Here is a 121,896-nt window from a genome sequence, read left to right on the forward strand (position 1 = left end):
GCTCCTGTCAAAGGTCTGATTTGTATTCTTTGCGTCTCTCCGGCCTCGCAGCGACACAAACAAAAGTCCCCCGGTTGAATATGCACTGAGCCCACTGGCTTAGCAATCAAAGCCCCCTCTCTGCCCCGCTGCCAGCGGCGCCACCTGCTCTGGAGGCAGCGGGCGGGAGAGTCGAGGATCGGGTGGCGGAGTGGCGCGGTCAAATCGAGCCCGTTGAACAAGAAAGCCATTTTCAGGTCACGCTTGTGGCTTTGCTGCTGTGAATGCGCAGTTTGTTGTTGGGAGCCAAGAGAGGGCCATCGCCCTGTCGCTCCCTTGCGGACGGCCCATTTGGATTCAGCGGGACCCCTTGCGAGTCTGCGGCCTTGAGCTGGAAAGGAAGTGCGATGCAACCCGCTGTTTCCCGCTTGGTCTCATCTGGTCTCAAATCGAGAGCAGGGGCTCGCATTAGGCAATATCGAACATTGCTGTTGTCACTCGCTGTCGCTAAGCAGGTCATTTTGTTCTCCAACGATGGCTCCTCGATTTCCCCCAAAAAAAAAAAAAACAACCTTTCTTGTTAGTGCTAAAAGGGTTAGCAGAAGGAAAGTCAATGCAAACATTCCAAAACAATGCCGATGGCCTCGTGACTTCTTTCTCGTACGGACAGCAAAGAGCTAAAAAGCTGCAGTGAGCGGCGTGTCACTTCAGAAGCAACCGGCAACCGCTTGTTCGGTTGCCTCTTACCTGAAACGCTATTGCATGCCCATCGTGCGCTTACATACAAGTGAAAGAATTGTTTGTATGTCAGTGATGTGATGTTGTTGTTTAACACAGTAGTGCTGTAGTAAATAAATGTCCACTTTGTTGGGCAAATGTTTGAGTTGTATTTTGTCGCAAGGCAAAAGACAAAATGGCCTCACATCACGGGTAGTGCAGAAACTTCCCATAGAAACAGTGTGCCTCCTCTCCAAAGTCAGCAAGAAAAATGGGCAGCAGTCGCAAGGAGCAGGTTTGAGCCGTCAACTCGAATACGTTGGAATTCCGCATTCTTCCCGAGGTTCCCCTCGTCCCTCAAATCCCTCCACAGTTGCTGGAAAGCTTCCTTCACCGCTGTGCTGCATGGACGCAAAACTTTTGTGAAAGGCAAAATGCTCTCGGCATTTTTAAAGCCAAAACGCGTTGAATACAAACAGCAAGACGGGAAAATAGCCGCTTGAAGTCAGACGGAGAATTCCTGTACATTTTGCTGTTTCAAGCTGCTTTCACCTTGTGACTGTCAGCAGCGTCCTGAATGAATTATGAAGTTGTCTAGTCGTGATGAAGCCCTTAGAAATATGCTCTGAAGAGAAAGTCGTTTGTTGCTGTAAGAGACACGAACAATTCTGTTTGAGGTCGTTGTTGGGCAATAAGATGAACGAGCTCGCTGGCTCGACGTTGCGTCGTGCGATATCGGAAGCGCAAGTGGAAATGATACAATATGTTCACACATCGCTGTCCAAAGGAAGCCAGCGACAAAGAACAGAACCAAATGTGTTATGAATTTCATTGGAAATATTGCTCTTGGCCTGCATGTTTTTTGTTTGTTTGTACAAATAACAGGAGCGCAAAGCGGCACGACGCACATATAACTCATCACGGTATCATCACGGTTTGTTGGAGGGATGATGATAGGTAAAGGCGGATGATCTTCCACTTTACGTTCCGATGCAAAATAAAGATTCAGATGTATAAAGCCTAAATTCATAGATTTGGATTGGATTGGCGATTGTGTAGCATTTGCAAGTCTCCTGCAGACTGTACTGAATGTTTGTTTGATGTTTTTTAACCAATAAGAATGGCATGTCTGCCGCAGATCGCAGACTTCGGCGTCTAAAAGGTAGAACAGCCAGGACATTATAGGTGACATTATTATTACGTTCGCATGAGCATCGGTTGTAACTTTAGGCCTACTTACTGTTCAGAGTCGCGTACAGTGCTTTGGCAACCTTGGCATCACATAAAAAACAATCAGAAAGAAAATCTAGCAACAATTGGAGTGCAAATGGAAAGTCATCATCCCAAATTCAAAGCCTCAGGTTAGCGTTTCAAATCCTAAATGAAAACAATCTTTCTATAATACTCTGTGTCAGTGATTATCTCCTTCTTTCCCCCTGAAGGTGTAATAATGATGATGATAATAATGTTCAACCAAACAATATCTACATGCTTTGTCTGTGATTACAAACCTTTGGCCATTTGAGTGGCATGTCAGTCTCCGATGTCCGGACTAAGAGGCCAATGCAATGCAATGCAACGAATACATTTCCACACTGGAGAGAAATTGTACCCCGAGAAGGTGGAGCTCGTTCCTCAGAAATGCAGAAGTCAGCCTTCGACACAATAAGAAAAGACACAAAGTGCTGTTCAAAGGGCCTTCCATCGCGCGGGAAGGGCAGCACGGATGAACGCTTTCATTTGGACATGGTGCTGATAGTGCCCGAGTGGCACCGACGCCTTTTCCCATTCGAGTGACACGTCCGTCATGTCGGTGCCTAAAAGTCAGACTACAGAGCTGGCCGTCGTTAGAATAAGATGGAGCAATTATTCCCACAAATGAGTTGACGCGGCTTCAATTTTGGAAGCCTGCGTTCCTCAATTGTGAAGACAAGAATTCATTTTTCTTTCACACAACTTTGTTTGTAACGGCCTTTTTACTGATGAATCTTATGCTGTATGATGTGGATGTGAAATATCTTCAACCTTTCCAAGCAAAAAGCCTGCGCTGTGCCACTTGCCCCTCGTGTTCAAGGTGCCGCTATCGTGAGTTCTTCCTGTCCAGTGCACAAGGAAGAGATTTCAATAATGGACCACCAGCGGCCCACCACTTCAGAGCGGGAACAACAAAGAGGCTTCCCTTACGGGCACCTTCGGCACAATGGATCCTCAGCAAACACTTGAGCAAATTGCACAGCTGCTGCCTTCCTTCAGAAGATGAAGGGAGCGGAGACTCGGACGGCCTTGGCCACCCAAAGCAAAGGGATCATTGTCGCCCTTTCCGGGGACCTTCTCTGCCGTAACATCCGCTGAAGGCAACGTGCATTGACAAATGGATATTTCACAAGGAGTTGGGACAGATTTTTCTCTCTCATCAAATTCTTGCAAGATAATGAAGAGAGAGAAGGCTAATGCCTTAGAAATACACGATTTGACTTCACATGAACTATCGGCATTTTGAATGATTCAAGCTTCTGCTCTTGCCCAAAAAGATGCCCCCCGAAAAGTCCAGCAACGATGCAATACTGTGCAAGGAAATGATGCTCCGAATTGCTAGATCTCGATTTGGTCCCGTAGCCAACTCATGTGCCATCCTTTCCATAGTTCTGTTTGTACAGAATGTGTGTGTGTGTGTGTGTGTCCATGCGAGTGCACGCTAATGGTCGCAAATTGTCAGCGCTAAATTGCGTCTTCACTCTTACAGATGTCGCGTGCTGCTGTCAAAGAAATGGAAAGTGACACATTTCAAAGTGTTTTTTTGCACATTTACACAAGCAGAAAAGATGCCGTGATTTCGCCAAGGGGCCCCCCACCCCCTTGCCACGATAGCCGCAATCGTGCTGGTCTATACAAAGCGCAAAATGAACTGTGTGGCAATTTTTCATACAGAACTCCAAATAATCGGCGAAAATAGCTGCTGTCCGACCGGAGCTCGTAGACGGCTTCGAAGCAGGCGACCGCTTGAGTCAAGCAGCGACAATGCGAAACCGCACGTACTGTGCGTTGTAATCCAGACACGCTGTCGGGCGAGCGCTCGTTCCGTCGGTCGACCGACAGGGATTCGAAAAGGTTGTCGCGTTCATCAGCGCCGCGCCGTGCCGTGCCGTTCAGGCTTGGACGTTGTCTCTTCTAAATGCTTGATCGCACACAAGTATGATTGTGATAGACTTGTTTTTCATTTATCCTGATAGGTAGGTTGAAAGGTGACAGAGGCAACTGACTGGACTTGAATCTATCATCTCACTCGAGGGGAATGTTCTCATTGTCGATTAGCTCGGCGTGTGTCCATACGTTCACGCTTGAGCAGAAGAGGTCCCGAGCCCGTCATCAATCAGACTGACTATCGTGGAAGCGGCATTTCGTGTGCCTTTGCTGCGGTTCTCCGGCCGTTCTCGCAGGGGCACCCTAACGCGGGAAAAAGCGACACTTCCGAGGGCCGAAGGCTGGCGGGCCCTCGGAAATAGCGCGTGTCTGTGATTTTCGCGTTTTCAGGTCAGCACTCCGCCCATCATCACGATGATGTCATTGTATGGATTGGCGGGGCGTATGTTGGGAGGTTAGGTTTCAATGTGTGGAGACAGAGCAAGCGGCAGGAAGATAGGCTGGAGACTGCGTGCTTTGACCAAGATTAGACAGACAGACAGACAGACGGCTAGACAGATCGGTAAACGGAAGCGGCCATCATCATACAATATGCAGCGTGTTGGTTTGACGCATTCGCATTCGCATTGACGGTCCGTCAGTGGGTTGAGCCGTGCACGAGCTCTCTTGTAGGAGAGAAGGCTTGCGCAGTACAGTTAAACTGCAGCTGCTGAATTCTTTGCCGTGTGCTTTACAGAGGAAGTAGAAGAGGAGCAAAAGATTTGGCCTCCTCCTCCTCCTCCTCCTCCTCCTTTATATCTCTCACCTGCCCGTGCAATTGGATTTCGTGCCCGTGCGTGTGCCCGGTTAGCGGTTTGTCTCAAGCAAGCCACTCACGTTTCTCCTCCACTTTCTCTCTTTCCTGCTCCGCTTGACTCGCTTCTGCATTCTAACGGGACGATAACGCAGCCTCGTGTGACCTAAGACGACAGCGCTGCCGGGTACGCTGAGTATCGATGCGTGTGATTCCGATGTGGCCGTTGCCGTTCGCGTTCCGAGAGGAAGGCCAAAAGAGGCGGCAGGCACGGGGACGGAGCTGTGCGCTTCGGTGTTGACCTTGATCAATTGCACCGCCATACCTCATTCATTCGTCGTCACGACTCCCCGACCGTCTGTAAACCAACATATATTTTTATCGAGCCATACTTGCGTTCCATTTTCTCCATTACATTTAGTGAAGTAACCGATTGGATACATAGTACTTGTCAAAGTAGCCTTAATGCAATATACGTTTTACTCTTACTTGAGTATTGTTACTCCTTTCATTCCGTCATATTGAGCGACATTCCGCTTGCGACTCTTATTTGACTTGGTTTTGTCAGAGAGACTTCTGTCTCACCAATCCAGCGTAACCACTTGCAACGTTTGACTCTCTTTCCCCAAGTCATTGGAGGCAGGCAGTCACATGACCAGGCGCAAAGTCCAAAGTTTTCAAAGTGGCGAATTGCCGCGACGGCAACGTCGACGTGCGACTCGCGGTTAAAAGAAGCGCAACGCTCCTGAGCTCGCATTCCGTCGCCGTTCACTTTACAGACTAGGGAAAAGACTTTTTCGAGGACGTCTTTGCCCGATGACCCTGCCGTGCCATTTTCTCCTGCGGAAACAAAGAAGGTTCATTTCTTGTGGCTTGTTTTGTAAATGAATGACATTTATATTGTTTGAATTCAAGTGATATGGTTGGGCGATATCTAAATCGCTACACTGTACTTGTATTGACTTAGACCGCATCCACGCACACAAAACTATCAATCCCCTCCATCCTTCTCCACTCGGCCACTTGTCCAGCGATCCCGCAATCTCGACCCACCCTTCCCTAGCGTCAAGCCGAGCGCCCACATACAGTGAGCGTAACCCCGCCCGATCACAGGCCACTAATCCAATCGTCCGTGAAATCCGTTCCTACAGCCTAACCCGACAACAAACTTGTTCAGCCACGAATTGATCCAGCCAGCCGCCGAGCCTACGTATCCGTCCGTCTCCCATAAGTACATCTCGCCCACCCGTCCGTCCTTCCATCTCGTCCGTCCTCATAAGCGCTACACCTGGCCCTTTGTCCACTGATTGCTGTAGCCGTTGCCCTATGCCGCTCCCTCCGCGCCTGCGCCGTGTTCAGCCGGGAGAGGGGATCTGGCGTAATAACGTGACGACGGGAAGGGGTTAGGAAGCGTGAAACAAGGGAGAACGGGGCTCGGGGTCTACATATAAAGGGTGAGGTTTGTTTGAGGGGTGTCTGGAGGATGGGTGGGGGCGGGGGAGGGGCAGGTGCATCACTAATGGCTTTTTAAAAAGGTTGCAGCATGTCGCTCCCTCTTCATAATGGGGCCCAGGCTGTGCTGGAAATGCAATTTCCGGGAAAGATAATGCGTGTGTGTGTCGGGGGGCGGCGGTGGCGATGGTGCTCGCTACCCTGGGCGTATATTCAAGTGCAAGAAAGAAAGAAGACAGAGATGAGGCACACGTGAATGGGAGGAAAGAGTAGAATGCATCGATGGGGGTGGGGAGGGCAGGTGGCGGGATGCTACCGAGATTTCTTTCTGGACGCCTGAAGCGAGCAAAGAGAGGTGGAGTGGATGCAAAACATACGCTGGAGGAGAGGGAGGGTTATGGGTGATCAATAGTTAACGTGTATCAAAACTGACCCTTCGGCTTACTTTGCAGTCGGTTCAAGACAAACATCCCAATTAACCCCCACCCGCCACTGACAGAAGCCTCAACTTTGCCCGTGTTCGAGGGAGCATTTAAGCGCTGCGCATTATGTTCTTGTCGACACAGCGCACTTCGCTCTATGCTGCAGTAACGCTTCCGATTTATTTCACACCCTCTGCGCTGAACACAAAATCCATAACTCACGCTTATGTGTCATTTCTTCGTAGTTCTGCCTGGACAATGCTACATTCATATTGAGCTGGAATCTGTGTGCGTGTACGTGTGTTTGTGCATTCGATGAAACAAGAGCAAGGCTGTGTTTATTTTCATGTTAGTGGAAAGACAGGACAACGTCATCACCTCCCTGCCTTCTACGTCTCTGTCTGTCCCATCATGACTCATCCGGCATGTCTCTCCTCTCCTCTCCTCTCCGCCACTTAAGCACAACGATGACATGTGCTACTTCCTCAATGGAACGCCTCGGCCGACTGCTCCTCGCCTCCAAACTGTCAAGGGGAAACCGATGGGCCAAGCCAACGGCGCCTGCTTTGAAAACACAGGCCCTGCATCGCTCAGAAAGAACATTTAAGATTCCGCAACCGACATATTTGCTGCACTCCCGGTCTAATTCCAAATGAGTGCCTGCATGCCATCCGTTCCGACGATTTACATCTACGTTCAAGTGCACCGTATGCGATATCGCCGCGAACATTTTAGGCCAAAACAAGTCCGTTCCGAAACGTAAGCGACATGAGACATCAGCCTGAGCTCGCCATATACAAGTTAAGGCTCTCCAAATCACAGGCTGCAAAGCCAGTTATCATCGGCATTACGCCGCTCTACTGGACTCCAGTCGTGGCGTACTCTTAGCTGTGAGATTGTTTGGCTTACGGATGATCGTCAGCGATTGGCGCATTTAGACAATGTTAGTCTTGTCATGGCAACATAGAGCCAAGTTGCCTGCTTACGCAGCAGTCACATTGTCACTTTTATCTACTTATGACCTTTGATCAGCTTTGAACAATTTCTCGCGGCTCACTCGCACCATTTCCATTGTGGGGGGGTTAAAAACCGCGAGGACCAACTGTCGCTATTTTCTATTCGCAGCAGCAATCGTCTTCACTGTTTGCCCTGTGGTTTGTTGGGCAGACGCCAGTATTGTACGGAGTTCCGAGGCCCTCTTCTGTCATTTCTTTCAGCGGCAGACACATCCCTCCATCCCTCCCTCCATCCATCCAATTTCTGAGCCGCTTCTCCTCACTAGGGTCAGCTATCATCGGGCAGAAGGCGGGGTACGCCCTTTCTTCATCCCGGTTTCATCTTGAAAACAGTCACATTTCAATGCCTTGTATGTGATTTGGAAATTGAAATATTTGAAATGTCTAGAAACAATGCTTACGATGAGGCAAGGGCCGCAGTATGCAGCGAGTGTACCTAACGAAGGGCTTCATTTCCATCGCCATGGCAACTGCAGATGGGCATCAGAGCGGTGGGCCGACGAGGGCGCTTGTGTTAGCACTAGCGTCAGGGCTAACCTCAGAGTTGTGTGCAGTGTAAATCGTCTCAAAATATCCATCCATCCCGCTTGTTCTCATCGGGGTCACTGGTAACAGGAGCCTATGCCAGCTGACTTTGGGTGAGGGGGAGGGTACACACCGGAGTCAGTCACATGGCACTTATTGACAACCGTTCACAATCGCATTCACGCATATTAGACTATCAACTCAATGCAACGTCATTTATAGAGCACTCCAAAACAACACAGACTTCGATGAGCCCAATGCGTACCAAGTCCTGGGTGGTGTCCTCCAGTGCATCAATACTGAAGTTAGAAAATCGATTTTCCAAAACTTGACAGTAACTTGCCTCATATGTTCATAGACAAGAAGCCATCTGCAAATTGCGCCGGAACTGAAGCGCCATCATTTCCATCGATCACATTCACCTGGAAACCCAAGTCGAGAATGTCGCTTGAAAACCAAATCTTCGCAAAGGCCTGGAATTGGAATGCAGCAAAGACCTTCCTACAATTAGCATTCCTTACAAAGTAACAGAGGCTGTTGTACTGCCCACACTAATGAGGCAAAAATAAACAAAACGCTGCAGGTGGCCTATTACCAAGGAAACGGCATTATCCTTTGAATCCCTCCGGATGGGATGCTTGGTGCTCTTCTAAAATGTTCAGCAAATGAATGTGCATATCGGCAAAGTGGAGAGAATTGAACTTGCTGCAATTGCACGTCTTGTAAGCCTCTCGCTCTCATTTCATTTCAAGCATATTGCTCAAATCAGAGACAAAAGCGCTTTTGCTGTGGATTCTTGAGTATGCACACTCAAGGATATATAGACAGAGAAGTCATTGTTTGTAACAGCTGTCATTCAGAAAATGGGCCTTTTCGAGCACAGGTGCATATACGCCCGACACGTGCAAAAATATTTCCTTCGGGAAATATCTTCATGCAAGAAACGCTCACTCGTGGCAAGGTTACTCCTTCAAGCAGCAATATGCATGACGTACAGCGTCATCTTATGGAGGCAACCTGCAAGTGCATGCCTTTGCGAGGAACAGGACTGTACGTAGTACAAGTTGTTGACATACAGTGGAGCGGTGTTTCATTGATGAGCTTATTCTAATGTGAAAAGTGGTCAGGGAGTGAAGAAAGGGCTCCAAGCAGGTTGGAACGGGTGGAGGAAGGTGTCGGGTGTGTCGTGTGACACAAGGGTCTCTGCTAGGATGAAGGGCAAAGTTCATAAAACAGCGGTGAGGCCGGCCATGATGGACAGTGGCACTGAAGAGACGACAGGAAGCAGAGCTGCAGGTGGCGGAAATGAAGATGTCCAGCTTCGCTCTGGGAGTGACCGGGCTGCATCAAATGAGAAATGAGCTCATCGGAGGGGACGGACGGCCGAGGTTCCATGTTTTGGAGACCAAGTTAGAGAGAGCAGACTCGGATGGTTCGGGCACGTCCAGAGGACAAATAGTGAGTATATTGGATGGATGGATGTCGTGAGGGAAGACGTGAGGGCACTTGGTGTTGGAGAGGAGGATGCAGGAGGACGCGCTGACAAGCCCAAAGGAAAAGAGGGTTAGGGTTACATGTTTTCTGTCAAAGAGCATCTAATGTTATATTAAATACATATATAAAATGGATGTTTACAGGGTTGAAAAAAAGTGAAAGCAACAAAGTATAATTATAAATCATACGTATCATAAAATTCTCGTCAACACTCATCCAAATCTTTGTCATAAGACAGTCATCACTAAGGCTTGTTGTCATGGAGATGGCGTAGTGTTTTTCATTTTCAGGTGATGGTCGAAATGAGTGCTTCCTATTTTGAGCCAAGGCACCCAATTTACATTTAAAAAAAAAAAAAAAAAAAAAAGGTCACAGCACACCACCTAGCAGAAATGTCACAAAACGCATGAAGACTGAAATGATGACAACACGTGGACACACGGGAGCATTGGAAACTTCTGCCTGTCACTATAGAGTGCTGGCACAGGTAGACAACGAAGATTGCGATGTTCAGACAACTGAAGTGAAATTGGATCATTTCCTGCGGCACCCCGGAAGATCTCACGGCAAACGCGGGTGTGTGACATTCAGTAATTCAGACCCACACATTTTTCATGGTACTCGTTATAATCCCTCAAGGAAAATGTTACCTGCATTCTGTCTGTTCAAATCCGGCCCCGCCCGTGTGGACTTTGCATGTTGCCCCCGTGCCTGCGTGGCTTTTCTCCGGGCGCTCCGCTTTCCTCCCACATCCCAAAAAGAAAAACATGATGGAAGACTCTAAATTGCCCGTAGGTGTGAATGGCTGCTTTGTTTAGATGTGCCCTGCAAGTGGCTGGCATCCAGTTCAGGGTGTACCCCGGCTCTCTCCCGAAGATCGCGGGGAAAGGGGCTCGCTCCTGCACGCCTGCGACCCGCGTGAGGATAAGTGGTACGGAAAATGGATGTGGATGGATGGATATATATATAAACAAAATGTGTGTGTGTGTGTGTGTGTGTGTAGCGGACACGCTCCCCGCTTACTGAGGTGACACAGCGACTCCCCACGGTGTGATAAACTGCATCCTTCGAAGCCCCCCCCCCGCAAGGAGACTTCGAGCGGACCCTAAATTAATTCGCAGGTTGGTTTACAGTCATCCAAGAGTCCTTTTTTTGGGTTTAACTCACAACAGCCCAAAAGGGACCGATCGACGATGGGATGCAAATCCAGCAACAAACTATTTGCTTAATAGCCAAACCAGCCGGCGAGGCGCCACCCACTGGCGTCGGAGAGTACTGCAACCCGTGAACTCTCACTTGATGTTCAAGCAAGGATAAATGTCTGTTTGAATATTTCATGAACTCTGCAGAAATATTCCAAATGTATGCCTTGATGTCTGTGTCAGTGTGGCAACTTTATAAGAGCAATTGTGAGCTTTTGAGAATTGACTCCAAGCAGCATGAAATGTGAGTCGAACCATAAGCAGTTGATTTGCCAAAACGAAAGTATAAACAATCAGTCCGATAGGCTTGACCTCTGAGTAAAGAGGTTACCAAGTTGAGGTGATTTTATGTTAATATATGATTTGATCCAGATTCAAGCTTGTCCGTGCCTCTTCGACACACCCCTGGGGTACTTAACCCCGAGTCTCGTGTTTTTGCTCTCGTCTGGCCACGGGCTGGCTTCGGCCAACGCTCCCCTTTCTCCGTTCGGGCACACGGCTCAGTAACGGCGAACAGACTCGGCTCCCCGGCCTCCTCGTTGGCCACCGCTAGGCGATCAGAGCGGCTGCTACTAAGTTTAGCAGGCACGCTTCCAGCCAAGCGTGAGCGCTCTGAAATTGCCAGCGAACCACAAAAAAAAAGCCAGGAAGAGAGACGCTCATACTCTCCCGACGAGGCGTGACGATCAACAATTTGTCCTCTCCCGCCTCTTTTCTTTTGTTTCATTTTTGTGCATCTTTTTCTTCTGAGCCGCGCCCAGAGAGAGACCACCGCCCACCAGCTTGAACCTACGCTCGTGAGTAGACACGGCAAGCTTTTGCCAGACTTACAATATTAGTGCCTCATAATTCTGGGGAGATTACTAGCTTCAGACAAAATCCCAACTTTGTCCTCTCTCTCTCTCTCGTCCAGAATGGAGGCGTTAAAAGCTTGCGTTTTCCACTTTAGTCCAACACACGATGTCCTATTTCCCTTTTTGTACGCCTATTTTACTTCTTTTTTATCATTATTAGTGTTATTTTCCTGTTAGACCCCTTTAGTGTGTTTCCCTCTAGATACCTTGTAGATGTCATTCAATATTCCATACAATTCCACTCTTGGTTGTATTTTGTGTGTTCTGAGTTGAAGTCAGCCTCTGTCATCTAGAACTCAACATTTCATAATGTGTAGCAACCTTCAGATTACGAGACTGATGAAAAGTTTCTCGTCAATTTCCCTACATTTTATACATATAAAAAGTGGCATGGTGTCCCTTTACTAGATAAAATAGTTTGATTTTAACGATTCAACTTCAAATTACGCTAAACCGGAAGTAACGCAGGCATCGCTTCCGACTTATTCTTTTCTCCTAAAGGAATTACGTTTTTCTTCAACCAATAGACGCTACATACACACGCACACACACACACACACACTTGTATATATATATATTTTTTTTTTTCTTAAGAAAATATCTACTTGTGAAAACTGTCAAATCCAAGTTTTCCCACACATGCAATATGCAAACAGTTTGAAAGACCTTGAGCAAAACCTCTGCCTTTAGCTACACATACCAAACAGCTCATGGAGTTTTTTCTTATTGCAATACCCATTGATTGTTTTCATCCCACAATTCTTACAAAACAGACAGTTTGCTTGAAGCAAGCAAATGTGTTGCAGATCCGAGGGAGACTGGTTCTTTTTATTGACTCGTCAGTCAACTGCAGTGTGTTTGTTCTTCACTGAAACAGATATTACTTTACGGGAAAGTAAACTGCCCTGCCGATGGTTGAACCCGGGTAAAATATGTTGTATTCTGATCAGCTGTTACTATGATTTGTTCTCGCAGGCTTTTCTTTGCGTGTTGACACATTTAGAAAGCCACTCTGAGACAGTGAACATTGACACACGATGCACAAATATGAATCGTGCACTGAAAATATGAAGACACGTTACACTCAAAATAAACACGTGTCATATGTGCTGTTGTTTACCATTCAGTTATACAGCACTTGAAAGGCATTTCTGTTTTATGGCGACAATGATGTGGGGATGTCATGCAGCAAATTCGTCCCTGTGAATGATGTGCGCGTGTGCACTGCATGTCTGAGCCTCCACAATTTCACAGAGTGACTTTTTATGGATTTATTGTTGTTTTTTTTAGAGATCATTGGAGATCTAATTATTGTATTGTCCTATTTCTCCAGCCCGTGTATCCATTAGGTAGTTAGACTCGCTCATGATCTCATCCGTATTAAGCCAATAAATACAAGATTTTCCCCGGGAAAGACAGTGAACGACATTGCCTAAAAACATGACTCAATTAAGAAAAAAAGAGTACAATATTTATAATACAGTTTTCATTGTAAAAGTGAATGAAAGTCGTCGACAATATAAACTCCACGAGTACACTTGATGCGTTCATGTGTATATTCTCCAGCGGAGGGAAACATTACACACCCAAATGATCATGAAAAAGTTGATATAGTAGTGGTGCCTACGGACTGTGAAAGTATTTGGAGAGAAAGAAGCAAGGGGAAGGTGCAATGAAAATGCGGAAGCCAGGCAGCGTACGATTCCAAGTCAGCAAAACCCTCGGCTACATGTCCCACGTGTGTCCGAGAATAAATCCATTCCAAACGAATTCATTAATCGTCTATACAATTGTGGCAGACGACAGTCAGTAAGTAGCCTTCAAAAAGATGCATGAAAAAGGAAAGTGACATCAATGTACCGTAGGATAATGCAAAAGCCCCGAAAAGTAACAGTTTACAATTTGACCTCAGCTCCGTCAGATATCATCCAAAGGTAATAAACCGGTTGTTTTATTATAGCCTCAAAATACTTCCTGAATGTTTGAAGAATTGAGTTAAACATTGTGATGCTTCAAGAGTTTACAAAGACATGTTTTGATTGAAACATCTGCCAAACCCAAAAAGGGCGCTTCGTTTGATAGAAGGTAATAATCTAATCTACGAGTCATGCGCTGACAATGATATTGCAATTTGCTATTTTACCTCAGCTATCAGACTCAAGGCACGTGGAGTTATTTGTCATCTCTTGCACTGACAAAGGGAAATGATCCCAAGACCAGACGATATTGATGGAGATTGGGTAACAAATTATTCCAACTGAATCCAAGTATTCTTTGGATGGCTTCTTAACTTTTTAATGTGAGAGACCCTACACAGGAGGAGGAAAACAGAAATCACGATACGGTCTCTATTTTCACGAGCGGTGCAAATTTTGTGGCCCAGCGCATCCCGGTGCATCTAGAAGAGGCAGCCGACTTCACACTCTGCCATCGAATTCCCCAAGTGCGCTGCGCTGGCACTTGGACAGGGTCTGAGCAGGCGTGAGTTGAGATCAACTTTGTGCCAGCACATTGTCACTCTGCCGGGCAGATCTCTAAGAACAGAACGCCCAGCTTGGCGCGAACCGGCCTGTCAAGTTGGGGAAACGCGCAGCGAGCCTTGCGCTCGAATGAAAATCAGGATACGATGGCAGATGCTGGCCCTCTGTGTTTTTACTGCTCTTACAGTGTGTGGTGTACTGGAGATGACTTACAGAGTACACTACACACCCAATGAGATCTCCACATTCTCCTCTACCAAACACAATGTCTATCATCGTACCGAAAGTCACCTGTCAGAGGATGTGCAAATGCCACAGGGCATCAAGACTGCTGGAAAACACAAAGAAGAAGAAGAAGAAGAAGAAGAAGAGGCTAAGTTAGTTGTTAGCTTGTCTGGTAACAATGTTGCAGTTTGAAACGCGTGTCATTTTCATTTTGGTGAATGACACATAACAAACACTCAACAAAACCAGCCGCTTCTCTTTTTGTGTCCGGCAACAGTAAGAGCTTCTGTTTCATGCCACAATCCGCACAAATATAGAGCAGGTTTAACAGTTGCAATTGTCAGCCCTGAAAAATAACTCCTAAACACCCCCCGCTCCATAGAATAAGGGCGCAGGATCACCTTTCAGAGACATTTGAAAATGGGATCTTTGTGGACTTGGATCACAGAGGAAGCGAAATTTGTCGGTAAGCTCCAAATCACATGTAGTAGTTTCACGTGAACTACTAATAGGCTCAGAAATGAATGCTCAAGCTAGGTCAGCAGTGTCCCGCACTAATATACACGGAAAAGATGTCAAGATGAACAAAGCTCCTTGCCTATTTGGGCATTTTGCTCCTGATTGGGATGTTTTGGGATTCTATTTGTTTGATTTCTTTGGGTGTCTGTTGTGCATTTTTGGTGTTGCACCTGTAAGTACTTTGCATCAGTTTGCGGCGAGACAGAAACGAGGCCTATTGTTTCCTTTTGAAATCCTCTTTAGTTTTTTATCTACTGCGTCTGCTGAGGGACCACAAATGGATCCTTTGATCTGAGTAAACCTCAAGCGGTGCTGACTCCGACTACGGAATGTCCGTGTATCACGCATGGCTTTGAGGCGCTGCACGCATGAAAGTAGTGAGATAGAACATGGGAGTGAAAGGATAAAGCGAGGGAATGCAGAGGAGAAAAAAAATCACATCTGTGTTCGCTCACTTACTTTTGCAAAAACGATTTTTTTTCCCCTTTTGTTTAGGGGTGAAGCAGCAGCACGCATTTCCTTCAGCGTGGTTTCTTTGGTCCAATGGAGCAACTTCATGATGGCAGACCAAATCAATCCAACTTGGATTTCCAACGTGCACTTCTTTTTTCATCCAGTGAACGCCCGCTATATCACGGTTCATAGTTTGCGCCTCTGCTATATTGCAGATTTGGAATGTGTTTTTACTCAAGAGACAGGTCCATATTGAGAGTCGCACGCCTGCCAAACGCGTTGTGCTGCGAGATGCCGGGCAGCACCGAGGTCTGCTGGAGACGATGCAAGAAGAACAGGCCGAGGTGCTCCAGTCGTAGCCGTTCCCACACAGCGGAGAGACTAAACGCATCTGAGGATTGTCTTATGCTGTTTGTACGTGTTGCTTCACCGCGTGTGTTTGAAGGTTTCGAAGTGACATCGATGCTAAGTTCCGCTAGCCCGCTTTTGGCATTTCGCATTCTACGCTAGGAAAAAGATAACGGACCTTTGGAGATGAAAGAGCAGTTTATGTGGACACTTTGGTGTTGAAATATCAAATCTTTTTATTTCTCTTGTTTTACGTTTTAGTTTTACAGTAAACTCAGCTGAGAGTGACAAATAAACACTTTGAAGCAAGAACTCTTATTGGAGAACTATGAGAGCGAGACTGAGAACAGGCGCTAAAGTGTTTTTTATTAGCTCGAAGTATTTGTCAATAAATTGACACGTGTTCGAATCATTTGGAAGAAGTAAAGGTGGGTGGGTCCGGAACGTATCCTCGCGATAAACGGGGGTTCACTGTAATACACACATTTTTGTAGAGTGGGAAGGGAGGAAACAGGGACATTCTTTGTGGTCACAGTCTGGTGTGTCTTACCGAACAAAGCACAGCAGTTAAAACGAGTTAGCTTCACATGGTTTTATATCAAAAAGTAGAAAGATGACTGAAAAAGAAAAGTGAATGTTCTGGCCCTTCGCTGAGGTTCCAGCAAAGACAATATAGTCTTTGAAAAAGTCTTGCCTATCGGTTCCCTGGGAGTTGGAGGGTTTGTGGGCGGGGGCCACAGGAAGCGTGTTTGTGTGTGTGTCTGTGTGTTTGTACTTTACAATTGTGCATCAGCAGTCTAGACCTGCGTGGAATAGGAGCGGCAAAGTGTTGCGTGCCGCCCGGTCGGATGTGCGGCACAACGAGGAGAGTGCTGTTCGGCCCGGTCTAGACTTCGCTGGAAATGGAGCGAGACGGTGTGAGGACATCGGGTTTGGCGGGGAACCGATAGGGCTGATGGTCATGTGATCTCGGTGAACGGAGATCCCCGCGGAGTCTTCTGCAGGGGAAAGAGAGGAGTGAGAAAGAGGAGAGGATGGGGGGAGGCGGAAGAGAGAGGAAAGCGAAGAGAAGGCTAATCAAGAGCGATGCACAGGGATGTAGGGGTGAGAGAGGATGTCTTTGTGGCTTGTGCTACTTTACATGTACAAAAGAGAAATATGAGAACAAAGGAAGATGAGAGCTGAAAAGACTTCACGTTGGTTAGAATGCTTGAGCGTAGGTGTTGTAGAGTGGGGGTGACGAGCAAAGTGCTGGATGCTGAGGAGAGTGAGGGACCAAGGGAGCGGATTGAGAGGAGAGAGGCGAGGTGGGAGACAGAGGAAAACAGCCAATCAGGTGAAGTTTGCAACAGGTGACAGACCACAAAGGACGCAAGGCACTTTCCAAGCGCGGTGATAGCCACTGACGTCACTGGGAAGTAGTTCTGAAGGCTATTTTGACAGCAGTTTACAGACGGATTGAAAAGTAACTCCCGATTGTAAAATTCATTCATATGTCGTCATATTTTCTGCGTATGTTCCATGACTAAAGGAGCGAGTCTATTCTACCAAACCAAAGACTTTGGAAGAACTTGAAGGGCGAATGCGAGACGTTATGGCTTCCAATCCTGAACCTTGTGGAAAGCCTTTAGAGAAGCGTTCAAGCTATTAGAGGTGTAAAAGGTGGACTGATGTCATAGTCCAATGTTCACTTCAGATCATATGTGAGTCAAGGCAGAGAAGGCAATACTATTGTTTGGGAACAGACGGGCTCTATGTGCGTACTTGTATTTATGACGGCACTCAACTTCTGTGAGCTTAAGGCTGAGTGTTGTCATGTTGAATGCTTTGATCGGGTGGCAAAAATTCAGTATTCAAAACCAAGCACCGTCAACCTCTTCCTTGACATAGTGGCCTTTTAATATGTTAATATTTCTATTTTATTTGCTGTACAAATTCTGCTTAGCAACAAGTGGCCACAGAAACGCTTATGGTATCAATACAAAGAAATAGGTGAGTAAATGGGATTTTGGTCTTCTTTTACGAGGGCACACACACATTCTATCATTCATTCCTTCATCTTCCGTATGGCTTGTCCTCACTAGGGTGTGCTGGAGCCAATCCCGGCGAACGCTCGGCGAGAGGAGGATTTGAACTGTGAGGCAGACGTGCTAACCAGTCGCACGCCGTGCCGCCGCATTCTATTAGTAGTGGAATAGGTTTTACTGTGTGCCATCATAAAGTGGGACCACAAAAACCTTTAGCCAAATCAAATTCAATAACGTGACTATTTATTTGAATGGATACCATATACAATATACACACACAGTATATGTGCGGACGGCTGACTGGCGACCAGTCCAGAGTGTATCCTATTTGTCGTCCGAAACCAGCTGGGACAGGCGACCTTAATGAGGAACAGTGGTGGGGAAAAAAAAAAGGCGATGGATGGATTTCCAAACTGTTGTAGTGTCTGTCAAATGGTGTGAGATTTTTTCCACAGTGTGCAAAACTGCCCGAAAATTCCTGCAGAAGATACTATAGTATACTATAGCTATATGTAAATATAGCCAAAGTACGTGATGCCCCATCCATAACGTTCACGGCATTGTGATTTGCAAAGCAATGCTGAATTAACTGCTGACTCACAACAGAGACTTGAGCGACTTTTGTGCATGTATACATGTGTAGCACGCCAGATAGAATGAGAGGAAATAGTCCTTCCCAAAGAAACACACCGGAATTTGTTCCCTTCTCTTGTTGAAATGTAACCACAGCACATTTCATGCCATGAGAACAAATCCCAGCTCTTCTCTTCCTAGCTGACTGAACAACGTGCATGTGCACAGATTTAAAGGATTCACCTGCTGAGGTTTTGCTAGGGGCGCAGTTGGGACTTGATGCATGCATGCATGTCTGTTTGGTTGTTTGGGGGAAAAGGAGGACAGTGGATTTAGGTAAAAGACAAGGAGTGTTTCTCACAGATGGTCTTGGGTGTGTATAAACATGCTCCGACCCTTACCTGAGGGCCACTGAACTTTTCCAGTGGGCTCTCGACGCAGGGCAGCGTCACCATGGGCATACCCGGCGTTGACTGAGGGCGTTGGGGTCGTTGCGCAGAAGGGCTGGGCTGTGTCTGCTGGAAGCTGTTAATCACACAAGTCACCTGGAGGAAGAGTTAGAGAGATGCTTGAAAAAAGGAGAAACGTCAATTGACTGGCAGAGACGTATCCTTCCTCCATGCACGCTCAGACTGCACTGCCCTTTGATGGCTTTTTAGTCACTGTCCATTCAGCCCATTGGTCCTAGTGCACAAGCGTACAAGTTGCAAAGGATTTAATTTAGAGAGCTGGCTGTGCTTTGGACACACGGGACTTTATTTTCGTAGACAGCGCATCTGTGGCGAGGCGCAAATGCCGGCAGATTTGGATGTTCGAGGTCGTGTCCTCGGATATGTGGCTGGCGCTGGCGGAGCAAGACATTTGATGGCAGAATATCAGTCTAAACCTTCGCCTGGCCAGACCACAATCTGACTGCCGGCGCAGGCTAGCGATCTTGGTGAATTTGATCAGGGCACAGGCAGACATATTTAAGTCACCGGCGGCGGTGCAGCCGATTCTGATTGAATAAATGTACCCCCTTACATTGTGTGTTGCCGCAGCGGCCAAGAGCGGCGACGATGCTCCGCCCGCCCGTGCACGGATCGCTGCGATTACGCATCGTCCTCTTCAGCGCAGAGACATCGGCGTGGAGACTGTCATCTCGACACATTTAAAGTGCCGAATGAAGTCGGCTGTCAACACGCCCAGTGGCGCAGCGCGCCCACTCTCGGATCCACTGGGCTGCGTACATTCTACAGAATTACGCAGCCCTACGCGCCGAAGTTTTGCTGTTCACAAAGTCACTTTGAGCTACCTCGCTCCCTTTCTTGTCTTGTTAAAGTTGAAACAAATTCATAGGTCATGATTCCTCTGCCTGGGACCAGAACTCTCGTGGTGATTTCTGGGAATGCCTTCAGAGCTATTTTGGTAACAATCTGAAGTTTTACACCCTTTCGAATCTCCTCCAGAACAACAGAGAAGACATACTGGAAGGACTCTACAAGTGTGGAATTGAAGAGAAAAATGAAAACCCATATGTCCCCAAAATATCGTACTTCAGTTTTCTCTTCTTACTAGAAACACAGCGATAGCTCCCCCGGTGAAGAATCCCGCCAGGATGTCGGCCCAGTGGTTGCGATATTCGGCCACCCTGACAACGCCTACGATCATTGCCAGACACAGCAAGGTGAAGCTGACGGTGGGCTTGGTCAGACGTGTACCTTTGGTCTTGAACACCAGCGTCACATACATCTGAAAAAAGGCGTGCGAGAAGGCACACACACAGTAGAGAACAACAAAGCCAGGAAGACCCGTGTGCAGTAAGCAGCCAATGACTTTTCAGCAAGGATACCAGCGGTTCCCCCTCACGGCGAAATGTGAGCCGAGATGTATGACTGAGTTAAACCTTACTGAAAGGGTCAATTGGAAAACGTAATCTCGAATCAAGGAGGCGAGATCGATAGCACGATGGGTTTTTACAGCGCTTTACGGAAGCGCCACCTTTCGCATGCATCAACCTACCGCTGTGTACGCTGCAGAGTAGACACCGAGCGCTGCGTCCTTGGATGGGAAGGATTTACGTGCGGACATGACAATGAGAGGGTGGCCGGTGCAGGCCCGGCGCTCTGTAATGTACTGCGTGCTGGATTGGCAGCCCAGGGCCGTGTAGTTTGGTCGGCATGCTGAGAGGAAGTGAGGAGTCTGGTTTCCTGTCACCACCTGCCCGGCGTTGGCGAAGATGCTTGTAGTAAATAGACCAAAGGCATAGACACCTGGATTCGGACAAATAGGGCTAGTGAGGACAAATATCATATTACGCTTTATTTACACTGCGGATCTTAATGCCTTTTTTTGGTGTGTGTTTTTGTTTCTTTAAATGAAGTGCTTTAAACTGATTATTTTGACTGTAGTTACACTTATTAAAAAACGGAAACAAGGGACACATGCACGCAATCAAATTACCGGTAAACAAATAACGGAAGTGACATCAGACAGCAACAGAAGTAAACAAACATACTGTATGACATTTCATTCCAATAAGTTTGGACTGACTGCTCCCCTCATAGTTCCAAAAGACAGACAAGCTCAGCATGACTCCAGTCGCCGACTGCCGACTGCCGACTGCCGTCATTTTCCCTTTTTAATGGTTTGTGCACCTCCGAGATTTGGATCTAGTTTCGATTTACGGCGGATATGTCTTTTTAAACCTTTGAACCTTTGAATGATCGGTTCCAGTCCCAGAACAAAGTTAGGATTTCCATGTTTTTATCAGTGTGTAGCTGAAAATAAATACAGTTCATAAAATGAGGTTCCACTGTGTATCCAATCCATCTGCGAACACTTGCAGTCATATTCTTATCAGATTTTTTACGAGAACATTTGTGGGATAGATTTAGCACCAGACAAAAAACAAAAAACACGGCCATCACTTTATTTTGGATGCATACGTTTTGAAATGTTCATGCGGACTTACAAGTATGCCTGTGACAACAGTGGCCTCCTATTATGAATTGAATCATTTTCCCACTTTATAACGTTCCTCTCAGAAACAGCGGAACAAAAATAAAATCCTAATAATCAAACAAACTCTTAGATAAAACAGCCGATAAGTCTCGGCTCTCAAAATAGCATCGACGCATTATTAGCAGCTTAGGTGTGAAATTGTAACCGAAGTTTTCGCCTCCGATGATTCAGATATAATGCAGTTTATTCTTTCAACGGCTTCTCCGTGTTCAGTCCACCTGGCTGGCCAAACTTTCAAATATCCCCAGCCGTCGTCTTTCATGTCATTCAGGTGTTTCTCCGCTGGTCGTGCAAATTATTGATGAAAGATTCATAAGTGTGAAGGCAGTGGAATACAAAACAGCGTTGACCTAAGAAGCGGATGATGCGTCTCAGTAGGGGGTTGAAGTAGCAGCAGTCTGCAGTGACGATGGTCTTCTCCTGGGTTCCCTCTGCCTTGGTGAAGACTGCACATAATTCTCCAGCAAGAATCTGGAGACACGTGCACCCAAAATATCTTTGGAGAAAAACTCGTGAATGAAAACAACATGACAACATATCGCAAAATGAGCTTCAAAATGCTCAGAAAATGTGAACATTATAGAAACAACTAGCCCAAAAATTCCCATCCAACAAATTTGCATTAAACTGCATTCAATTGCCCAGATGCGCTTGACCAATACACAGTCATAAACATGATGGATTATGCAATGACATTTGCACTGAACGCATTCATTCATCGAGTGGCGTCAACTAACATGAATGAAGCATGCTAAGCCTGTGATTCAAAAAAGTGGCCAGTGAGGATGACATCCAATCGGTTTCATGTCTGTAATTCCAGACATGCTTTGGTCCCACTTCAGGGTTATTGTTTTAGTCAACCTTTTTAGCAGTTGCTAAAGAGAGGACTTCATTCACTAGCAGTCTGCCATTTGGATGGTACACTGGCCTTCGAATAGGAGAGTACTTTCTCAGGCACTGCCAAGGCAACCCTGGATTGCCTGATTTACTGATGTGTATCTAAGAGTGTACCGAATAAACGCAATCCAGAAGGATTTGCCTTTGAAAAAAAGGACTTGAGTGAGTCATAGAACTCTCGCACTGCTTAACGGTGAATGGAGCTGCAGACCTCCATCAAACTGTAAGCAATTGTGCTCTGACAATAGCGGTGAAATATAAAACCATCGAGTATGACAATAATTGACTCAGTACTGCTATAGAGTACCTGGCTCGCTTATTCAGTAGCTTATTAATATCATGGTCATGAGTTCAAGCCCCACGTTGGGCAAAGAAACTTTACTAGATTCATTGTTCCTGTGACAATAAAACGCTGTGTGTGTGTTTGAACCTGTCCTGCTCGGCTGTTTCGTCATACAGACTGGACTGTCTGTATACCTGCTTATGGCACAACAGTTTTCTCTGCAAGTGGAATTGTATGCACTGCCATCCATCCATTTTCTACCACTTATCCGAGGTCAAGGTCGCGGGGGGCAGTAGCTTTAGCAGGGACGCCCAGACTTCCCTCTCCCCAGCCACTTCATCCAGCTCTTCCGGGGGGATCCCGAGGCGTTCCCAAGCCAGCCGAGAGACATTCCACGTCCCTAGGCCCAGCTTCTGTAGCCGGGGTCGGATCGCCTTCGGCCACCGCCCAGCTCACACTGCACCCGACTATTTGCATATCTGTTGTTGACCAATACTGCCCACTCATGCTAGAGTAGCATCTGCACCACTTGCACACTGATTGAGGAGTATCTGCAACATTTGCACAATCGACATTGGCCCAGATTATTATTCCTTGAAGTCTCGGCGCCATTCGCACAATGGTCATTGCACCGGACTATTGCTATATTAGTCATTCAAACATCTTTCGCATCTTTTTGTACAATTGTCCCGAAAAAACTAAATCATTGAAATTGTACCGGCATTAACAGATTACTAGCAACCTTTTATTGCTTAGCGACTGTTTTTCTCAATGTCTTTCTGTCTCCAAAGTGTTTTCTCTGTCAATTGACCGTCTGTTGTCGTACTCGAGCGGCTCCAACTACCGGAGACAAATTCCTTGTGTGTTTTTTGGACATAGTTGGCAAAATAAAGATGATTCGACAGAAAGGACTGCGCCATTCGCAATTTGGGATGGATGTGATTTATGGCGAAGGAAAAGATGAATTTCATGTATGCTCACCCTCCATAGTTTCATATAAAACAGTCGCAATATTTTATTTTTTGTCATCTGCTAACAAATTAACCAACAAAAAAACAAATGATTGCCTTCACATTGGTGCTTCCAGGGAAAATGATTCTGAAAACTCTGAACTATCATCCCCTGCTTCACATGGACGCGCTGCTTGTTGCTGGAAACATTGGTGATTTGTGAATGTCAAATACTGTATCTTCAATTGTACGCTTCCCATATTCAATACAATGACACTCATCCCCAAGTTTGAAACAAAGAGCGAAACATGAGTGTCTCGTAGCAGAGACAGCAAATGAGAGACTTGGGATGAAAATGTTTCAGGCATTTCCAAGCAGGTCCATCCAGGTTCAATTCGGTAAAAACCTGCAGAGGCCTTGCCATTGCATGCCGAGCTTGTTTTCTTTCTGCCATGAGTGAAACGCAACCCTTGAGGGTGATCCCTGGCAACGTTCTAAACAATATTACAAGCAGAAAATTCAAGCCCAAGGGGGGGCCGTAACCAGTCGAATTAAGTCCGCGCTATTAGGGGCACCGTCACACGACACGTTGAAGGGGTAATTTAAAGAGAGCAGCGTGTCCACTGGGGCAGTTGGTCCATGAAACGCTGTGCACACCAGAATATGTATGGTAATTAAGGGACTGCGCTGTCATTTTTGGACACATTGCCTCAGGCATAGCTACAAAGTACCAGATAGGAAGCATGTTGTCGTACTAATGCCGCTCTCGTGCCTTTTAGGCCACTGTCTTTACCCGTGTTGGATGCTTAACATGCATTCATCGGTCTATTTTCTGAAATATCTGGAAACGAGCGGCAGCTACACCAGGCTGAGACGAGAAGTCTGTCTTGCAACATGCAAAATGCTGTGTGAATTCCCGGTTCGAGGAAAACCCAAGAAACAAAACGTGGGAGAAAGGAAAGCATCGTGGGACAAAGTGTGCGAAGACACCACCCGTGGGATTCAGTTTGATCGGTTGTGCGCCACCTGCTAATGCTAATAGGCTAACATGTGCAATGGTTCTAATTTCAAGGGTTTATTGCATATTACCCGAACTAATAATCTGGCAATTAGCTTAGCACACGAATGCTAATATGTGCTATGCTATCATATCAATGATAAGTACCGTGTTGTTTGTAGATGTGGTGACCTGAAGCCATCCTAGCAGCTGATTCATTTAAAAAATATCTAATGAATTCAATAAGTGAATTATTGCTCCCTTAATGCTTACAACAATTAACATATGAATTGCAGGCGGTGCACTTGACTGTTCTGCGATTGGCTGGCAACCGCTTCAGGGTGTACCCTGAAATGGTCGCCAGCCAATCGCAGGGCACATATAACCAAACAACCATTCACACTCACATTCACACCTACGGGCAATTTAGAGTCTTCAGTTACCCGACCGTGCATGTTCTTGGGATGCGGGAGGAAAGCGGAGCGCCCGGAGAAAAGCCACGCAGGCACGGGGACAACAGGCAAACTCCACACAGGCGGGGCCGGGGATTGAACCCCGGTCCTCGGAACTGTGAGGCGGATGTGCTAACCAGTCGGACAAAGCTAAACATATAACACACAAATATGAAATAGAAAATAAGCGTTCATATGAAAAGTGTGTGAAAACATGAAGTGCCAAATGAGTGCAGTGCCATTGTAATTGTCCTCCTCAAGCAAGTTAGTGAGGGATTATGCAATCTGAGCTGCTGCACTTTGCGTCTCGCCCGCCCATCATTTTGAACAGTAAATACGCAAATTTAGCCAAATTGGACTGTGAAATCATGGACATTCAATTCAAAAAGAAAATCAATACAAATCACAGCTCAGAGAACATAAAGTGAAAAGAATGTTACCTTATTATTATGATTATGATTATGATTATTTGATGTATTTATGTTTACTCTTCTTCTGCCTCCCCTCACTGCACGCTGGTTTCACAATCACTGATTGACATGTCGCTATGGCAGAATATACAGTATGTATGTATGTATGTATGTATACTAGCTAGTCAGCGTTCCACCAGCTCGAAGTGCTCAAGCACTGTCCTCTTTTTATCCACATTCTGCAATTGGTTTTTCACTCCATTTATCAACCACTGGAATAGAACATTGTTTTACTTCTAAGACCTGACTGGATCTCAAGTTGTCGAAGACCCATCTCAAGACCCGTTCTGCTCCTCTTCGGCTAGGTTAGTTATGGTTATGGGTTGGAGAGCGATGAGCCTAGCGTGAGGGAAGGAAAAACTTGATATGTTGCCCAGGTGGACCATGTTCTTGAAGTTACGCGACCATCCTCACATTTCAAACTAAGGTACTCCATGTACCTTTCTGGGACATACTGATTTTGTATCTTGTCCTGTGTACACATGATTCATAAAACAATACTCATTATCAATCTATTTTGCAGCCACACAGTAAAATTGTATAACCATGCACCGTAGTGCTTCTTCATAGTGTAAAAGAAGTGCAATGATGGATTTCATTTGTAACAGACTGACCCCATCACAAAGAGTTAGTGCAGCGATTGAACTTGCTGCTGTAGAACACGAAGAACTCTCTGACAGCTCATGTGAGGAAACACGAGCAGTGTCGGTGGAAGGGATGTGCAATGACCTCGATGGAGAGGGAAGGAAAGCACCAAGCGCTGGACTCTTCATTGGGGTTTATCAATGAGTCAACTCCTCTTTTCAGATGCGAATATGGGTGCTGCTGTTTGGTTTATTTATCTGTACGCTGTTATTAGTCTTCATGGTAGATTTAACATTATTGTATGCAAAATAGCTGCACAAGGATCTGTCCGTTTTCTCGACTGGCTGTCCTCGTTAAGATGATCGGTAAACTGGAGCCGACCCCAGCTGCCTGTGGGCAAGAAGGCGGGTTTCACCTTGCTTGGTCACCAGCCGACCATATAGACAAGGATTTACACTCACAGACACACCTATGAGCAATTTAGAGTCCTTAATGAACCTAAGAAGCATGACTACGGTTCATTTGAGGTGGTGTGTCACTGTTGAAAACAGATAAATATCTCGATGAGCCAAAATGTTCTCCAATTCAACCACAACAAAACTGAGATAATTGTTTTTGGCAATAAAGAAAATAGAATTGGTCTTAGTAAATACCTGGAGTAACTCTCTTTCAAAACCAAAGACCAAGTCCGAAACCTTGTTGTTCTGATAGATTCTGAGCTGACTTTCAACAGTCATATCAAAACAATTTCTAAAACTGCCTTCTACCATCTGAAGAACATATGCAGAGTGAAGGCTTGCATGTGTCAAGCAGACCAGGAGAAGCTCATCCATGCTTTTATCTCAAGGAGACCCCTGACCGGACTCCCCAAAAAGAGCATTAAAGAGCTGCAGCTCATTCAGAACGCTGCGGCTCGGGTTCTGACCAGAACAAAGAGGTCAGAGCATGTTACTCCAATTCTAAAGTCTTTACACTGGCTCCCAGTCATCTTTAGAATATTTTCAAAGGTCTGATATTGGTCTATAAATCACAAAATGGTTTAGGTCCTGAATACATGAAATAAATGCTCATGGGATATAAACCCAGTCGGGCTCTGAGATCGACAGACTCGGGTCAAATAGTGGAGCGCGACATGTCCAAAGCAGCATGTGGCCATTATGCTGCACACAAATGGAAGAAGTTGCCAACACAAGTGAGGTCAGCCCCAGGTCAGTGCATGTTTTGAAGTCCAGGTTCAAAACTCTTCTTTCTTCTCATGCTTTTTAGAGCATTTCCATTTCTGGCACTGTATGCTGTTTTAATTGTTTTTTTTCCTTTGTTTTGAAATGCTTTTAATCATGTAAAGCAAAAGCACATTGAGTTGCCTTGTGTATGAAATGTGCTATATCAATACATTTGCTTTGCAGGGTTTTGGTGAGTCTGCCTCCCTTCTTTAATGACATGGCCGCCCATTCCCATCGTGGACGCATTGCACGCTCGCACACCCCTGCTTCTCCAGGTTGAGGGGGAGGGTATCACCTCCATGAAGTTCACCAATCTGCTCACTATATGTATCGTGCAGCACAAAGCGGAACTCATTTTCAACATTAGTGATGAATACTCACAATCGAAACAAACCTTTCCCTGTCCAGCACTTGGCAATGACTTTGACAGCCTCACTGTTTCTCAAATCCCTTTTCTTCACTCTCATATTTTATGAAGAGATGCACACCCATTTGCTGGTATTGCTTTTCTCACACACTCATAAATAAGTAAAACTCTTACCGTGAGGGTGGGTAAGGTTGAGACAAGCGAGTAGATGAGGACAGGGGGGATCTTGCTGGTGTTGTCTGGTCCAGGGTAAGGCTTGGAGAAGGTTTTGTCATAGCAGAAGAACCCTTGGATGTGCACGGGGAAGGTGTCTGTGTACTCGAAGTAGTAAGCCAGGAGAACTGTCCCAGCCATGATCACCAGCTGGAAATAGAACATTATCACTCCGTTAGGAAACGAGAAGACAAGAGGAGAGCGGGAGGAGGCAGAGGCGGACGAGGGGGAGGAGAGGAGAGGAAGTCCTAGCTCCCTTTTGCAATGAGGAGATGCAAATAGCAGAGACAAAGTGAGATGTTGAGTGATTAGGGGCTGAAAAGAAAAAGAGTGAGAGAGCGTACACATAAAAAGATAAGGACTTGGTGGTGGAAGTGTTTCCTCTCTTCAGGGGAGAAAATAAAGCCAAAGAGAGTTCCTCAGCAAGGAATTGAAGAGTGAGAGAACAAATACGAACAATGACGGGCATTTTCCAGCTACGACGGTGGAGTGTGTGTCGTCGTGTACTACATGGACTGTGAAATGTTTTCAAATAACAATTGGAGTAATATGCTCTGACCTCTTTGTTCTGGTCATCTTCAGAAGAAGTCGTCAAATGTGCCAATATGTCCTTGCCATCATGACTTGAGCCTTCTTTTGGCATAAATGATGGCAAAATAAGGTCGTTTTGCTTGTGTAGGGCAGTGACGGGTGCCCCGACGACTGGCCACCCGGTGGGGCCGTGTCCCGTCCGCCGAGCTGCTCTCGGTGGACCCCTGGGCCTGATCCCGCCCCTCAATTGATTGGGCGGGGTCCTCGGCCGCCGCGGAATGACAGGACGCTTCTGTCAGTCTTTGTGCATGTAAAACGGTATCAATTCACTTGCATGTGTCCGCAGGCACACGCCCCTTACTGCAACAAATAACTCATGAATATGCAAATCGTGTGTGTATCCCCTCACTTATACTCTCGTCCTGTAGACTTTTATAATGCACATAATGAATGCCACCGCACTGACTGTTGTTCAGTCGGGTTCACGACCCTTGTCCTGCATGCTTCTTCTCCTGTCCTTGTCCTGTTCTATCCTGTCCTTGTCCTGTTCTCTCTTGTCCTGTCCTTCCCTCACAGGGTGGAGCACGACAGCTCATATTTCATGTTTCATTGGTTACTTCTCTCATCCTGTTTACAATGAGTGTTTTGTCTTTTGTCTTTGTTTCTCTCTTCCTTCTCGAAACTTTGTTCTGTTCGACTGATCAAGTCTGATTCTCAATAAACCTCAATTATAATACCACAGCGGAAGCTTCAAAACAACACTGTGACACAATAAAACTGTTCCGGCATGAAAGGGATAGAGATTTTCCATTCTGCTTGACCTCACAGCCGAACAGGACAAAAAGAAAAGAGGACCGTACCCCTGTGACGATACAGTGTTTGACATTTGCCTTCATCCACCCGCCTCTCCAGAGGAAGCCATCGAGCTTTACATGTTACATGTACGTGCTTACATACGAGCGCAGGTTTCATGATCACAACCTGCTCTACAGGATCAAATGATAGGATCGTGCAACCCTCCAAAAATGGTTGATCTTATGGACCACGACTTATTAAAACAGTAAATAAGTGTGGATTTGCTCCAAATGGACATCTCCACGTTGTGCCTCGTATAGCTTCTTTCTATTGCAGAAAAGAATGATTGTTTCTTGCACTTCTTCCGCAGCACCTAAGCTAAGAAAATCTTCGCCTTATATGCTATGGCCCACATTCACAGTCCAAACAATCATAGCTGGCCGAACGGGGAAGAGGAAAAGGCGTATGTGAACAACAGTCACTTACTCTAATGCTATGTCCAATGCATGACATTGCGTCTCGCGGCGTCCCTCGGTATCTCCTCCACATCCGGCGTCAAAAAGTGAAACAAGCCAAAAGTCCCAACGCTGCCTCTCCTTTCCACCACCTGTTTTTTTTTGGACTGACTTGCACTCTGCCGGTTAGGTTTCCCTTTTATTTGATCATTTGATCACGAATGTTCTTACGCGTAAGTCAGTTGGCACTTCTGGACAATGTCGATAGGGAGAATATGGAGTTTCAAATGGAGATTCGAAACAGGAAATTGCTTGTTGCGAGGCAGGTGTTTGCATTTTAAAGCACCAATATGCTTGCTTCTGTTTTTATCCGCTATGTTAATTGGATGCCCCAAAATGGAATGCGATGAAAATTGTCCAAAGTGTGGAGGAAGACTGTTACTGTTACCGCTGCTGTTGATTTGTGTTCCTCAGTCGTCCAGAGACAGTTTTGATCTGGGACCTTGTGCTGTTTTCTGGTGAGCCGGCGTATTTGCACGCGTCACTCTGACACAAAACCGAAAAAGCACCAGAACGTGGCCAGCAGCCACTCATCATGCTCCCGCTTGTATACTCCAAAACCACTGCTTTTGCTTTTTGTCTCTTCCTTCCTACGATATTTGAAAACCGCAGTTATGTCACGGCACATCTTCCGAAGGGAAGATTCCTATCAGAGAGATGTAGGCTACGCCGCGTGAACGACACGCGCTAATTGGAGCTTCTCGGCGGGACCTGGCCAAGCTCATTGGCCTGCACTGAGGGCGCATCGGTGATGTATGAAAGGCTCCCTGCTGACACACATTGGACGGACTGGGGAAATAGCATCACAAGACATGTCTAGGTTTATAGGTTTATAGCTTTAGGCAGGTTTACATCCATCTTCGTGTCAAATCCCCTAATGCTAACGATAAGATATCGCTGTGTGTTCTAAGCCCAGAGCCGGGGAACGTGCTCTGAGTCACAAGTCGACCAATGCTGCTTTCGTTCATCGCGATCATTTAGCAGAGCCTCTCCCGGCTATCGTCGGGCGGGACGCCGGCCAATCGCAGGGCACGTACAAACAAACGACCATTTGCGGGCGATTTTAGAGTCTTCCATCAACCTAGCACGCAGGTTTTTGGGATGCGGGAGGAAAGCGGAGCGCCCGGAGAAAAGCCACGCGGGCACGGGGAGAGCACGCAAACTCCACGCGGGGATTGAACCCGAGTGCTCAGAACTGTGAGGCAGACGCTCTAACCAGTTGCCCACCGTTCCATATACATTTTAATGTCATCATTTTTTAATGTTCCTATATTTAAATGAAGTGTTAATGTTCAAGCTGTGCATTATGGTACAGGTCAATACAATAATAGTAATAATATCCCTTTACGGGGTAAAAGCCTGTGCCGTGTTTTTGGATGAACACGTGGGCCTGCTATGCTACGGCGCAGTATTTTAATGTGAGTGGTGATTGATGTGTTACTTGGCGACTTGCGTTAGGTGTTAGTGAGTGTAAAAGGTGTGAGAAGCACGGTTCTTGTGTGCCAGCGGCGTGCAAAAGAATCACTGCTTCGGTGCCTTTTGTTCTTCCATTACTTAAGCGCAGCGTTAGTCTTCCAACTGCATGTTACGGTGACTTACAATAATATTCTAGATACCTTTTAGGAATGCAACGTTTGTCTCGTTTTCGTACGAACATTTAGGCTCGCTATACTATGTTCTAATGCGGTCACGATGGTGGCAGTTGGAGAGCGAAATGTCTTTGAGGTGGCACCTCAACATTTGCAACGGCCTTGCCCTGCGTTCGACTAGCGACCAGTCCGGGGCGTACTCCGCCTCTCAAAGTCCCAAAGTCAGCTTGAGCTCGTGGGACGGAGAATTGTTTTGACAAGGCTACTTGGATTAAAAACACACTTTCCAAAAGATATTGACTGCACCAACAAATGATGTGAATGTAAGGGCTGTACAATCCCAAAATGCTTTTCAAACATCATCAATGAGGCACCAGATGTTACTCTCTCCGACCTCGACAGACGACTCGTGGATCGACAAAAGACACGATAAAAGAATCGCATATGCTGTCGCGTGAGTGTGCAGGCAGCAATTGAATTACCCTTTCCAAACGCCACAGGTCATCGTCATCATATTTGCAGGCTTCAAATGTGGCGCTGTGTCATCTCCTCATCTGCGTCCATCGTAAATAAACCTTCTATTCTCTCCTCATTGGTGCCAGACTGCTTTATTAACACGCGGCATCCGTGTAGAAATAAAGATCATGCGTTTGTTTTCATGTGAGAAGCCGCTCACATGATCGGATTGTTCTCCCGAGCGCTCACCGTGCGTGTCTGATTGGGTTGCCCGGTTGGCGAGATAGGGTGACTTCCTTTGTCAGCTGTGCAACTAACTCTAAAACACACCGGCCCGCCTGCGCAGATCAAAGAAGCGTGGCAACGACAGCTCGTGTGTCCTCTGTGTCTTGTTCATGTCATTGGTGTGGCCATATGAACATAATATGTAGTCAAAAGGAAAAGATAAGCGATCAAACATCAACAACATTTCTAAGCGTTCAAAGCCATCAGAACTTTCACTTCGGACCCAAATGAGACCAAAGTTGTATAATGGCACAGTTCTGCAATCAATCAAATTGCCAGGAGGATGAGAATGTTTTTTTCTGAATTTTCTTTATCAAAACAAACATAACACATAGCAATTACAGATCCCCATATCCCATTTGGAACATTCCAATAGCGACTAATTCTATTCTTGGTTATATATTTACAAATGGATGACTTTGCTGTGGTTTGGTTTGAGTTTGTGCCGTGCAGCAGCAGTGCCATCTAGTGGTGGAATTGCAATCACGCCTGTTGCATTGCTTTCCCAACCATCCATCCAAATGGAGCCATTTGGATGGATGGTTGGTTGCCATCGTCGGGCAGGAGGCGGGGCACACCCCGAACCGGTTGCCAGCCAATCGCAGGCCACGTACACACAAGCAGCCATCCGCACTCACATTCACACCTACGGGCAATTTAGAGTCCCCAATGAATGTGGGAGGAAAGCGGAGTGCCCGGAGAAAAGCCGCGCGGGCACGGGGAGAACATGCAAACTCCACACAGGCGGGGCCCGGGATCGAACCCCGGTCCTCAGAACTGTGAGGCGGACGCTCTAACCGGTCGGTCACCGTGCCGCCAGACTATTTTCAATCTTATGAAAATGAATGAACCAAATCAATGGGTTTGAACATACTTGGGATTTTTCAAAGACATAATCCTCAATGTGAATAAATATAAACGTATAAACGTATGTGTCAATCCCTGAAGTGCCGCCTGATAAAAAAAAAATAATATATATATATATATATATATATGTATGTGTGTGTTTGTGTGCTGTGATCCATTGTCTGCACGGAAAAACCGTTTGAGAAAGGAGACGCTCGTGTTTTGACTAGCAAACGAAACGTTCTGCCTCCTGCTGTATGGAATAATCGGCCCTCCTCTATTCCTGAGGCTGAGCAAAGTTACGAAGAAAAGTTTGGAAAATAACCTTCTAATATCGCCACAGTTCAGTTGCATGTGATTGATATCGCATAGTTCAACTGAGTGAAACCAAAGAAACTTTGCTGTTTCTTGTTGATTCATCTTAATAAACGATCCATTCATCCAATTTCTATGCCGTTGACCCCGTTCAGGGTCACCGGGAGCTTGAAGGGCATATATAGACTCTCGCACCGAAGTCAGGCGAATGTCCAACTGCACCGTCGGTGAACTCAATATCAAGTGAACACATGACCAAATTCTCCTGCCTGTGAAAGGAAATTCCACATTCTCGATCTACGCTCGATCGTTTGACGATTTTTGTGCAAGCCGAAGCCGGACAGTGACGGGGCCCCGTTGCCGAAGTCTTAACTCATGATGTATGATCCGGAAAATCTGTGCGCTGTCTACACACGTCTGAGCTGTATTTACAAGCGGAATGTGTATGTAATGGTATCCATTGATTCCCAACAGTCTCTGCCTACATGTGTTGCCGTGTCAAACTAAAACTGCCCAGGCGCGTGCGCGTGCGTGCGTGTCCATTCCACAAGGTTCTCAACCCAAACTGTAGCACACCCTCTTATTACCAAGGAAGCCCTTGAGATACACTTTGACAACGCATCTTTAGTAGCGAAGCAGTAGGCAAGGTAGTATTAACGCTAATCAAAGCAAGAAAACGGGAAAGACTTTGTTGTCAGAATGTTACGAGAGTGGCACTTGGCGAGGTGAAGCCAAACATTTCTCAACTCAAAAGTCTCATTCGTATGCAGTAAATATTGAGGTGGGGCTTTTTTATGTGTGTGTGTGTGTGTGAAATACACAAATGTGTTCGTTTTGGTTTGTGAACAATTGATTGATGGTTCATTTTGTGCACTAATAAAATATACACAGCACCTGTGTCGAATTAGTTCAGTTCGTCTACCAAGGTTGAGAACCGCTGATGTGCCTCGGCGGCAGCCTCCGGTGTGCCGGGCCGGGGTGGGAGAGTCCTCCTCGCATCACACAGGAGAGGGTCAAATCCAACCGGCAGAAGAATAGGGACCAGCGGTCGACCGCTTGTACATCGGGTTCTTGTGGTCCGTCTGCAAAGGAAAAAAGGTTCTCCGGTGCCCTCGAGCCAATGGCCCAATCTTCCGGGCCGTCTTCACCGCCAGCGGCACTCGTTTTGCAGTGTCGTAATTCCCCTCTGCGCTTCTGGTGGGTTCGCCCTCTGAACAAGAGTGCGACGTCGAGTGTTTCTATCACTGCAATGTGATAGTGCTGGATCGAGATGGATGAAGTCGGGTAGTTCCCCGCTGAAGGCCCGGCCGCCGTTCTACCGCGCATTTCTCAAGGAGTCCTACGGTTAGAGAGAGTTACAGGGCTTACGCTAAAAGCTCCTCTGGTCTGGATAAATACAGAATCAGAGGCTCTTCACAATCGAATGTTTGTGTCTTCAGGATATTGTACCTCGTCATGAAACCGCACAAGAGGATTTGAAATAGAAATACCGTCGAAAGGGAAGCTGCAACTGTCCTGTAGTAGGTAGGGACCGTTCACTTTGTTGATCGAAATACTTCAAACTGTCTTTTCAGACGACTTCCGGTTCTGTCCGAAAGGGGCGGCTTCAATGCAACTATACTATGTTCTTCTTTTATTATCAATGTGTTTTTATAGAGAGAATTTTGTATTTCTTTTTGTTGGGTTTGCAAGAAGATTTGGGTTGAAAATTCCCAGAAAGACATTTTTCAAGCCATTCATCTTGGTCTTCTTCACTTATTAATATGCAACATGTATGTCAAAAAGCGTTGCTCCGATCGGATCACTCATCTCAAGGTGAATATGGAAAAGAGCTGCGCTCCGATCGGCCGGGCCAAGTACCGATGCCGACCTTTCCATGTGGGAGCTCTCGCTATCGTCACGAAGTAGAATTCGCCAAGCGTCGGATTTTGTACGACTTACGTTAGAGTGGTTGAATGGGACGCTCTCTCAAAACATCCTCCTTGCACCCACGTGACGCATCCCCTCCTCTGTGGGCTCTAAAAGTCTTTGTCTGACTTTGAAAACCTTTTCCCTAGAAATCCCTGTTAAATTAATTCATCTGAATATAATATTACTTCGATTAGCGCCGCTGTGCATTGTTCCCGAGCCACACAAATCTCCCATGTGGCCGCACATCAGCAGAAAGCGGAAGAGGGGCAAGGGGGGGAAAGACGGCTGAGCGGGTCGCGCGGATGGGAAAGGTTGTGACTTGGGATGACGGCACAGCGAATGACAAAGAAGCCAGATAGGAGATGAGTGGAGCTGATGGGTTTCCATGGCAACTGCTGATGAGCTATGGGGCCAAAGAAAACTGCGGGTCATTTTGTGTCGGTTTGCCTCCGCGTCGCTGTCGTCCGTCTGCCTCCCGAACAACACACACGAGCGCCCGCTCCTACTTTCTCAGCGATTTATTGCATTTTGGTTTTGTTTTGGGCTTCCTGCGACATGCGCACGCGTTGGATTATAAAGTTTGCATAGTATGGTCAAAGGTGTCTAAAAGCATAACTACTCCAAACAGCATCATTATGTTCAATATAATCATAATATTATCATTGATGCTAATTTGCATTTTCTAAATTCAAAGTAACTGGTGATTAAATTCTGATTTGTTGGTCTAATGTCAACTAGACACAAGCATATGCAAATTCAGATATTGCTTAAGAATATAACTTGAACTTAAACTTTCCATAGCATAAATCAAGCCAAATTGTCTTCAATTCACTTTCTGTCTACCCAATGAAAATGAGTCACTTCTCAAATGGAGTTCTTAACAAATATACTCAAAGAGCCACGGTGATTTTAGCTGTACCTTCTCTTTTTGTTTTATTTGAACTGTATGTCTGTATTATTTGTGATACGGACCTGAACTAAAGATGTCATTCCTTCAAAAAGTATTTTGCATTCAAACTATTCTGACAAATACAATCTATTAAAAAAAAAAAATCCCTTCAATGTACCTGTAAATAAATGTAGCGCATTACCACCCACCTCTGATCATCACTATCCATCTCGGTAATGACGGATAGAAATCGTCTTTAATACACGCACACGCACACGCACACGCAAAGGAAGTGACTCAGACTGCGGACTGAGAGATTATACGAGTGGGGGGCACACGGCGGAGCGGTCTAATAGAGAGCGTTCCGAGTGTATTATAGCCAAGGGGGAGGGTGTCCTGTGCTCACACGGGCGCAGTAGGTCAGTAGTGCGATTGTATCGCAGCGGTAAAGGCCGGTTTCAATGCAAGCGCCGCAAACTGACGGATGGAACCCTACAAGTCCCCAGAAGCGAGCGCATAGTCATCATTTATGACACAATCAAGTGCTCGAGTGTCGGCCCCTTTCTAGGCCCGTGTTGGGATAGTCATGTTTGCATACATCCTGGGGTTCTAAGCAGGCACTTTAACCACAGTATGATAGTAGCGGGGCACGGGGGGGGGGATTCATTTGAGGTTGTTGCCCTATAATAAATTTTTTTTTTTTTTAAATAGCAAGTGTATTTATCACACTTGGCCAGTAAAATGAATGCTTGTTTAGATTTTTTTTTCTTTGTGTGTGTGACAAACAACCTTATTCTGAAGATGAGAAAACAAGGGACAACATTGTCACATCCAACAGTGTGTCATCTCCATATGGCCATCACGATTAGTCATAAGGCAAACTTGCTGAAAAAAAGCTTTGACATTTTGGGAGGGTGTGAATAACATTGTTGTTATTGGATGGAATAGCTTTCAAAATGCATAGTGTTCTTGTTGTAACATCGATTCAAAATGTACAGTTGCAATTCAAATGTATGTCCTTAGCTGCCTTGAGCTTGGATCTGCCGATTTAAAAACCTTTTCCGTGGGTTCGCCTGAAAAACGATCTCTCAGGGACAGTTGGCCAGCAGCATTCGCTTCTGATGAATGGAAAAGACTTGAATGCGTGGTGTAGTTGCCAACGCGGTGGCGGTGAGGTGTCTACGCAGCACGTACACACTGTCATCAGGGTAACAAAGGACAAAGCCGCCATTGGCCCAGCGGTATTTGCTCACTCGCGTGACACAGGCCCTTCGCTTTTTTCAGTAGGACAAGAAATAGAGTGTGAAAAGTGTCTCGTAAATCATTCATGCTCCTTGGGATAGTTTGACAGAACCACGTCACAGATGTTTTGAAAACATCCTGGAAGTTTTTTAAATTGTACTGAAAAAGAACAACAACAAGTCCTCCGCTCTGTGTTCTGCGGAGAACGTCTAATACTTTGTTTGCCCCATGGGGTAACTTGAAGGACAGATATTGGTGTTTTGATATGAAAGTAAACGTGGGAAACTCAAGAAGTTGGTCAATTATTCGCTTAGTACTCGGTGCCCATTATGCACTGGTCCATTAGTGTACGTCCAAACGCAGAAAGATTTGTCTAAGACTACGGCACTCTAAAGCACAGTAAAATCCTTTTTGTCTTGCACCGCAATGTCACAAGTACCTCCATGAATCATGCAGTTCACCGATATGCTGAAAAACACTCAACGTGCCACGGAACAACTGTACAACCACTTCCGAACACCTCGGCCGGCGGAATGTGAGGCACACAAGTGGGATTGGCGGAAAGCAATGTTCGCTGAGCTGTCCCAAAATCCGCAGTACATCTTGAAATATTTATGGAACACTGAGATCGGGTTAGGGTTACAAGCAATTCTAGTCATTGCATGGGTGACAGACAGCCAAGCCCCGAGAAAATAACCCAGAAATCCAAAGTGACACTGGCAATTTCAGGCTTTAGTTGCTTACCTCTACAAACAGGAAACAGGGCACAATGGAGCCGCTGCTCTTCACACCCGGCTTCTCCTCGAGCGCCATGTTTGTCTCAGCTCTCGACCTCCGAGTCTGGAAGTGAAGAGCGTTAGGTTAGTCCGGCAGCTAAACTGGGAGTGTAAGATTAAATGCAGGACTGATCATCTTGAGACCATGCTTGATTTGATTTAGCATTCTGCGTATCCCAACTACGCTTCAAAGGTTACGTGCACAGCTATATTCCGGATGGCGCTTCTGCCACTGCGAATCATTTTTGCATAACTGTCTGATGATAGCCCCACGAGTCCACGTCATGCCAATTTGGACTTTACAGGATGGATTCTAAAACCTGTTCAGTTCCACGATGTGTAGCTAAACAGCCCATGTCACGTCTTACGACGCTGTCTTTTCGGTGCATATATCCATTAGCCGTTCAACATGTGAAAGCACACACGGTCCCTATTCTGAGACTCACTCAATCACAGGTGTCAAATTGGAAGCCCGGGGACCAGATCAGACCAGCCTGCCGCAGCCTTTTCTGTGGCCCGCAAAAACAAATGATGGGCATCAACTTCCATGATTCTTGCTCACATCTGTACCCAAATGTGACATTTTCGTCCATTCATCCATTTTCCGTACCGCTTATCCTTATGGTCACGAGGGTCGGGGGCGTTCCGGAGCGCGACATATCCCGACCGTATGTCAGTCCAGCTATGACAGATGTTTTGCTTTGCCCTGAATTATTCCAAAGATCGACAGAGAGACGGTGGCAGTGTTTGATTTCATGTTTGTGTTCACTTACAAGCCATGTTCCCTACGTTGAATGTTTTTGAGAAGGGGACGACTTCATGAGACGGTCTGACCAATGCCAATGTCAACTACTTGGCCCACTTGCACTTGCTATTCATTCATTCATTCATCTTCCGTTCCGCTTCTCCTCTCGCGGGTCGCGGGCGTGCTGGAGCCTATGCCAGCTACCTTCGGGGGAGAGGCGGGGCGCACCCTGAACTGGTCGCCAACCAATCGCAGAGCGCATACAAACAAACCACCAACACTTACGGGTCTTCAAATGACCTAACATACATGTTTTGGGGATGTGGGAGGAAACCGGAGGACCCGGATTTGAACCCGGGTCCTCAGAACTGTGAGGCACATATGCTAACCAGTCGACCCAATTTTTGAGATGTAAATAACAATTGCAAGAATTTTTGGAGTTCCCAAAGCCCTTTTTACGGTAACTTAAACAATAGTTGAACAAGATATTATGCTTGACTTGTGAGTTCAAAGCTAGTTATCCTTCTTTTTATTTGTGTACAGTATATGTCATAATATGATGAGGGAATGAAACAGTCATAATGGCCGTCTGAAGGAAACCGTAACTACAATGTACCCTACGACAAAAATGAGTACGACAGCCGTGCACTAAATGGTCAAAACAAGTGCTCACTGCCATTACTTTGTTTCATGATATCACTTGACAAAAGATGGATCATGACAATTAAGCTGTATTACACTGATCAAGTCTGACTGAAGATAAATGGAAAAGGTTTTCCCTGGAGGTGGGGCTGGATGACTAGCACCCGGTGACAGGGCCTGCACCCATGGGGCCCAGCTGGGCACGGCCTAAAAGTGCAATACGGGTTCCCCTTCTCATGGCAGGGGCCAAGGGGGTCGGGTGTAAAATGAGCTGGGCATCGGCCGAAGGTGGGGACCTTGGTGGTCCGATCCCCGTCATCTTTCTGGCACTGGCGTGCTAAGTTGAGAAGTTCCGACTAGATCTAGTCGGGCTCGCCTCCACACACAGCTTGGGCTCCGGTACCAGTCCTCCCGAGAGGGGTTGGACTCTTTTCCGCTCCGGAGTTGTCCCCAGCGAGAGGCGCTGAGCAGGTGTGGGCATACTTATTGCGGTGGCCCGTACGTTGGCCTTCACCCCGGTGGACGAGACGGTAGCCTCCCTCCGCCTTCAGGTAGCGGGACGGGTTTGAGGCGATGCGCCAAACAGCAGCTCAGAGTACCCACCCTTGGAGGGGGTGCTGGAGGCTGCCCCCACCCGGGGACTCCCTCGTCCAGCTGGAGGACTTCACTGCTCACGTGGGCAATGATAATGAGACCTGGAAGGGCGTTGATAAGAGAGTCCATTGCAACATGCCGCCAATTCTTTGAAGGAAGTATGAAGCAGAGGTGAGTGGCAATGCGCACAACTTTCTTTTTTTCGAATCCTATCCTTTCATCAGTGGAAAGAAAAGGCCGGATGAATAAAGCATGACGCCGAGCTTTTAGCAGACCTCAGAACAATGCTGTGTGTGTGCGCAAACCAAGCCTGCTTTGACAGAGATCCTTTGGAATCAGTGTGTATGTGCATATGTGAATGCGTATCAATGTAAGAAACTCAAAATATCGGAAACAGAAAAACAAATCCGAAAAGGAGGAATCACTTCCATCTACTCCTCTTACTTCCATCCCAATGACAACTTAGTATAGAGCGAGAGAGAGAGAGACAAGAGGATGGGACAGGGCTTTTTTTTTTTTGTGATGGGGAATAAAATGTTTCCTCCTCCTCTTGCTTTGGAAGGCAACACACAGAACATCTCTCTTGCAACGCGGGCCTCACGGATGAGTTGGATGAGTGGGAGAAGCTTTGATCGATCCAAAAGTCGTACTGAGTAGTGGGACACCGAGCCAGGGAGAATCTCATTGGAATAATAACCGGTGCCCCGGTGGACTTGTGGGCTGGCCTACGCATCATTTGAAAGAATGTTCTTCCGAACCATTCTCAGCCCGCAGCTTTCCAGATGCTTAGATCTTTTCCAAAACGAATATGCTCCATAAGCGTTAGTTTTCACAAACGTAACGCTGCCGTCCTCGATACTCTTGTTGTGTTGTGGTCGTCATTAAGGACATGAATGTGTCTTTAATTTTAGGTTTTGATGACTATTTATTTTGAAGATCAAGAATTTATTTGGGATTCCACACTGTCAAACTCAAATTTACGTGGACAAAACTGTTGCTACGCTTCCATTAAACAAAGAATAATAGACTAATAACAGTCACTGAAATAACTCGAAAATGACGAGACTGGCCGGCACGGTGGGCACATCTGCCTCACAGTTCTGGGGACCGGGGTTCCAATCCGGGTACTCCGCTTTCCTCCCACATCTCAAAAACGTGCACGCTAGGTCAGTTGAAAACTCTAAATTGCCCGTAGGTGTGAATGTGAGTGCGAATGGTCGTTTTGTTTCTACGTGCCCTGCGATTGGCTGGCGACCGGTTCGGGGCGTATGTACCCCGCCTCCCGCCCGAAGAGAGCTGGCATCGGCTCCGCGTGAGGAGAAGCGGCTCAGAAAATGGAAGGATGGATGGCGAGACTGGAAAACGGCAAAATGCATCCTGACAAAGTCATGGGAGGATATCCTTTGGACAGGCGCGCCAAGAAACAGAAAGCCGTACCCTCGAGCTCCACTTGATTTGAAATTTGCAGCCAAGTCAAATGCACGAGACACACATTTCGCTATTTGCTCACAACGACATGATGTCATGTTATGCTTGGAGGAAATGAAAGTATAAAGACGCAAAAGACACGATGGTTGTTACTTTGTTGTCTGAGCATATGAGCAAAGCTATTTAATAAAGTGACAAAATCTATTGATGTTTTCTTGATAGCCCTACTTTAAGCGGCTAACGTTTTGTTATGCGTCTCATGCATATTGCTCACTTTAAATGGGAGAAAACCCCGACAATTCATTTGCAGACCGAGAAGAGAAACGAGGTATGAATCTCAGGTCGGTCAGTGTCTTCTGGCTCCCAATTGGATTCTGATACTGGTGACTCACACATGGAAGCATAAGAAACTTGCTAGACCAGGTAGCATATGTGGTGTAGCGTGCTAGCATACATCTGGCCGCATAAGTGCGATTTGATTCGGTGACAGTTGACAGTTGGGCGAGGCACGGTTTCAACGCATTCAGCGGAGACGAGGGCGTGATTTGGGGATTTTTTGGGGGGAATCATTCCGATTTGACAGGGTTGTTCACAGCACTCTTCGTTCCACACATCTTTGAGGATGAGCATTGTATTATCGATCTAACTGAAAGAACGATAACATCCCTCCATCTATTTTCTGTACCGCTGGTCCTCATTAGCGGCACGGGTGAGCTGGAGCCCGTCCCATCGGGCGAGGCACAGATCGAGAGTCTGTACGAGTCTCAAATGCAAATGGAGCCCGAGGCCACAATGAGCGTATGTAAACGTCTGACCCCAACTGTGCCCTGAGCCGCACACAGACATGAGCCACCAAAATATGCTTGCCACCGAACCACCACGTCATCGATTGCCGACGTGCTTTTTGGTCAGCTTCCCTTTTCTTCCTTTTTTTGCCTCTGTTGACAACTCCTATTGGCGGATATACTGAATATGCACAGCGATGTCATCCGTGTCAGCAGCCACTTGCCGCAGACATACTGAGGATTTACAAATGCATTCAACCTTGGTTTCTTTGTTTAACTGTGCAATATACAAACAGCGACACCCGGGAAGATTTGAAATTGGGCCCATTTTGGAATCTTGACTAGAGTTTAGTGCAGTTGTGAACCAGTGATTGTAGTTATTCAACACAGTGGGCGTTTTGCAGACCGAATACAATTTGATATTCATTTGAAAGGTTATCATCAGATCATGTTATGCCTTGCTACTATCTATCTGTCCAAGTTCCACTCTTTTCAAGAGCGCAGATTCCAAGAAAATCCTAATCTGATTTTCTGCATATCGATGGGAGAAAAGGCCACCTCTTTCAACTAACCTCTGAACAGAAACAAAGTTGCTCAATAAGAAAGAGTTCACAAGCTCAACTCAAATTGTGTTCTGAACTGAGCAGAGCAAGCCACAGAGGGAACAGTGGATTGAAGCAGAGGGCACGACATTAGTGTCCCGTGCTGCGCCAAGGACTCCGGTCAAAGCACAGCAATGAGGGCAGCCATATGCCCTCTCTTCTGGCTCTGCGGTCCATCACCGTGCCCCGGGACACTTGCAGCACGTACGCAAGTCATTTGAGCAAATACTGCCCTGACGCGTGAGTAGATTCGCCACAACAGTGCAGCTCTTGCTCCCTTTTTTTCGGTATTAAAACCTCGCCATAGAGTTGACATCTCATTTTAAGCGACAGTAACACGAGAGAAGGTGCAGTGATGCAGCATTCAAATGCCAACTGTCAGTCAGTCGTTCTTCTGTTTCAGTGCACTGACCACAACCTCAATATTCAAGAGAGCGGCGAGGAGCATGTTGCAGAATGTCACATGCTGAATGAAGCACAACGATCATTCTCCATTTTGTCAGAAAAATGTTCATCGAACAATTGTTTTTTATTGTGGCTCTGCTTTGTTTGGCGTGGGACTGGATCGCATAGTGTTTCTAATGGTTGAGTTCGCTTATAGGTCAGATGATACAAGATGCAGCTCTCCTGCTGGATCTCACACTCATACTATCGTTGTCCTCCACACATGTATGTGCACACATGCACACGACAAGCATATGCAGTAGGCCTAAAGTGAGCAAGCAAATCCTCTATACTACTCAAACAAAAGTCTACTACCTTCATAGGGTTAACACTGTGCTGTACAATTGGGCATTGCCAAAATGCACTCCTCCCGTCACATCATGCACACCCACAGGCGCACTCCAAAATCATTGGAACAAACAAGTTACTCACTTGAAGTGTTATATGAGTGCATGTCAAATAGTGGCCTCCATTGCACATGCAGATTCTGCCCCAGAGGCACAATGGCTGGTTAAGATCTGCCTCTCCAGAAAGAGGGAATCCTGCAATCCATCCAAGCATTCATCCCCTTTCCTCCCTCTCTCCCTACTGACCTGAGGTACCTCGTCGCCGTGGCGCCGGATTCCTATGCGGTGACCATGTCTGATCAGACGACGCTGATGTTTACGCGCTGTGACAAATCTATGTCCTCTGCTTCTTGCCCTCTCCTCGTCCACGGATTCCTCAGACGGCCAGATGAAGGTTCGCAGCAGCCTCCGAAACCTCGCGCGTTTACGTTCACACACGCACAGTCCGCACGCTTGCCATCCTTTTCGTGAGCTCGTCCCGAACGCCAATGACGACGAATGACTTCAGTGGCTGAAATAACCTCCTGTGCAATGTGGGCGCAATGGTCTGCTGCAGCTGCAGAGCACACAGAGACGGAGAGAGAGCTTAAGCATGTCTGCCAAGGAGTACGATGTCGACGCATGTGTGTGAAACGGTGAGAGAGAGAGGGAGAGCGAGGGAGGGAATGCATTATATGTGTCAGCTCATTTGTATTCGGAGCTTGTGTTCCCTCTCCCCTCCCCTTGTCTTCCACTGTCCATCTCTCCTCCCTTTGCCTTTTCTGCCCTTCTCCCGGCGCTCTTACTTTCTTCCCCCTGCCTCTCGGTGAATGTCGTGAGACGCGAAGAGGACATGAACCTGCCCCAAACATTAGTGCAAAAGTAGGAGGGAGACTGCAGACTAGGGAGGAGGTGGGGAGCCTAAAAAAGAGGCTGTTTGGTTTTTGGTTTGTTGTTGTTGTTGTTTTTTTGTAAGGCTGCACTACTGCTTGCCTCTAGCTGAGCTCAGGCTGGATGTGGGTTAATGATACGGGGGTATTGATCATGGCACATGCAACATCTCTTGTCACAACGGGTAAGAAAGAATGATACATGATGTTGTCTTTTTTGGGGCGGTGCTCGCCTGAAAGTTTCCGATTTGGGGCAAATCGGAAGCAGATGGAATCATCTTCATCAAGAAGACGCTGCAAAGTGAATCGAGAGTATTTGTTCCAAGATGAAGATCATTGCTGAACTTGATTTTTGCACGTTTGCCTATTTATTCCGATTTCTTTTTTCATTCAAATTAGGCAGACTTGTTAAGAGCACTCTTCTCTGTGGTCTTTCAAGTTTTCAAGACATTTTTGTTTCCACTTTACAGTTTACAGTACAGCACTTTCAAATAGTACATCACCCATCCCATATACTGTATACACACCAAACCCCAAAAATGCCAGTGAGTGAGAGCGCAGACCTCCGCCAAGGCCAACGGATCCCAAACATATTTGTCAAACCTCCATCGATATCATTTCGATATACCGCTTATCCTCACGAAGGGTAGCGGAGGTGCTGGAGCCTATCTCAGCTCACTTCGGGTGGGAGCCGGATGGGTCACGAGCGAATCGCAAGCCACATCTCGACAAACTCCCACTCGCATCGCATTGATCAACCTAACAACCACAATCATGTGCGACCGATCAACATGTTTTTTTAAAGTGCACATGGGAAGACCAGAGCCCGGATTCGAATCCCAAAACTCAAAACAGTGAAGCCGATGTGCTAACCAGTCGCCCACCGTGCCGCCTTGGTTGAACCTGTTTGATGATATCAAAATCAAAAGTTTCCACTCCAGTCCTGTAGGTACAGCATGACTCCGCCGGCTGGATCTGGTGGATCGCTCCGCTCAACGCAAGTGGAAAATAACAAATTGTAAAATAAAATAAAAAAAGAGTTGTATTTGGATCCTCATCAAAGATTTTGGGCTTCTTGTGCCACACCTCTGAGTTTCTCCGAAACCGGTCTTCTAGTTGATGTGTAAACCAAACCAACCAAGAGGGATCGGCAAGTTAATATTCAAAATTGTACTATATGTTACTAGTTACTGTCATTTGAAAAGTGACTACTGTTGTATATTACAGAATTGTGCCTGAATTATAATGTGTTAACACTGTTTTTCACCAAAACAATTGCCTTGATTCTAAATACTGTGCATTTGAAAATGTTACTCAATTCAATTATAGTTAAATAACAATACCACCGGAGTCTAACTTGAAGAAAACGGTCACAATACCAAAACAACAGAATACATATCATAACAATCTAATAAGCCTACTTTCTGTTGAACTGGTATGCCTTTTCATAAAAATCTAACAATTGGTTTTTATATTCCAAAGTTAGATCAAAAGTTGTTTTTCTCAGCAAAGAGGAACAATATGTGCTGTCAAAGTAAGTATTGCGCCGCAATGCTCCATTAGGTATTAATATGACCACATTTGGATCATTCCTTCCTTTCATTGCTATGTTACAGGAAAAGGTGGTGAGAATATCCGCGCCATTATTTCCGACATTGACAGCTTAACCCATACCGACAGATGCGGTATGACAATGCCATGAAATACACAAACAACCAGCTGGGTGATTCATCGGTCCAAAGCAATGCGTTCCCAAAACTTGACTTTATCCTCTCTCATCTTGAACTTATGCATTAGCAGTAACATCAAATGTTCATCTTGATTATTCTGGTTCAGTCACCTACACAGTTAGGTATTTCACTTGGAAACTTCCATCCATCCATCCATCCATCCATCCATTTTCTGTCGCGCTTCTCCTCACGAGGGTCGCGGGCATGCCGGAGCCTATCCCAACTATCATCGGGCAGGAGGCGGGGTACGCCCCGAACCGGTTGCCAGCCAATGGCAGGGCACATTCGCTGCAGTACAGGTGAATCCCTGCTCAGTGCCGCCCCAGAGTGGACTAAATGAATCAGGAGGTTCACTTCCGAGTCCGCCTGCTCTCCTCGATGTCGGTCGCTCCTGCCTTACGATCATTAATATTGAATTACCTCAGAGACAGTAATAGCCACTAGCCGGCCGACATTATATTTGATGAAATACTGCACAGTGCATTAAGAAACAGCACCAAACACCGATGCTATCAAGAAGGGACATTTCTAATCCAATAAACATCACGTGAACCAAAAAGTTTGCTTTTATGAGTTAAGCGAGTAGGTCACTGATGGTGCAGCGGTACTGACTTCGGTGCAGGCAGCGTGGGTTCGGTTGTGACTCAGTGATGGTGCGAATGGTCGTCTGTCTCTCTATGCACCTTGCCACTGGCGACCAGTCGAGGGTGTAGTCCGCCAATCGCCGGAAATCCGTTTGGAATGGCTCCAGCTCCCCGTGACCCATAACAGGATAAGCGATTGTTTTGGCAAATCTTTTTCTGACAGAATAAGTACGGAAGCAATCTTGTCTTTGGGGGTATTTTATTTTTAAGGAAAAAAGAAGTCTTTGCAAAGAGAGGAAAAGGTACAAGTCTGGCGACTTGTCGCCCCTTACTGAAGCCCAGACCAAAAAAAAAACCTTCGTTATGTCGAAGTGAGAGAGACAGAGAACGAAAACAAAACAATTATCTTCATCCAGCTGCACTCAACTTATCTTTATCGAAAAACAGCTAGTAGACACGACATAGCTGGAAACAACTAGTCCGCACAAAAAGGCCGGAAAAGAGCTAGTAGTCGCAGCATAGCTAGGAACAATTAATACGCACAACATGGCTGGAAAAGAGCTAGTTGTCACAATGTAACAATAAAGCATGGGAAGGTTGTATAAAACTAATAGAAGTCATATTTGGTATATATAAAACAACTCAGCCATAGAGAAAATGGATGAATGGATAGTTAGGCAAGTGTATATACAGTACATGAACGATTGGATTCATTGTGTGGAATAGAACAACGTCTGAATTCCAGCCATCCATCCATTTTCCCAGCCGCTTCTCCTCACTCGGGAGCCTAGTTCTGGCAGCGTGCAAGTCCTCAAGGGCGGGTAGGGGGGTACCGACAATCCTTTCAGCAGTTTGGATTGTCCGTTGCAGTCGCACTTTGTCCTTTTTTTTGTTTCTGTAGCACCTTTCCTGTTCAACTATTTACTCTCACGTTCACACTGTCACCGAGTGGGAAGCGAACCCCCGATGCTCGCAACGGTCACGCAAATGTAGCGCTACACCGTCTGTGATGGCCCAACCGTAACAGATGATAACAACACGGTGTAGTCACGGACAGGTGTTTACACAAGCACAATAAACTACTCCTCACTTTGACGCATATGTTGCATATGCTTGTGACTTATTTATTACAACGGACAAAGGAATCAAGTCACAACTCTACAGGGACATTTCCTTTAGAGTTGATTGATTTTTGCCCGTTGCGGTCAAATGACTGCGTCACCAGGTTCCACTTCCCTTCCTCCACCGCTGAGCGGGTAATGCTAATATGCGTCTCTCTGGAGCCGTCACGAAGGTCGATGAGATATGACCGCAGCGTCGTGGAAATGAAAAATGTGCCCGTTCTGGGGCTGTTGTAGTTTACAGCATCTAGGATGGCTGTCCCGTGGGTCTCCTCTCCTTCGAGCCATTTACTCTGCTGCGTTTCACAGTCCATCCCCCCTCGGAATCCGAACGTCATTCCTATAGGCTAGCGGTAGATGAGATGTGAAAGCCATCGACGGAAATATCGAAGGATGGCAATATGAATTACGTTGACTGGGTTTTTATTACAGAAGTACAAACAAACAAATCAATCAACTGGACCAAAATGCGCTCATCCGTGCATACCCATGAATCCCGTATCAGTCACTAAAGTGTAATGCACGCACAAAGAACAAACTCGATACAGATGGATGCATCCTTTACGGTTGCCGCATACTGCCGCTGAACTTGTCTCATTTCAATTATTCACATCATCGATTTTGTGTCAGTCGTGCGAGACAACCGTTTGAATACCAAATTTACACTCGGACCTTTACCGTTTGAAGCAATTGTATGGTGATTTAATGACGGGAACAGGCGCTCAACAAAACAGCTACGTTCCAAACGACACAACATCATTCTTTGAACTTATAGAACTCTGCAGTCATAGCAACATTTCATGCACGACCAATCCCAAGAGGCCGCAATTTGCAATTCGAAGCCCATTACACAGACACACACATAAACACCAAAGGGCCTGCACGAACACGACCTCCAGTCCAGTGTCGGTTATCCCGAGGGTTCCAGCTGTGGTGTGTAACGCCAATTCATTATTCAGCCCCACAACAAAGAAACACATTCCTGCACTATCCTTTGTCTGTTTCTCAAAATACCAGCCCATTTAACCTTGAGACCATTCGAAATCTTGTACTGTTTATAGATTGGTTTTCATTATGTATTTGATTTCTATGTACCCATAACAAGGAGGTTGTTTTCCTATGTGTGTTAGTTAGCAGTCAACTACTTTGTGTCCTTTGGACATAGTGGTGCTAAACACTAGTAGAGGAAAACAGCTTCCACCTATTTTGTTCATTCCAAATGCATTGAATTTGATTCGCTGGAGTTCATGACCAGCAGCACCTTGAATCATTCACAGCATGTTGCTTAAGGACACATTCCAAAATGCATCAATCTTCACCACACAATTCAGGCATGTAGTGGGAGTCATGGGAGTAAGAGTTTGGTGGCGATTCCAATTAATATTGGAAGAGGTCAGTACCCGACAGAGCAGTTCTACTTTGGAACTAGATTATATCCAAATCGGACCGAAACAATTTGTCATTGTAGAAATATTGACAATATGGCTTTTTGAGGATTCAACTGATTGGATAGCTCGATAGATGCATAGCCAGTCTTCTTTTACGACACTCCCACGACTCACGTCTTCTGCACAATATTTATCTGTGCGTGCAGTAAGAAAGTGTTCCCTTGACAGATGTGGGCAAGGTACTCTAAGTACCAAAATGGGAAAGAGGGGGGCGATAGCAGGTGTTCCTCTCTTTTACCGTGATTGGAAAATAAATTCCATCTCATGTGAATTCTTTTAGTGAGCCGCAGTTTGCTGATATCACCTCGCCGTTTACACGGGATCCAGTGAAGTTGCTCCTCGCTCGTGTTGGCCTGCAATAAAGCTTTCGGGCAGAGGGAAATGATGCATGTTATTGTGAACACACCAGATGGGGTCCTGAAGCAGAGAACATGGGTGCAGAGCAGCAATCTCTTCATAATGAGATGGTAATAGATTCCAGTTTCTATGAAGGTCTGGGATTGTGACAGGGAGGCTCATTTCGATGGATGATAGTGACAGGTAACGAACCTGCATGCCAAAAAGAATTAGACAGGAGCAAGCCCTGTCTATTCTGGGATGTACTATAAGAAAAGCCTTTCCCAAGTGTAAGTTCACATCACCTGTTTTTGGGGGAAATAGCCTTGTGTATTGTCACCAGCTGAGCTGGGTGGCGGCAACAATAAAGGCACGAGGCACCGATTTGCTGCTCTAATGGCTTTATTAGCTCCTCTGCACATTCAACGTCGACGGGTCCTCGGCTAATCGACTTGACGCAAATATTTATGAAAAAAAGCATCAGTGTCTTGCTCAAGGACACCACAGCCGTGAGTCCGGGGGACGTTGGCGGATGGGCCACTCGGGCTCTTGAACCTAGGTCCCCCACGGTGTCAGGCGATGATCTTAACCATTGGGCCACTTACTATCAGGTACTAGCTTTTGGGCAAGAAGTAGTACTGAAATAGGAAACTGGTGAGAATGGCAGTCCCTCAGGGGTCCATCCTGGGACCCCTTTTGTTCATTCTTGGCCAGTTTATATGCAGTAATAACATGCAATACCACAACTCTGCAGCTGACACATATTTTCATCTTGCTGACAGCAGGGGAAAATGGGCCTTAGCATTCTCTCCGTCACTGCCTCCAATCGATTACTGTGTGAATGCAAAACAAATTCCTCCGACTAAATTTCGACGTGGCTGAAACCCCCAAAACCAAGAGAAAGTGTCAACAGTCACCTTGAGTCTCTTACTTGAAAAGCTAGAAATCAGGTTAGAAATCTAAGGGTAACAATGGACTCAGACAAACCTTTACAGACACATTGCCCCAATAACATCAGCCTTTTACCATCTCAAAAAACATTGCTACAATCAAAGGTTTACTGTCTAAACCAAATTCAGAGAGACTTATCGATGTCTCTCTAGCAGGTTAGACTACTATAACGGCCTTCGACCATATCACTCCTACGCTAAGGTCTCTGCACTGGGTTTCTGTCGCTCAGAGAATAGACTTTCAAACAGCACTTCTTGTGTATACTGTAAGTCTCTCCATGGTCTATCACCGAAGTTCATCTCTGACTTTTTGGCCCTGGACCCTGATAACCTTAGGGATAGGTCTCCTGCTGATGCCCAGAATTAGAAGAAAACACAGTAAAGGTGTATTTCAGCTGCATGCAGCTAAACTCGGATCTTCCGGATAACATGAGAAAGGCCTCGTTTCTGACAAGTCCATGCTGAAAAGGGTTCTGTTCAGGTGTGCATATAAGGACTGAGTGTTCCATCTGCACTCATCTTTTATTTTTTTTGTTATTGATTATTATTCAGCGGCTCGGTGGCCGACCGGTTAGAGCGCCTGCCTCACAGTTCTGAGGACCGGTGTTCAATCCCCGGCCCCGCCTGTGTGGAGTTTGCATGTTCTCCCCGTGCCTGCGTGGGTTTTCTCCAGGCGCTCCGCTTTCCTCCCACATCCCAAAAACATGTGTGGTAGGTTGATTGAAGACTCTAAATGACCCGTGAGTGCGCATGGTTGTTTTGTTTGTATGTGCCCTGCGATTGGCTGTGTATGAATTGTGCTATACAAATAAATCCGCCCTGCCTTGCCTTGCCTTGCCTTGGCAGGCAGCGGGGGTTCAGTTCCAACTCAGGGGCATTGTGAATGTTAGTGTGAAAAGTTGTCTGTTTCTATATACTCTCTGTGATTGGCTGGCAACCAGTCCAGGGTATTGTCTAGCTTTCACACAAATCAGCTGGGATAGGTCCCCACGACCCTGAAGATAACTGGCCCCCTAACCCCTGATCTGTGAACCAGTACCAGGCCGCAGAGGAAAACGGACCAATTCATATAATTTCTGTTATATTGGGATTTGTTTTATTTTGAAAATTGACGGGATCTTCTCCGCCGCAAGACTGCACAGAGCGCTTCCATTTCCGGTCCCAGCCGGCTCGAACGCTTCTGTTTCCGGTCCGAGCGGGCTGGCTAACGGCGGCAGAGCTCCAAGAATGAAATCGTTTCATAAACTAATTCAATTCCTTACGTTTACTGAAAAGATTGGTTCCTTTGGACCAAACGTTCGCAAAGGAAACAACACTATATCAGGAGTGCTACTTAAAATACAGCTTTATCACAACAGCTAACGGGCACCAAGTCCGCTCTGGTACAGTCGTAGGTTTCTGCTCGACACGGGCAGAACTACTTTTACGGCGTTAAAGGTCTACTCTCCCTGAGGAGCTACGGAACTGCGGTCTGCTCCAGCTGCCACGAATGGCGAAGGAAGAAGCAGAAGCGGGGCAAGCGCGGTGGTATCCGAGCAAGTTTTTAAGCCGGTTGTGTTCATTTATTTATATATACGCTCCACAACCGGTCCGTGAGAAAAATGCCTACTCTAAACCGGTCTGCGGTGCAAAAAAGGTTGGGGAACACTACTGAAGAGGATAAGCAGTATAGAAATAATGGCTGGATGATTTGGACCCTCTCGTGTAGCTAAATAAGACAACCAAAACAGCTCTCAGTATGATGCGATGGGAACGACAACTACAATGACAAGCCGACATTACATTTTGGATGCAACAGCTGGTATATGAAGAGATCAATACCACCACTAAACGAAATGTAAGTTCCTGTATTGGTATCTGTTTCTGTGTAGTTTCATGTCATTATAGGAGTTTACTTCAGGTCGATTGTGGCCTCTTCTTTAGCAGACCGGTCTGAGTTGCACTAATTGACCTTCCTGCCATGTTATGTTCTCCTTTGAGTTTTGAAGCTTTCTAGAATGAGAAGCACACTCAAATGTGCAGCGCGCTGAGGCTGTAACAATGATCCAAGAATTGAGATTGGTGCCCTTGGCTGCAGAAATGGATTGTAATACACCCACATGCTGATGCGGGACGCCTCAGAGGTTGGGCCGGATGGTCAAGACAGGAACGTAGGGGAAACAGGGATTGACATTGAATCTCATCAAATGCATGTGTACTTTCCAATCCACAAATGAATTCGGAGTCATTCAGCAGAAAAGCCCCTTGGCAATCATTGTTAGAATCCTCACCGATCCTAAATGTGTTGGTAAAGCCGTGGTTGGTAAATGCACGGAATGTTTTTATTTCTGATTTACTACCCTCTGCATCATGTATCAGGCTACAGAGTACAGACCCATAACTCATTCATAAGGTGACCGTTTATGAGAGGGAGTCGATGGGAGGCTCGTAAATCCGCATTTATGGATGCGTTCGAATGTTAAACGTGCAATCAGGGCCCGCTCTAATCAAGCTGCAGTGCACTGGACTGTGGCCATATACTGTAAGTGCGGGGGTGTTACTGATGTAAATTGTTCAATTAGTCAACGTTAAAGGCGATCATAATGCGAATGCGATACATTTGTGATGTGAGAAAATGACACGACTAAATTAACGAAGCACATCAGGGACGACACAAAGTGCTTTGCGGTTTGGAAATAGTCCCAAGAAATAGTCTCGTCTTCATTGTCCAAAATTACGTATTGTTTTTAGCAGCCGGAAATCATCGGATTTTCATTGTTTCCCACGAGCTTTTTGGCAACTGATTCAAATATTTGCTGTTCTTTTGTAGGAATGAATTCATTTTGAAATCCCAGTCTTCATGAGACACGCAATGATTATACTTAGTTTTGGATTCAGAATCTGTCAATTCTAATCACATGCGAGACAGATTAGGAAATATCACTTGTGTCATCAGGAGTGAAGGGATTCACTTGGCTGACTTTCATGCAGTTTGAGTGTGAAGGGTCGTCTGTCTCAATGTGCCCCATGATTGACTGGCGACTTGGGCTGCTAATCATTGATTGATCTGTCAATCCTTTTTATTTTGGGGGAAAACATAATATTTCTATCCCATTCTTCAAAAGCAGGTGATTATTTCAAATGGACAGCGCAGGAAATGCACACACATCAATCGATGCTGATTCCGATCCCGGTTTGGTTCGTAACATGTCAGAAAATGAGCAAACGTGTTGATCATTTGTTTGCTCAGTAAAAGCAGATATTTGCAAATGTCGGATTTTGATGGAACACAAAGGAAATCGGCCTGCTTTCAGGGAGGGCGACACAAAATCTGGGAAGATTGTTGAGAGGCTGAAATTCTGAGGATCCTGACAATTTGAATTCAAACAATATCTTTGATCAATTCATCCATGACTGAAATAGTTGTGGATTATTTTTGCTCATCGATGAGTTATCGATTAATTGTTGCACCTCTACTGGGTTCAGTGCGCCTCTCATCCACGGGCATCGAGAGACGCCAACTCCCCTGTGAAACCTTAACCCGAAATGGACCAATTAGTGGTGAAAACTTATTTGTGTATTCATAAATAACAAATCATAGTCCCACAGGAGAAGAACATTTGATGTCTTGTAGTTGCTACATCGTTCTGAATGATCCAGAGTGCATCGCACCATGTACACTGAAGGATACTTCAAAGTATTTGAGCAAAAGTGCGTTCGACGATACATATTGTATGCGCAACTTCATGTTGCCCAGATCTGTTCCTTGAGGAGAGAATTAAGAGGAGATGGAAAGAATTAAAGACCGTTAGCGAGTCGTCACTTCCATCTCGTGAACAAGTGTTTGACAGAGCCGCTGTGACAAACGAGGCGAGGAATCGCATAGCGGCCATCTGCAGCAGCTTCGTGTGCGGAAGATTTGATGCTGATTTGACTCAATGATGAAGCTACACTGACATCAGGCTACATTCTGGCCTTGCCACGCACACACACACACACACACACACACACACAATCTGTGTCGCAGGATGACAACTACACTGCAATAGATCAGGCTGACATTTAGAAGAGGCCTAAAACGAAAAGGAAATACAGTAGTAGTATCAGTGTAAATGTGACGTGTCGTCAATATGTCCTGTATTGTGTAGAGGCAGCTATACAAAAGTGTTCTGAGGTCACTCACAGGAAGACCGACCACGGCCACCACTCCCACCCACGGCCACACCTAATTACAAGCCCAATTCCAATGAAGTTGGAAGGACGTTGTGTTAAACATCAATAAAAACACAATACGACGATTGGCAAATCATGTTCGACCTATATTTCATTGAACACACCACAAAGACAAGATAGTTCATGTTCAAACTGATCAACGTCATTGTTTTTAGCAAATAATCCTTCATTTCGAATTTGATGGCTGCAACCTTTTCTGCCTAACTTTTTCAAATGAAAGTCAATTTTTTTTTTTTTTTTTTTTTTTTTAGGAGAAAGACCAGAGGCCGGTTTTAAATTGCATTCTCAGGACATTGTGGGACATTCTCAAGACAATTCAAAATGCTATTCAACAAAAATGGAATGTAATGCATTTATCTGTTCATGCCAATATACCCTATTGATAAATGTATTTTACACCCAGCATCTTGTCCTCTGTAACTATTCTTTTGGGATTCCACAAATGTTTTGACATGTTTTAACACTGAACAGTTAGCAACTCACAAAAGGGTTAAAACATTCTGCATTTTCTTCATGTCTGATTGCTTGTATACAAAGAGTCTCTGGAGCGCCAGTGTCAAATGAAACAACCTGCTAAATCTTTTGCTAGCTGTCTCGTTCCAAAACTGTCTCTGAGCGAACTGGGTTTTTTTCTTGCCCAATTGTGACATTATTGGTGTTTGGTGATGTGTGCGCCACATGCGGAGAGCTGCTCCACTCATTTTCCCAAATGTAATTGGGTAGCGTGCCACATCCGTGGGTAAATGCGGCATATAAGCAATGCTTTGAAAGTTCTTCAGGCTGCGGGCTGCCGCTTCTGCCCGTGCAAAAATAGACGCTCGACTCGTCACAGCCCTCGAGCGCTACCTGTCCCCTTAACGGTCTGAGTGCAACGGAATTAAAAAGAGGCCGTACTGTCTTTCTTTTGTATTTTGACTAAGCCGAGTGAGATGTTTTCAAACGGTTCCTTCGTTTGGATTCGCTGATTGGTAGCATCAGACACCATGTGCAGTCATCACGATCACGTGGGCTAAGAAAAGTCCTCGGAAGAAACTCCTACTTTGTGGAGATTTGCTCTGTCCTGGGCTCCATTGAGATCTTGAGACTGAGGACTTGTTTGTTTCTCTGCTGTGTGTCCTGAAGCTCCTCTTTTCAACGTGTCATAGAGAACCAGTTTCTCCCAGGGACCTCTTAGCCTAATTCGACGTGACTTCATCTGAAACAATCGCTCGAAGCTCATAAAGCTTTGTGACATTGAGATGATTACCTAATTGACAAGCTGTCATTGACAACATGTCACAGAGATGTTCGTGAGAAATGATGATGATTTTATTGTGGGCCATTAGTAGAGTAGTGGTTGGCACAGTAGACTTGAATGCGAGTTGGTAGAAATACAGCTGAGCTATTTGATGACGTCACTTGTGTGCGTTTCCTCCTTAGTGTGCTTTCCCTCACCTGCGTCTCATTATCCCCGATTACCTCCTTTTACTTTTATGAGCCAAAACATTTGAGTATTCTTTGTTCACGCCACTGAGTCAAAGTAGACCCTGTCGGATCCACCTGGTTTTTGCCTGCGTAGGCTACTGACCCGATCCTGTGATTCTGGGAACTGTCTTTTGCCCGGAGTCTTGCATTTGGGTCCTATCTCCAGTATTCTGCTTCGACTGCATCGTTATTGAATGAAAACATGCATTTCACTGTACTTGGTCCTTTAAAATGACGTGTCGGGGATTTCGTTTGGCAATGACAACAGCCCGCTTTGCTACACTGTTCTCCGATATGCAAATCTTTTGAACTGAGGTTTAATGTTCTGTTCAGATGAGGAATTTCTGCTCCGAGGAAGTCAATCTAATTGAAATCGATTCCTTCATCCGTATCGTATATCCTTGAAATCCTTTTCATTCCCACATTGTAATGCAGTGCTCTTTTTGACATCGTCGTCTCTGAGTCACATGTCGATGATTGTCATCGTGGGATGAAGGATGTGCATGTGTGGCACTGCAATAGCAGTGCCAACCAAACATCAAGCACCACCATCTCTCATCTCATTCAGCTCCAGGCGACGTACAGCACGTCATGATCGTATTCACGCTGAGCTAGTATGTGACTATGCGGGTGTGTGTGCGTTTGTGTATGTGTGGCTGCCTTGAGAAGATAGCAGTTCCCTCACGGGTTGTCAGTGACCTTCTTAATAAGTGCCATCCATCCATCCATCCATCCATCCATCCATTCATTTTCTGAGCCGCCGGAGCCTATCCCAGCTATCATCGGGCAGGAGGCGGGGTTCGCCCTGAACCGGTTGCCAGCCAATCGCAGGGCACATGCAAACAAACGGACAAACAACCATTCACGCTCACATTCACACCTACGGGCAATTTAGAGTTGTCAATCAACCTAGCATGCATGCTTTTGGGAGTGCCCGATGAAAAGCCACGCAGGCACGGGAAGAACGTGCAAACGCCACACAGGCGATCGAACCCCGGTCCTCAGAACTGTGAGGCAGTCATCCGCCGTGCCGCCTCTTAAGAAGTGTATTCATGAGATTCAAACAGGAAAGAATCCCACTGGTGCTTCTTCATCACTAGCACTTCTGCTGTCATCCTTCATGTGCATTTGGTGGCAATTCATGCTATTCTATCTCATAAGGAAACGCGAAAGCGGGCTTTTTAAAGGAAGAAAAACAGATTAGTGAGGTGGATTCTGAGAATTATGATGAAGGCATTCAGGAAGTTCAGCTGCGCTCACAACTGAGCTGCTTTGTGAATAACTGGCACATGAATTACAATAAATATTGCCCGTGGTGACAATGTCACAATCAACATACACGACATTGGAAGCTGCAAAAAGTGTTGGGGGAACATACTGTATCGATCTAAAGTGGTGAAAAACACTGTCAGATGACCTCAAATGTTAGAATGTGACTTTTAATATTGCCTGGATAGTTCAAGTCACGATGATGACAGTTGGAATCCGGAACTGTGTTCTGGAAGCGCTATTAATAGCAATAATAGTTTTTTGCATTGTAATTAAATAAGCGCAAGTCGCCTTCACTTCACTTCGCCTCAATGGATGTTTTTCTCTATCCGAAAAACATCTGCTGCTGTGGAAACAGGTGCAGCTGAAGTGGGCTGACATTTGATTGCCTGCACGGCGTGACGACGGTTCGGGGTGCGGGCGAGACACGTGAGGAACGCGTGCGCCGTGTTTCTATCTGCAGCTTCACACCAGAAGCCCACCCTCTCTCACTTTCGCACAGACGCTCGATGGGCTTTTGGCAACTGCTTCAGTCCCTCACCTGTTCAATATGTACACGTATGGAAAGCGGAATCTTTTTGACTCCTCCCCTGTTGCAGCAAAAAAACTTGCATTCCAAATCAGTGGACAACTTTGACGGTTGCCATTTTGTTGAAATGATATTTTTCACTGATGGGGTAGTGGTACACTCGCCTGACTTTGGTGCAGGCAGCGTGGGTTCAGTTCCCGCTCAGTGACGGTGTGAATGTGAGTGCGAATGGTCGTCCGTGTCTATAAGTGCCCTGCGACTGACTGGCGACCAGTTCAGGGTGTAGTCCGCCTTTCGCCCGAAGTCGGCTGGGATAGGCTCCAGCGTCCCGCGACCCTAACCGGGATAAGCGGTGTTGAAAATGGATGGATGGACGTTTTAAAATGGAATAGTGATTGTGCCGTCTGTGCGCTTCATTGCTGTGAGCAGAAATTAGAACAAAAAAGGACATAAGAGAAAATATTGGAGATTTGTACATATATGGGAATACATATAACAAATACCACTATTAACCAATGCAAAATAAAGTACAATTATTTTGAAGAAACTTGTCAGACCACTCGATAATAAGACATTTTCCATTAGCTTGCACCCTGTCCTCACACTCTGCAGAACACCGCTTCTCCTCATTAGGGTCTTCGGGGGAGAACTGAACTGCTCGCAGGCCACATGGAAACAAACAACCATTCGCAGTCACGTTCACGCCGTCGATGAGCGGGAACCGAACCCACGCCGCCTGCACCCGAGTCGGGCGAGTGTACCGCCACACCATCAGTGACCATTCCATGGAGGCAAAAGAATAATCACTTCCTCAAATTCAAATAACAAAACTTAGCATATTTTTTACCGTGCTGAAAATGTGTTGTTTTTTTTCTAGTCACGACCAACAAGCGTCTTAGACGGCGCATCCTGGCAAAGCAAGCGCAAATCACAAGATGTGATGAACACCAACAATATTACACCAAACAGCATCGCTTTGCAAACACCTTGCTGTGCCTTCGTAACCTTCATCATGTTGTTGAAGTAGTAGCCGTCATAGCGGTAGTCGTTTGATTATATCGTGTTTTACTGACACAATCAAATATTAACAAACAAAAACTCCATATTTCCTAAAGGTTTTAAGGGAAGGGCGTTATTAGGATAGGTAATCTACATGCTGAAATTAGAACAACCTGAACAAGACCAGCTGGCACGGTGGACGACTGGTTAGCACCAGAACTGCCTCACAGTTCTGAGGACCGGGTTCAAATCCGGCCCCGCCTGCGTGGAGTTTGCATGTGCTCCCCGTGCCTGCGTGGCTTTTCTCCGGGTACTCGGGTTTCCTCCCGCATCCCAAAAAGAAAAACATGCCTAGTAGGTTGACGGAAGACTCGAAATTGCCCGTAAGTGTGAATGTGAATGTGAGTGCGAATGGTCGTTTGTTTGTTTCTATGTGCCCTGCGACTGGCTGGCGACCAGTTCAGTTCTCGCCCGAAGATAGTCGGGATAGGTTCCGGCGCAGCCGTGATCCTAGCTAGGATAAGCGGTACAGGGAATGGATGGAGGAATGGATAAATAAATCTACAAAGTTTGTGGGTGTCTCAAGAGCATCAATGTCAAAAATGGCTTCCTTTTAAAAACTCTTTGACAGTCGACTTCAGTGTGCCTTCACCGATGTCAAATTTCACCTCCTGTCAAAATATGTGAAGCGTACAACCATTTTCAGAAGTCACTTCAATAGAGTGGACTCACTTGATCTGTGCCGCCTGAAGTGAACGTGCCAAGACAAGGTCAATATTCTGCTCTGTGGGAGCTTTGGAGGGGGTACTTGGACCCTGCTTGACTTCTCGATGTAAAACCAGCAATGATGAAAGTCCAAACGGCAGTGACCGCAGCATGTTTACAGCTCAGATGATCAGTGCAGATACAGTGTCAGCATGCAAACTACGCGCTGTGTCGTGGAACTATTTCCATCGGCATCTCTGCACTCTGCCAACTATAGCTCTCCGCTTGAATCCGTCGGTTTGTGTCCCCCGGCCCCCTCGCTTCACTTGCCATCGACCGCATGCAAGTGGTGTGGAAAGCGGGTGTTCCCGGAGTAAGACTAAACGGTGGGGGTAACCTACCACCATGACTAGAGCAGTTGAGAGAAAGATTCATCCAGAAAGTGTGATCTTAGATCAATCTTTTTTTAATCAACTTTTCCATTGAGCAGCCACTTGCAATTTGAATACTGAGAGGTAAGTAATTATGGCTTATTATTAAAGCACGGGGGTCCCGTGCTACCCTCGATCTCGTCCAATCTCGGAAGCTAAGCAGGGGGGGGGGGGGGGGTCCTGGTCAGTACTGGGATGGGAGACCACCTAGGAATGCCAGGTGCCGGGGTTGGCAGTAAACCCATCACCTGCTCCTGTAAAAAAAAAAAAAAAAAAAAAAAAAACTACAGGTTACACTGTTATCATGGCACTGAGAGCCCTAATAATAATCAATACAAATTCAAACATGTAGCTTGAAATGGTTTGTAAGAATGTGAAGTAATTTGTAGTGTGTGTAACATATTGAAGTAAAGGTATAAAAGTACTTGCAATTACCTGTTGTTTTTTTTTATATATGGGAACAACATAAAGTGAACACTAAAGGTTTTCATTTGACTGCTTGTTGGAGATGCTGTTTGCAGTTCATCTCAAAACTAACTTGTGACAGAATTCAATCAGATCGCTGTGTGGCACGCCTCAGCAGATTCCACGGATGTGTTTGTGGATATGTGCATAACTTTATGACCGTTGAAGTCATTTGATGACAATAACAAGTTTTCAAAATGGGTAAATAAGCAAGATTTGTAGTTTGCGTTTCACATATACAGTCGATCTCCGTTTTGTTTTGTCTTGCTTAGTTACGATACTTTCCAAACCTACCGCAATAAGTACAAATCTGCAAACCATATGATTTTTTTTTTTTAATAGCGTAACTCCTCCAACAGTACACATATCATAAGATATTGTTTTTGAATGGAATCTTAGATACGCGTCAAATCGGCCTCATGCCAGAGAGTCCCAACTCCGTGGTGCAATTCAATTGGTCTATTCGTGTCATTCGAGAGCGGCTCAATATGTAAAGCCATTTCTTTTCTTAACTGCCGCTATATAAATAAAAGGTCACTTCATTCAGACATGCCCGCCCGTACACTATAATAACCCGCCTGTATACTGTAATAAGCCGTCAAAAACGGATTGCTTTCAAATCCACTGTGCAGCAGGGATGCTAAAGATGAACCGTGACATAACGAGGGATCACTTCACTTGCAAACTCCACACAGGCGAGGCCACATTTGAACCCGGGGCCACAGAAGTGCGAGACAGATGTGCTAGCCAGTCGTCCACCGTGTCGCCAAGCAAATTCTACAGTTGCTAGAATTTGTTGCTAACTTGATCAATTGTTGTTTTGTTTTTTTGTACTTGGTATTTAAAGCTTCTAGACAACAACAATATTAGCTCTAATGCAATCGACGTCTAGCCCCAGTCTGTGGCATCGTAAATAGGCCTGCTTCTATTATTTCTTGGCTGCTAATAATTTACCATAACTAAGTCCTTCCCTGATGAATGGAATTTAAATCAAGGTGACAGAATGGACTCAACAGCTAAGAAGCAGCTTAACTTCAACTGGGGCGGTCTCACTTATAAATTCTCCCTCCGCGTGGCACTCGACTACTTAGGAATATCATTAACGAATTGGCTCGGGGCTCCGAAACCCAGGAAAGAATCAATTCCAAAACATTCAAAGTTAGCCTGACATTTTATTCTGAAATGATGAGCTGGTGTAAAAGGATCTAGAAGGATCGTTCGCATCCATGCTAATATTCCCGACTGCTTAAACCAAAATCATGACCGTTTAAGGATGACTTAGGATGGATAAGTCATCTGCTCCTTGATTTACCCGAAACAGTGATCAACAACGTCGTGACAGTGGCATTTTGAAGACGTTTGATCGCTTTCCAGGAGTCTCTTTCATGTAGCACGGTGTATATTGTAACTGCTTCCAAGAACCTTCAAGTGCCCTTTGATGGTTGACCTTCATGGGGCGCTTTGCTCACTATGTCCTCCAGAGCTTAAGTCGCTGGCAGAATGCCCGCACATCTAGATTCGACGGAGAACGCCCACATTCCAGGGTTGCTCCACTCAGAGTGCTCGGCTGGCACGAGGGTGCATAAATGACATACTTAAGTGCACATATATTATATTTTTAAAGTGCAGTGACATTACAAGCACAAACTACTAACTCGTGTTAGCTGTCGTTAGTTAGGACTGCCGAATCATCACCGGGGCAAATTCCGCTCTTCCCCCCACTGTGAAGGGAATGAGAACATTGCTAACATGAGGACCACAGTGGGCATTGGCGCTATTCGTTGTTGCTCGAATGGTTGGGAAAGTCACGAAATACAGAGAGAGTTTCTCTAAATTGGCAACACTGCAAATAAGTCGTTTCTCTTGTTTGCTTGCACTGCTGACACACGTGCAAGCAAACGGAAAATCTCCTCAAAATATGTACTATCGAAGGGGCGTCAACGATGAACTGTGCTATAGCGGGGAAACACTGCAATGTCTCTTTGTCTTTTATGCACACTTTTAATGAATAAAACTGTATAATGATAAGTAATGTGTCCTTGGTTTCAGTGAACATGGCGCAACGGCTGTTGCAAGAAAGTGAGAAGGATGGCCGCTCGGGTAAGACACTGTCTACGGCGTCTATCTAACAGGAAACCTACATTCTACTTTTTTTGTTTTCTTATTTAAAAAGTCTTCTTGTTAAACCACGCACACAATAATTCTCTGCAAAACATCCCAACTGAAATCACATGTTAACGGAATAACATGCACAGCAGCATGTCACTTGTTGCAAAGCATAAAAATTCGACATGTTCACAGTAAGTCAAGCTGTTTTGTGGTTACCACGCAACCACCATGTATTATTGAGTACTTGTTTCAACTGTGAATAGCACACAATTCAGCCATTTTCACAATTTCTCACGCATGAGAATACATTGTCAGAGGGCAAGGAGGAGTGAAGATAACAACAAAAAATGTCATTTTTGTTATTGTTTTTAACTTTAAAATTGTATATCTATGGACTAGTCATTTTCCATCGAAATAGAAATAAATACTGCAATATCATGGGTTAGTGATAGGGGCAAGGTGTGGTTATAAAATAAAAATACCCTTGAAAATAACACAGAGCATCCAGTTTGTCGAGATGATATGGCAAGTCAGTGCTAAATGTCTTCAACCAGGAGAATGCAAGGGATTAAGTGTCACCATCTGATTTGTTTGACCTGACGTATCCCGACCATATGTCAGTCCAGCTATGACAGATGTTTTGCTTTGCCCTGAATTATTCCAAAGATCGACAGAGAGACGGTGGCAGTGTTTGATTTCATGTTTGTGCTCACTTACAAGCCATGTTCCCTACGTTGAATGTTTTTGAGAAGGGGACGACTTCATGAGACGGAGGTGAATGGTCTGACCAATGCCAATGTCCTACTTGGCCCACTTGCACTTGCTATTCATTCATCTTCCGTTCCTCTTCTCCTCACGCGGGTCGCGGGCTTGCCGGCGCCCATCCCAGCTACCTTCGGGCGAGAGGCGGGGTACACCCTGAACTGGTCGCCAGCCAATCGCGAGGCACATACAAACAAACAGACAAACAACCATTCGCGCTCACATTCTCACCTACGGGCAATTTAGAGTTGTCAATCAACCTAGCCTGCACGTTTTTGGGATGTGGGAGGAAACCGGAGTACCCAGTACGCCACACGAGTCCTCAGAACTGTGCTAACCAGTCCTCCCCCATGCCGCCCTATTAGTTGCTATGTTATTTATATGGGGCTTTACAGAGTAAACAGCTACTTCTTTGCAGAGTTCCAGGCTTGAGTGAATATTGTGTCAGCCCACAAATGCTCTAACTGTGAACTTTTGAAATGTTTTCTCATTTTCTATTCATTTTGAATATACTCAGATTTTTCCTTGTCTTTTGTACTGCAGTTTTGGGAATGCTAACGGTGCAGGTGGAAAGGGACCCAGTTGGTAAGTCGGTGGCCCCCGTGTCCACACCGGCCAGCGGCACCAGGGCCATCACTGTCTTTGACGACAGCAGGAAAAGCATTCGTGCCGTCGATGGGTCAGGCTATCATCCCTCACCTGAAGAGCTTGCGAAGATTTTGAGCGTTATCGATGGCGTTGGGATGCAAGTGATGCTAGATGAGGTCACAGTCACCCCTAATGAAGCACAGCCTAAATTGGTTCATACAGAAGTCAACAGAGTTCCAGTCAAAGAAATGCAGCCTGGGTCTAAAGAGAATTATATGCCGTCAAACAGCCATACAAGTCCTAACTCTGAAGCTCAACTGACGACAGAGGTCGCTAGTTCGAGTATGAGGTCAGAGGAGGAGGCAAATGTGATGGTGGTTAGAGAGGTGACCATGGAGGATCGCGATTTGGAGGCAAGCCCAATCACTCTTATGTTCCTGGGCTACACTGATTCTACAAATTCCCAAGAAGACTCTAACATGCTAACTGCAGAGCGAGTGATTATTACAGAGGACGGTGAAGAACACAGTGCTGCAGATCAAGAGGTGGGCAAAGAGAGTCCAAGTGACATGTATCAGGGCGTTCCCCTGAAGGAAAACGATCAAACATCTCAAGTCCAGGAAGATCATGCAAATAAGGAGTCATCCTCACCCGCTGTCGAAGAGCCAAAAGGCCCTTCTAAGCACAAGACCTGTCAGTGTTGCTCTGTCATGTGACAATTTATATCATTTAATCATACTTGTATTTTGCTACTCAACCCAATAGATATGCATTGGATCTGTTCCCTCCATTTCACTCAGAGTATTAGAATGTCGTAGGCCTCCAGTAAATGTGTACGAGCAGCTTCACTGAGCTCCCTTTAAAAAAACAAACTTTCAAAAGCACTTTCTCCGCCTAGAGGAGAAAGGCAGGAAAATCAACATCCACCGCGCATGTGCTAACTCATCAGTCAACTGTGTAACATCTTTTTTTTTACCTCGGGACTTTTTGTGCTCCTCGTAACCAAAGTCATGTTTTACATTGTACAATAATAACAATAATAGTAGTAATTTGCAGTTGAATGCACATTTTTAGAAGTTTTGGCATAGTAAAAATCAAGTTTACCTTATGTGTAAGTGTTTAAAATGGAGTCTACTACATCATCTCATCACCACAAGTCCATAGTACGGGTATCATCGGTTTGCAATGGACCCTTTACAATAGCCATTTGCATTCGACAAAATGAAATGTGTACAATACTGTCTGTTAAACTTGAATGTCTACAGTGTGTCTGTCTCTAGCTCCTCATGAAATATGTCCTGCCTCTTAGAGAGATTTTGTTTGTGCCCATCTCACATGACTCACATGACGAGAACATGCTAAGTAGATCTCCTGCTTTATCATCTGGATCGTTCATTTCCGCTGAGGTTGCTGCTGGATGACTGCAGTGCTACAACCACAGGTGAGTTTCCTTGAATAAACAATAGCATGCATTTACCTTTCTATGAGTTTGGAATGCAAGCCTTTTGAAAAGCAACCAACATTTAAAATGTGATATTGCTTCAGAACAATGTTAATCCATATCTGCTCAATGGTTGGATCACAGGGGGCTGCAGCAGGTTTTGGTGCCACAAAAACAAATTTCCAGTATCATAAAATAACATCCACCATACAAATGGAATAAACAGGTTAAGCTCATTTAATGTCTTTCTGTTGGAGATGCTGCCGCCTGTGTTGCTAATCCTTGACTGCAGCGTAAACATAAAGCTCCTCAATACAGGTGTAAATATAGCCTCGTAGATTTAAACCTGCACGCTGGTTAAAGAGATTACTTTGAAATACTTTTATACGCCACTCTATTCGTGCTTTGTGCGCACGTTTTATATAGTGTACCACTGCAATGACACACAGCTTGTATAGTGACAGTTTTAGATAGGAGGAAGTGATACTGTATGCTGGGGTGCTGGCAAGGATTTGGTGCCCTATGAGAACAAAAATCGCATCACATTGGATGCCACCCCTTCAGTGCCAGAAACTGAAAATATTCTTTTCTAGGGTTCCTGTCAGTCAAGGGCCCTTCGAATCAGTGGCGTGCGGTGAGGTTCATGATTGGTGTAGGCACTGACTACGTCACGTGACTGTCACGTGACGTCTGGAACTCAACATTGCCACATGCTGGTTGTGGCACCGTACGTACCAGACTCCACTGTGCACTTTTAGTGGCTTTTCTGGTCGATAAGAAAGACTAAATGTCACACACTTTCATGAACTATATTAGACAGTCTGTTAAACGTCAGTAAGTGCACTACATGTGTGATCAAATCTATATTATTGCCGATGTAATGAAGAAATACCAATGTCTCTTGTGTGAAGCCACGGACCAATCACAGCCTGCCTGAATGGATGGACGTGGGCGTGGTCTCTTGAAGCATCACGCGAGCGATGACTCAACGTGACTCGGAGCTGCGCTTCCTATCCATTTGAACAGGAAATATGAAAATTCTGCTATTTTAATGATGAAATCATTGAAATTATTGGATTGAACAAGAAAATCGATGTGAAGCACAGTCCATAGAACTAAAATGGAACAATTGAATGTAATCATGAGGTTTTATTTACTATTCACATGCAGTGGAAAGGAAAGACCACCAGGAGGCAGTGAGGCTCTGGCTCACTTGCCTACCCTGACCGCACGTCACTGCCTTGGAGTGCTCCTGGCTGCCAGGGACAGCTTTCCCAATACAAGTCAATCCAATTGAGTGATAAAACACATTTGCTCCCCTCTAAAAATATGCGGTGTTTGCTCTACGGGCAAAGTGCTGAGATGATAAGCGTCTCCATGGTTGACAAACTACCATTTGTGCCAAACAAACAGTCATTGTTTGTGCAGGTTAAAAGATCATAGACACCAAAACACTACTATTTTGTGTATACTGTCCAGTTTTTTTTTATCAAAATACTTGTTCCATTACACCTAGCGAAAGCTAAAATGTAAGAAAATTCAGTTGTAGAGCTTTAACATTTCATTCTTCTGGAAAGACTTTGGACACAGTGTTGGAGTGTGTCGAATTGCAAATTGTTTGCCTGTTGTTGCAGAACAAAATTTGTGAAGTCATGTTGGACTTGAGGGTCTGGCTCATGAGCTCCAGTACGGGTCATCCCATAACTGTCTGATGGGTCAGGGTCCTCATGTTCTTCCACACCAACTGTGTCTTTATAGACCTTGATTTGTGCACTGACGGCATTGGTCATGCTGAAACAGAAGAGAGACATGCCCAAACATTTCACACAGACTTGTCCAAAGTCTTATGGCTAACTTCAATTTCTTGAGTGACCCCAAATGACTAACTGATAAGAGGCATACGATATGTGTGGCTTTTATTGTTAATCAAAGGACTATAAAAGACAGTTGATGCCAAGAAGCATTATATTACAGATGGACTATATTGCACAGGGTGCAATTGCTGCAGTGTGAACACCTTCTAAGTATCCAGGTGTTAAAGTGGCATCCTCAATTCTCCAATTCACTGTTGTAATTGTTTAAATACAGTATATATCCAAACATATAATTAAGGAAAACTGTATTTCAATTGTACTAATAAAGGTTTTTCACATATCTCATCTCTAAATGCAAGCAACCCTTCAGTATTTCAAAAGCTTACCACCATGGAAACAAATACATCGATGCGAAGGTGCCAGTCGCCAGCCTCTCAAGATGATGATGGTCTGTGGAAGATGGATTCCAAGCTTGTGGGAGAAAATACAGAAACGGCAAACTGCCCCTCATCGAGTATTCCTGGTGAGGTGCCCATAAGTGAAGGCAAAGTGATTCAGAACAAAGTGTTAGCCAGTGAAGGTAGCGATCATATGTTTAGACCACTTCGACTTCCACTATTGCCAGGAGAGAGCAAGAATGACGCAACCACATGTAATTTCAGTGTGACCGTTGTTTTTGGGGCAGGTGACGACACAGAGGCTAAAGCTAATCCCACCAGCTTACGCTGGCATCATAGTGAAAGGCAGTCACTGGCAGCACAGAGAGAGATTGTGGAACTGTCAGCAGATACAACACAGATTTCTGGGGACTTCAAATCCTTATTCCAAATGCTGAAGACCACATACCCAGGACTCCATTCGAAGGAACAAAAGAGCAAGACCAGTCCATGGTGCAAGTGGAAACCTGGGGGGAAGCTGATGATGACACATTTCCAAACACTGAGGACAAGTTTGAAAATGAGGCCCATTTGGACAACAAGGTAGGAGACGAAATACAACAAGGACATTTAGCTAAGCCTTTGAGGGCCTCAAAAAGCAATGGAATGACACTCATGCAACACTGCAACGTACCAACAGAATTCTTCAAAAACAAAGAAAACATGACTACTCAAGCATTCAGTAAGCCAAATGGAGAGAGGCAAACAGAAACCAAAGAAAATGCAGAGCATTTTCATACCGACTCAACAGATTCCTTGGTAGAGAGCGACAAAGGCACTCGTGAGGTACAGGTTCACACAGAGGCTTTTGGAAAAGTGCATTTAACTCCATCCAATGAGAAACAGAATAAGGGGAGAAGGGCAAAGCACAGAGATGAATTTTGGAGAATAGCTTCAGATATTCTTCAAGGCGAGCAACTACTTCAGCGTCTGCAACTGGTGCAACAACGCCAGGAGGCAGATATGTGCACCTGCCGGGAGGTTAACCACGAGAGGGAACATGAGGAGAAGTGTATGACTAAAGTAGATTTGGCAGCAAGTGGAGGGGACCTGTCTGGTGAAGATGAGAAAAAAGAGATCAGATTTCACAAAATGAATTGTGACTGTACAAAGACAAGCCTGTTGGAGAGAGAAAAGACTGAAGAAACTGGGAGTAGAGAAGCCCAAGAAAAGACGCCTGCACAGCCTGAGCACCATGATATTGCCACAAAAGAAGCAGATGATTCTGATGATACTGCAAGTGTCAGTTGGGTGTGTGCAGATTGGATTCCAATCAATTCCATTGAAACCATTTCCACACCAACGTCCCTTCGATCCTCCTGTCACCGCTTCTCTGTCACAGAGACCTCAATGGAGAGGCCAATCCATGAGGATGTCCAAGGGAAACAGAACCTGCAGAGGGCTGGGGGGATTCTAAACCTGGCAGATGATCCAGATGTCCTGGAGATCCCCTTTAATACCAATATCGTGTTTGAACTACTTCCCACAAAAATAGGTCCAGGCCAGGACCGTGAACGGCAGTTCTCCGAACAGATGATGCCGGAGGATGGGGTAATTCGGGAGAGTGGGAGAAGACTTGGAACAAGTGCACAGGGGGAAACCCCAAAGGAGCAAGGTAAAGGGGAGGCCCATCAATTAAAGAAGACACAATTGCTGTTTGAAGCTTTCCGGCAGGAGAACACACAGGGTCCGACCAGACTAAGGAAACCCCTTTCTACATCGATGACAGATCAAGTTTATCCCACAGTGCTGGAACGCACACGTAGCCTGGATATGTTTTCAACTTCAGAGAAGGTGAAAAGTTCTGAAAACCTACAATCAAAGATTCCAAGCGGGGGATCTCGAGATAGGGCACGATTATCTCCCTACCCAAAGCAAGAGAAAAATGTCCTTCTCTCCAGAAGTTCAGACTCCATAAGCTCGGATGTCTCCACACAAGTGGAAGAAAGTGGCAAGTCAGTAGGGATGGACAAAGTAAAGCAGGAAGCCACTATGCTCGAACAAAATCCGTTCTTCAAGTTGCGTCCAGCATTGGCTCTGAAGCCAGAGGTTGAGAAGGAAATCCGGGACGCAAAAGCAAGAGAAGACGAGCTTCGCAGGCAAAGACGCACTCTGTATGGAGAGAAGCGACAAAGTACAGAGGAGGGTGACAAGCTGCCACGCACATCGACTGTCATACCAGGTGAGATTGTAGAGCAGAGCAGGGCTGTCAAACCAATGTTCATTGCCAGCAACATTGGAGTTATGGTTTCCCTCATAGGGTTGCTTATTACGATGACTTATGTGATTCCACATCATGTATGTTTGTCAAATGGTATTACATAAGTAGCCCTTAACATAACATTTTTACTCACAAATTGAAGCAATGATTGTCTTCAGTACTATCGCCTACTGCTTGCTTCTTATTAAATCATAATTGTCCAACAGAAAAACCTTTGACTCATTGGTAAGCCATAATTGTGGCCGTTTTAAGATCTATACAGGATCAGTGTATGTAAAAAGTAGAGCTCCTAATAATTCATGTGTACACTTAACAAACATAGCACAGACCTCCAAGCAAACACAGGCCTAACACCCGTCTCCTGTAGTTGAATCCGAGTTTTCACAATGAATGAATGATGATGATTGATAAGAATGAAATAATTCATGAAAAACAATAGTAGTCCATTATACGACTAAAGATAGACTACATCGTCGGCACCTACAAGCGCGCTGCTCTTTAATATGACGGGGAATTTTGAAAAACCTTTAGAGAAAGGAAAGGGAATGAATGATCTTCTTGGTGGATGAGGCCTTCTTGCCTTTTCTCCTAAACAATGTTTCATAGAACAAAACCAAAACGTGATAAACCCGATAAAATGATTCTACAAGTTAATGCAAAATGTGGGTTAAAAGTCATCGCACCATCAAATAAAATAATAGCCCTGGAACACGTGAGCCTTGATGAAAGCACTGTCTCCCTGCATCCCCCACAACGGTGGTAGAGATCATCAGAAATGACCGGCTAACTATGAAAGTGTTTTAACCATATGAATTCCTTTGGGATAACCAGTATCAAAGAATAAATCGGAATAGCTAATGATCGCCAACTAGATATATGAATACTCACTTGTTGGGTACATGAACAAACTTAGCTATGTTTTCCTCACTTGTTTGCATGCCAGAGCCACCAAGCCTGTGACACAATGGTACTGTATATGTGCATGATATGGGGCAATAAGTATGGCTGGCTTGAACGTTGGTACAGTAGTTTGAAAATATTCTGAATAGGGTTTGGGAGCAGTACAGGGAAGACACAATCTCGTAGGATACTGAGCAAAAGCTTCAATTTTCTGCTAAGGTCTGCTGTTTTGAAGCCATGAGCTTCACATTTTCAGTTTTTGATCGTGATAGCAAACGGCCAAGAGGGATTTTTGGATTGAGGCAGATGTGACGATTGTATAAGATGCATTGGATGCCTTTGAGTAGCACTCTGATCCTTATTTCTTAACACATCCTGACCTTCTTATCCTGTCTGGCACATACTGTAGATGAACGACCTTCTCTGTTACCAACACAGTGTGCTATTCGGGGAACAGGATCAGCCACTAGTGTTGACCCTGTCACAAGCACTTAGACAATGAAACTCGAGGAGGCCAAAAACCAAGACGATATCTGGATTCATTAATGTGGGATACAATACAGTTGTTGTGTTTAAATCTGAACACATTGTTCTGAAATGAATTCAGTGAGGGTGTTTAGAGTTGATCTGCAAGATTTCAGTGTGTTGCTGTTGCATTAGTGCCCCGCAGGAGAGTTGAGAGACACAACAGTCCTGTACAGCCAGTCTGGGAGTGTGTTGTTAGTATTTTTAGCTTCTGAGACTGCGAACAATGTGTGGGTTGATGTAAGGTCAAAATGGCCACGTGACAGTAATGCCATGTGACTGGGACTGGGATCAATAGAAACCATGAGCTGCACATCGTATCATCAAGAAACATGAAATGTCATGCTTGCTTTATTCCTCATAGTTACACTTGGGTTATTTTTGGATTTGGAGTTGCTCCTGTGCTAAACGCTGGTCTTCATAATGACTGTACTAAGCCAACAACTAGCTAGTAGACTTGGATCCCCCCGATGTCTAGAGCAGAGGGACGCAAGATTTTCCATTTTGAGGGAAAGTAACAATACTTGAGTCAAGTTGGTGTTTAAAAACAACCCAACATATTAAACATACTGCTAATGTACAAGCTTTTGAAACACGTCACACAGTTCAAATTGTCTTGGAATATTTTGGTGTATTTCAGTGAGTACTCTATGATGGGTTAGCATTGATGGGGTGCAAGAAAAACCTACAATGTCATTCGTTGCTCTGAAAGTAACACAAATCTGACCAGATTTGCACTTTGCAAGACCACTGAAAACATGCATAGGTCACAGCACAACTTAGTACTTTGATTCATTTTCTTTCAAGAATGATTTTTTTTTGTATTCTGCAACGCATGAGATGTAAATGAAAAGAAAAAGTAGCACCTGAAATGCAATTTTCTTTCCATTTCCCCCTCCCCCCGTCTTAAGGTATAAAGCAACAGTCTCGAGGTAAACTGGAACGCCTCTGGCCACCCCCCTGCAAGAAAGAGCAGCTTAAATCTGAAAAGACTCAGGTAATATCGATGACATTAATGTGTTCCATGTTTTCTTGGACATTTTGTGTCTGCTTTTCCAGAATGTAATCTTACCCTGTTAAATTGGCATCTCTCCAAATAAGAACTGGAAAAAGATGATTGGATTATCACTTGCTTCTTGATAGAATAAAATGACTTTGTCATTGTATGGGCAGATACAAGGAAATCGGGAGTGAGGCCAAAAGTCATCATTGTTGTGTTTCGGTTGCAAAGAGCTGATAAGAATAGTTACAAACACCCTGTGATGAGTTTGTTGTCCTGCAAGGTCAACACTAACAGCAGACTTGAAGGAATAGCTAATACTATTTGTTTTCCCAATGCTGCCTGAAATTCAAGTGGCTCTGGTGTTCTGGGCTGAGAAAAGCGGCAAAAAGTCATTTCTCCCACTTGAATCATCACCACAGGGGCCGAGCGTGCACAGAGCAGGAAGTCAGCGGTCTCATCTGTGGCAACGCTGGGAGTTTGGTCGGATCAATGGGCAGCCGTCAGCAGAAAAGGACTGAAGCTTGCCAACTCCGACACTCCAAACGGATCAAATACCCTTACTAAAATCGTGATCAAGCAGTAGTTAGTTCCTAATTCAATATTGCTGCTCTAAACCTGCGTCATACATTTTGTTTTACTTAACTATACAAATAGGACGATTGCTATATGAGTCATTCAAACTGCTCGAAGTGCGAGAGGACTCTGCATCTTTGTACAATTGTCAAAAAATAAATGTACCGGCAGATAACTAGCAACCCTTTATTGCTCAGTGACTGTTTTTTTTGTCAATGTCTTTCTGTCTCCAAAGTGTTCTCTGTCAATTGACTGTCTGTCTGTTGTCGTACTAGAGCGGCTCCGACTGCCGGAGACAAATTCCTTGTGTGTTTTTTGGACATACTTGGCAAAATAAAGAGGATTCTGATTCTGATTCTGATTCTGAAATCCACAGTATTCTATAGTCATATTGTTTTCATTTTTCTGGTCACAGTTTACGAGTTTAACATTGCATTACATGAATGAATTCAATAAAATGAAACCAATTTTGTGATGATTTATAAGTGGTCAAACCCCAAAGCAGACTCAAAGCATCGTAGAAAATACATAAAGTCTGTATTTGAACAACATAACAAATAAAGAAGAACAACTGTCCAACAAAAAGTGCAATAATACCTATGGTATATCTAAAAGAAGCAAGGTAACATTGAAAGAAAAAGGTGTAAATAAAGTGACGTCAATAAAAGTGGCACAATTTGAAGGTTCGGACCTCCCTATCTCCAAGAGGGATATATGATATTCACAATTTTCTCAAATGCAGCATTTGTTGAATGGAGTTGCAAAAAAACATCAGACAAACACAGCTTTCGAAACAAATACCACACAAACATGCAAGTAATACCTGCTCCTTCAGTGGGGATTCACCCAAATTAACACCACGATCACTTCAAAATTATAGAAACCGTCGATACAAGACAGAACACAATATGCTGTAAGTAACAGTACATAAATGTGTCACATAAATGATCTGGAGAAGTTCAGAATCCCAATTTATCGAATAACAACATTTGTTTTTTTAATTTATAAAATACATCATACAATAGGGCGGCACGGTGGACGACTGGTTAGAGCGTCTGCCTCACAGTTCTGAGGAGCGGGATTCAATCCCCGGCCCCGGCCGGCTGTGTGGAGTTTGCGTGTTCTCCCCGTGCCTGCGTGGGTTTGCTCCCTCATCCAAAAAACATGCGTGGGAGGTTCATTGAAGACTCTAAATTGCCCGTAGGTGTCAATATGAGTGCGAATGCTTGTTTGATTGGCTGGCGTCCAGTTCAGGGTGTACGCCGCCTCCTGCCCGATGACAGCCGGGATAGGCTCCAGCACTGCCGCGACCCTTGTGAGGACAAGCGGCATACACTCCTTGAAGTCTCAGTGCCCTTTGCACAATGGTCATTGCACCGGACTATTGCGTCATTAGCCATTCGAACTGAGGACTCTGCATCTTTTTGCACAATTGTTGTTTGTTGTTGTTTTTTGTCAATGTCTTTATGTCTCCAAAGTGTTCTGTAAATTGACTGTCTGTTGTACTAGAGCGGCTCCAACTACCGGAGACAAATTCCTTGTGTGTTTTGGACATACTTGGCAAATAAAGATGATTCTGATTCTGATTCTGAAAATGGATGCACGGATGGATGGATAGTAAAAAGGTAGTTTTAACCATGGCGAGCAATGGTACCAATGGTAACAATGGTAACAATGGTACAGTGAATTTGAAACTCGGAGTCCTTCATGATGTGAGTGAAACAGAATATTGGTATCTGTATTTCACATGGGTGTGGTACTGTTGTACTGGCCGTTGGGACCGTCACCAACCCATGCGGCCTTTTCTCTTGGTAGTATCTGTTGTTAAGACGGTGACTTTGGCGTTTTACTTTCACATTTACACATTGGGATTGGGTCATTTTTTGGTCTACATACATGGCGGGGATAGATATTAAGATGTCAACCCCTTCGGGCATAGCTCAAACTGTTTAGCTTGTATTATGGGCAGCCATTAATGTAAGTGCCATGTTTGTATAGCAAATGTTATATGGAACAGTAATAATTGAAGGAATGTTAGCCATGGCCTTGGCACTGTATAGTATGTGGCTTGTTTCTTGTTTACTACAACGATCTAGGAGAACATGGATATTTAGAACTGCCAAACTTGTAATATGGGGAATAATTTGGGGAGTGATATCTCTCCTCCTATGGTATAAATGTGTTACTCAGATAGCTTTAATAACCTGGTTAATGACTTATGCAACCTTCTTTACTTTGCCCCCTACCACGAAAAATAGAGGGTCTAAAGTTCAGCCTGTTGTGCTCAGTGATCTAATCAGGACTGGATCCCTTAAACGTAAGACTGGGGAACAACCCTCGCCACCCTCAAATGATTGAGTAGGCTGTGGGCCCAATGGTTAAGATCATCGCCTGCCACTGTGGGGGACCTAGGTTGAAGACCCTGACCGGACCATCCGCCGACATCCCCCGGACTCACGGCTGCGGTGTCCTTGAGCGAGACACCCATACCCCGAAATGCTCCCCGGGCGCTTCGGCTGCCCCCTGCTCCAGTGTGTTCCACTAACATGTGTATGTGTTCACAAATTTCGTGTGCATGCATGCATGTTCATGACAATAAAAGGTGATTTTTCTTCTTCTTCTTCTTCTTCAATGCATTGCCTTCTATGGGAACGTCGACCTCCCCAACATGGCCGCTATATCGGCATGTTGGGTTAGGCGGGCTGCTCCATTGCGCTGGCGTATATACCCAGGCATACACAATGAATGGGAATGGGAAACACTGGCACCCAGCGTGCCAGTCTTTTTTGCCACGGACTGCCACCCGTGCCAAAGGTTGCCGACCCCTAATATATACTGTTATGTACTATTTCTTTTACTCGGATAAAAGTTGTATTCAATTATTTTTAGCCTCGAACGTGACCCTCGTGCGTCTTCGTGTGGTCTGTAAACCTCGTCAGTGATCTGTTGCTTTAAATATTGCTGCTGTACTAAAGGATTGTGGGTAATACATTTCCTTTCCTAACTGTGCTAAAGATGGCTTGAAGGTGGCAGCCAGGCACTTTTCCAATGCGTTTTGTAGAATTCGAACGTCCCATCTTCCTAGTACTTCCGGTTTATCTTGCTCGGATAGGATAGGAAAGTTCCTTAGCAAAAACAAGAATCCGAAGAGGCCCCGAGTCACTTTGGGACACTCTATTTCGAATTGTGAACATGCTTTTGACGGTCAGTACTACTGTCTACCATTTTAATAAAACAACTCGCCAGGATTTACACTGCGAAATGAATTCATACATGGGTATTCGCTCACGCCCCGTGTAACCGTAACGTTCGTTCGTGATCCAATGCGAGTAGTCTTCGTTGTGTTCTCGAAGTAGGAGGTCCGCGTTTCGAAACGATTTCAAGCCATGGAAACACAAGCATGAGACCTTATGAAAACGCGCTAACACGGCTTTGGCATTTCTATGCCATTGCACGACAGTCACGTCAGTTTGCACAGCATCCGCGTCATAGTAAACGAGTCTACGTTTTGTTTCATACAGAACTCGCCGAGCGAATGTTGTTAAAGATAAGCCGAGCAATTGCATGGCAAAGTCAAGTTATTATATAATAAAAAATAAATTAAAAAAAAGTAGCGTCTTCACTTATGTGGTGTGCAACAAAAACGTACAGCCGAGCGTAAAAATCTGTTAAATCTCTACTTAAAACTCATATTTGTGTATTATTGCATATAATGTTTCTTTGAATGATCTATTTATTTAGTTCTTCCTTTTTCTCGTATTTATTTTATTGTTGGTATTGACTGTTCTTATTGTAAATCTTTGTTTAAAGGGTGCCACTACTAATGGTCGTTTTCATCTCATTTGATGAATAACGGTGACGGCACTTGTAAAAAAAAAAAAAAAAATATATATATATATATAAATATTGTTTTAAATGAAGCTAATTTAGCTATGGGTAAATGTCTCACATGGTGAAACAGGCACGCTTAAAGTCATATTTAAAATTTTAGGCATTCATAGTAAAGGTAATCTTTGACAGAGAAAACGGTGGTGGCCCATTGAAATACACTTCTTTTTATAAAGACATGAAAAACAATTTACGTCACAATTTACGTGTTGTCCTTCCAGCTCTGCAGATACAAGTGCATAAATGAATCCGTTACATTACACTCTTGTCTTTATGCAATCGTAATAACGGTAAAGTGTTGCAATAGTTCAATACTTCCACAAATATTCGTTCATGTTTCAGAAATCACACCGTTTATTTTGCTGTCTGCTATTGTGTGAATGCAAAATGACCGCCTCATCGTGGCACTTGGGCTCACAGATCCCTCTGGTGTTTGCAACGACATAATGAGGCATTTTGGGGAAAGACGCTCGAGTGACAAAGAAGGACCGTTTGTAAAAGAACGCACAAAAACGGAACTTTCGATTAGATTTCTTGAGAATATTTGTTTACCTTCGAAACAAGTGTGACCTTTGGCTAGATAACAAACAGTAAAATGATTGGATTTTCATCCATTCTCAATACCGCTTATCGTGTTCAGGGCCGCGGGTGTGCTGGAGCCTATCCCAGCTATCTTCGGGCGAGAGGCGCTCCACCCTGAACTGGCATCTCTGAATTCAAGGGTTAATTTTAACATCGAAAGAGCGATCTACAGGAGAACTCAGAATGTCGAGATACATCTCGTGTATTCCGATGTGGCCTAAAAATATCGAGATCATTGTTTTGAGCCCTATCATGCTGGAAATGCATAACCGAGCTGATATTAACCAATCAGGGTTATACAGAAAAAACAAACGGGACTCTGCTCCTCGTCTTTCAGTTTCAAACCTGGCATAACCTCGAAGATGGCGGACGAACAAATACAGATCACTTGATCAAAAACTATTTCTACAGCGTGTACTCATTAGGTTTGTGGTATACCAATTGACCTTTAGTGGGGCTGGTTGCCAGTCAATCGCAGGGCCGATTAAAATTAGGACAATTTATACAAAAAGAAAAAGCCTAATATTGTGTGGTTCAGGTTGTTTTCCATTTTTCCCCCCTAAAATGTATTCATTATTTTCTGTCTTGCTTGCTTCTTGTCTTCTAGAGCGTGTTCCGAAGTGTGAGGCAGGGACTGAAATTCAGATCTATCCACCACAGTCCTGCATGGAGAAGTCCTCTAATACCTATCGTTATAGAGCAAACGGTCAGTGAAACGCGCTGTTGTGACCCACCGCACACACGCTGTCCCATTCGCTTGTTGTTCACGCCGGAGGATTTTCTTCCCGCGCCTCCACTTGACAGAAAAAATCCTTTTCTTCGCTGCCTTGCTCATTTTCTGTTTCTTCCGATCGTGTGGCGATTGCGATCCCAGGTGCGGGGTTCATTTAAATATGATTTGCATATTTAAATGTAGGCGTGGACAGGGAGGAATCGGCTACTCCAACATGTGCGCTCATTTCCACGTTGATTGGGATGTGCTCGGATTGATGCGTACGCACATCTGGAAATGTTTTACTGGATTTGAGCGTACGCCATGTTTCAGTAAGAAATCCACGCACGTGAGGCCCCAGGAGCAGAAACTTGTTAGCCATACTGGTTGGGCATTACAATCGCTTAAAAGATTTGTTTTTGTTTTGTTTTGAGACGGCGGACAACAAACGCCAGCCTCGTCTTCTCTGCGCAACCCAACCAACATCCGAATGTTGTCGCAGTCACCATTGGTAGATATACTTCATTTTTTCTTTTCTGCTTCTTCCTTTCAGGGCAGAGGAGAACGGGCTTATGACATATATTCTCGCCTCCTCAGAGAGAGGATCATTTGTGTAATGGGTCCCGTAAGTTTCCTGCTTTATTGATTTTGTTTTGTGATGTGCTTTCATGATGATGACAGTGTATTTTTGATCCCCTCTTCATTTGCCGCCCCCTCCAAGATTGACGACGCTGTGGCCAGTCTGGTTATTGCCCAATTGCTTTTTCTTCAGTCAGAAAGCAACAACAAACCAATTCACATGTACATCAACAGCCCTGGTAAGTCATTATTATTGTTATTGCATTACAGTGGCTTTGAGAGTACGTTTTTTGTTCTTCGAATTGGACATTATCGGAAAAGCAGCCCACCATAAAAAGGAAAACTGCTTTTTCAGTCGCGGTGGGGGGGATATATGGACTATACTCCATGTATCACAGGTGTTTCACATGACTATATCGCAACTATCGGGTACAAATCTTCACGTTCTCTGCTGGTCCGCCTCTCACAGTTAGCAGCACACTCCCCCGTCAATCCAGAAAATTCCTGCGTTTTTGTCTCAGCTGCTCCAGACGAGGAAAAACGATGAAAAAAAGTCAAACGGGTGCAAAAGGGGAAAAAAGAAGTTGTTGATCACGCGTTCTGTGGGAGAATGCAACCGTTTCTCTTCCTGCCTTTTTCATGGACCCGCTGGTAAATCTGAGAGCTCACACTTGGCTGGAAGCGTAACTTGCACTTTTATAAGGAGCTTCTCCGATTGCCCGGCGGTGGACAAGTAGAGGCCGGGAAGCCGAGTCGCCATCCCAGGTTTCGCGTTGGCCCAAACCCCGTGGTTCGAACAAAGGGTGGGGTGGGAGGGGGGGCTGGCCGAAGTCGGCCCGTAGCGGAGGGATGTTTGCCAGGTGGAGCAGAGAGCCGAGAACCAAGAGCAGGCGGGAGCCAATGGTTAAATATCCAGGGGGCGTTTCGGAGGGACAGGGGAAGTGGAAAATTCCGCACCCATCGACTTGGCTTTAGTCTTCAATTTGGCCCATAAAAATGGGTTTAAAAATCATATCATATTAATGTAAAATACGTTGGTCTTGGCAAATCAGTTTTTACAGGGTGATATCAAACACAATGGCACATTCAGAAGAAACGAATTGGGAAGGCAACCTGGAAAAACACAGTCACGCAGGCATCACGGTGGGATTGCAGTGTCTCGAACCACCACTGGGGGGCTCGATCGTGTTCCATTGTTCAGCAGTCAGCGATCAATTCCTTCCCGGCCTCAACCATGCTGTGCCAGTCATGAGGAGACCTGCGATCAGTTATACGGCGCCAGGAATGTAACAGTATCACTTGTTGGAGTTGGCATGAAAACCGGGCCGTTGGCGTATCCGCTACAGTGTATATTAACAAGGCTATGTATTCTTGATGAGCTCATACCCTGGTAAAGACAAAAAACCTGCACAGTGTATATGCAATTTCAATTCCCCTAGGTGGTGTGGTGACAGCAGGCCTGGCCATATATGACACCATGCAATATATCCTTAATCCCATCTCCACTTGGTGTGTTGGTCAAGCAGCGAGCATGGGTAGTTTGCTTCTGGCAGCAGGGACAACAGGCATGAGGCATTCATTACCCAATGCCCGTATCATGGTCCACCAGCCATCTGGAGGTGCCAGGGTAAGAGATAACCAAATGTCAAATGAGGACGAGGGGATTTTCTGGTAGCGATCAAATATTTGATGCATCTTGCATTACAATGTAATTCATCTTCTGTTCCAGGGTCAGGCCACTGACATCGCCATCCAGGCTGAGGAGATCCTGAAATTGAAGAAACAAATCAACCATCTCTATGCCAAACACACTGGGCAACTGCTAGAAACCATAGGTAGCGTATCTCCACTCTTTGAATACAGCACAGTACAGTTGAAACCAGAAGTTTACAGGCCATTCCTTCTGCCAGAGCTGGTGTCACTGAACCAAGTTTGTAGGCTGCCTTGCTGGCACTTACCTTTTCAGGTGAAGTGATGCACCGAAATGTCTCTTAGTTGTCCAAATGTCCATTTTCGGTTTTGGACCCAACGCATACATGCAAATCGGTCGCCTTTCGGCAAAATTCGTAGTTTTGAACTTAAAATCGGCCATTTACGTGAATCATATAGCTCCCATCGGGGGTCCACCGTTCTTGCCGCTGCCGCCGTCGGCTGTTTCGTACTCCTTGAACGCTGGCAGCTAGATCCATTCCACACATCCACCATCCATACACAGATGTAATTTCTGAATATTACTTGGCGGCGCACTAATATGCGAGCGCAACGGCCTGGAGGTTCCGCCTGTGCGCTCGGGACCTGCTTTGGATAAGTCGCAGGAGTTGACGAGACCAGAAAAAACACTTGCGCCGCTTCTGCTGTTAAGAAATAACGGTACTTTTACTCCGTTACAATCATCTACAGTGGGTACGGAAAGTATTCAGACCCCCTTAAATTTTTGAAGTTATTATTTTTTTTTTTTCCCTCAATGTACACAGGGCGGCAGGGTGGGCGACTGGTTAGAGCGTCTGCCTCACAGTTTTGAGGAGCGGGGTTCAATCCCCGACCCCGCCTGTGTGAGTTTGCATGTTCTCCCCGTCCCTGCGTGGGTTTCCTCCCAAATACCCAAAAACATGCAAGGTAGGTTGATTGAAGACTCTAAATTGTCCGTAGGTGCGAATGGTTGTTTGTTTGTATGTGCCCTGCGATTGGCTGGCAACCAGTTCAGTGTGTACCCCGCCTCCTGCCCGAGGATAGCTGGGATAGGCTCCAGCACGCCCTAGTGAGGAGAAGCGGCTCAGAAAATGGATGGATGGATAATGTACACAGAACACCCCATATTGGCAGAAAAAAAACGAATTGTTGAAATTTTTGCAGATTTATTAAAAAAGAAAAACAGAAATATCACACAGCCACAATTATTCAGACCCTTTGCTGTGACACTCATATATTTAGCTCGGGTGCTGTCCATCTCTTCTAATCATCCTTGAGATGGTTCTCCACCTTCATTGGAGTCCAGCTGTGTTTGATGATACTGTTTGAACTTGATTAGGAAAGCCACGCCCCTGTCTATATAAGACCTTACAGCTCACAGTGCATGTCAGAGCAAATGAGAATCATGAGGTCAAAGGAACTGCCTGAAGAGCTCAGAGACAGAATTGTGGCAAGGCACAGATCTGGCCAAGGTTACAAAAAATTGTTTTCCTGCACTTCAGGTTCCTAAGAGCACAGTGGCCTCCATAATCCTGAAATGGAAGACGTTTGGGACGACCAGACCCTTGCTAGAGCCGGCCGTCCGGCCGAACTGAGCAATCGGAGGAGAAGAGCCTTGGTGAGAGAGGTCAAGAAGAACCCAAAGATCACCGTGGCTGAGCTCCAGAGATGCAGTCGGGAGATGGGAGAAAGTTCTAGAAAGTCAACCATCACTGCAGCCCTCCACCAGTCGGGGCTTTATGGCAGAGTGGCCCGACCGAAGCCTCTCCTCAGTGCAAAACACATGAAAGCCTGCATGGAGTTTGCTAAAAAAAAAAAACACCTGAAGGACTCCTCGATGGTGAGAAATAAGATTCTGATGAGACCAAGATAGAACTTTTTCGCCTTAATTCTAAGTGGCTCGTGTGTAGAAAAGCAGGCACTGCTCATCCATCACCTGTCCAATACAGTCCCAACAGTGAAGCATGGCGGTGGCAGCATCATGCTGTGGGCGTGTTTTTCAGCTGCAGGAACAGGACGACTGCTGGCAATCGAAGGAAAGATGAATGCGGCCAACTACAGAGATATCAAATTGTTATATTAGGGCCCGAGCTGTGACCGATGCGCGGTCCCTACTGTCCATCTAGCCATCCATTTGCTTCCGCTTATCCGAGGTCGGGTCGCGGGGGCAGTAGCTTTAGCAGGGAAGCCCAGACTTCCCTTTCCCCAGCCACTTCATTCAGCTCATCCGGGGGGATCCCGAGGCATTCCCAGGCCAGCCAGGAGACATAGTCTTTCCAGCATGTCCTGGGTCGTCCCTCGGGTCTCCTCCCGGTGGGACGTGCCCGGAACACCTCACCGGGGAGGCGTCCTAATCAGATTCCCGAGCCACCTCGGGCTCCTCTCAATGTGGAGGAGCAGCAAGCGTCTCAGGGAGAGCCCAGACACCCTGCGGAGGAAACTCATTTCGCCCGCTTTTATCCGGGATCTTGTTCTTTCAGTTACGACCCACAGCTCGTGACCATAGGTGAGGGTAGGAACGTAGATTGACCATGAAATGGAGAGCTTCACCTTTCGGCTTAGCTCCTTCTTTACCACAACGGACCGATACAAAGTCTGCACCGATCCGCCTGTCGATCTTCCGTTCCATTCTTCCCTCACTCGTGAACTACTTGAACTCCTCCACTTGGGGCAGGATCTCATCCCCGACCTGGAGAGGGCACTCCACCCTTTTCCCACTGAGGACCACGGTCTCAGATTTGGAGGTGCTAATTTTCATCGCGGCCGCTTCACACTCTACTGCGAACCGCTCCAGTGAGAGTTGGAGATCACGGCTTGATGAAGCCAACAGAACCACATCATCTGCAAAAATCACAGATGCAATACTGAGGCCACCAACCCGGACCCCCTCTACGCCTAGAAATTCTGTCCATAAAAGTTCTAAACAGAATCAGTGACAAAGGGCAGCCTTGGCGGAGTCCAACCCTCACCGGAAACAAGACCATCTTACTGCCAATTGAACGTATGGACGCACAAAAAAAAATCGGAACCTTGGCCAGATCTGTGCCTTGCCACAATTCTGTCTCTGAGCTCTTCAGGCAGTTCCTCTGACCTCATGATTCTCATTTGCTCTGACGTGCACTGTGAGCTGTAAGGTCTTATACAGACAGGGGTGTGGCTTTCCTAATCAAGTCCAATCAGTATCATCAAACACAGCGGGACTCCAATGAAGGTGGAGAACCATCTCAAGGATGATCAGAAGAGACGGACAGCACCCGAGTGTCACAGCAAAGGGTCTGAATACTTATGACTGTGTGATGTTTGTTTTTCTTTTTGAATAAATCCGCAACAATTATGGAGCGCTGTGTGTATATTAATGAGCAAAACAATGAACTTAAATGATTTTAGCAAATGGCTGCAATATAACGAGTGGAAAATTGAAGGGGTCTGAATACTTTCTGTACCCACTGTAGGTTGAAAAGGATTTGCAAATCATTGTCTTGTGTTTTACACAACTTCATTGCAATTGGGAATGTGAACTCAATAAAATCACCCTTTCACACTTCTGTATACAGCTGTCAAATGAAATGTAATGTGTTTGCATATTACAAATAACTTCTGGTAAATCGTCAGTGTGTGGAAAATGTGTGAGTCTTTTCATTTGTCTGTCTTCCAGAGAATGTGATGGAGAGAGACCGCTACATGAGCCCCATGGAGGCCCAGGACTTTGGTCTTATCGACCTCGTCCTGGTCCACCCACCTCAAGCCGGTAAAGATGAGCCTGAGCTGGTTCACAAAGAGTCTGGCACAGCAGCTAGTCCCTCTGCAACCCTGGAGTCTCCAGAACTCAACTCGGTGCCTCAACTGGGACACCCGACCCCACCCCTCTCACTAACCTAAGCCATAAGTGACCCTGGCAAACTTGTGCAAAAACATGTATACCTTTTGTGATTATTAAAAAATGGAAATTGCCTTCTGTCCGTACTACGCAGCATCAATTCCTCCACGTCTGTGTAAGACCCATGCAGGCGTCCTGCAACCCACATCACTGGATTTAGGAACTCTTATTTTTTTTGTCTGTAATAAGTGCAATAAATGATTTTTAAATTCACCCCTCATTTCCAACATGGGCCCAAAGTGCCCTGGCTGAGGCTTCTGAGGGGGTTTTGTTGTACATCTTGGCACTAAATCGTGATTTAGTTTTCAAGGAACTCCTCCATTTTTTATCAGCATTCATCCTTGTTTTATTATTTAGAATAAAAACCTTTTTTGTGTCAGTACCCCACTGATGTACAACATGGGTTAGGGTTAACAAACTAGCTATTTCAAGTATGGTTGGGTGTTTCTATGAAATCATGCGCTATTAGAAGCTTGCAATAAATATCTCGATTTTAAGCACAAACCATGGTGAACGATGGTGATCCGTTCTCTCTCCACCGTGATCACGTGAAATTTGGTGATGTTCTAGAATCGAGGAATGTGTAACATGGGCTGAAATGCGATATCCTAACATAGCAGATGGAAATTCGACGTCGGGAATGGCAGTCTGGACCCAATCGGTGGCTTTAGCGCACTGTTTAACCATGGAACCCAGATCCTTTCGCCTGATGCTTACCTCCAATAGTCAATGTGATGTGTGGTACAGCCGTTTCCCCCATCTCGTACCAGTCCCCCTGCTCCTGCGGAAGACAAACATGTGAGCCAATGCCAGTTGAAATGACATACAATAGTCAGAAAATAGTGACCACTGGTGACCTTCAATTTGAGCTGAAAAGTGGTCTTGATAGACAAGATCATGGGATGTAACGGGTCAATTGGCGGCGTGTAAGGGTGCAGGCTAGTCAGCCATGGAGACCGGAGTTGATAGAGGGTGTGCACACCGCGGGAGGAGGAAGACTCAGGGTTCAGAGCCACCCGACATATGTCAACATATTGATCTTGATCTGCCGTTGGGGCAGTAGAGAGTATGGTGCCCCTGGTGCATAGTCACAGTCAATTTCAGTCCCATCTGGGAAGACCACATGTAGCCCAAAAGGTCCATAAAGGATGTTGGCTCCACACTTGATGAGCATGTCACAGCCCATAAGGTTTACTGGGCAGTTGGAGAACAAAATAAATGAACGAGTCTGTCTGTTTTCCCACACGCACGGGAGTAGGATGCGTCAACGGCAGAGCCTCTGGCACCCCTGAGAAGCCGACCAGGGGGATTTTTCTATCACTCACTGGAACACGTGGAGGCAATTCGCTGAATGTGGAGTAGCGAGCACCAGTGTCAACCATCATGGAGAGATTATGTCCATCTACAGTCACCGGAATGCAGGGGTCTGCCAAACCCTGCACGCCGAGGCTCTCTGGGCACCCCTATTGCCAAGTGGGGTACTGGCCCGGAGGTGGCGATGCCAGGTAGGCTTTCGGTGGCAGATGCGGTTGCGACGGTAGACATCGTGGCGGCCCAAACCACTGTGACTGCACCTGTTCAAGGTTGCACTGCATTCTGCCACTGCTGTGGTGATGACACATAATTGTAGGCGTACTCTGATTGGGTCCACCTCGGAGTAGGACAGTTCCTCGCCCAGTGCCCCCCTCCCCACAGTTGAAACATGCTCCCACTGCCACCCCCGATCTCGCTCTACCCCTACCTCTCGCTTCACGACCACGCCCCCGCTGGTTGGTCTGGCGTGGCGGTCCCGATTGGTAACCCTGCGCCTCACAGGAAGTCTCTCACTGAGCAGGTGGAGCGGCGGTGGTGCTGCTACAAAAAAGGGCAAACTCCGACTGCAACGGACAATCAAAACTGCTGAAAAGCTCCTTGGTACCCCCCTACCCACCCTTGAGCACTTGCACGCTGCCAGAACTAAGACAAGAGCATGCAAAATCCTCTTGGACCCTCCACATCCTGGTCACCAGGGGCCTCATGTACAAAAGCTGCGTACGCACAAAAACGTGGCGTCCGTTCTTTTGCACGGTCAAGTTCAGATGTATCAAGAGTGGCGTGACGGTGGAAATGTGCGGTCCCTCGCACCAACTGCGTGGCTGGCGTACGCACGTTTCTGCAGCTTTTGGTGCTTTGGCGACACTTAAAGGTGATGCTGGGAAACTGTTCTCATAAATCTGCACAACAGAGACACATGCACCGAACAATGCAAACTAAAACTGGCAGAGATTCCAACAGCTTCTTCCCTCTTGCCATCAACTTCTTAAACAGCTAACTTACAATTCCATTGCAACATCCTGCCAATTTTTTTGTCTTGCGTTTGTTGTCACATTTCTGTCGGGCCAATTATATATGACTCGTGCACTCACTGTCGTCGTCTCGCCACGCTGCACTGTTTGCATGCATATCTGTTGATGACCAATATTGGCCACTCATGTTGCCTGAGTAGCATCTGCAACATTTGCACAATCGACATTGTCCCAGATTATCGCACTACTAGTCACTTTAAACTGCATCAATTTCTTGAAGACCATCAGGTCCAAAGATGATATCGTATATCGTATATATATATATATATATATATACACACACACACATATACATACATAGCTATTAAATGATAGTATATAGTATATGACATACTGTATATCTACATATGTGTTATACAGTTATATGGTATATAGATATATATAGGTTTTCATTATCATTCTGTTTACACAGTTATAGGTCATATAGTTGGATATATAGTTGTATGTAACCTCCGAATCCAAACTTCCACCAAGGCGGACAAATAAAACACATGAACACGATCTTTTAGGGGCCCTCGTGACCACACAGATTATTTACATGTTTACAACCAAGGGACAACTTTGGCTTGCTCCCCCCCCCTTTTTTTTTTTATTGTCTCGCGACTTCCATCGCTTTTCTGCTGCTTCTAAGACAATTAATTATATTCTAGGAGCCTTCGGATTAAAAACCGCTTTTTCTGCTTTTAAGACCCTTGCAATTCGCTGCAAATATTTTATTATGTGAGCTGGCCTAATTTTGTCTCTCACAGGACGTCAAATCCAATTTCTGTTGAAATTCGTTCGAGACTAATAAACTACAAACCATCAAATGTTCCATTTATCACAGAGTGGGGTCAGCATAAACCATTTATTTTGTGCACAGGCTTTTCAACCCATAACCAATCTTCTTCTTCGCCTCACAGTTCCTTCGGGATTGAAATCCCGCCAAATAGTTTTAAATGTCCGTCGTCACGGAGTCTGGGAATCTCAACCTTTTCGAATTTGCCAATGTTTAAAGATTGGCGCACCGGCTGAATCCAAGGATTCAAAAAAACTTTCTAGGCGGGATCCCGCCAGGGACTTTAACCCGAAGCTTTAATGCGTTTTTCACACATAAAGACGCAGACAAACACAGCCTTTCTAACCTTTTCAATTCTTAAAAACTAACCTTTAATGTAATTTAGTGGCACTTAAATTTAAACAGCACCAGGAGAGAGTGAGGCAAGACTATCCGGCAGAACATTTTGAAAAAGCCTTTCTGCTTATCTTTATTCTGCTGCAGTACACGTTTTTATTCTTCTCACGTTTTTTCCGCAATTTCACGCGTCGCAAACGCATCACGAATTCGAACCAAAATCTGTAATATATTGGTTTTCTCATTTTTAGAGAAGAAGCCGGCATCCTGGCATCCTTGCAACATACCCTTCATCCTTTGGATCGCCTTTGACTTTTCCTCCACATCCCTGGGAATACTTTCCTTGAAATGAGGCCACATCAATATAATTTGTTCTCCGACAGTAATTTTACCATCTCCAATCCCCTTGAGGTCAATCTAAATATTTTCTCCTTTCCAAGTAAACTCCAATATAACAAATCAAAACACACAAAAGATAAAATAAAAGTTCGTTATTTGCTGGTTTTCTGGCTTGCTACAAGGGTTCCCAACCCTGGTCGACCCGACGGGTCTCACCGCCCAATACCGCGACGCGGAGTATTGCGTCCGACGTGAGAGGAGACCAGCTTCCACCACACGGACTAACTCAACTCTTCACAGAGACACAGCACTGCGCGCCGTGGATGCCTACTATTGGGATTGACTTCGGCAGCAGCCGGGTATCCAAACTACTGCCTTTGTGCCCCTGGCACGAGGTTCCGGACCTCTGAAGTGAATTGTTGGCCTACAATTAAACCTCCACGTATTCCTCCTCATTCCACTATATCACAATCTGAATTAGCAGCCAATCAGGAGAATTTGAATAAACAGGTTTCTCCATGACCCTGTTGAAAACGGCCGGCCTTGGATAAGGCGGAAAAGAAGAGTAACTACGGAATCCAGAAAACACCCTTTCCTGAGATCATGTCGGGGTCACCAATTGTTGGCGAGTGAGCGCTATTCCCTATCACCCAAGGCCAAAAGGCCCAAACTAATAAACTACTGCCACACTCACCACTGCGTGTTCATTTTTTCTCACTGAGCAAAGGTAACCAGTCAAAAACTCACACAGGTTGCATTTTGATCAGTTTTATATCAGGAATTCAGTAAAGACTACAAATTCATCCGAATTCAGGGCGGTTTCCTTTCCCTCACACCGAACCTCACATCCGCAGTGCAGATGGATAGGAAATGGCGCTCCTTTCCTAGCAGTCCTCCCAATTTATAGTTTACAATACAAGCGCAGGAGGAGCGGCTTCATTCAATAGCTGTTGGGCCGCCACTCCCTTTTGCGCCCCATCCCGTAAACAGGTTTACAACAGCATATTTGCACAAGCTATTATACAAGTGGTCAAAGTCACTTTTCTGCACAAACAGCGTTTGCATTGTCACGCACACACACACACATCATGGTTAATCTATGCAATCAGTGTTTCCACCTTATTTGGTGGCTAAGAACACAATGTTTATTATGTAACATTTCTGTGTTTGTTCTGAGGTAAATACAATCATATCCGGTTGACAAACAGATTCAACCAGCAGACGTGTTGGAAGTTTGCAAAATATCAAGCAGACATGAAATTCGGTGAAAACTGCCGGGCACCAGTTCCCGGCTTGCAGTAACTCTTGAACGCCAGCGGGTGTCACTAATGTTCCACCAATGATCCCAGAGCGTCCGGTTCATTGTGCTTCATTTTGAGTTCCAGCAAAAGGCGGCAAATAGTTATTTCATTGTTGTCAACCTGTCTCGAATAGTCCCATTTCAAAGGAGGGTTTCCAAAACCTTCCAAAAAAAAGGGTCTTTGTTGGAGAGAAAGCAGTCAGGATGGCTGGTGGTGGTGGTGGTGGGGGGGTGGATGATGACTAGTTTGTGTCCCAGTTGAGAAGAAAACCAGGTCTCCTGTGTCTTGTGCAAACAGACTGGTTTAGTGGGTCAGAAGTCAGGAATGCAGAGGTTACCAGTTGTTGGGGGTTTCCGTTGCCAACTTTTCCATCGAGCGTAACCGCTACACTACCCGGCATGCTTTTGGGATGTGGGAGGAAACCAGAGTACCCGGAGAAACCCCACGCAGGCACGGGGAGAACATGCAAACTCCACACAGAGGAGGCCGTATTTGAACCCGGGACCTCAGAACTGTGAGGTAGATGTTTCCACCATGCCGCCTTCTTTGAAATACCAGGAGAAGAATTATATACAGTGGGTACGGAATGTATTCAGACCCCCTTACATTTTGGGATTTTTTGTTATATTGCAGTCATTTGCTCAAATAGTTTTTGTCCTCAATGTTACACACAGCACCCCATATGGACAGAAAAAAAACTGAATTGTTGACATTTTTGCAGATTTATTCATAAAGAAAAACTGAAATATCACACAGCCATAAGTATTCAGACCCTTTGCTCAGTATTTAGTAGAGGCAAGCCCCCTTTTGAGCTAATACATGAGTCTTGAGTCTTTTTGGGAATGATGCACACCTTTTTCACACCTGCCATTCCTCCTCGCAGATCCTCTCCAGTTCTATCAGGTTGGATGGTGAACGTTGGTGGACAGCATTTTCAGGTCTCTCCAGAGATGCTTAATTGGGTTTAAGTCAGCGCTCTGGCTGGGCCAATCAAGAACAGTCACGGAGTTGATCTGAAGCCATGCCATTATTTTAGCTATGTGCTTAGGGTCATTGTCTTGTTGGAAGGTGACCCTTCGGCCCAGTCTGAGGTCCTGAGCACTCTGGAGAAGGTTTTCGTCCAGGATATTCATTCCAGTACTTTGTCGCATTCATCTTTCCTTCGATTGCCACCAGTCGTCCTGTCCCTGCAGCTGAAAAACACGCCCACAGCATGATGCTGCCACCACCATGCTTCACTGTTGGGACTGTATTGGACAGGTGATGAGGAGTGCCTGGTTTTCGGCACACATACTGCTTAGAATTAAGGCCAAAAAGTTCTAGACCAGAGAATCTTATTTCTCACCATCTTGGAGTCCTTCATGTGTTTTTTTAGCAAACCCCATGCGGGCTTTCATGCGTCTTGCACTGAGGAGAGGCTTCCGTCGGGCCACTCTGCCATTAAGTCCCGACTGGTGGAGGGCAGCAGTGATGGTTGACTTTCGAGAACTTTCTAGGATGTCAAACTCATTTTTGTCTTTGTAGTTATGATTCCCCTCAGAGGGCCATTAGAACAGTGAAATGTTTTATCACCAAATCATATTACTACCATTACGCAACAAATTGAGGGCTAACTAGTTTTGAAATCAGAAGACAAGGATAATAATTGATAATTTGTTCAAGTATTGTTTAAGTTACTGTTGAAGAAGGGTTTGGTAACAGAAAAATGCAATATCTCAACATTATTGTTTATTATTATGACAATTTGGAATTTGGGTACAGATTTTGGCAAAAATCACAGAAGAGCATGATCTGCTTTCGCAGGCCACATAGAATGTGGCAGGCCGCCTCAGGCCCCCGGCCTTGAGTTTGACACCTATGTTCTGGAACTTTCTCCCATCACCCGACTGCATCTCTGGAGCTCAGCCACTGTGATCTTTGGGTTCTTCTTGACCTCTCTCACCAAGGCTCTTCTCCCCCGATTGCTCAGTTCGGCCGGACGGCCCGCTCTAGCAAGGGTCTGGTCGTCCCAAACGTCTTCCATTTCAGGATTATGGAGGCCACTGTCCTCTTAGGAACCTTAAGTGCAGCAGAATTTGTTTTGTAACCTTGGCCAGATCTGTGCCTTGCCACAATTCTGTTTGAGCTCTTCAGGCAGTTCCTTTGACCTCATGATTCTCATTTGCTGACATGCACTGTGAGCTGTAAGGTCTTATACAGACAGGCGTGTGGCTTTCCTAATCAAGTCCATCTCAAGGATGATCAGAAGAAATGGACAGGACCAGAGTTAAATATGTCACAGCAAAGGGTCTGAATACTTTCTGTCAATATGGGGTGCTGTGTGTACATTGAGAAAAAACCCCAAATGATTTCAGCAAATGGCTGCAATATAACAAAGTGAAAAATTTAAGAGGGTCTGAATACTTTCTGTACAAACTATGTCAGTGGCCAATCCTTGAATGCCCCCTAGAGGTCATTGATGGTTTGCATTTGGTCTGAAATGCTAGAGAATACTTCTGAAGATACTCAGTGTACAGTACACAAGTATATACAGAAAATGAACAAGTCATTTAAATAGACACATTGCTCCATCTTGTGATCGGATCAGTGATAGTTTTTTTGAAACTCTCTGATTGGCTCCAAAAATCCTGATCGTGTGAAGCTCAAATATAAAAAAAAAAACAAAAAAACTAAGTAGGCACCAACTAATTTCGTCTGGCCCCTGCGGGGGACTTAATAATGAAGATGTTATCGGAAAAAGGTGTCCCCAGCCCTAGTCTAAAGACTGCATACGTGAAAGCACCTTTGGTCCAGTGAATGAGTTTAGGAACAAGCCATTTTAACATTAAGCACAAGTGGCTTTTATTTAGCAAAAACACCAATACAAAAGCTTTATTCTGACAATATCAAAATGGATAAATCTAGAGAGATTAGATTAAAAAGAACCAATGACAAAAGAACAGTAAATACAGTGCCTCACTTTGGCCAGCTCGCCAATTATCACATTATAAATTGTGAAACCTAAAGATTTTTTTTTCTCAAAAAGGAAAAATACTCCTACGTGCCATATTGAAAATAAATTTACATGAGTGAGGAGTTGAATTTATAGTGTGAGAAAGAGAAGAAACATGATCTGATGGTTTTGACATTGTCAGGGTTCTGCAGCTTTTCAGTCAAACTGCACGGAGTTCAAAATGTTATATGGCGACTGGGGAAATTCATTCCTAAGACTTCACAGGAAATAGTCTGCAACTGGCTTCTTCGATGGAATGCCTCTTGTTTCCTGTGGCGCCGCTTCAAATATGATGAACTCTCGTTGTAAATGTTCATCCAGCTCCAAAATGGCAGCCACGTTACCACATCTGTATGAGCAAAAAGAAAAAGATTGTGTGGACGGCATTTGACAATACATTGACAACACAACACCTCCGTGAACTTACGATTTTCCAGATCGAAAAGTTTAAAAGGAATCAAGAATTGGGACTGTGCATTTAGTCGATAATCAACAGATCAGTTTTACGGGTAGGTCAATTTAAAAAATATAATAATGATAATTCTTAGTGGCTTCCATACTTCCAAGCGGATCCCTGCAGACTTGCACTACTTACATTACAGTGGCCGCAAACAGCGAAGCACAAATTTATAAGTCCTACTTTTGCAGTGTCAGACAAAAAGCCATAAACAGTCTCACAGCACCCCATATTGGCAGAAAAAAATGGAATTGTGTTTTTTTTTTGTTTTTTTTTGCAGATTTATTAAATAAGAAAAACTGAAATATCACACAGCCTTTAGTATTCAGACCCTTTGCTCAGTATTTAATAGAGGCAAGCCCCCTTTTGAGCTAATACAGTCATGAGTCTTTTTGGGAATGATGCACACCTTTTTCACACCTGGATTTGGGATCCTCTGCCATTCCTCCTTGCAGATCCTCTCCAGTTCTGTCAGGCTGGATGGTGAATGTTGGTGGACAGCCATTTTCAGGGCTCTCAAGAAGTGCTCAATTGGGTTTAAGTCAGGGCTCTGGCTGGGCCATTCAAGAACAGTCGCAGAGTTGTTCTGAAGCCACTCCTTCAGTATTTTAGCTGTGTGCTTAGCGTCATTGTCTTGTTGGAAGGTGAACCTTGGGCACAGTCTGAGATCCTGAGCACTCTGGAGAAAGTTTTCGTCCAGGATATCCCTGTACTTTGTCGCATTCATCTTTCCTTCGATTGCAACCAGTCGTCCTGTCCCTGCAGCTGAAAAACACCCCCACAGCATGATGCTTCCACCACCACACTACACTGTTGGGATAGTATTGGACAGGTGATGAGCAGTGCCTGGTTTTCTCCACAGATACCGCTTAGAATTAAGGCCAAAAAGTTCTATCTTGGTCTCATCAGACCAGAGAATTTTATTTCTCACAATCTTGGAGTCCTTCAGGTTTTTTCTTTTTAGCAAACTCCATGCGGGCTTTCATGTGTCTTGCACTGAGGAGAGGCTTACGTCGGGCCACTCTGCCATAAAGCCCCGACTGGTGGAGGGCTGCAGTGATGGTTGACTTTCTAGAACTTTCTCCCATCTCCCAACTGTATCTTTGGGTTCTTCTTGACCTCTCTCACCGAGGCTCTTCTCCCCCCGATTGCTCAGTTTGGCCGGACGGCCGGCTCTAGGAAGGGTTCTGATCGTCCCAAACGTCTTCCATTTAAGGCTTATGGAGGCCACTGTGCTCTTAGGAACCTGAAGTGCAGGAAAACAATTTTTTGTAACCTTGGCCGGATCTGTGCCTTGCCACAATTCTGTCTCTGAGCTCTTCAGGCAGTTCCTTTGACCTCATGATTCTCATTTGTTCTGACATGCACTGTGAGCTTTAAGGTCTTATATAGACAGGGGTGTGGCTTTCCTAATCAATCAGTATAATCAAACACAGCTGGACTCCAATGAAGGTGTAGAACCATCTCAAGGATGATCAGAAGAAATGGACAGCACCCGAGTTAAATGTGTGTGTGTCACAGCAAAGGGTCTGAATACTTATGGCTGTGTGGTATTTCAGTTTTTCTTTAATAAATCAACAATTTCAACAATTTTCTGTCAATATGGGGTGCTGTGTGTACATTAAAGAGGGAAAAAAATGAACGCAAATTATTTTAGCCAAATGGCTGCAAGATACCATAAAGTGAAAAATTTAAGGAGCTCTGAAAGGAGGTTTCCGTACTCACTATACACACAGTATTTACTGTGTATCTACTTTTTGTGACATTTTTGTTTGCTGGTGTGCCGTGAAATTTTCCAATTGTAAAATATGTGCCTTCGCTCCATAAATGTTGGAAATCAATGCTCTCGTCAGGTCCTGTATTTGAATAAGTCACGTCAAACCAACATTACAACAGAAATAATGGGTGCTAACTTACTGTAATTAAATTACATTGTAATTACTTCACACAATGATTCGACATAACGCCGGCATGTTTACGTACAACAGTTAGTGCTAGCACCAGCTTGCTAGGCTACATAATGTTTTGTTACCTGTTTGCGAGCCGTATCATATTAAAAGTACGTGAACATACCTCAAGCAATCCTTAAATGAACGTAATCTCCCGAGCACCGGTGCCCACCACCACATGGTTTTCCCCAACTTATTCTTATAATACACGCATCGCAATGTCGCCGCCGTGATAACAAGTGTATCCGGTCGCGTTTTATATATTATATATTTAGATATTTACAATAGTACGTCTAAAGACACGGGACAAGGCTAAAAATAAACTTCCTTTTGGATTCAAAAGCCTGGCCGGGCCCAGCCCGAATGGGTAACGTGAGTCCTCCTTCCGATGGGCTCACCGCTTGTGGGAGGGGCCATAGGGGTCGGGTGCAGTGTGAGCTTGGCGGTGGCCGAAGGCAGGGACCTTGGGGATCTAATCCGGCTACAGAAGCTGGCTCTAGGGACGTGGAACATCACCTCTCTGGCAGGGAAGGAGCCCGAGCTGGTGTGTGAAGTTGAGACGTTCTGACTAGATATAGTCAGGCTCGGCTCCACACATGGCTTGGGCTTTGGTACCAGTCCACTTGGGAGGGGTTGGACTCTCTTCCACTCTGGAGTTGCCCACGGTGAGAGGCACCAAGCAGGTGTGGGTATACTTATTGCCCCCCGGCTCGGCGCCTGTACATTGGGGTTCACCCCGGTGGACGAGAGGGTAGCCTCCCTCCGCCTTCGGGTGGTAGGACGGTTTCTGACTGTTGTTTGTGCCCGTGCACCAAACAGCAGTTCAGAATACCCACCCTTTTTGGAGTCCTTGGAGGGGGTGCTGGAGAGCGCTCCCACTGGAGACTCCATTTTCCTGGGGGACTTCACTCCTCACATGGGCAATGACAGTGAGACCTGGAAGGCCATGATTGGGAGGAACAGCCTCCCCAATCAGAACCAGAGCGGTGTTCTGTTATTGGACTTCTGTGCTTACCACGGATCGTCCATAACAAACACCATGTTCAAGCATAAGGCTGTCCACACGTGCACTTGGAACCAGGACACCCTAGGTCGCGGTTCGATGGTCGACTTTGTGGTCGTGTCATCGGACCTGCGGCCGCATGTCTGGGAGACTCGGATGAAGAGAGGGGCAGAGCTGTCAACCGATCACCACCTGGTGGTGAGTTGCCTCCAATGGTGGGGGAAGATGCCGGTCTGACCTGGCAGGCCCAAACGTATTGTGAGGGTCTGCTGGGAATGTCTGGCAGAATCCCCTGTCAGAAAGAGTTTCAACTCCCACCTCCGACAGAACTTTGCTCATGTTCCGGGGAAGGCGGGGGACATTGAGTCCGAGAGGACCATGTTCCGCGCCTCCATTGCTGAGGCGGCCAATCAGAGCTGTGGCCGTAAGGTGGTCGGTGCCTGTCGTGGCGACAATCCCCGAACCCAATGGTGGATACCAACGGTGAGGGATGCAGTCAAGCTGAAGGAGGAGTCCTATCAGGCTTTTTTGGCCTGTGGGACTCCTGAGGCAGCTGATGGGTACCGGCTGGCCAAGCGGAATGCAGCTTTGGTGGTCATTGAAGCAAAAACACGAACGTGGGAGGAGTTCGGTGAGGCCATGAAGACTTCCCGGATGGCTTCGGGGAAATTCTAGACCACCATTCGGCCACTCAGGCGGGGGAAGCAGTGTACCACCAACATTGTGTATAGTGGGGATGGCGGGCTGCTGTTCCCTCCCACATCCCAAAACATGCACAGTAGGTAAATTGAAGAAATTCCTAGAACATCATGTCCCATCACAGGCGAGCTTTTTTAGAACAGACCCACTGCTGACTCATGGTCGTTGGTTAGCCCTGCTCTACCACATACACTTACTGACAGCGGAGATCCACATAACTCAATTCTGATTGCAGCGTTATTACAACTTTGTGAAACTTTGCCTAAATTGTGCATTTTGTTCATTTGTCCACACTCACTTAACTTAGATTACTGAAAAGAGATGGAAGTTATTTTGCTCATTGGTGATATCACCCTGTCTCGTCCCTCACAAGCTGCACATTTGCATGAACTTTTAATCACTGCTTTTTAGGCTTCTTTTGTGGCTACAGTATTTCAAACAGTGTTGTGCAAACAGTTGCAGTAAGGTCCCACTTCAAGCAGGTTTTATTTTCAAGGCGAATAGTGAAATTTAATGGACCTGATGCAGCAGTATTGATTCGTCTTATGCTTCGTACCTGTAGCAGTAGTTGGGTGCTGACCACACAGTGAGCACTGTTTCGTTAAAGTGCCACTTATAGCCTTCCATGACCAGCTGATGTGCTCGGCAAATCATGTGAATGTCATTGGCAGCATTGAACTGGGCCACCACATCACTACCGAACAGGTAACCAGCACCTCTGGGACTCACACCCCATCCTGTAGTGTCTGAAACCAGGGACACAAAGTCAAAAAGATGTCAAAACTCAGGATAGTTTATTACCACCAATATTATTTGTCTTTTGGGAGAGAGAAGTGTTTTAAGGCTATATTTCGATAGTATAATTAAATTGAATTACTTTGAAAATATTGACTGGAAAAATAAATCAAAATAGAGCTGGATTCAATTCAGGTTTGGATGAGAATGTTTGAGTGACAAAAGAGGTTTCTTGTATACCTTCTGGGTCCGACCAAAGCAGGTCACACATGGGCCCATCATGAGGCACTTCCTGTTTTCTGTCAATGGTCCGGATCTGATCCAGTGTCTGGATGGAAGGCGATAAGCCACCATGCACACAAAATATCTGAGTGGACAAAAATTATTAAAACTGATACACAAGTTAACTCACAAACACAAAAGTAACCATTGAGACACGCTTACATTTATTTAACTTGAGAGTAACATTTGATTAAAATAATGGGGGGGGGGGGGGGGGGGGGGGGTTCCATGCATAAGTATAGTAATTTCCAGATCAGTGACCACAAAACACAACCACACCTTAGTCATAAAATAAATGCATACATACAGTGCCTTGAAAAAGTATTGTCACCCTTCTCAAATTCTTATATTTTTGCATAGTTTCCCCACTTCAACGTTTAAGGTCATCAAACGAATGTAAATAGACAAATATAACCCAAGTGAACTTAAAATGGTGGTTTCATTTATTGGGGTTGGGGGAGAAAATCATAATTGCGGCTAATGAGAATTTTTTGGTTAATATTCACTGCTCACACCCAAGCATGATTACCTCAAGAGCTGTTGAGTAAAAAAAAATAAAAATAAAAAAATCTGTCCCAACAAAATCAAGTTGGACGAAAGATCTAAAAAGGTTCCAACAAAATGACCAAAGTGATCCAAAGTAATTCCAGAACAGTTGAAAAATAAAGTAACTGACATCTGTCTATCTGGAAAGCGTTACAAAAGCCATTTCTAAAGCTTTAGGATTCCAGCGAACCAGAGGGAGGGCCATTATCCTCACATTTAGAAAACATGGAACAGTGGAAAACCTTCCCAGGAGTGGCCGGCCTACAAAGATACCCCAAGAGAACAGGAATGACTCATCCAAGAGGCCACAAAGGAACTCAGGACAACTTCTAAAAAAAACTTCAAGTCTCCCTTGCCTCAGTCAAGGTCAGTGTTCATGACACAACAGTGAGGAAGAGTCTGGGAGAAAAACCATCCATGGCAGAGTTCCAAGGTGAAAAGCACTGCTAACCAACAAGAACAAAGGTTAATTTTATTTTTTTTGGGGGGGGGGGGGGGGGACAAAGGAATGATTCGCAAGACTTATGGGATATTATTATATGGACTGACGAGATGAAAGTTGAGCTTTTTGGAAGGTGTGTCCCTCGTTGCATCTGGCGTAAATGTAGCACAACATTTCAGAAAAAGAACATCATACCATCAGTCAAACATGATGGTGGTAATGTGATGGTCTTGGGCTGCTTAGCTCCTTCTGGACCTGGACAACTTGCTGTGATTGATGGAACCATGAATTCTGCTCTTTAACAGAAAAACCTGAAGAAGAATGTTTAGCCAACAGTTTGTGACCTCAAGCTGAAGCGCAGATGGTTTCTGCAGCAGGATAACCATGCAAAACACACCAGCAAATCAACTTCTGAATGGCTTAAAAAACAAAAAGGAAGGTTTTGGAGTGGCCTAGTCAAAGTCCAGACTTGAATCACATTGAAATGCAGTGGCATGACCTTAAAAAGGCCATTCATGCTTGAAAACCCTCAATTTTTGCTGAAGAGTTGGTCAAAATATCTCCACAGAGATGTGAAAGACTCATTGCCAGTTATACAAAATGCTTGATTTCAGTTCCTGAGGATGGCCCAACCAGTTATTAGGTTTAGGGCACCATTACTTTTTCACACAGGACCAGGTAACTTTGAATTGTTCCCCCCCCCCTTAATTAATAAATCATTTAAAAACGGCATTTAAGTTCACTTGGGTTATATTTGTTTGATATTTACATTTGTTTGATGGTATTCAAGTGTGGAAACTATGCAAAAATATAAGAATTTGAGAATTGCACCAAGAGCAATTCACAGCATTGAAGGTGAAGATTGACAAAAGTACAGTAACCTTGGCAGTATCTTCATTTTTAGCATTTCAATCCATGATCTGAAGTCCAAGGCCTGTGTTGAACACCCTCACAAGTCCCTCTTGATGTTCGGATTAATTAGTGTTTTTTTGTGTGATTTACACTCCTAAATATTTGATCTTCTCACAATCCCAATTTAAGTTTGTATTTCTTTGTTCTCCCTTGTCGGCATGTAGTATAGAGCTAAAGTCTGTATCTTTGTCACGTTAAGTCTGTACCCTGAATAATGTTCGTATTCCTCCAGTCGCTCCATCAGTATTGAAAAGTTAATGTCTGGTCGCCCAATCTATGCTTTCTCGTCGTCCGCAATTAGGCTCAATTTGAGTTCTGATACTCACATCTCCAACCCCTTGATAATATGATTCTGCCTGTTTGCTTGAACAGAGCTGCCAACCTATGGAAATTCACTTCACAAATTTGTCTGAATTTCCAGATTTTAAAAATGTTGTCAAGAACATTACCGCGGGACAGTTATTGCAGTACATTACGTAATAGATAATTCTGCATACTGTTCAATTGCACAACAATCATTACTAAAATCGAAATTGTTAGTAAATTATGGCTTCCATATTTATATATTGTTTTTATTGCATCAACCTTGTAATGGCAGACACAGTTGCAGCTTGAATCAAAGTACGAGATTTCGACATGCCATCGTCAAATATATCTGGGCCTATGCCGTCTTTCCAATTCTTTTTCAACCTTGGTAAAAAAAAAAAAAAACTAAATGAATAAAAAAGCAAGTCGATCACATCAGATTAATCAGATCTCAAGAGTCAATTAAAACTCAGCACTATTTTGCCAACAAACAACATTGCTGATAGATTGCATTGGAGTTTATGGATGGACAATAGTTTAGATTTTGAGACTGTATTTGTATAGATGTCTTCTCTTGCATGCGCTTTATATTATACATTCTTTATTTCCTATATCCACTGTTGCTACTGAAATGATGGAAATTTCTCCATTGTGGGCCTAATAAAGGCTCTTATATTCCAAATATTTATTATTAATAATACACTTATACGGACGTAATAGAATAGCGTGGGCCCAAGCAGCTTTTTTCCTCTCTTTTTAAAACAATACAGTTGATTTCATCAAATTAATTGATGAAATTTTCTACACGGTGGCCGGACACAGTGCCGTACTGGCCGGTAAAGTCGGACCCTGGATTTTCCCCCTCCAATATCCGGAACAATCTCTTTTTCGACCGCAACAAGTCAACGTTCAGTGATTTCTGTAACAAAATACGGACATTTCGTAACATTTGACAGCTCTGCTTCATCTAGTGGTTGGCTGAAGATAACGAAAAGCGTTGGTGATGGGCAACACCCAGTTGACCAGTCTTGCTTAATCTGATCTGTCAGACTGCCATTCCCTTTCAATCTTGTGTTGGCTCATAGTAAAAGAGACCATATGCATCTAAATGAGTTCCTATTGAAGTCGAATTTTTCTAACACTTTGTCAGACATGCAAACACCAAAGGCATGAAAAAGTTGACCCAAAAAAAAAAAACAACCCAAAAAAAATGTAGGGAGGGGTCTGGGGGGAACCCCCGGGCCACCGCAGATAATTGTTTTGATATAAATTAAGCAATCTGGAACACTGAAGAGTAAAATAAGGCAAAATAAATTTTCTTCACGCAGAAAAACATTTTACACCGCTCAGGTACATGGTGATGTACAAATTTAAGAATAAAATAAAATTTGCCTCATTTCTTAGCTTTTTTGTTCTGGCCACCAACTTGAGTCAGGCCCATCTCCACCTGCATCTGATGCCTGCTTCAAGCTGTGCCACATGAATCGCATCTCTCTCTTTAAGCACTCTCATTCTGGAAAAGATTTGACTAAAATCAATGTCTGTTACACTTCATTTTTCACTATTACCAAATTCAAAGGCTAATCCCAAATGCATCCTCCAGGAAAATATCAAGTACAATATTTTTCAGTTTTTATTGGCCATTTCTGAATTTGCAGTTAGTTCATTCAGTGTTGTGACAAAATCCATAACATTACTCCGTGGCTTAATACATTTAACATTAACATCCGTAAACTAATTAGATCATTGTAGGCGCGTTCCCTAATTAATACAAGACGTACTAGCGGATCAGCTCGTAGCCGATGTTACGTGTGCTTCGCAGTTCCGCTGGGACCACAACCAGGGCCACGACCCACGGCACCTCAACGCGAAAATACAATTAGACCCGTGCAACAAATACGACACTGGCTGATCTGATGAGCAAAAATGTAGCTTAAACGTAAGAGTAGCAATAGAGGAAGTCCGCTCAAGAGGTGGGTAGAATTAGGCAAACGTACTCAAGTAAGAGGACTGTTACTTGGCAATAATGTGACTCCAGTAAAAGTAAAAAGTAGTCCTCCAAAAAAATACTTGAGTAAAAAGTACATTGTGAAATAATTACTCAAGTACTGAGTAAATAGTGAGTAACTTCTGAATTTTTTTAACTACAGCATGAACATCAAAAAGAAAAAAAGTGAATGTGCAAATTCTGTTGCTGTGTGTGTGTGTGTGTGTGTGTGTATGCACAGTCAAAACTACACTACAAAAAAACATCTGCAATTCTCAAGTTATAAGCGGGCTGAAACTGGGTCAAATTCTTTAGAACTTAAATTTTGACTATCATAGCTACGCAGATGACACAGTTATATCTAGCAGTGTCTCCAGATGACTATAGTCCAATTGACAACAAAACTGAGATAATTGTTTTTGGCAATAAGGAAAAGAATATTGCTTGGTGTTCTGATTGTTGAAAGTCGGGTCGGAATCTGTCATATCAAATCAATTACCAAAACTGCCTTGTACTATCTCAAGAACATATCCAGAGTGAAGGTGTGTGTCAAGCAGACCAGGAGAAGCTCATCCATGCTTTTAATCTCAAGTAGACTTGACAATTGTAATGGTCTACTGACTGGAGCATTAAACAGCTGCAGCGCATTCAGAATGCTGCAGCTCGGGTTCTGACCAGAACAAAGAGAGCATATTACTCCAATTCTGAAATCTTTACACTGGCTTCCAGTCATCTTTAGGATAGATTTTAAAGTTCTGCTACTGTGGCAGGAAATGCTCCCAGTGAGTCAAGCGGAGCGCTCATCAAAGTCACACAACAACATTTGCAGATTTTGGAACTCGGCGCACACATAAGGGTTAGGCGCCCCGTCCATTTTGGAGAAAACTTTTAAGTGCGCCTTATGGTCGTGAAAATACGGTTCCTTGTGTATGAAATGCGCTATATAAATAAATTAGATTTGTATTGTTTTAAGTGTTTAAAGCTCAAAAAAAAATTTAAGTGCCGTAAATGCTATAAAACATGCCTAAGGTGTATTTAAAGAGGGTATTTTGATATCGTGTATTTTCACTTATCGCAGGGGGGTCTGGAACCAAACCCCCGCAATGGAGGAGGGATTATTGTAGTGTTTTATTCACCCCCCCCCCCCCCCCCCCCAAAAAAAAAACACAGGAGCAAATAACCAAATTCTCACCTTGCCATCAATGATAGCAGAAAGGGACAAGTAGTCAAAAATCTCAGTGCAGTATCTCCATACTGTGACAGAGCCGTATTTTCTGAGGCACTCATCATAAAATCCGTAGACCTGGGTGATTTGCCGGGACTCATGATTTCCCCGAATCAGAGTTATCCTGTCTGGGTAACGCACCTGAAAATGAAAACCACACAGATGTGTTAAAAAAAAAACAAGCATTAAGCAGAGCAGGCACAGGCAGCATGAAGGTAGCCACTTCCACTGGCATTTCACCAAAACCATGCCAAGCATTAAGAGCAACATGGCTATATAAGAAGGAACTGGACAATTGTGTACAAATTATAATCAGCGACAATAGTGTAGCTTTGTAGTAAAGTACTAGACTGGCCTGCCAGCAGTCCAGAGCTGTCTCCCCATTGAAAATGTGTGGCACTTTATGAAGCACAACATACGACAACTGAGACCCCGGACTGTGGAGCAAGTGAAGTTGTGCATCAAGCAAGGATAGGAAAGAATTCCACCTACAAAGCTATTAGTGTCCTCAGTTCCCAAATGCTTATTGAGTATTAAAAGGAAAAGGTTTTGTACCAGCCTTTTTGGAATGTGTTGCAGGCATCAAATAAGTGAATATTTGCAAAAAAAAACATATTTGAACATCAAATATCTTTTTTTTGGTTGTGCATTCAATTGAATATAGGTTGAAGCAACTGCAAATCATTGTATTCTGTTTTTAGATTTTACACAATGCCCCAACTTCATTGAAATTGGAGTTTATATGAACTGCATAAATACAGTGGTGTCTACGAGCCGTCGAGCGGCCAAATTTTTGCTTTGACTTGCGAGCCAAAACTTAAAAAAAATAAAAATAAATAAACATTGCTGCATGACTCCACTGACTTGACAACAAGCTGCACTTTGGCTGATATAATTAAATATTCTTTTAAAAAAAAAAAAAAAAAAAAAGGCTGCAAACTTTACATTGTCACTACCAGTAGGGTTTTACTCAAAAACCAACCATAAGACAAAGAATGACATGTGTATTTGAAACAACCACATAGCCTGACTCAAGCTTATGATGGAAAACACCACGGCCAGCCACACGGGTCTAACAAATAAAACACATACACACAAAATAACACAAACCAAGAGTAGTTTGATTTGAAGCTCTGGACAGGAGATTCATTATGCCGGAGAAGTTACAGAGATACATCTGCAGAAGATGCGAGCCATTCACGCGAAGAGGATATAAAAGCACATCCGCTGAAAGAAGAATTGAAGGTCAAATGCGGCTGCAAATGGGACTGTGTTTGTATACAATACCTTACTGTTGAGTCAAAGTTTTCAAATTAAAAGACAAAACATTTTTGGAATGGAACCGCTGACAAAAGTCACAGAGGCAGAGCCTTCCTGCTCACAACAGGCGCACGAGAGGGCGGGGGTCAAGCGAGTGTGGGGAGAGAGAAGGAGAGATGGCACATTTAAGGCACAGACATGCAAATGAAACTTCATTATGTGTGTCAAATAAAAGCATTGAAAAACAGCATTTGCTGTTTACTTTTTGTCTTGATATTTTTTGATGAACATCAAAGAGGGAAACTATGATAAGCTAATTTGAGAAGGGGGAAAACACCTCATGGCACTGTAGGTTGGGTTCACCAATTAGAGCAGCAGTTTCTCCCAAAAAGCGGAGAAAACTAGCTTTTTGTGAACAGAAACAAGCAGGACAATGACTGACACCAATATACCAATAGTTTTTAAAAATTTCCGATACTATCCTCCTGAAGAGACTCCACCACACTGCCATTACACACGCACGCGCACACCCACTGCCACTCTTCCTCCTTTACTGACTGCTTCTCTGAACTCAAACAGTGGTTCTCATACAACTTTCTAAAACTCAAAACTGAAATTCAGCCCATAGGTACCAAGTACATGGTCGCCAAAATTGACAGTTTTTCCATTACATGTGATAATTCCTGTTTCCCCCTCCCCCCAGGTTAAGAGTCTGGGTGTCATCCTAGACAACAGACTCTCCTTCTAAGCACACAAACCCTAAGAACACAGGACTGATTCGATGACTGCTGTGTAGAACTGCCTTAACAGCCCTTGTGGCAGGCCGTGCATCCTCAGAAGCCGCAGGAAGTACATCCTCTGCAGGGCCTTTTTGAGGATGGAGTTGATGTTGATCTCACACTTCAGGTCCTGAGAGACTGTAATTCCCAGGAACTTGAAGGTCTTGACGGTTGACAAAGGGCAGTTGGACAGCGTGATGGGCAGCTGTGGAAAAGGATGCCTCCTAAAGTCCACGATCAGCTCTACAGTCTTGAGCGTGTTCAGCTCCATATTGTGTCTACCACACCACAGCTCCAGCCACTCCACTTCCTGTTGATACGCAGACTCGTCACAGTCTTTGATAAGGCCGATGACTGTAGTGTCGTCTGCAAACTTCAGAAGTTTGACAGCCGGGTGCGTTGAGGTGCAGTTGCTCGTGTAGAGAGAGAAGAGACGACAAATCTTTGGGGCGCCACGGTGCGTGTAGATGAGGTTGTGTCCCCCAGCGTCTCCCGCTGTGTCCTGCCCGTCACGAAGCTGTAAATCCACTGGCAGATGGCAGGCGAGACGCTGGGCTGGAGAAGCTTGGAAGAGAGGAGTTTGGAGATGATCGTGTTGAACGCAGAGCTGAAGTCCACGAACAGGATCCTTGCATAGGTCTCTGTGCCGTCGAGGTGTTCTAGAAGTGCAGTCCCATGTTGACTGCGTCATCCGCAGACCTGTTTGCTCTGTAGGCAAACTGCAGGGGGTCCAGCAGGGGACCTGTGACGCTCGAGGTGGTCCAGCACGAGGGGATGGTGGAGCGTTTGAAACAAGGTGGTACTTCACAGAGTTCCAGAGATCTATTGAAGACCTCTGTGAAGATTGTAGCGAGCTGGTCCACGCAGACTTCGAGGCAGGATGGGGACACAAGGTTTGGGATTGCCGTTTTGTTGATCTTTTGTTGTTTGAAGATGCGCCTCACCTCCTGTTCGTGGATCGTCAACGAAGGAGGGGGAGTCAGGTGTGTGATGGTGGTCGGTGGTGCGGCTAGGTGGGTGTGGGGTGTGAAGTGTCCTTTTCAAATCTGCAGTAGAAGGTCTTCAAGTCGTTGGCTAGGCCTTTATTGTTCTCAGCTTGGGTGGATGCTCGCTCATAATTGGTTAGGGATTGTAATGCATGACGGACTGATTTAGAGTCGTTAGCAGTAAACTGTTTAACTTTACTGCCTAATTTCTCTATGCGATGTTAATTTCTTTAGTCAGCTGGTTTCTAGCGCAATTATACAGGGTTCTATATGCGTCCTCTTTAGCCTGGCGAAGTTGCTTAAGTTTGGCAGTGAACCACAGCTTGTTGTTATTGAACGTGCAACTTTGTTGGTATACACATCTCATCACATAAACTGATATAGGATGTCACAGTGTACGTATATTCATCCAGGCTGCCAGTTGAATTTTCAAAGACACTCCAGTCTGTGCAGTCTAAACAGCTTTGACGTTCTAGCTTTGCTTCGTTGGCCCACCTTTTCACTGTTTTCACTGTAGGCTTCACACATTTAGGTTTTTGCCTGTATGTTGGTATTAAGTGAATTAAGCAGTTATCAGACGAGCCCGGAGCTGCACGAGGTATAGCACGGTATGCGTTATTTAGCATAGTATAGCATTGTTTTTTTTTTTTTTTTTTTTTTTTTTTAGCTTCGGTAGGTAAAATAAGATGTGATTTTGGGTTAGGGATTTATTGTGCAGATCTCAAAAATGAAAGTGAAAAGCATTTTAAGTTCACTTGGGTTATATTTGTCCGGTACATTTGTTTGATTGTAAACAAAGTGAGGAAACTAAGCAAAAATATGAGAATTTGATAAGGAATTGGCCTTCTTCTTACAGCACTGTATAGATCATAAACAATACAGTCATACCCATGGGGTGCTAATATTTTTGAGCACGACTATGCGTGGCCATTTACTGTACGTTTGTTTAAATACAGATGTACACGTTTACACATGAAAGTGATCACATAAGTGCTCATTAATGTGAATACATGTATGTCTAGTGATGAAAAAGTGTACTATGTATTAATTTCTATTGGAACGTGTAAGAACATGGACATATAGTTGTACAAATACATAAAAAAAAATAAAAATAAAAAATAAAAATACAATGACAAATGCCGTTTTAAAAAGACAGTATTCTATTGTGCAAACAAGCAAAAAATAAAAAAAAATAATCGCCGATACAAAATAGTTAATATAGTATACGACAACCACTCGTCTTGGCTGACGTGTCTGATAACCAGTTTTCAGACAGTGTGTCTTATATTTGATCTCCAGACATACACACATTAATTTGCTTTTCATAGTTGGTCACGCTCAGCTGTACGAAAGTGGCTCCAGCGAGACGTGTAGAAATCACAACAATCACTTATTCCGGAGTTTGCTTGGTGACATTTAACAATACCTTAGCGCCGGTTTAGCTGTTTTCTCCTGTTAATACTCGGAGTCCTAGGGTAGAAGTGTGGCTTATTCGTTCCCATGGAGGCGATTATTAGTGACGCTGTTAGCCACTGTAGCAACACGGCCACAGCCTTACAGATGCCTGTCAGACGAGCTTGAAGCTATTTTTATTTATTTATTTTTATATACTGAGGAAAACCCAATGACATCAACAAACGTTATGGCGATTGGTTGGTAGATTCCAAATCTGATGCTAGCCAATCACTTGCCGCAGTACTTGCAGATGCCGAGCTCATGATAGCCACTTGCTCGCTACCTTGCTCACTGGCGCACTTCAAGGTATTTACACGATTGTGTGTCTTGTCCTCTCCGGTTTACTGACTATTTTCAACTTCAGCATAACATTGGAACACACGGCAACTGGCCAGGACAAAATACGGTAAATCGTCACAGTTGGCATCTCTGTGACACCAACATAATGAATCAAGCAGACACTACGTTTGGATTTTGAACATAACAGTTTTAAGTTGATACAAAATCCATAAAATCACATTGATTTTTAAAGAATTTATTAGCAAATTGATGAACTTTTGTTATTGACGAAATACTTATTTTCCACCATAATTTGCTAATATATTCTTGAAAAATCAGACTGATTTTCTGTATTTCTTTCTCATTTTGTTTCTCTTGGGTGAGGTATACCTAAGATGAAAATTACAGGACTGTCAGCTTTTTAAGTGGGAGAACTTTTGGTGGTTGACTAAATACGTTTTTCCCCCCACCCCTAGTTATGTGTACCCAACATCTGGGCTGATGTAAAATCTAAAGTACTGTATTTTCTCGTGTATAATGCGCATTTCTTTCCCCAAAAAAATTGTCAAAAGTGTCACCTGTCAATCAAATGTTCTCTATAGTCTACTATTGGCTGAATAATGTGTGCCGCTGAGGTTATGCTTGATAAGCAGTTAACTTTCCAGTGTGTGTATTATGTGGGGACTAACACACACAACAACACGGAGCGAGGCGCTGACGTTTTAAACAACATCGCCACGGTGGAGTGAGCTGTTTTTCTTGTGGGTGGCGTGCGATCACAATGTCGTCATTGTGTCCCTGGGCAAGACACTTAACACATTACCCACAACACCCACACTGCCTGCGAATGAATGCGGTTGGGTGTTTGGTGGTCGGAGGGGCCGTAGGTAGCTTACCACCACCAGGATGTGACTGAGAAATGAATGATTAATGCGTGAAATTGTATGAATAAATGATGTGTGAAATTGTAAAGCGTCTGAGTGTTAAGTGTAATGCATTATTATTTTAGCTCCCTAGCTTGTTATCTTGCGGGCTGGCAAACAAACATTTAACTTCCCCTTCAGTGTCTCTGTTGTGTGCTACGCACTGCCAACTCACCACAACAATGACAATTTATTGACTCCGGAAAAATGATCGAGTCCATTTTATATATGTTATAGTAATTATCGTGACAAGCCTAGGAACACTTTGTATGTGTACCTTAAGAGCTAGCAGGAGGAGGAATGTTTCCACACTGTAGAAGCCCCTGTCTACAAAGTCTCCCATGAAGAGATAATTGGTCTCTGGGACATCACCACCAACCTGTTGTAAAAACAATACAAAGAAATATTAGGGAGGTACAATAATTAAGTATAAGGTGATGAGCCGATAACTTTTTTTTTTTTTTTTTTAATTACATTATTCCGATATATTCTGGGGTGAAGGAAACCTTCTCCTTGGCCCAGTTGAGACGTTTCCTACATTGGCTCAGGCTCAGAAGTGGCTCGACGCGAGGAACCGACACTTGTAGTCTGAATGTGGTGGTTTTTAAAGCTGCGAATCCCACCTCATTCCACTCTTTAAGGATCTGTGCTAGATTCTGAATCTTCTCTGTTTGATAATCCGCTGAAGCCCATGGTCACCTCTTTTGCTGATGCATATTCTCCTGCCACATTTTGTCCTTCCACTAGACATTCCATTGATATGCTTGGACAAAGCACTCTGTGAACAGCCAGCCTCCTTAGCTATGAACTTTTGTGGCTTACCCATCCTATGAAGGGTATCACAATGATGGCCAGTTGTCAAGTCTGCAGTCTTCCCCATATTGAACCCAACAGACAATTGAACCAAACTAAAGCAATTTAATGACACCTGGGGAAAACTGAGCGGGTGCTTTGAGTTCAGTTGATGATTATTGTGTGACACTCAGTTTAAAACATTTATGGCCTGCAAAATTTGGGCTAATTTTTTGAATTCCTGATTTCAGAATCAGATTCATCTTTATTTGACAAGTATGTCCAAAAAACACAAGGAATTTGTCTCCGGTAATTGAAGCCACTCTAGTACGACAACAGACAGTCAATTGACAGAGAACACCTTTGAGACAAAGACATTGAGAAAAACAGTCACTGAACAATAAAGGGTTTCTAGTTATCTGGTAATGCCGGTACAATTTTTTACATTTTGTGGGTTTTATGAGCTGGAATCCCAAATTATGTAAAAATAAACAAATAAATACTTGAAATTGTTTAAATTGTGGGCCCTGAAACTATAATTATAATATAATTAATAATTTGATTCTGTTCATAACTTTGATGGCATCTTTTGATGTAGTACTGTAAATATCTGACCGCCAAGTTATTTAAAAAAAAAAAAAAAAAAAAAAACGTCAGCGGCGTGTGACAGACGTCTGAGACAGACTGGATCAGACTACAAGACAACTTTGGTATTTCACGATTTCACTTTGTCAGACTACTGCAATAAAATTATTCCAATACTACCGGATTCCGTCTTTGATGCTAGTGCTAACACTAACGGTTGTACATAAACATGCCGGTGTGATGTTGAATCATGCGCTAAGGTTTTGGTGTGTGTGTGAAGTAAGTTCATTACAATGAAGTCATTTAATTGCAGTAAGTTAGCACATATTTGTGTCATGTTGTAATATTGGTTTCACCTGACTGATTACAATACATTACCTGAATAGAGAATACTTTTGAAGATACTCAGTATACAGTACACAAGTATATACAGTAAATGAACAAGTCATTTAAATAGACACATTGCTCCATCTTGTGATCGGATATCGTTTTTTTAACTCGCTAATCGGTGATCGGCCCCAGAAATCCTGATTGTGTAAAGCCTAGAGGGAACAGGACTACCCGGAGGAAACACACACAGGCATGGGAAGAACACACAACTCAAATTTAAAGAAAACAAATTTAAAAAAATAAAAAATTAAAAGGCTTCACTTGTATTGAATCATTTGTTTGACTCAGCAGGGCCAGCAGCCAGCTCTTATAGTGTGGACTCCTAACCCTCTTTTGGTGGGAAAACCTATTTTTTAGCACTACCACAACCATATTTTAGGTTGTTTTCCTATGCAATCCTTTTTAAAAGAATCAGGGCTTTTTAACTTTGTAGATATCTTCATGTCTATGCTATTAACAGGGTTTAGATGGATAGATATGCTAGCTTCATAGTTAAAACCTTTGCACATGACTCTGTAATAACGAGTGAAATGAAAACGACATGAATTAAGGAGCCAATCTACAGTGCAGGAGAGATAGAAAGAAAGAAAGAAAGGGTGCGAGAGAGAGACACGCACGCACACACACTGTGGCAGTTAACACTGAGGAATACAAAACAAGTCTCCGGTGTCTGGAAAATGCTATTTTTGGTACAGCAAGTTTTTTTGTCATGCCCTTTGCCTTTGGCAAAAGATTCGGAACTAGGAAGCACACTAATTCCTCGTGGCTCATGGAGAATACTGTAAAGAAGAAGAAAAAATGTGTGTGTGTGTGTGTGTCTATGCATGTATACAGTCCACTCCAAAAGTATTGGAATGGCAAGGTCAATTCCTTTGTTTTTGTGGTATACTGAAGACATTTGGGTTTCAGATAAGTTGAGGAATATGAGACAAAGGTTCCGAATTCCAGCTTTTATTTCATGGTATTTACATCTAGCTGTGTTCAACAACTCAGGACAGAGCACCTTTTGCTTGAAGGCACACACTTTTCAAGTGAGCAAAAGCAATGGAACAGAAATTAAAGTGAATAACATTTTATATTTGGTGGCATAACGCTTATTTGCAGTAACTGCATCAACCCTACGAACCATTGACTTCACCAGACTGTGGCATTCTTCATTTGAAAAGCTTATCCAGGCCTTTACTGCATCCTCTTTCCGTTCTTGTTTGTTTTGGGGCGTTTCTCCCTTTCGTCTCCTCTTCAGGAGGTAAAATGCATGCTCTATTGGATTAAGCTCCGGTGATTGACTTGGCTAGTCTAAGAACTTCCATTTTCCCCCCCAATGAAGTCCTTTGTTGTGTTGCCAGTGTGTTTTGGGTAATCGTCTTGTTGCATGATTAAGCTTCTCCCAAATAGTTTGGATGAATGTTGCTGTAAATTGCCAGACAAAATGGTTTTGTAGACTTCAGAATTCATGCAGCTGCTACCATCATGAGTTGCATCATCAATAATGACCAGTGAGCCCGTTCCAGAAGCAGCCATGCAAGCCCAAGCCATGACACTCCAACATACATCACACGATGAGCATGTGTGTTTTGGATCATGAGCAAATTCTCTCTTTCTCCATACTTTGGCCTTTCCATCACTTTGGTAGAGGTTAACCTTGGTCTCATCAGTCCATAAAACTTCTCTGTACTTCTTTGCAAAATAAAATCTGGCCTTCCGATTCTTTTTGCTGATGAGTGGTTTGCATCTTGTGGTATGGCCTGTATATTTCTCCTCTCTAAGTCTTTTTCAAACAGTGGATTGTGATACCTTCACCCCTGCCCTGTGGAGGTTGGCAGTGATGTCACTGACTTGTCTTTGGGTGTTTCTTCACAGCTCTCTCAATGTTTCTGTCATCAACTAATTGTGATACCCCTGGCCGACCTGTCCGTTTTCTGTTGCTCAGTACACGAGTAGTTTCTTTTTCATCCATCCATCCATCCATCTTCTACCGCTTATCCGAGGTCGGGTCACGGGGGCAGTAGCTTTACCAGGGACGCCCAGACTTCCCTTTCCCCAGCCACTTCATCCATCTCTTCCGGGAGGATCCCGAGGCGTTCCCAGGCCAGCCGAAGGATGAAGTCTCTCCAGCGTGTCCTGGGTCGTCCCTGGGGTCTCCTCCCGGTGGGACGTGCCCGGAACACCTCACCAGGGAGGCGTCCGGGAGGCATCCGAATCAGATGCCCCAGCCACCTCATCCGGCTCCTCTCGATGTGAAGGAGCAACGGCTCTACTCTGAGATCTTCCAGACCTAGCTTCTCACCCTATCTCTAAGGGAGAGCCCGGACACCCTGCGGAGGAAACTCATTTCGGCCGCATGTATCAGGGATCTCGTTCTTTCGGTCACGACCCACAGCTCGTGACCATAGGTGAGGGTAGGACCGTAGATCGACCGGTAAATCGATTGCTTCGCCTTTCGGCTTCTTGTAGTAAAGAAGTTTCTTTTTCAGTACAGTCCAAATTGTTGTATTGGCTATGCCCAATGTTTGTCCAATAGCTGTGATCGATTTTACCTCTTCTCTCGGCTTCAAAATGGTTTGCTTTTCTCTCATAGACAGCGCTCTGGTCTTCATGTATGCTTAACAGCAAATGCAGTTTTCACAGGTAGAACTCAAAGCCAAAAACAAGCACTCGCTAATGTTAAACAAAAAAGCAACACCTGCGCAACAAGAAACACCCAGTCAGTCATTAGTTCCAATACTTTTGCTTACTTGAAAAGTGGGTGGGTTCAAACAAAAAGTGCTCTGTCCCGAGTTGTTACATCTAGATGTAAATACCATGAAATAAAAGCTGCAATTCTGAACTTTTGTCTCATATTCATCTTGCCGTGAAAAAGTATTGGCCCTCTTCTCAAATTGATCTTGAATGTGTGCAGGGCACACGTTCGTTTCATTTCAAATCCATTGTGGTGGTGCTTAGGGCCAAACCGCTGAGAATTGTGTCGTTGTCCCATTATTAATGTATAATATAATATAATAACTTACTCTAAAAAGCTCCTTCAAGTCATAGAACTGACCATGTATATCGCCACAGACCTGTAAATTGGACAATGATTGTCACATATTAAAGGTATAGTGCGTTTCAACGAATGGCCAACAAGAGAAATATAAAAAATACACTTACCGTTACAGGAGAGTCAACTCTCTGGACATTGCTTTCTTCAACCAGAATCTCTCTGACAATACAAAAAAGCATTAACATGGGTTCAACTGAAAGTTGAAACTGGGTGATGGGTAGACAGTTTCAACAGAAAAGTAGAAACATTCAAACTTATGCAATAACCTATTTTGGCTTGCTGTTCAGGGGGGGGGGGTAAAACAAAATAATGAACTCATACCAGAAGAGTTAATTTCAACACTTAAATTCTTTCTACTTAAATATACTATATGTAAGGAAATTAACCAGTATTTCTTTCCCCACATCACATTAAAATTATTGAATTTATCTTGGTCGCAGTTTCTGTCTCTGCAATTTATCAAAAAACGTCAATTTAACGCATACCTCACTGGATCCGCGACCAAATGTTTCTTCTGTTGCTCAATGACTTTGCTCTTGTACTGGTTTTATTGATGTTAACTTCTCGACTTATTTTCTTTGTGCCCTCTCGCTGTAAATGTATACTATTTAGTAAGACAGCAGACTTTTTGAACACAGATGGCTACTTTGTGACTGCATTAAAAAAAAGTAGTTAAAATAAAATACTTCAAAATCAAACAGCCATATTTCCTCAATTCCTAATAATTGGTTTTAAATAAGACATTTTACTGTACACATGACCTTATTTACACCATACCTAAAATTTTAGAACTGAAGAAGTCTTTTGGATTCAAGGTGAAATGTCACCAACAACAAAACAAAAAAATTAAAATTAAAAAAACGTCCAGTTGCCTTCACGCAACCTTTGGGGATTACAGATTACTTTCCCTTTATTTCAAAGATGTATAAAATAAAAAGTACAACACTTCAAAAAGTATAATAGTTTTAAAAAAAAAAAAACTGAAAATATCAGCAACTACAGAAATCCCTAAAACAAAAACTAAAAAATAGAATACTAACTTAGATAAGGTGCCTACTTACACACACCTGATCATTTACATGTTTGAAAAGGAGTAGGAGGAAGCATAAATTTATCTATTCCTACCCCTCTTTATTTCATTACTACATCAACAATATTTAGGAATATTGACTAGCTATAGAAAAAAAATACTATATACCATGTTCCAATTTGCAACACATTCTTGTTACAACACCATATTTAAATATTAGTTTGTAGTAATCCATAATATTCTATTAACTTTACCTGTATCACTGACCTATTAATATAGTTGATACACTTTTAAACTGGGACAGTCTTCACATATTTGCAGATTTCAATTTGATTTTTCTAAAGTACTGCATGATTTGGCCCCAGCTCCTCTGGCTGAGTTCATCAGCCAAAGAAACAGCTCTGAGCGTGTCACTCGAGGCTCTGTCAGAGGTGACCGTCTCATTCCACTTTCAGTAAGTCAGCCTGGTCAGTGAGGAGCGCTGGTGAGTGGAACGAGGTTCAACTGCTTACAACATACAAGGCCTTCACAAAAAAACGGAAAATGTGGCTAGTTAACACCTATAGCTGCCAACACTAAAAGACAAGTATGTTATGGTTTTTTTTTGTTATGATCAAAAAAATTATGGTTTTATTCTCTCTTAATAGTATCGTTTGATTATGTATCCTGTATTATATTGTCTTGTAGATGTATTTGACTGCTTCTTTACATCATGGCCAGGGGACTACAGATGAAAATTAGACTTCTGGCTAATTCGGGCTTTTTTAACCATGTGTACTTCATGTGTTTTATGAAATTGCATTGTCCCCTTTCAAAAATAAACTGATAAACTTTAATAAAAAAAACATACCATACGCACGTGGACAAAATTGTTGGTACCCCTCTTTTAATGAAAGAAAAACCCAGTGGTCACAGAAATAACATGAATCTGACAAAAGTAATACAAATTTAATGGTTCAACAGAATTATTTAAAAAAAAAAAAAAAAAAAAAAACATGAAAAACAGGCCTGGGCAAAAATGATGGTACCTTTAACATAACATTTTGTCGCATAACATTTTGAGGCAGTCACTGCAATCAGATGATTTTTTTTTTTTTATTTCTGTGAGACTTCTGCTCCTCTCAAGTAGGTATTTTGGCCCACTCTTCCTGAGCAAACTGCTCTAGTTGTCTCAGGTTTGAAGGGTACTTTCTCCAGACAACATGTTTCCGCTCCTTCCACAGATGTTCAAGAGGATTTAGATCAGGGCTCATACAAGGCCACTTCAGAATAATCCAATGTTTTGCTCTTCGCCATTCTTGGGTGTTTTTAGCTGTGTGGTTTGGCTCATTATTCCTGTTGCAAGATCCATGCCCTGCAACTGAGACCAAGCTTTCTCTCTAGAATACCTTGATAGTCTTGAGATGTCATTGTGCCCTGCACACATTCAAGATAAAGTCCCCTCCAAAGGTATTGGAACGGCAAGGTCAATTCCTCTCTTTTGGTTGTATACTGAAGACATTTGGGATTCAGATCAAACAATGAATATGAGACAAAAATTCAGAATTCTAGCTTTAACAAAAGGTGTTCAACAACTCAGGACAGAACACCTTTTGTTTGAAGCCACCCACTTTTCAAGTGAGCAAAAGTATTGGAGGAGACATTATGAAATTAACTTAAAGTGATTAATATTTAATATTTGGTGGTATAACTCTTACTTCCAATAACTGCATTAAGCCTGCGACCCATTGACTTCAGACTGTTATATTCTTCATTTTAAATGCTTTTCCAGGCCTTTACTGCAGCCTATTTCATTTCTAGTTTGTTTCTGGGGCTTTCTCCCTTCAGTCTCCTCTTCAGGAGGTAAGATGCATGCTCTATTGGGTTAAGCTCCGGTGATTGACTTGGCCAGTCTAAGACCTTCCACTTTTTCCGCCTTATGAAGTCCTTTGTTGTGTTGGCAGTGTGTTTTGGGTCATTATCTTGTTGCATGATGAAGCTTCTCCCGATTAGTTTGGGTGCATTTCTATGTAAATTGCCAGACAAAATGGTTTTGTTGACTTCAGAATTCATTCTGCTGCTATCATCATGAGTTACAAGATGGTCCAAGACGGCGCCTACCAGTGTGGTCGCCTCGGTTATGCTCTCTAGTATTGTTTTTGTTTTTGTGTTTTTCATTCGTCTTTGGAGACATTACACGACTCACTTACACAAGGGGAGACTTGCTAACCATCAAGGAGGCTACTCCGGACTTTCTTTCACCAACTTTCTCAAATCCGCTCAGTTCCCCCCCCAGTCCCAGCCCCCCCGCCCCACCACCTCAAGAGCGTCACAGGTCCCCTGCTGTTTGCCTACCGAGCGAACAGGTCTGCGGATGATGCAGTCGACATGGGACTGCACTTCATCCTAGAACACCTCGACAGTGCAGGGACCTACGCGAGGATCCTGTTCGTGGACTTCAGCTCAGCATTCAACACCATCATCCCTGAACTCCTTTCATCCAAGCTTCTCCAGCTCAGCGTCTCACCTGCCATCTGCCAGTGGATTTACAGCTTCCTGACGGGCAGGACGCAGCAGGTGAGGCTGGGGGAGGTCACCTCATCCACACGCAGCATCAGCGCTGCTCTTATCTCTCGACACGAACGACTGCACCTCAACGCACCCGGCTGTCACACTCCTGAAGTTTGCAGATGACACCACTGTCATCGGCCTCATCAAGGACGATGACGAGTCTGCATATCGATAGGAAGTGGAGCGGCTGGAGCTGTGCTGCGGCCGACACAACCTGGAGCTGAACACGCTCAAGACTGTAGATGATCGTGGACTTTAAGAGGCATCCTTCGCCACAGCTGCCCCTCACGTTGTCCAGCTGCCTTGTGTCAACCATCGAGACCTTCAAGTTCCTGGGAATTACAGTCTCTCAGGACCTGAAGTGGGCGACCAACATCAACTCCGTCCTCAAAAAGGCCCAGCAGAGGATGTACTTCCTGCGGCTTCTGAGGAAGCACGCCGTGCCACGGGAGCTGCTGAGGCAGTTCTACACAGCGGTCATCGAATCAGTCCTGTGTTCTTCCATCACAGTCTGGTTTGGTACTGCTACAAAAAAGGACAAACTCCGACTGCAACGGTCAATCAAAACTACTGAAAGGATTATCGGTACCCCCCTACCCACCCTTGAGGACTTGCACGCTGCCAGAACTAAGACAAAAGCGTGCAAAATCCTCTAGGACCCTCCACCTCCCGGTCACCAGCTCTTTCAGCTCCTTCCCTCAGGTAGGCGCTACCGATCAATCCAAACTAAAACTAGCAGACATTTCAACAGCTTCTTCCCTCTCGCAATCAACTTCTTAAACACCTAACCTACAATTCCATTACAACATGCTGGCAATTTTTTGACTTGTGTTTGTTGTCACATTTCTGTGGGGCCAATTCTACATTACTCATGCAGTCACTGTAGTAGTTTCGCCACGCTGCACTATTTGCATATCTGTTGTTGACCAATACTGGCCACTTATGCCAGAGTAGCATCTGCTCCATTTGCACACTGATTGAGGAGTATCTGCAACATTTGCACGATCAACATTGTCCCAGATCATCGCACTACTCGCTTGAAGTCTCGGCACCCTTTGCACAATGGTCATTGCACCGGACTATTGCAATATCAGTCTTTCGAACTGCTCTAAGTGCTAGAGGAATCTGCATCTTTTTGCACAATTGTCAAAAAAAACATACATACATACATTCACACACACACACTAGTGACTAGTGAGCCCATTCCAGAAGCAGCCATGACATTACCGCCACCATGTTTCACAGATGAGCTTGTGTGTTTTGGATCACAAGCAGATCCTTTCTTTCTCCATACTTTGGCCTTTCAATCACTTTGGTAGAGGTTAATCTTGGACTCCTCAGTCCACAAAAACGTTTGTGGCTCATCTCTGTACTTCTTTGCAAAATACAATCTGGCCTTCCCGATTATTTTTGATGATGAGTGGTTTGCATCTTGTGGTAGGGCATGTATATTTTTTTTCTTTGACTTCTTCAAACAGTGGATTTAGATACCGTCACCCCTGCCCTGTGGAGGTTGGCAGTGATGTCACGGACTGTTGTCTATGGATGTTCCTTCAGATCTCTCACAATGTTTCTGTCATCAACTGCCGTTGATACCCTTGGCCGACCTGTTCGATGTCTGTTGCTCAGTACACCAGTAGTTTCTTTTTCAGGGCATTCCAGATTGTTGTATTGGCTATGCCCAATTTGTGCAATAACTCTGATTGATTTTCCCTCTTCTCTCAGGTTCAAAATGGTTTGCTTTTCTCCCATAGAAACCTCTCTGGTCTTCATGTTTGCTTAACAGCAAATGCAGTTTTCACAGATGAAACCCAAAGCCAAAATCAAACACTCTCTCATGTTTAAGCAATCAATCTAAAGGCAACACCTGAGCAACTGGAAACAACCATCAGTCACATGTTCCAATTGTTTTGCTCACTTGAAAAGTGGGTGGGTTCAAACAAAAAGTGCTCTGTCCTGAGTTGATTAACATCTAGATGTAAATACCATAAAATAAAATCTCGATTTCTGAACTTTTGTTTCACAATCATCTTTTGATCTCAAAGTCAAATGTCTTCAGTATACAACAAAAACAAAGGAATTTACCTTGCCTTGATCCAATACTTTTGGAGGCGACAGTACACTGTACGAGATGCAACAAAGCAGCCTCCTCCTTTTTTCACAGTAGGGACAGTGTTCATTTCTGGGTATGTTTCATTTCTGTGTCTGTGAACATAAGAGCTGATGTGCCTTGCCAAATGATCCAGTTTAGTCTCATCTGTCCTTAGGACATACCCACAGAAGCTTTGTGGCTTGTCAACATGCAGTTTGGCAAATTCCAGTCTCGCTTTCCTAGGATTTCTTTTTAAAAGTGGTCTCCACCTTGGCTATCTCCCCTGTGAATTCTACTTTGGCTCAAATGATGACGGATGGTGCGATCTGACACTGATGTACCTTGTCCTTGGAGTTCACCTTTAATTTCATTGGAGGTGGGAGACAACTGTAGTCACAAGATCATCAAGATAAGCAGCAGCTTGATGTTCTTGTGATAAGAGAGATGTTCTTATAGCCTTGACCAGTAAGGTGCTTGTCTACAATTTTCTTTCTAATTTCCTGAAACAACTCTTTACGCTTCCTCTGGTCCATGTTTATGTGGTGCAGAGAATGTCACCAAACCGCACATTCAACCCAATGATGACATTTTGCTATTATTTAATTAATAGAAACTATTAAACTTTATGATTAGACAAATATGCAAACAATTACACTATGAAATGTAAAACAATGTGAAAACGGATTATTAAAGCAGCTGTTGTCCCATTTCGCAAAAATGTATAGCGCCAGCATAAACTTGTTATTTTGTGGCTGCGTGTGTGTATATATGTTACCTGGCTTTGGCACAAAGCGCTTTCACTTCGTTTTCCTTAATAAGTTCACAGCGTCTGAGCTGTTCAATCTGTCGGTCCAAGTCGCTGATGTCGCCCATTGTCACACACATAGGGAAAGCTGCTCACTCACTATGGCCACACACTGCTCTTCACACACTCGGTCGGGTTAACTAGTACCACGCTCTTTGATTTGCTGGTCGTCGAGAAGGCACTCCCTTCCCCTTGGGGCAGTCAATATTTGACTCTTTCCAGTCAGACGCTCACAAGAAGACACTCTGTTTGGATTGGTGGGATGAGAAGAAATAAAGTATTAATGATATAGATGTTAAAAAAGGTAAAAACATACATGTCGCTAAGTACCATTTTGCATCACAGCACACTTCCCAAGCAAATGTTGAACAATGAATTCTATTTTTTGTTCTTCTACACTAAATTAAAAACATCTTGTAGGTATGCATGTATCCGCGGCTGACTAAGTCTCTAAAGTGGTCACTCAACGAGCCACACTCGTGATTGCGCATTTTAAGAGGCGGTGGAACCGTTGTTTTCCATGTTTCACCGCATTTCTTTTTTTCACCTTGCCACCACACCACTAATGAGGACATAGAACAAATCTCCTAGTTTTAATCACGACATCAAAATTTCTCAAAAGACCAATCACGCATTAAGCCTCAGACAACATTTCCCAAATTTAGAGTCCACAAACTCCCCTCAAAAGCTACAGGTAAGGGTGTTTTTTTCTAATCCATATGGTGGTATTTTATTATATAGTTTTCTCTATGTTCCTACCAAATTTGATGTAAATTGCTTGACAGAATTTTTTACATGAATTTTAACGACATATGCTTTAACTGTGCTATATTTATTCCTTACTATTATCAACAATGTTCATTGTTGACTATTAGTTTTTACTATGCATGGCACCAATTATAAAAAAAAATATGTATAGCACTAATAGTCATAGCCTAATTTGGTATATTTGTCTACATTTCAGGTACGATACGTTAGAACATTACACAGAAATGAATGTCATTGTTGTTTATTGACAGTTTCAGTGTTGGTCAAGCTTTCCAATTATAACATCAGTTTGAAAATTAAGATATGAAAGTGTGAAAACTCGGATTCAACAACAACAAAAAGATGTCACACCTAAATTCTCGACACCCTTTGACTTTGCATGAAGACGTTGACCAGAAATTGGTGCATTTTCATAGGTTATAAAAAGCCCTAATCTTCTCAATATTTGTCACTGAAAAAAAAGAGACCTTACTTAGATGACTTGAATATGGAAGGTCTCCTGTAATTTGAAAAATTTCTCACATAGCTGCTACTTGTTTAGAACACTTGAAGGGCCTAACGCGTGAGGCCTACGCTAAGTAGTTGGCAGCAGCAGGGTTATTTCACTACCACGACGTCCATCATCACATTCTTTTGTACCCTTAATGTAGTTTGTGAGCTTTTGATAATCGATATAAGGTTGGACCACAACGCGTTGTGTAATAATGCAGGAAATTGCGAAGGCTAGCTACCGAACACGATTTAGCGTGCCACTACCGCCATCGTTACATCTCGAAATGTTACAAACGGCGCCGACAGATAAACAATCAGAATATTCTATTAATAATATGGAACGACTCACTTAAGAAACGTTGAAAGGTGAAAAAACAAGATCCAGTACGTTTTAGAACTTTGGAGTGTTTTTTTCTTCATTTACCGGCCTCTCTCAGTTCCTCTGTTTGTGTCGTCACTTCCGGGTTACTCCCTTCTGTTTTATTTTATTTTTTTACTTTGGTGGTTAGCAAACATTTGGGTGCATTACCGCCACCTTTCGACTCGGAGTGGGAAGCAGGACGCTGTATAACACTGGTCAACAAAACAATTGTTTTGTTTTTTTTTAGCTGATTAACTCCTTTTCACACCGCACTTGGCAATGCGATTGACGCCCTCGATTCTCCCTTTCATTGTGTTTGTGCTGAGGGGGCGGCAGCTCGTTTCGCCGACTCGCGGCACGGGGCGGCATTGCAGGGGTTAGTCACAATGACGTCACATTCCGCGTTGCGACCTCGAATAGAAACAAGTTGCTGTTTTTGTTGTTGTTTTTTTAAATGACTTAATCG

At 44.5% G+C, this 121,896-nt stretch overlaps 5 protein-coding genes across 14 annotated transcripts; 3 read left to right on the forward strand and 2 right to left on the reverse strand.

Annotated features, from left to right (window-relative positions):
* Positions 1 to 15,838: 15,838 nt before the first annotated feature.
* On the reverse strand, positions 15,839 to 44,056 carry plppr2a (phospholipid phosphatase related 2a). Of its 7 annotated transcripts, XM_061749898.1 has the most exons (9): positions 43,483 to 43,597; positions 37,779 to 37,874; positions 27,622 to 27,810; positions 21,574 to 21,694; positions 20,222 to 20,472; positions 19,775 to 19,951; positions 18,622 to 18,765; positions 16,817 to 16,878; positions 15,839 to 16,618 (listed from the first exon to the last, which is right to left on the reverse strand). In XM_061749898.1, exons 1-8 carry the CDS (start codon positions 43,528 to 43,530, stop codon positions 16,822 to 16,824), a joined length of 1,083 nt encoding a protein of 360 aa, XP_061605882.1. In that variant the 5' UTR covers positions 43,531 to 43,597; the 3' UTR covers positions 15,839 to 16,618; positions 16,817 to 16,821. The 7 variants fall into 7 exon arrangements, with proteins under 7 accessions (XP_061605882.1, XP_061605885.1, XP_061605884.1 ...); XM_061749901.1 differs by lacking the exon at positions 43,483 to 43,597 and adding an exon at positions 43,653 to 44,056 and having other exon boundaries at positions 15,839 to 16,878; XM_061749900.1 differs by lacking the exon at positions 43,483 to 43,597 and adding an exon at positions 43,644 to 44,055 and having other exon boundaries at positions 15,839 to 16,878.
* Positions 44,057 to 59,212: 15,156 nt separating this feature from the next.
* Positions 59,213 to 65,196, forward strand: LOC133465986 (uncharacterized). Its single transcript, XM_061749221.1, has 3 exons — positions 59,213 to 60,128; positions 62,559 to 62,609; positions 63,924 to 65,196. The coding sequence occupies exons 2-3, from the start codon at positions 62,564 to 62,566 to the stop codon at positions 64,682 to 64,684; spliced, it is 807 nt and encodes a 268-aa protein (XP_061605205.1). The 5' UTR covers positions 59,213 to 60,128; positions 62,559 to 62,563; the 3' UTR covers positions 64,685 to 65,196.
* A 107-nt stretch (positions 65,197 to 65,303) lies between these two features.
* Positions 65,304 to 75,502, forward strand: LOC133465985 (uncharacterized). Of its 2 annotated transcripts, XM_061749219.1 has the most exons (5): positions 65,304 to 65,409; positions 67,583 to 67,746; positions 67,909 to 69,842; positions 72,218 to 72,303; positions 72,729 to 74,468. In XM_061749219.1, the coding sequence occupies exons 3-5, from the start codon at positions 68,111 to 68,113 to the stop codon at positions 72,825 to 72,827; spliced, it is 1,917 nt and encodes a 638-aa protein (XP_061605203.1). In that variant the 5' UTR covers positions 65,304 to 65,409; positions 67,583 to 67,746; positions 67,909 to 68,110; the 3' UTR covers positions 72,828 to 74,468. The 2 variants fall into 2 exon arrangements, with proteins under 2 accessions (XP_061605203.1, XP_061605204.1); XM_061749220.1 differs by lacking the exons at positions 65,304 to 65,409; positions 67,583 to 67,746; positions 72,729 to 74,468 and adding an exon at positions 75,171 to 75,502 and having other exon boundaries at positions 67,872 to 69,842.
* Positions 75,503 to 75,865: 363 nt separating this feature from the next.
* On the forward strand, positions 75,866 to 84,283 carry clpp (caseinolytic mitochondrial matrix peptidase proteolytic subunit). Its single transcript, XM_061749223.1, has 7 exons — positions 75,866 to 76,086; positions 77,960 to 78,058; positions 78,618 to 78,689; positions 78,786 to 78,882; positions 80,083 to 80,270; positions 80,373 to 80,478; positions 83,988 to 84,283. The coding sequence occupies exons 1-7, from the start codon at positions 76,075 to 76,077 to the stop codon at positions 84,209 to 84,211; spliced, it is 798 nt and encodes a 265-aa protein (XP_061605207.1). The 5' UTR covers positions 75,866 to 76,074; the 3' UTR covers positions 84,212 to 84,283.
* Positions 84,284 to 88,759: 4,476 nt separating this feature from the next.
* On the reverse strand, positions 88,760 to 121,614 carry LOC133466601 (serine/threonine-protein phosphatase 4 catalytic subunit B). Of its 3 annotated transcripts, none has more exons than XM_061750496.1 (9): positions 121,494 to 121,614; positions 119,780 to 120,054; positions 113,440 to 113,491; positions 113,301 to 113,351; positions 108,803 to 108,904; positions 102,811 to 102,984; positions 97,384 to 97,510; positions 96,965 to 97,154; positions 88,760 to 92,649 (listed from the first exon to the last, which is right to left on the reverse strand). In XM_061750496.1, the coding sequence occupies exons 2-9, from the start codon at positions 119,887 to 119,889 to the stop codon at positions 92,520 to 92,522; spliced, it is 936 nt and encodes a 311-aa protein (XP_061606480.1). In that variant the 5' UTR covers positions 119,890 to 120,054; positions 121,494 to 121,614; the 3' UTR covers positions 88,760 to 92,519. The 3 variants fall into 3 exon arrangements, with proteins under 3 accessions (XP_061606480.1, XP_061606479.1, XP_061606481.1); XM_061750495.1 differs by having other exon boundaries at positions 121,419 to 121,578; XM_061750497.1 differs by lacking the exon at positions 108,803 to 108,904 and having other exon boundaries at positions 121,419 to 121,578.
* Between the last annotated feature and the right edge of the window lie 282 nt (positions 121,615 to 121,896).

This window comes from Phyllopteryx taeniolatus, chromosome 16, assembly GCF_024500385.1.
Source record: "Phyllopteryx taeniolatus isolate TA_2022b chromosome 16, UOR_Ptae_1.2, whole genome shotgun sequence".
NCBI lineage: Eukaryota > Metazoa > Chordata > Actinopteri > Syngnathiformes > Syngnathidae > Phyllopteryx > Phyllopteryx taeniolatus.

Excerpts from the sequence above, each read along its gene's own strand:
- clpp (XM_061749223.1), top strand. Across the intron at positions 78,690-78,785 it reads TCATTTGTGTAATGGGTCCC|ATTGACGACGCTGTGGCCAG; the intron begins GTAAGTTTCCTG and ends GCCCCCTCCAAG. Across the intron at positions 80,479-83,987 it reads GCAACTGCTAGAAACCATAG|AGAATGTGATGGAGAGAGAC; the intron begins GTAGCGTATCTC and ends TCTGTCTTCCAG.
- LOC133465985 (XM_061749219.1), top strand. The coding sequence starts at position 68,111 with ATGGTGCAAGTGGAAACCTGGGGGGAAGCTGATGATGACACATTTCCA. Across the intron at positions 69,843-72,217 it reads CACATCGACTGTCATACCAG|GTATAAAGCAACAGTCTCGA; the intron begins GTGAGATTGTAG and ends CCCCGTCTTAAG. Across the intron at positions 72,304-72,728 it reads TTAAATCTGAAAAGACTCAG|GGGCCGAGCGTGCACAGAGC; the intron begins GTAATATCGATG and ends TCATCACCACAG.
- LOC133466601 (XM_061750496.1), bottom strand. The coding sequence starts at position 119,889 with ATGTGTGTGACAATGGGCGACATCAGCGACTTGGACCGACAGATTGAA. Across the intron at positions 108,905-113,300 it reads ACTTGAAGGAGCTTTTTAGA|GTTGGTGGTGATGTCCCAGA; the intron begins GTAAGTTATTAT and ends TTTTTACAACAG. Across the intron at positions 102,985-108,802 it reads TCCTCCTGCTAGCTCTTAAG|GTGCGTTACCCAGACAGGAT; the intron begins GTACACATACAA and ends TTTCATTTTCAG.
- plppr2a (XM_061749898.1), bottom strand. The coding sequence starts at position 43,530 with ATGTGCAATGGAGGCCACTATTTGACATGCACTCATATAACACTTCAA. Across the intron at positions 37,875-43,482 it reads GCACTCATATAACACTTCAA|ACTCGGAGGTCGAGAGCTGA; the intron begins GTGAGTAACTTG and ends CTTCACTTCCAG. Across the intron at positions 27,811-37,778 it reads CCTGTTTCCTGTTTGTAGAG|CTGGTGATCATGGCTGGGAC; the intron begins GTAAGCAACTAA and ends TTCTATTTCCAG.
- LOC133465986 (XM_061749221.1), top strand. The coding sequence starts at position 62,564 with ATGGCGCAACGGCTGTTGCAAGAAAGTGAGAAGGATGGCCGCTCGG. Across the intron at positions 62,610-63,923 it reads TGAGAAGGATGGCCGCTCGG|TTTTGGGAATGCTAACGGTG; the intron begins GTAAGACACTGT and ends TTTGTACTGCAG.